This window comes from Zingiber officinale, chromosome 2B, assembly GCF_018446385.1.
Source record: "Zingiber officinale cultivar Zhangliang chromosome 2B, Zo_v1.1, whole genome shotgun sequence".
Taxonomy (NCBI): Eukaryota; Viridiplantae; Streptophyta; class Magnoliopsida; order Zingiberales; family Zingiberaceae; genus Zingiber; species Zingiber officinale.
In genome coordinates this window covers 17,541,121-17,685,299 of record NC_055989.1, presented here as the reverse complement: position 1 = coordinate 17,685,299, position 144,179 = coordinate 17,541,121, and the positions used below count along the sequence as shown (strand labels likewise).

At 38.3% G+C, this 144,179-nt stretch overlaps 2 protein-coding genes across 4 annotated transcripts; one reads left to right on the top strand and one right to left on the bottom strand.

Moving 5' to 3' along the window:
* The first annotated feature begins 43,052 nt into the window (after window positions 1–43,052).
* LOC122045428 (probable sucrose-phosphate synthase 4) lies at window positions 43,053–50,250 on the top strand. 2 transcript variants are annotated; one of them, XM_042605652.1, is made up of 13 exons: window positions 43,053–43,361; window positions 43,419–43,508; window positions 43,597–43,817; window positions 43,890–43,953; window positions 44,039–44,253; window positions 45,140–45,764; window positions 46,224–46,355; window positions 46,421–46,597; window positions 46,667–46,720; window positions 46,788–46,850; window positions 46,921–47,760; window positions 49,616–49,743; window positions 49,814–50,250. In XM_042605652.1, the coding sequence occupies exons 1-13, from the start codon at window positions 43,107–43,109 to the stop codon at window positions 50,076–50,078; spliced, it is 3,129 nt and encodes a 1,042-aa protein (XP_042461586.1). In that variant the 5' UTR covers window positions 43,053–43,106; the 3' UTR covers window positions 50,079–50,250. The 2 variants fall into 2 exon arrangements, with proteins under 2 accessions (XP_042461586.1, XP_042461587.1); XM_042605653.1 differs by having other exon boundaries at window positions 43,211–43,351.
* Window positions 50,251–50,860: 610 nt separating this feature from the next.
* On the bottom strand, window positions 50,861–128,500 carry LOC122045427 (DExH-box ATP-dependent RNA helicase DExH14-like). Of its 2 annotated transcripts, XM_042605650.1 has the most exons (49): window positions 128,115–128,500; window positions 127,895–127,947; window positions 119,323–119,491; window positions 118,185–118,641; window positions 117,987–118,052; window positions 117,166–117,270; window positions 116,788–117,090; window positions 112,143–112,259; window positions 111,975–112,034; window positions 111,739–111,810; window positions 111,550–111,666; window positions 111,309–111,470; window positions 108,545–108,610; window positions 108,297–108,449; window positions 108,134–108,217; window positions 105,423–105,497; window positions 105,218–105,349; window positions 105,084–105,149; window positions 100,485–100,550; window positions 100,271–100,393; window positions 99,044–99,193; window positions 98,299–98,511; window positions 98,058–98,213; window positions 97,749–97,973; window positions 97,571–97,672; window positions 97,404–97,484; window positions 97,240–97,320; window positions 88,486–88,689; window positions 88,289–88,405; window positions 88,086–88,208; window positions 87,788–87,877; window positions 87,600–87,725; window positions 87,464–87,526; window positions 82,070–82,158; window positions 72,882–72,972; window positions 71,816–71,965; window positions 71,546–71,737; window positions 71,393–71,458; window positions 71,167–71,322; window positions 70,948–71,091; window positions 63,003–63,070; window positions 62,758–62,923; window positions 62,605–62,667; window positions 59,450–59,545; window positions 59,181–59,348; window positions 55,446–55,613; window positions 52,817–52,960; window positions 51,348–51,479; window positions 50,861–51,243 (listed from the first exon to the last, which is right to left on the bottom strand). In XM_042605650.1, the coding sequence occupies exons 1-49, from the start codon at window positions 128,219–128,221 to the stop codon at window positions 51,172–51,174; spliced, it is 6,249 nt and encodes a 2,082-aa protein (XP_042461584.1). In that variant the 5' UTR covers window positions 128,222–128,500; the 3' UTR covers window positions 50,861–51,171. The 2 variants fall into 2 exon arrangements, with proteins under 2 accessions (XP_042461584.1, XP_042461585.1); XM_042605651.1 differs by lacking the exons at window positions 50,861–51,243; window positions 51,348–51,479; window positions 52,817–52,960 and adding an exon at window positions 54,648–54,898.
* Between the last annotated feature and the right edge of the window lie 15,679 nt (window positions 128,501–144,179).

The window sequence follows — 144,179 nt, the reverse complement described above, 5'->3', positions numbered from 1 at the left end:
CCTTCTTGTTTTATTGTAAAATAATTGTTATCATGTTCGGCGTTACTTATCAATTCAAGCAATCTGAAGCACTGAAATTGATTATCCAAGCAAATTGAGTGTACCAAGTAAATTAGTAGTCAAATTAGTTGGAGATGTTGAGGATGTTGATTAATTTTTTTATGAATTAGGCTCAGCTTGGCCGGGATAAACCAAAGTTTATGTTTTAATACTTGAGCAATGTATTTACTACCGGGATATGTTAAGTAGGTTAAAATTGATTCAACACTTAACATCGGGTGAAGTTCGAATGGGCCTAGATCAACAAAATATATAACAAAAGAGAACAGTTGTGTTGACAAATGAGAAGCTCAATAAATAGTTAACCATGGAAAGAAGAATAAAAGTTGGTCCATCAAGGAGTTGATAAGATAAAAGTTTAACATGTATTGACAACAAAAAAGTCTTACTAGATATTAGACAACAAGAAAATCCAAATAAATTAAAGAGATTGAACGCTGGACAATATTAAAATTATTAAAATATTAGATATTGAAAGTCCAAACAAGTTAAGGAGAATTGAATGATTGACAACATTACAGTTATTAAACTTTTGACATATCATGATTGATTGGATATCAAACAGAGATGAAATTCTAAAAGAGTGATCTGTCTTGATGTGTTAAGGTGGACCGATAGACGATGCATAATAAATGAAGTTTTAGAGGAATGATCTCTAAAGCATAAAAAATCATGATAAGTTAAGATAAAAAAAAATACGGAACTAGATAATATTGAATCTGGGATGACCGATCTAATTCTATGAAAGTTGTTAGGGTAAATCGGAAAGTACTTACGGCAGATGGCTCAGAAACTCAACATCTTGTGATTATGAATCTCATTTGAAGGAAATTTTTTTACAAATGCATCGTAATGGGGATCAAACTATAGATATTTGAGTGACAATTTAATATCATTCTGGCTATTTGGTATGATAAAGAATTAGGTTTAAAGTGGTTGGAATTAGAGTATTAATTAATTCAATCGCCTGATGGTCAAGTCTACTAGTAATTACTCAGACTAATTGCTAATAAACAAAATGTTTCTGTTTGATTTTTGTTCTTCTATTGTAAAAATATATGAAATAAAATAAAGAAAAATAGAAAGAATAGTTTATAGAAGTTGAAGCCAAGTAATAAGAGCTTAGGGACTAATTAAGAGAAACAAACACATATTCAAGTTATGTTAACAACAACAACAACAACCAAGCCTTTTCTCATTAGGTGGGGTCGGCTGTATGAATCTTTTTACGCCATTGAGCTCTATCTCCTATTATATCATCATCTATATTTAAATAAATTTTATCTTGTTTTATTATTGCTAACCAAGTCTTTTTTTGTCTTCGTCTTCCTCGTTTGATATGCATGTTTATCATAGTTTCATATCGCCTAACTGGAGCATTTATTGGTCGTCTAAGTACATGTTCGTACCATCTTAAACGTGTCTCTCGGAGTTTTTCCTCAATAGATACAACTCCGACTTTCTCTCTAATGCTCTCATTTCTTATTTTATCTATCTTCGTATGCCCACACATCCACCTTAACATCCTCATCTCTGCAACTCTCATATTCTGCTCGTGTGCTCGAGTCATAGCCCAATATTCAGCTCCATATAACATAGCAGGTCTAACTGCGGTTTTATAGAACTTACCTTTAAGTTTAAGAGGTACTTTACGGTCACATAAAACACTCGACGCTCCCCTCCATTTCACACATCCTACTTGTATTCTATGTAAGACATCTCTCTCAATCCCTCCATCATTCTGTAAAAATGATCATAAATATTTAAATCGCTCGGTTCCAGGCAACTCGTCCTCTCCTATCTTAACAATTGTTTCATTACTTCTAATATTGCTAAACTTAAATTCCATATATTCTGTCTTTAATCTACCAACCTTAAAATCTTTCCCTTCTAGTGTTTCCCTCCAAGATTCTAGCTTAGCATTTACTCCTTCACGTGTCTCATCTACCAAAATAATATCATCTGCAAACAACATGCACCACGGTACTGTGTCTTGAATGTGCGCAGTGAGTTCGTCCATAATTAGTGTAAAAAGATAGGGACTTAGAGCTGAACCTTGATGTAACCCTATCTTTATTAGAAATGTTTCAGTTACTCCGCCTGAAGTATTTACTCTGATCGTTACATCCTCATGACCAGTGTTCTATTTCCCATGACCAGTTACTCCCATGACCAGTTACTCCGCCTGAATATTCAAGTTATATTCAGTGTTCTATTTCCCTCGTGTAACCTCTAAAACATTGGGATCCAACGTGACTATGTAAAACCAAAACAAATTGATCAAAAACTTTTCAATTGGAAATTGAACCTTAATTTAATGCAAAGTGTGCAACAACTTTGCTCGACTCCTATTTTGTTCACGCGACCCGGGTTGCTCATTGGTTGGAGGTGCTAGCTAGCCTCCAATGTGAGGAGATACAAAGGATCAACAACAAACAACAAAGAGAAATGGTGAGTGGCTAGGTTTAAAGGTAAAAATTTTATAATTCCTAATTTATTTCATCAAATGATTTATTTTTGAAAAGGTTTTAATCTTTTTTAAGAATTTACACCTCTTGTAACAAATTTTACAATTCTTTCTACTTCAAATTAATTCTCCTATATATAAATAGTAATTTGTTTTAAAGTTTTAAATTTTTAAAATCAAATCTAATTATTCATGATCATATAAAGATTATGGTTGATGTGGATAAAGGAGACAATGGGGGTAAAGGGCTAGTCTATCACTATGAATACACATATCATCTAATCTTATCATTCACTATCACTATTAGGGATTGGCTATGTTTAACCAACAAAAACTTTGCTTTTGAATCGTTCAAGCACAAGTTGAATCCAACTTAGGCTCTAACTAATTCAAGCCTAATCCTACCTAATGAGTCAAAATGAAAATAACTCAACCCCTAAAAGTATTGATTCAGCCCCTGTCAATTTTCATCTTGATAATCAAGCCTAAGAAGGTTTAAGTAAAGGAAAGATATAATTGCTAAAAGATTGCTGAGCACTAGCAAAAACTTTATAAACCATCAACATTCTCTTTGTTGGTGCGATTAGGGCAACTAGTCATTCTTAGTACTGAAGAATTGGAGGACAGTGGAGTGGAGTTGAGAACCATTCCCAGAATGTGCCAATCATCTTGAATCCTGGAATAGCTTCCCCATCTCTATGCTATTTGGCCATGATATCAGTGCTGTAAGAATCTGATTCTCCACTTAGCCATCAAATTATTCGATTTTTTATTCTTAAAGTTTATTTAAAGATCCTTCAGCATTGTTGTGCACCACCTCACTTGATCAGAAAATAGGAAACAGTTAACTATTTAAAAGTTACCTTTCTTTGTTTTTTTTCCTTTTGGAAATGTGATAGATGAGAGTGGCTTTAAATTCTTTGTTTAGGCTCCATTTAAATCCTGAGACTGAAATTTCTCGATGTTATTAGAGTACCTTCAATTGTTTGCGACTACCTGTAAAATAATTTCGTCTCGCAATTCTTGTGAACTAATATCAACTTGCGCTAATTTGTTGGGCTGATTGACTGACCAATTCGCGCTAATTAGACCAGATAGACTGGATAGGCTAGATAGGTCATTTGAATCCTTAGTTAGATGAGCCAAATGAGCCTTTTAGTGCAATTGGGTTAATCGATTAGCTGAGCTAGTTGAGTAGGTCAGGCTAGACTAATTTATTAGGTTGAATGAGCTAGTTGGGTTGGGCAAGCTGGTTGTTTCGATCATTCAAGTCAATTAGACTTATCTAACTATGTGGGTCGGGTGCCTTGGTCTATGAGGTGAAACAAGTTGGTTGGTTTAGATGACTTGAGTAGGTCAAACAAGTTGACAAATCTAGTGAGATCGATCGATTTGGCTAGGTTGGCTGGTCTAGTCATTTCAATTATCCAAGTTAGCCAAGTGAACTGGATGGTTCAAAGGGTTAAGTCAATTAGGTAGTCTCATTAGTTTTGGTGGGTCTAGAGAACTAGACAGAGATGCCTGTTGAGAATTGGATATTCCTTAAAGGTATCCACCACTGAGTCCATCCTTCCATACCTCCCTCCCACTTCATATCCTTGGCTTGTGACTTGAACCAGTACTATTGTTGCTACACAGTCTTGTTTTCTTCACTGTATTTTGGTTTTTCTTGCTCCACTTGATTTCCTTTTTCTACTTTATGGAATGGAAATTTGTCATTGGCTAACTACTCACTCACCATGTAGGGCCGAAAGTAGTGAATAGGATGCTCTAGGAGTTTGATGCATGCACACTTGATTGGCATAGATACTTGAAGAAGCCATATAGAAGTTATTTGTTTTTTTTTATAATCTAAGTATCTGGGTATTAGGCTCAATTAATCGGAGATTGATGTCTTTCTCTCTTTGATCCACCCACTAACTCTAGTTCACCCATTGAATAAATCTAAAAGTATAAGCAGGTCTATATTTGGCAGCCAACTTTTTACATTTTTTATTTCACTTGAGAAAAATATCTTACAATAAGTCGTACCTGGGATTCAAACCAAATAAATTTGGAAGTACAAACAGATTCATATCCAACAACCAACTTCCTAAATCTTTTATCTCACTTGAGAAAAATACTTTACAATGCGTCGTAACTAGAATTCGAATCGTGGATATTTGGGAGTCTGTCAAACATTTTGTTCTTGCACCATGCCCGAGGCAAGGGCGTAGCTAGGAACTTTCTTGATTTAGACAATAATATAATATAATCAATAAAATAAAACATATAAAATCTTATAATCATAAAACACTACAAAATATCACTATATAATTGTTCTTTTCAAATCTTTGCAATAACTTTATTATCAATGGTTAAAAATATATCTTTCTCTATATAGACAATAAAACTATTATTTATCTAATCATCACTCATTCGATTGTGGAACATGTTTTTCATAATTCTCATGACAAAAACCACTCTTTACATCGCAGTTGTAACTGGTAGAATTAATGTTAATGTTAAAAGCTTATAAATCAATAGGTACATTATATTTTTTTTTGACACAACTAACTTCTTTGATAGATCATCAAGTTCTTTCAATCCTTGAAATGTTTTGTTAGAAGACATATTACATATATATAAGTTTCAAGTTGATCATCAAGTTAGAGGAATTCAAATCTTGAGAAATATTATGGATAAAACTCAACTAGTTGTATAAATTTTTTCATTGTCAAAAATTAAAAATGAATTTTGTGAAGGAGTAACTTCATATCTTCCTCTGAGAAGCGATTATTTAACTCTCAAAGTTGCATATCAATAACATTATAAAATAAATCAACACGATAGTGATGCAATTTATCACTTCTGGTAGATTATGATGGGGATGACCATGTGATGCCCAATGTTGAACATATCATATGAGCATGTCTGAAAACTGCAGAGATGACGCGCTGAGCACGATGGATGAATGGTTGATTGGTAGAAGACCTTTTACTCCATGGAAAAACTTCCTTCTGCTCCTGCCACGAAGATGAGCCAATAAAACGCCAATGCCAAAAAATCAGGGGGAGTCCCTGGAGAAGACCCCCCAGCACTCAAGTCAGTACAAGTCTGGATGAGTGAATGAAGAATAGTAAGGAATGTGTGCCTAAGAGTAGAGTTGCATATGTCAGAGAGCGTACCTTCATCACAAAGAGGGCTGCCTCTTTATATACCACATCTTAGAACCTCCACAATCGCGAGGTGGCAATGTGTGTCACAGTTTGTTAAGCAATATGTCATAATTGTCCGAGGAATCTTCTTTTTACCCACATGTATATCTCTCTTATCGTTTATAGCTTCTGTTACTACCGAGGTTGATGAGAGAATATGTTGTCATAAATGGTCTGCCGATGGGAGACACGATGGTCCCTAAAGAAGTTTCTAGAAGAATATTCTCTAACACATAGTAGTTATTCTGACAGGTTGTTAGGATGTTATTTGCTAAGTATATCTTGGCCGATCCTTAAGGCCGGTCATCTCTGCTGAGTTGCTCGGTTATACTCTGTATAGTTTACTCTGTTATGTATTGTATTGCATGTATCTTGGTCAGCCCATAAAGTCGATAGCCTTTATATCTATCTTGGCGTTAAGCCGCTCAGTTATGTTCTGTACATCATTGAGACCTTCGTTCAGAGAATAAAATAATGTCCAACCACAATGCCAAGAATCTATTTAATAAATAATATGATGCCCCGTGTTTCCTCGAAGTTCATCTGACAACGTATGCTTTGCTAGAAATCCGTCCGTGTAGTGATATGAGGATAAATACTTCAAAGCTGGCTGGTCTTTTATCCGACCTAGCGTTCATAGAGGGATTCACAATCCTTAAGGAGGCCAACCCATACTCTAACCAACCCCCATGGCTAAGATGGCTCAGACATCCCGGTTGGCCTAGGAGGTCGGCCCAAAGCCCAAATCGACTATTGAACGATTGGACATGTTATCTTTTAAGTGAAGTACTAGGCTCTATACGTTTGATCGGCTTAAAGGCTGGTCGTCCAGTACTCGCCCGATTGGACTATAACTTAGCCGAGTCTCGAGTCGGCCACTACTCGCCCGGCTACCCTATAACTCGATCGGGTCTAGACGACCAATCACAGCTAGGTGAGGAGATGCTCTCCTTTCTCGTCTTTTACCACCACGTCATCATGACTTTGACCACCACATCATCTTGACTCTAACTATCACGTCATCCCTTGGGTCTGCTTGTCATAACCTATATCACTAGCCACCCCTCCAAGTCTAGTCGAAAGAGGTGTAGCCGACTAACTAAACCCAAGTTTAATTTTTGGCCACTCATCCCTTTCATCAGGGTCGTCCAATAATTTGCACTCTCCTTTATGCCTTAAAGACTTAGTGATTTTTTCAAAAACTACTTGCCAGTAGCCAGCTGTTCAGAATAGATTACCAAGGACGCGTGGAGTGATGCATGGATAGAGAAATGATTTGGTTGTCACTTCTATCATAAATACCTATTTATGGGTTGATCCCACGTAGCCCCCCTTTTTATTTTTTGAAACAACTTTTGATGCACGTCTCCTTGTATAGCTAAACGGTCTCTATCTTCAATCAGATCAACGATCTGTGGCATGTCATTTCAATCCAGCGACCACAATTAAATGATACTTTATAAAAACCTTAAACAACTTATATTCTCAACACTTTACTTTTCGTCTTTCCCGCTTTCTTCTCTAGCGAGCTTTCACCTACGATGTTCTTCTCTTTTTCCCCTTTAGCCATCAGTAAGTCCTTCTTTCTTTCCTTATTTCATATTTTCTCATGGCAGAAGAATCTTTTGCCCCTTAGTATACCTTAACTTTTTTGGCTTTTGACGCCACTGATAAAGCGTATATCCTTGTCCGGTATGAAATCCTCGAGAGTTATCGAATTATTATTCCTTCTCCTAATGTCCATCCTCATCATCCTCCTGATAATCACATCACCTTTTTTACAGACTAGTTAGCAATTAGCCTCTGTTTCCCTGTTCCCCCCTTCCTATCAGCGGTGAGTCAGTATTTTTGTATCCCCTCTACAACAGTTCACCCTGAACGCCATCCATGCCCTATGTGGCACATTCATGTTATTTTGTCTGTATAGCATTCTCCCTACACCTCAAAAATTATTTTTCTATTTTTTTATCCCAAAAAATCAGAATCGGGAGTTTTTCTCTTTCAATCTCATCTGAAATCGGTGTTCTTCAAATAAGGGTTGGAAGTTGTGTTTCTTTTTCCTTGAAATGCCTGAGCCTGTCTCTTGGCCGACTGAATGACAATCTTCTCTTCCTTTCCTTCTCGACATAGGAAATTACAAACATGATGCTACCTATATCTCGTACTTTCCCAAGCTGAGCAGCCAACGCTTTAAAATACACCAGTGGTTGCGCAAAGGCCTCCTACACTTGTTTAGATTAAGTCCTATACAAAAGAAGCTTCCCGACTTTGTTGGTAAGCTCTGACAACTTGGTCACCATATTATTGTAGGACCGTGATCGTTCGATAGAGGGGGGTGAATATCGATTCGAAAACTCGAGTGTAAAAGTACGCAGCGGAAAAGTAAATGAACACAGTTGATTTTACTTCGTTCGGAGCCTGTGACGACTCCTACTCGAAGGCCCGTGGTCCTTGACCACTTTCATTGGGCAATCACTAGCAATTCGAATATGATTACAAAAAGAGTACAAGAAATGCTAATGAAACAAAGTGATACCGATAAGGAAATTAACCAAAGAAGAAGGAGCACTTTGTCGGAGCTTTGTTAGCGTCGAAGGAGCGTAGAGAAGCAGGGCAAGCAGTCGAAGAGTTCTCAGTTATGTTTTAAGCTCCACCCCTAGGGCTTCTTTTATATGCTGCTCCGGGCGCCTGGATCCCTTCCGGGCGCCCTGGTGCGACGTGGCAAGTCCAGTCAGGATGCTCCACGTGGTGAGGCGACGCAGAGGATAAAAGTTGCCTCCGGGCGCCCGGACCTCCGGGCGCCCGGACCTCCGGGCGCCCGGACCACCTTTTTCCAGAGATTCCTTCTCCTGCAAAACAAGGTTAGTCCGAGGCAAAATATACCCTGCAACACAGATTGTTAGCACAATTTATAAAGTATGAATTAACAGAAAAAGTATGACTTAGATTCCGTCTTTCCGAGACCGGAATCTAGTCACGATCTCGACTTAGATATCCGAAATGGATCTAAGCCGGATCGACGCCTAATGTTCCCTTCCCGGGAACGCGTCCTCACAGTCATTCCCTTCTAGTGACTTACCTTTACTCACCTGCCAGACGTCCGGTCAACCCTTTGACCCATCTGGACTTCTCGCCAGCTATCCGGTCAGCCCATCGACCTAGCTGGACTTCTCGCCAAGCGTCCGGTCAGCCCGTCGACCCGCTTGGACTTCTCACCAGCTATCCGGTCAGCCCGTCGACCTAGCTGGGCTTCGTGCCAGACATCCGGTCAGCCCGTCGACCTGTCTGGACTTCTCCTGCACACTCGATCAGAGTGTTAGACAACAACAAAACTAACTTAACCCATTTGTCATTCATCAAAACCTAGGTTAGACCGTTAGTGCTACCCGCACCAACAATCTCCCCCTTTTTGATGGAATGACAACCTGGTTAAGTTAGTGAAAAGACGTAAAAAATAAATAAAATAGGTACATGGTTTTTTAAAGTTAGTTTTGGTGTTTTCAATTTGGTTTAGCTAACTTAACCACCTAACCCTCCCCCTTTGGCATTCATCAAAAATAGGCAATGGTAAATAAGCATAGTGTAGAGTTACTGTAAAAATTATAAATTTAAGAGACAGCTAAAAAAAAGATACTGATAAAAGTATAATTTTTTAAAACCAAGTTAAAAATAGTTAAGTTGACTTGGGGGAGTCTAGATTTAAAAAAATTGCTTTAAGTTATGAAAAACTTAGATTACAGAGTAATTTTCAAAAGATAATATTTTAAAGTTGATAATCTTTTCAAAAAAAATTTCAAATCAGGTTTTTCAAATTTAGAATTTAAGTAACATATACTTTTCAAAAGGTAAAATCTAATTTTCAAATTCCAATTTTCAAACACTAAGTTGAATCTAGTTTTAAGTAAGTAAAATTTTAGCCAAAATAAATTTGTTAAAGCTAATTTGATAAAAACTAAGTTTGGAAAGTTTAATTTTCAGCATATGTTACAAAACTGAATAAGTTTAAATTTGTAACAAATTTCAACTTTAAAATCAAGTTTTAAAAATTAGGTGGGATTTTTAAACTTCCAATTTTTCAAACACTCAGTTAAATTTAACTTCTTGAAAACTAGTATTCAAAGATAAGTTAGTTTTAAAATAGATGTACAAAAGTATTTTTCAAATATATAAAATTTTAATTAATTTCTCCCCCTGAATTTGACATTTAAAATTAAACAGCTGTCTAACCAATTAGGTACTAACTAACTATCAGAAGATAGTAGCTTTCACTTGGTTAGTCAGATTAAGTTGATTATAAGCAGCCAGTGTTTGACTTGACTGATGAACTTAATCTGATTAATGTCTGATTTGTATTTAACGTCCAGACTTATGCTGATGCACTGAAATAAGCATCTTAAGTCCAGACAGTTGGCCTATGCATCTCACCCCTTTCTATGTTTGTCAAACACAAGTAAGGTAAACCTAAGGTGTTGGTGAGATGCTCAAAGACTAGTCCTATGGGTACATGTTTTCTAAGGATTTTGAACTAGTCTAAGGCTAAAAATTTATTTGAAAATCTAAAAAGAGGAAAGTTTTGAAAAACACAATATGTTTCAACCTATAATTTGAGAAAGCCATTTTTGAAAATGTTTTTGAAATTTGAAACTCCTAGTCTATTAAGATAGAACATAATCAATACAGGTCTGAAATATCACTAGATAAATCTAAAATCTTTTACAAGTAGTGTAGCTACTGAAGTGAGTCATAACTAGAGCTACTGAGATGATGAAGGGGGTGGTCCAGATCCCAAGGATCGAAGAAGCGCCATCAGCTCAGTGTGTCGGGTCTCCCCGGCAGCTCGTAACTCGGCAACCTCTCGCTGTATGTCCCGATGAAAATCAGAGTTCTCCTGCTGGAGACTCGCCATAGCTCTCTCTAGTCCGGTCATACGGTCGGCTAGAGTGCGGGGAGCGTGACGTGGTGCTCGAGCTGGGGGCGGTGGAGGAGCCGGTGCGGCTTCCTCTGGAAACAGTGCAAGCATGAACTCGTCCACCTGTGCGTCTGGATCGGGCTGGTGCTGTGCCCTCCTCCGCCAAGACATAGTCCCGTCATCCCTATCTACGTGGATACCAGCTAGGGAGAAGTTCCGAGCTGCTATAACATCGAACTCGGTCATATAGGCAATGTCTCCTCTAGTGACATCAATGTGCAATGAGGACATATAGGCTGTCAGAATGTGACAGAATGGCATGTGAACTCGTCTATCAGTCATGTATCCAGCCGAGTAGATAATGGTGGAGAAGATATGTAGGCTGATGTCAATATCTAACCTATGACTCAGGGCATAGAGTAAAAATGAATGGAATGGGCGCATCACGGCGATGTCCCGAGTAGTCAGTGGTAAAATGCAAAGGACTAATACCCTATAAAGAGTGTAGTCCTGGACTCGAAGTTCTACCGACCTAAGCTGGGTCACAGTGGGATCTCGCTCTCCCCCAAAAAAATACAAATAAATCGTATCGAGAGTAATATGTGAGTAGGGATCTCCGAATGGTAGATCCCTGGGAGGATAGCACAAAAAAGAACAAGTAGATGGACGTAACTCTAAAAACTCTCGGATAGTCGTAAGGGAACATGTGATATCAGTACCCGCTGCCCTAGTGGTATAGGTGAGATCGTCTACTTTCACTAGGTTATTGCAAAATTCAGCACACAGACTTATGTTTACTGGAATGGTACATTCGACAAGGTTCTTTAAGTTATAATGATTTATAACCTCTATAACGGAGGGACATGAACCTAGAAAGAACGATCTATCTATGCAGGTAGTCCTAATGGCCTTATAAACGGTTGACTCAAACTTAATCCTTAGTTCATCTGTGGGAAACCTAGGGTCAGTGCTAACATTAGAGGGTCCAGCACCAGTATTTGTTCGTTTCCTACTGTATATATAAAAAAAATATTCTAAGAAAAAATGAGAAGACAAATTCTAATAAATTTTTAGAGAGGGGAAGAAGCTTTACCGAGGAGCCATCGTAAAATAGAGAACTGATGACCTCGGTTGAGTCGCGGCAGCGTCTTCACCTCAAGAAAATTTAATTTTTAGAACACTCTCACACTGAGGTTCAGATAGAACCTTGGTAAGAGTGGAGGAGTTTGTGGCAAATGTTGGGGGCGCCTGCTGCCCCCTATTTATAGGGAGCTCCGGGAGCCCGGAGTTGATTTTAGGCGGGGCGCCCGGATTCCCTCCCAGGCGCCTCGGAAGTGAATACCAGGGGCACCCCCCCTTTTAAGTTTTTAAAAGTATTAAAATTAAAATTCAAATTTTAAAATTAAGTTTTAAAATTAAAATTTAAAGTTCAAATTTTGAAATTAATATTTAAGTTTAAAATTAAAATTTTGAAATTAATTTTAAGTTTGAAATTAAAATTTTAAAATTAATTTTTAAGTTTAAAATTAAAATTTGAAATTAATTTTAAGTTTGAAATTAATTTTTAAGTTTAAAAATTAAAATTTTGAAATTAATTTTTAAGTTTAAAAATTAAAATTTTGAAATTAATTTTTAAGTTTAAAATTAAAATTTTGAAATAATTTTTAAGTTTTAAAATTAAAATTTTGAAATAATTTTTAAGTTTAAAATTAAAATTTTGAAATTATTTTTAAGTTTTAAAGTTAAAATTTTGAAATTATTTTTAAGTTTTAAAGTTAAAATTTTGAAATTATTTTTAAGTTTTAAAGTTAAAATTTTGAAATAATTTTTTAAGTTTTAAAGTTAAAATTTTGAAATAATTTTTAAGTTAAAATTAAAATTTTGAAATAATTTTTAAGTTTTAAAGTTAAAATTTTGAAATAATTTTTAAGTTAAAATTAAAATTTTGAAATAATTTTTAAGTTAAAATTAAAATTTTGAAATAATTTTTAAGTTTTAAAGTTAAAATTTTGAAATAATTTTTAAGTTAAAATTAAAATTTTGAAATAATTTTTAAATTTTAAAGGTAAAATTTTGAAATAATTTTTAAGTTTTAAAGTTAAAATTTTGAAATAATTTTTAAGTTAAAATTGAAATTTTGAAATAATTTTTAAGTTTTAAAGTTAAAATTTTGAAATAATTTTTAAGTTAAAATTAAAATTTTGAAATAATTTTTATGTTTTAAAATTAAATTTTTGAAATTAATTTTTAAGTTTTAAAATTAAAATTTTGAGATAATTTTAAAGTTTAAGATTAAAATTTTGAAATAATTTTTAAGTTTTAATATTAAAATTTTGAAGCCTTATTCATCTCACCCGATCTATATTATCAATCAGGGAATCCTATGATTTTGTGAGATGAAATTGGATTTTTAATTATGGAGTTTTGGTTTAACTTGTATTAGATTCAGATTTAGCTTTGGTTTCCACAAATAGGCAATCTTCGGATAAACTTCTAAGCTTGGTGAGTCACATGGACGTCATTAGAAGTAACCAACCTTTCGAGGTTTTCCGAATAGTCCTATCCACGAAGCTTAGTACTAAATCTTGGTCTAACTGGTTAGGATTCATTTAAGGGTAGCTTCGGTCAGTTCCACTTGGCCAAATGCACCAGATCGAAACCATATCTTTCTAGACATGCGATGCCCAAGCTTCCCTAACGTACTATCATCCAAAAACTTCACCAGTACCATGATTCAAGTTAAACTTGGTCTCTTTTTAACTAATCCTAATTACCCTGCCGGGTTAGTTAATTTTGGAGGTGCCAGCTATTTTGGAGCCTCCCCCTGAATTATTGGCCATTAATTTAAATTTTGGTTTTAGGTTTGTGTCGATTCCTTTTATAGTTATGGTTAACTTGGTGATAATTTAAATTTTGTTGAGTTTTAAATTTTAAATTTTTCGATTTAGGTTTGTATTTTGGTTTTTTATTTGGTTTAACTGAGTTTATGTAATATACTTTTTCTTTAGGTATATAATATTGATTAAGTCCTACTTGCGTGGTCAGACACGCTTTTGGAACCCAAGCTTGATTAGTTGATTTGTATTGAGTTATTAATGATTTAAAAGTTTTATTTGAGTTCGACTTGTATCCGAGTCCGGTTTTATTATAACATGCTTTTTGATTGTTCAGGATTAAGTCAAGATTTTTTGATCTTGTCGTAAATTTTTCTAGCATTTCTTTTAAATTGTTAATATCATTTTTTAATGCTAAATTCTCCTTCTCAAGTGTTAGATCTTGAGTTGGATTTGTATTTTTGATTTGTTCCTTGAGGTTTTGATTTTCCTCCAGAAGTGATTTGTTTTCATTTTCTATTTTAATTAATTTACTATTTAAACAGGAAATAATTCTTAAAAAAAATTTGTTTAAATTAAAATATACCTCATTCGAGCCTTCGGAAACGAGTACGGACTCGTGGCTTGTTTCGGGTTCAGACCCGTCTTCATCTTCCGACTCGTCTTCTGTTTCAGCTTCATGGGCCATCAGTGCGAGGTGGCTCTAATGTTTCTGCTCTTCTTCCTCCGATTCGTCCGAGTCGTCCCACGTTGCTTTGAGTGCCTTCTTTTTGGTTGGCTTCGGTTTGTCGAACTTCAGTTTTGGGCATTCATTCTTGTAGTGTCCCTTTTTATTGCAGCCGAAGCAAGTCACGTTCCTTTATTCTGAGGGAGAACTGATCTTTTGAAGGTCCTTTTTGCTGAAACTCCTTTTTCTCCTGGTGAACATTTTTCTTACCAAGTTCACCAGGTGTTCTTCGTCTTCGGAGTCTTGGTCGGAATCTTCTTCAAATTCAGGCTTGCTTTTCTTTTCTTTGGAGGAACCTGCAAATAAAGCTATACCTTTCTCGGCTCCAACATTAGTTTGTTCATGTAATTCTAATTCACAGAAAAGCTCGTCTAATTTTAACTTAGAAAGATTTTTAGAAATTTTGTAGGCATCTACGATTGATGCCCACAAACTATTACGTGGAAAAGCATTTAATGCGTACCTTATTAAGTCTCTGTTTTCCATTTGGTGGCCTATCGCATGAAGCCCGTTGAGGATGTCCTTGATCCTCGCGTGGAGCTGATTCGCTGTTTCACCTTCCTGTATTTTTATATTAAGAATTTTATTCAAAAGCAGGTCTCGTTTTGTTACCTTGGCGTCGCTCGTTCCCTCGTGCAGCTCAATCAATTTGTCCCACAGCTCTTTAGCGTTTTTGTGTGGACCGACTCTGTTCAATTCTTCTCTTGTTAATCCGCACTGTAGAGTGTTGATCGCTTTATTTTCTGTTGACGCCTTTTTTTTCAAATCTGCTGTCCAGTCTTCAGGATCCAGTATATTCCCGGAGTTGTCCGCTGGAATTTTATAGGGTCTCGTAACGCTCATCCACTGGTCAAAGTCTGTTTTGAGGTAGACTTCCATGCGCTTCTTCCAGTACGGAAAATCGTCTCCGTTGAAGAGTGGAGGTCGTACTGTGCTGAATCCTTCTGTCTGAGACATTTTAGTCCTGCGCACAGAAGAAAGAGAAGAAAAACAAAAATCCCAAGACTTGGTCTTGGATTAGTAGTGCGGAAAAAAAAAATTATAGAAGTATCTAAATTGGTGTTGCACCAATTTAGATTTAATTGCAACGGGAAAGAAAATTCGTAAAACTGAAAATCGAAAAAAAAAATTAATTTTTCACCCCCTGTCTGATTGGTGGTTGCACCAAATCAGAGCGGTACCAGCTCTGATACTACTTGTAGGACCGTGACCGTTTGATAGAGGGGGGGGTGAATATCGATTCGAAAACTCGAGTGTAAAAGTACGCAGCGGAAAAGTAAATGAACACAGTTGATTTTACTTCGTTCGGAGCCTGTGACGACTCCTACTCGAAGGCCCGTGGTCCTTGACCACTTTCATTGGGCAATCACTAGCAATTCGAATATGATTACAAAAAGAGTACAAGAAATGCTAATGAAACAAAGTGATACCGACAAGGAAATTAACCAAAGAGGAAGGAGCACTTTGTCGGAGGTTTGTTAGCGTCGAAGGAGCGTAGAGAAGCAGGGCAAGCAGTCGAAGAGTTCTCAGTTATGTTTTAAGCTCCACCCCTGGGGCTTCTTTTATATGCTGCTCCGGGCGCCTGGATCCCTTCCGGGCGCCCTGGTGCGACGTGGCAAGTCCAGTCAGGATGCTCCACGTGGTGAGGCGACGCAGAGGATAAAAGTTGCCTCCGGGCGCCCGGACCACCTTTTTCCAGAGATTCCTTCTCCTGCAAGACAAGGTTAGTCCGAGGCAAAATATACCCTACAACACAGATTATTAGCACAATTTATAAAGTATGAATTAACAGAAAAAGTATGACTTAGATTCCGTCTTTCCGAGACCGGAATCTAGTCACGATCTCGACTTAGATATCCGAAATGGATCTAAGCCGGATCGACGCCTAATGTTCCCTTCCCGAGAACGCGTCCTCACAGTCACTCCCTTCCAGTGACTTACCTTTACTCACCTGCCAAACGTCCGGTCAGCCCTTCGACCCATCTGGACTTCTCGCCAGCTATCCGGTCAGCCCATCGACCTAGCTGGACTTCTTGCCAAGCGTCCGGTCAGCCCATCGACCCGCTTGGACTTCTCGCCAGCTATCCGGTCAGCCCGTCGACCTAGCTGGGCTTCGTGCCAGACATCCGGTCAGCCCGTCGACCTATCTGGACTTCTCCTGCACACTCGATCAGAGTGTTAGACAACAACAAAACTAACTTAACCCATTTGTCATTCATCAAAACCTAGGTTAGACCGTTAGTGCTACCCGCACCAACAATTATCACTAACTAAGGTATTCTTTATTTTATGTAGTGAATGTCATTTTCTCTGCTCTAGTCGATGACTTGATCGACATGGAAGAGCAAGAAATCCTTGCTAAGGAGCAAGAACTACCGCCCGACCGAGGTTTACAACTAGCCACCCCTACTAGTGAGGCATCCGAGAGTCTCACGGCTAAGTCTAGCGTGGTTGCTGCTTCAGAGGAACTGCCTTTCCTTACACCTCCAATGTTTGAAGGTTCTCCCTTAGAGGGGGAGGACGTTCCTCTAAAAAGATGCAAAAGGCGCAAACTTGTCCACTCTGAAATTCCTAAAGAACTAGCACCCTTGACTGAAACACCCTTTGGCGAAGTGCCTTTCGCTCACTTATCTCCTGCTCGAGCAAAGCCCATCCAGGAGGAAGTACGAGAGCAATCTTCTTAGCGGACTCTGTCCACTCTTCCTTCTACTAGCCCAACATCGGAGGCTTCTCGGACTCAGAAAGTCATTTCCTTGCCAGATGAGCTGATAGACTCAGGTTTCTTTGTATCTCCTCGAACGAAGACTCCTTCGGGCTCTACCAGGCCGAGACAGCCTCATCAATTTTTGACCACTTTTGATATGTCGTCCGCCCAAGCCATAATTTCTCCATCAACTACTCCGACAGGCCAGATACTTGTCAGGGGTCGTTTAACAGAGGTCTGGGAGGATGCTGGAAACCAGCTCAGCGAGCTAACTCATAAGGAATTAGCAGACGAATATGCTTACTTACGAACCAAGGTAAAGTATTTTAACCTACCATTTTCTACATTGACTATTTCTAATGTTCTTTTTCTTTTCCTTCAAAGATGGATGATTAAGATGAGTGTCGACCAACGATTATACTCTTTGGCACAAGAAAATGAATTGTTGAAGGAACAAATCTCTGAAGCTACTACGACCCCCTCGTCTAAATGGATGAGTGAGCTAGAAGCCTACCTCCAAGGGGCTCGACATTTGGTGAAAGCTAAACTTGAGAGGGCGACCAGCTTAAAGACTGCTCTGGATACCTCTGAGGCTAAACTTCAATCAGAGACGATCCTCTAAGTGAATATGATGATAGAGCTAGCTGAAAAAAATTATAGAATCTAATCGCTTATCTTCTCAACTGTAGGAGTAAAAGGCTACTCATGACGCAGAGTCAGCTGCCAAAGTTTTTGAGTTGGTGGCCCGAGAGGCTAACCAAGGTATCTCACACACGGATCTATTAACTACTTAGACCGCATTATCTACCAAAGAATCAGAGTTAGTGGGTATTTTAGCTGAGCTAGCTGCTACCCAGGCAGATCAATTGGAAGCCTACCGAGCATGAGAAGATGGGTGTTTCGAAACGAGGAAGATAGCCCTTCTCTAAACACCTGAATTCAATGTGCTCATCACCCACTCCATCACCAAAGCACTTCTTCTTGGAGCAAAAGGAGTGGTGGAACAATTAGAAGAAGTTGGTCACTTAGCTTCCAATCCTCCTGCCCACTTTCTTGACCACAAGGGGATAAATCGTAAAGCTCTACTTGACATGTTTCCAAAATTATTCTGATTTGCTATAATTTACTCTGTAATCCTTTCTTTCTTTGGTGATGAACTAGGACTCTATATTTGTATTTGTGACATAACCAACCTATATGATCAAGTTTCTGTTAAATTTGTCATGTATCTTGATGATACGGTTGGATTGCTTAATAATTTGTGCTTTCTTGAGCATGTGTGCTGACCTAAGATGACATAAATTCGTCTGGATCAAAGTTCGAATGGCTATAGTTTTAGAAACCACTCACCCGATCTTAAAGGCTGAGTGCATTATATCGAATGATGTCTATAGTTTGGTACAACTCTATTAAAAATCATTCGGGAATAAGTTTATCTAATTTTACTTCTACCTAGGGCTGAACTTATCCGAGATTCAAGATCATATGGAAAATAACAAATAATACCTATTGAGTCCAGTCGGGATTAAACCTGTTCAGTATGACTCCACTAAGGGTTAGAACCAGTCTAGCCTTCTTCTAGCCAAACTTTTCCCTTATTATTATTTTACTTATTTTCTTCCCGAGCGAGCCCTAATGCTTGTTCGATCTTAGACTGGTCAAGCCTTTGAAAGAGTGGCACAAAAATAAGGCTCACCTCGATAAAAGCACTGATGCTTCGATAGGACTAGCTGTCGAATCAGTTACCATTGTAGGCTTTCTGCGAGTGACGCGTATGTGTGCGTTATTATAAGTGCACATATTTTCTCATACCCAAGGTTTTTGTTAGGACCTTTGTGCCCGCTAGAGGGGGGTGAATAGCATCTCGTTACGCGCTTGTGCTTACTTGATATCCACCTTAAGAAGAAGTGACTAGTCCAAGGATCCACACATTCACGCCCCCTCCACTATGAAATCACTCCTTTATGGTAACTACCGAAGGCGGAGAAGCCTTACAAGCTCACAATATAACACAAATACAAAGAGAAGAAGATACAAGGGAAATTTTACACGATTTATACACTAAACCCTAACCCTAGCTTCTTCTTCTTGTTGTAACTCGCCTCTTGACTTGGACGTGCCTCCAAGAACCTTCAAGAACTAGCGTTGCAAGCTTGGAAAAGATCACTGTGAATGTCGCAAAAGAGTCGTAGGAAATTACGCAAAGTTCTACGGAGAAAACGCTCCGCCAAGGCTTTAAACAGTGCTCCCAATCGATCCAAACCATCCCCAATCGATTGTCACGTCAGCACCGCTCCATCCCAACCGTCTATCGCTCGTTTCCTACCCAACGATCAGTTCCCAATCGATCGATCGATTGATTGGGACCATCTGAATCGATCGGCCGATCGATTCAGAACCATTCTGTGCTCTCACGTCCGCGTGAGAGCTCCTCCTCCCCAATCGATCGAACCATCGATTGGTAGCTCCCAATCGATCGGCCGATCGATTGGGATAACTTCTGTGCTTGCGAGTAATGCTCCCAATCGATCGGCCGATCGATTGGAGCCATTCCACACTTGCAGCACACTCCAATCGATTGACTGATCGATTGGAGCCTAATTCAATCGATCGCCCGATCGATTGAACATCCTGGACTTGACTCAAACTCAAGTCCAAAGTCTCCACCCCAACTCCAGGTCAACCGTGACCTGTTGAGTCTCCATGCCTAGCATTTGGCCACATCCGACCAACCTCAAACTAGCCTTCTAGCCTCCCCCATCGGCCTTGCGTCCTTCGGATATCTCCCATCCTTCACGCCTTGCCTTCAGGAGCTTCCTTCGTCCTCATCCTAGTTGTCAAGTTCTCCTTGCCAAGTCACACTAGGACTTACCTTTCCAAAACCACATGCTTGGACTTACAGCCTTTGCCAAGATCACACTTGGACTTTCCGTTGCCTGACTCCTCACCAGGACTTCCTCCTTTGCCAAGCTCACACTTGGACTTCCAGTTGTCTGGCTCCTCACCAGGACTTCCCAATTGCCTGGCTCCTCACCAGGACTTTCTCCTTTGCCAAGATCACACTTGGACTTTTCAATTACCTGATCTCACTTATCAAGACTTCCACCACCAAGTCTGGTCAACACTGACCTACTTGGATTTTCACTCTTGCCAACCTTCATGTTGGACTTACCTTTGCCTAATCTCCAATTAGGACTTTCCCCAATCAAGTCTCCTGTCAACAGTGACCCACTTGACTTATCTTCTCATCAACCTGGTCAATCCCTTGACCATCTCCACAATCGGACAATTGCTCCCGCAATCTCCATATATTGTCAAACGCCTTATATTGTCAAACATCAAAACTCGAATCTCGACTCAAGCTTGACTCAACTCAAGTTTAGTCAAACTGGTCAAACTCGACCTAGGGAAATTGCCCCCAACAGTTTTGTCTTCCTATCCCACGATCCAAAATTTAGCCTGCCTATTTATTGTTAAAATCTAATGGCTCTACTTGAAAGGCGACTTTTAGGGATTTTCATAAGAAAGACTTCAAGAATTTTAACTTCTTTTCTTCTTCTTCTTCTTCGTTGTTCTCTTACTTTCCATACTTGATATGGGTCATAACAAGTGGATCCAGAAGATGAAGTAGTAGTTAAAGCTAAGATGATGGGGTGATTAAAGACAAGATGAATGAGCATTCCATACCTAGTTCTTTTGATCGTCCAGCCTCAAAATTCTTGGATCTTGCCCGTGTGACTCTATAGTAGAACGTCCAGATAAGTATAATCGAGTGTGAACTTGGTTGAATATAAAAATTTTAGGATTTTACCTTGGAAACAAAAAGGTAGGATGTTTGGTCCATTAACGACCGACCGGATTTAAGGAAAGCCAGGTTGAGCAAAGGGTCAGCCGGGCTTACCAACACTTAGCCTACTAAAAATATAAGATTGGCCTGATGAAAGCCCAATAAACATAAAAGTTCTATGTGAACACGTGGCTGAGCAAAGCCAGGGCGGGCCCAGAGATACTTAACCTTATATATCTTTTAATATACGATCGGTCGGATAAAGGCCGAACGAATATAAAAGTTCTTTGTGAACACTCGGCCGGGCAAAGCCCGGGTGGACTCAGAAATACTTTACCTTACATATATCTTTTAGTATACGATCGGCCGAACGAAAGCCAAATGAACATAAAAGTACTATGTGAACACCTGTCTGGGCTTTGCCTGGACAGGCCCAGAGATATTTAACCTTACATATATCTTTTAGTATATGATCGGCCGGATGAATGGAGAACAAACATAAAAGTTCTCTATGAACACTCGGTCAGGCAAAGCCCGGGCGAGCCCAGAGATACTTAACCTTACATATATCTTTTAGTATACGATCGACCAAACAAACGTCAAACGAACATAAAAGTTCTGTGTGAACACCCGACTGGGCAAAGCTCAGGTGAGCCTAGAGATACTTAACCTTACATATATCTTTTAGTATATGATTAGCTGGACTAAGGCTGAACGAACATAAGAGTTCTCTTTGAACACCCAGCCGGGCAAAGCCCGGGCAGACCCAGAGATACTTAACCTTACATATATCTTTTAGCATACAATCGAGATGAACGCCGAACTAACAAAAACGTTCTCTGTGAACACCCAACCGGGCAAAGCCCATGCAGACCTAGAGATACTTAACCTTATATATATCTTTTAATATAGGGTCGGCCAAATAGAGGTCGAACGAACATAACAATGCTCTATGAACACCCGACCGAGCAAAACTTGGGCGGGCCCAGAGATACTTAATTTTACATGTATCTTTTAGTATACAATCGGCCGGACGAAGGTTAAACGAACATAAAAGTTCTCTGTGAACACTCGGCCGGGCAAAACCCGGGTAGGCCCAAAGATACTTAACCTTACATATATCATTTAGTATATGATTGGTCGGATGAATATAAAAGTTCTTTATGAACACCTGACCAGGCAAAGCATGGGCGGACCCAGAAATACTTAACCATACATATATCTTTTAGTATACGATCGGCCGGACAAAGGTCGAACGAATAAAAAAGTTCTCTATAAACATCTGGCTAGGCAAAGCAAGGGCAGACCCAGAGATACTTAATCTTACATATATCTTTTAGTATACGATTGGTCGGACGAAGGTCGAATGAACATAAAGTTCTCTGTGAACATCCGGCAGGACAAAGTTTGGGCAGGCCCAGAGATACTTAACATTATATATATATATTTTAATATAGGGTCGGTCGGATAGAGGCTGAACGAATATAAAAGTTTTCTATGAACACTCGGTCGGGCAAAGTCCGTGCGAGTCCAGAGATACTTAACCTTGCATATATCTTTTAGTATACGATTGGCTGGACGAAGGCTGAATGAACATAAAAATTCTCTGTGAACATTCGGTCGAGCAAAGCCTGGGTGGGCCCAGAGATATTTAACCTTACATATATCTTTCAGTATATAATCGACCGGACGAAGATCGAACGAACATAAAAGTTCTTTGTGAATACCAGGTCGAGCAAAACCCAGGTGGGCCCAGAGATACTTAACCTTACATATATCTTTTAGTATACGATTAGTCAGACGAATGATGAATGAACATAAAAGTTCTCTGTGAACACCCGGCCGGTCAATGTCCGGGCGGACCCAGAGATACTTAACCTTACATAAATTTTTTAGTATATGATCGGTCGAATGAAGACCAAACAAACATAAAGGTTTTGTTTGTACCTCAAGGTAGTCTGTTAGTATCTCAAGGTAGTTTTGATGTGATCAACAAAGTCAAGTTAGGTCCTGTTGGCTTTTAACCCCTGTGTCTAAGTGTACAGGAACTTAGGAGCACAGGAAGTGGAGCAAAAGATATAGCTAGCGAGAAGGACGACAAGGGAGAGAGCCGACAGACTCGATGCGTCCGAGGGACGAGGTGCTGCGGAAGAGTACGCGGGCAGACGAGAAGGAGGTGCATGACATTTTCGAGGGACGAGAAGTCAGAGTGAAATACTGCTTGAAGGCCAAAAAATGAGTTTGGTTGAGCCCTATTCCGGATGGCTAAAATCACCCAACCAAGCGGAGTCAGAGCCAGAGCGGAAGACCCGGACCCAAGTAAGCGGATCGGGAGCAAGAACTCGGACCAAACAAGCTAACATAAGGTTAACTTTGGTCCGAGCGCCTGGACTGAGTCCGGGCGCCCGGACTGAGAATTTTATCCTGGTCACATTTGACGTTATCCGTTGTGATGAGAATAAAGTTTTATCCCCCTTCAGATACTTGGAACCCTTCCAAGCGCCCTGACCAAGGCTGTAAATACAGCCCTAATCTCAAAGGCTTAAAAAAATACTTGTAAACAATTTCCTTTGTCTAGCTTTGCATTTTGAGTGTTTTAATTGCTATAAGAGGCTTCTCTGCCTAAAGGAGACTTTGATAGTGAGCTTCAACTTCCTTAGATTAACAACCTCCCGGATTGTAACCAAGTAAACCTCGTTATGCCTCTTCTTTCTAGTTTTTTATTTAATTTATATAAGTGTTAGTTTAATTAAGCTATAATGTTCAAGGAAGGTTCATGTTATTTTTGCAGGGCTATTCACCCCTTCTAGCCAGCCGCCAAGGGTCCTACAAATTCTCTGTGAATACCCGACCAAACAAAGTCTAGGCGAGTTTAAAGATACTTATCCTTAGAAAACTCTGCATATATGCTCAGTCAGGCATAGGTCGACCGAGTTTTAATTACTTAATGTCATCTTGTCTCTGAAATAAAGCTCTAATATACATAATCTACCATGTGATCTCTTGCATGAAGTTTTGGCTCATTGTAGGCACTATACTAAAACAGATCCCTACAGTATTTAACATATGACAGGGAAGATTTATATAATGGCAAGCAATATGACCATCCTTATAGATAGGTCGAGATACTATAACAAAATATAACGACAAGCAATATGGTTGGTCTTACGGACCGACCAACTATAGAGAGCTTATTATATATTTTTAGGCTTACCCCGATCAACCATGGGCTAAGCACCACTTTTGGTAAGAAATCTTCATCTCTCCCTTAATTATTTGTAAAGATTTATCTTATGATATTTTCTTATTGTTGTAGTGGAGGCTATCACCCCAGCCTTTCTTTTCAAATGTACTTAGCTGAAGAAAGATGTTTTGAACCAATGGGGGGAAGCACTGCTAAAGGATAGCAAAGCTGAGCAAGCTTCGCCCTCTGCCGACTGTTTGGCCCTATAGATTCTTCTAAAGGAACTTCCTCTTCTAGCTCTTCTGATTTAGATACCCCTCTCACATTTAACACAAAAGGCCCCAATCGGGGACTTTGGGTCTGGATCTGCCCAAGCAACTAGCCATCGAGCCGACTTCTCTTGATATGATTAAGGCTTCTTTTGCTTGAGATAACGAGCCTGGATCTCAAAAATATCATCAAACTTGTTCTAGAATTGCTATGATGAGGTCGGTCATTCTTACACCTGCATCTTAGGTGATTGCCACATATATCCGACCAATCGAGACAGTATCAGAACTGTTACTTGTTCAACCAACTCCACCACAAGCTCTGGGTGTTTCTTCACTCACCTCAAGCTCTGAGCAAACTTCTGATACAGGACAGGCCAGTCATACACCTGCACGTCCAATCGCTGTATGGGATCCTAGGTTAGTTAGGAAAGCACTAGAACTTTTGCCCGTTCAGCCGACCTTCATTCGTTCGAAGTCACCTAGGACTTCCCTCGCACTCCCTTTAAGACCCAGCTCTCAAACTGGTCCTCCTCGTCATTTTAAATAATCTTATGTATTGTCCAATCAGCAAGGGATGGAGGCTACTGCTTCATATTCATATGGGGTATTAAAGTTAAACGACTCCTTAGTCGAATCTTGGTTAAAGGCTCGTGAGCAGTTAAGAGGATCTACTGTATCAGTATGTGCAGATGAACACGCCTTGAATGTGATAGTGGTAAGCTTATAATTTGGGACATCTTATAAACTAAGACTTCATTGACAAACCTTATGGACTAAGACCTCCTTGTTCTTTTTTAGTTTTTCACTTCTGGGATGCACTTAAGCCAAATGGCTGTGGACTTAGAGCATGCAAACAAAGTTTTGAGAGAGCGAGTAGAAGAATTAGAATTTGCAGCACTCATTCCCAGCACTAAAGCGACTAACTTACAAAGAGAGGTTAAAGCTCAAGCCGAGCACCTCTCAAGTGTGAGGTAAAATCTGAGGGAATCTCAATTACTAGCAGAGTCTTACTATACGTACAATAAAAGGTTGGAAGTCTTATTACAAACTAGCGAGTCTCAGCTTCGAGCGGAGAGGGCTATGAGAGTCAGGGTCGTTTCAGACCTAAATCAAAAATTGCCTTGCTGGAGCAACTAAGAGCTTCTCACATGACTAGCTTCTTTGAACAAACCACAGCATCATATTCCAAGGACTTAACAATACTTGAACAACAGAGAAAATTAGAAACACAAACGACCCTGTTGGGATCGCTTCAAGCTGAGTTAAACTCAACCATGTTGAGCTGGAGACGTATAAGGCTGGGGAGGATGAACGTTTTAAGGCTAGACAAAAAGCTTATCTCAATTCTCCTAATTTTGGGACAACATTCGCCAAGCACATCTCCAAGACACACGCATGCAGCTGAGGGGGCTACCAGACAATTAAGGGAGGGTGGTTATTTGTCCACACAACCTCCCCCATGATTCATAGATCACCATCGCCTCAATAGAGAACTCCCCGAAGACATCTTAAGTGAGTTCGACTAGGTGCATATCCATATTTATCACGTCATAGCCCCTAATTGGTCATAAATCACAAATCAAAATGTTAAGATGGATAAAATGCACATTGAATATTGTTAAATTGTACCTGCTTTCTTGTGCACCTCCAGCCTATCTCTAGAGTCACTGGTACTTTTAAGCCATTTTTTATCCCGCACCTTAGACTGAGTGTGGTAATAAAGATAATCCGAGTAATCAACCTTGTAGCACATTTATGAGATAATATTTGAGTGACCAATTCATAATTGTTGGTTGGACTAAATGATAACCTGGATGAGGTAATCGCACAAAGCATGTCCGTCACACCAAATATTTGCAACCACTTAATAATGAGATTGCGAGTGGATCCTTTGTAGTAGATTTTAGAGTTTAACAATAAATTGTTGGTGCGGTTAGCACTAACGATTTAACCCAGGTTTTGATGAATGACAAATCAAGTTAAGTTAGTCTATTGTTGATCTAACACTCTGATCGAGTGTGCAGGAGAAGTCCAGACAGGTCGACGGGCTGACTGGATGTCTGGCACAAAGTCCAGCTAGGTCGACGGGCTGACCGGATAGCTGGCGAGAAGTCCAAGCGGGTCGACGGGCTGACCGGACGCTTGGCAAGAAGTCCAGCTAGGTCGACGGGCTGACCGGATAGCTGGCGAGAAGTCCAAGCGGGTCGACGGGCTGACCGGACGCTTGGCAAGAAGTCCAGCTAGGTCGACGGGCTGACCGGATAGCTGGCAAGAAGTCCAGACGGGTCGAAGGGCTGACCGGACGTCTGGCAGGTAAGTGAGGTAAGTCACTGGAGGGGAGTGACTGCGAGGACGCGTTCCCGGGAAGGGAACATTAGGCGTCGATCCGGCGTAGATCCATTTCGGATGTCTAAGTCGAGATCGTGACTAGATTCCGGTCTCGGAAAGACAGAATCTAAGTCATACTATTTGTGCTAATTCATACTATTATAAAATGTGCTAATAATCTATGTTGCAGGTTATATATTGCCTCGGACTAACTTTGTTTTGCAGGAAAAGGGAGTTTTCTGGAACAAGGTGGTCCGGGCACCCAGAGGGGATCCGAGCGCCCGGAGGTCCGGACGCCCGGAAGGCAAATTATATCCAGCCAAGTCGTCGTCACGTGGAGCATTACAGTTTGAGCAGCTACGTCACATTCCAGGCGCCCGGATGGAATCCAGGCGCCCGGAGCAACATATAAAAGAAGCCCCAAGTAGGAGCTTCAGACAATCAATAATCAATCATCAATCTGAGAACTCTTCTACTGCTGGTCCTGCTGCTCTGCTGCGACGCCAACAAAGCTCCGACAAAGTGCTCCTTCGATTTTTAGTTAATTTCCTTGTCGGTATTACTTTGTTTCATTAGCTTTTCCTGTATTCATCTTGTAATCATATTCGAATTGCTAGTGATTGCCCAACGAAAGTGGTCAAGGACCACGGGCCTTCGAGTAAGAGTCGTCACAGGCTCCGAACAAAGTAAAAACAACTGTGTTCATTTACTTTTCCGCTACGTATTTTTACTCGATATTTTCGAATCGATATTCACCCCCCCTCTATCGAAACTAACGGTCCTACAAGTGGTATCAGAGCAGGTACCGCTCTGATTTGGTGCAACCACCAATCAGGCAAAGGGGGGACTTTTTGAAAGAAAAATTAAATATCGTTTGTCTTTAAAATAAATGATACGTCTTTCGTTTTTTCCCTCCAAAACTATTTTTGAAAATTACATCGCCATCTCTTCACCATTGCTTAGTATTGACAAGATATTACATTTTCAAAAATTTGAAATAATATTTTTTTTTATAAATATTTTAATAATATTTTATTAGTTTTTTCGAAAATAGTGAAATATTATTTTTTTCAGCACTGCTAATCCAAGACCAAGTCTTGGGATCTTTTGTTTGTTTCTCTGTGTGCAAGAAATTATGACTCTTCTAGAAGGACGGAACCCCTGCGAACCACCACCCTACGATCATGAAGACTTCAACTACTGGAAGCGATTAATGGAATGCTTCTTAGGAAGCGTAGACATCGATTATATGCTAATTTTGAGGAAACCTTCTCAAAACTTAGAACTGAACAAAAAGGTAAGTAACATTATTTGTAATGTTTTACCTAACAATATTTTATGCAGATTAGAAAAGTACAAGAATGTATATGAGTTGTGGACCCAGTTGATCAAGCTTCACGAGACGCCGATGGAGCTAGAAGATCAAGTTAAAGTCAAATATGGACTCGAGTCAAATTCAACGGAGAAGCCTACTGAATTAGGGGTTGCGCTCAAGGTTAGTAATATTTACCAAAATACCCCTGCTAATAGTAGTTTAAATAATCAGCATGATGATAAGTATGAAATTAGTCCAAGTATGGTGCATGATAATCTAGATTTAAATGATTTAAATTCAAAATCACAAAATAATCTAGACTCTGATCAAGTCAATCAAGACTCTAATCAATTTGGCATCAACATTGACTTGGTCAAACTGAACAATGACCAAATCAATTCAAATAATTTAATTAATTCAGAAAATGTGAAATTAGGTGAGCATTTAGACATAAATAAGTCAAACATTAAAATAAATTTGAATTTAAATGCTAAGAATGAGAAAATGGATAAAATCAATAAATACCTTGATAAAATATTTAATAATAAAGATAAAATCAGTCTAGAAAATGCTATCCAAAACCAAGATAATTTAATTAATAAAAAATTAAACTTTAAAGATAAAACTAATCTAACTAATTCAATTAACCATATCAATTTAAAAGGCAAAGAAAATATAAGGATAAAATCAAACACTTTGATAAAATCAAAACGGAATTTAACAAACTTAAAATTAAATGTTAAAGATAACAAATTAAACAAAAATAATCTAGAAATTTCAAAATTAACAATTAATAAAAAGCTAAAAGATAAACCGTTAAGAAAATATAATTCAAACAGTTTAGTTTATTCAAATTTAAAAATAAATAAAAACTTAAACTTTAAAAATAAGCTATTAAAGAAAGATAATTTAATTAACCCAATAAAATTGAAATTGAAAGAAAATTCAAATATTAAATACACTCTCTTAAAGAAAGATAATTTGACCAATTTAATTAATTCAAAATTAAAAACTTAAATTTAAATTACAAACTAAACATTAAAACTTAACTAAAACCAACTCTAATTATACAAAAATCTTAAATTAATGGCCAATAATTCAGGGGGAGGCTCCAGAATAGCTGGCACCTCCAAAACTAACCCACCCGACAGGGTAACCCTAACCAACCTACCCGACAGGGTAATTAGGACTAGTTAAAGAGGGTTCAAGTTTAACTTGAATCATGGTACTGGTAAAGTTTTTTGATGATAGTACGTTGGGGAAGCTTGGGCATCGCATGTCTAGAAAGATATGGCTTCAATCTGGTGCATTTGGCCAAGTGGAACCGACCGAAGCTACCTTTAAATGGATCCTAACTAGTTAGACCAAGGTTTAGTACTAAGCTCCGTGGATAGGACTATTCGGAAAATCTCGAAAGGTTGGTTACTTCTAATGACGTCCATGTGACTCACCAAGCTTAGAAGTTTATCCGAAGAATGCCTATTTGTTGAGACTAAAGCTAAACCTGAATCTAACACAAGTTAAACCAAACTCTGTAATAAAATCTAATTCATCTCACAAAATTATAGGATTCCCTGATTGATAATCTAGATCGGGTGAGATGAATACGGAACAAATTAATTTTCAAATTAAATTAAAATTAAATTTCAAATTTTAAATTGAATTTCAAATTAAAATTAATTTCGAATTTCAAATTAAATTAAAATTAATTAAAATTAAATTTTGAATTTCAAATTAAAATTAAATTTTGAATTAATTAAAATTAAATTTCGAATTAAAACTAAATTTTTCAAAAAAAAAATTAACTTTAAAAAATTATTTTAAAAATTAAATTAACTTTAAAAAAAATTATTTTAAACATTTTAATTTTTTTTTAAAACTCTTTTAAAAATCATTTTAAAAACTTTAAAAAATTCTTTTAAAAAATTATTTTAAAACATTTTAAAAATTATGTTAAAAACTCTTTTAAAAAATCATTTTAAAAACTTTAAAATATTCTTTTAAAAATTATTTTAAACATTTTAAAAATTATTTTAATAACTCTTTTAAAAAATCATTTTAAAAACTTTAAAAAATTCTTTTAAAATTTATTTTAAAACATTTTAAAAAATTATTTTAAAAACTCTTTTAAAAAAAATCATTTTAAAAACTTTAAAAAATTCTTTTAAAAATTATTTTAAAAACTCTTTTAAAAAATCATTTTAAAAAACTTTAAAAAATTCTTTTAAAAATTATTTTAAAACATTTTAAATTATTTTAAAAACTCTTTTAAAAAATCATTTTAAAAACTTTAAAAAATTCTTTTAAAAATTATTTTAAAACATTTTTAAAATTATTTTAAAAACTCTTTTAAAAAATCATTTTAAAAACTTTAAAAAATTCTTTTTAAAATTATTTTAAAAACTCTTTTAAAAAATCATTTTAAAAAATTTTAAAAATTATTTTAAAAATTATTTTAAAACATTTTTAAAAGAATTTTAAAAACTCTTTTAAAAAATCATTTTAAAAACTTTAAAAAATTCTTTTAAAAATTATTTTAAATTTTTTTAAAAAACTCTTTTAAAAATCATTTTAAAAAAAACTTTTAAAAATTATTTTAAAAACTCTTTTAAAAATCATTTTAAAAACTTTAAAAAATTCTTTTAAAAATTATTTTAAATTTTTTTTAAAAAACTCTTTTAAAAATCATTTTAAAAAAAAACTTTAAAAAATTCTTTTAAAAATTATTTTAAAAACTCTTTTAAAAATCATCTTAAAAACTTTAAAAATTATTTTAAAACCTTTTAAAAATTATTGTTATTTTAAAAATTATTTTAACTTAAAAATTATTTCAAAAATTATTTTAAAAACTTTTAAAAATCATTTAAAAACTATTTTAAAAATCATTTTGAAACTATTTTAAAAATTATGTATCATTTTGAAAAAATCTTCTTATTTTTTCACTATAATAAAATTCTTTTAACTTAAAAAAAAATCGTAATAATAATAAATTATTTCTATAGACTATTTTCACTTTAAAAATTATTATTTTGACTTTAAACTCATTTTTAATCTTAAACATCATTTTAACCTTAAAATTATTTTTTAATTAACTTAACTGAAAATTAGATCTTAAATTAAAACTCATTAAAACTTAATTTAAACATTACTTTTCAACTTAATTTAACCTAACTGAAAATTAAAACTTAAATTAAAACTTAAAAATTTAACTTAAACTTAAAACTTAAATCTAAATTAATCACTGATATTAATTTTAATCTAAAATCAAAACTGAATTGAACGTATATTAATTGTCATTAAATAATTATAAAAATCATTTTAAAATCCTGTTAGAAATCCCTTAAAAACAGTAATTATTATAATTCTTTTAAATTCATTTAAAACTTAGACATCTAACTTAAAAACTTAAATTCCGTTAACTTTAACTTTAAACTTAATTATGTAATTAATAAGTAGAACTTAACTATTTAAGTTTTACTTTATTTAAGAACTAAGCTTGATTTGATTAGAACCTAGGTTTAACCTTAGTAAAAATATTAAAATTACTCTAAGTCATTTTTTTATCAACCTTTAAAATATTAATTATTTTTATTAAAACATAATTAAAGTTTGACTTAAATTGAACCTTACTTAACCTTGTTTAATAACGAGTTTAACTTCAAATTACTACCAACTTTAAACTGAGTTAATCCAACTTAAAAGGAAGTAAATGAAAAGTTAAATTATAACTAACACCTTCATCAATTAATACAAAATTTATATTATATTAAATTATTGAATCAAGAAAAATTTAATCAATAAATTATTAATATTGATTAATTATTGAATTAATAACAACTTATCTTACTTAACATTACACTAAAGGTTAACTCATTTCAACTGAATCTAACATTAATTACGTTTAGTCAAATTTAAATAAACAATTTTATAAAGATAATTATACAATCGCCTAAAACACTTAGGTACGAAAATATGTTACGGTTGTAAAATTTTATATTAAGGGGGAGCAATAAATAAGGTGGATTAATAAATTAAAGGAGTATCAAATTCAGGGGGAGGTTTTTAATTATCTCCTTAAGTGTTATTTTTTAATCTTCTCTTTAAAATCTCTCTAGAAAATACTACCTCAATTTTTTTTCTCTACTTTGAATATATTTAACAAATATTTTCAAAATTTTATGTCAGGTTCAGGGGGAGAAATAAAACTAATTCAGTTTTTCAAATCGAATTTTAAACTTAATTTTGAAAATCAAAGTTTAAAAATCAATTTTCAAAATCAACCTGTTTAAAATTGTGAAAAATTTTCTTAAATCAACTCACAATTGTTTGTTTTAAATCACAAATTTTTTATCCTTTTTACTTAGTCCTTGAAAACTGAACTTTTCTAGTATTTTAAACCATGGTTTTGAAATTAGTACTTTTCTAGTATTCTAGAAAACTGAACTTTTCTAGTATTTTTCAATCAGTTTTGAAAAATAAATTTTTCAAACTCAGTCTTGAAATTTTTGAAAACTTATTTGAAAAGCATTTCATAATTGAAACTTGTTTTGAAAATTTAAAATTTGATCTTGAAATTTAGAACTTATACACTTGTGTTTGAGATTTTGTTTATCTAAACTTAGCTATTTTTCTAAAATCTAAAAGCTAATACTTTAAACAAGTTTTCAAAAGTTTAAACTCCCCCAAATTATCTTGCATTTTTTCTTTGTCTGAAGTCTATGCTTACTTAATCCATGCTTATTTTTGATGAATGCCAAAGGGGGAGGGTTAAGTGGTTAAATTAGCTAAACCAGAATTGAAAATACAAACTAACTTAAAAACCTTTTAAATACTTATTTTTTTCTTGCATATGTTTTCACTAACTTAACCAGGTTGTCATTCCATCAAAAAGGGGGAGATTGTTGGTGCGGTTAGCACTAACGATTTAACCCAGGTTTTGATGAATGACAAATCAGGTTAAGTTAGTCTATTGTTGATCTAACACTCTGATCGAGTGTGCAGGAGAAGTCCAGACAGGTCGACGGGCTGACTGGATGTCTGGCACAAAGTCCAGCTAGGTCGACGGGCTGACCGGATAGCTGGCGAGAAGTCCAAGCGGGTCGACGGGCTGACCGGACGCTTGGCAAGAAGTCCAGCTAGGTCGACGGGCTGACCGGATAGCTGGCGAGAAGTCCAAGCGGGTCGACGGGCTGACCGGACGCTTGGCAAGAAGTCCAGCTAGGTCGACGGGCTGACCGGATAGCTGGCAAGAAGTCCAGACGGGTCGAAGGGCTGACCGGACGTCTGGCAGGTAAGTGAGGTAAGTCACTGGAGAGGAGTGACTGGGAGGACGTGTTCCCGGGAAGGGAACATTAGGCGTCGATCCGGCTTAGATCCATTTCGGATGTCTAAGTCAAGATTGTGACTAGATTCCGGTCTCGGAAAGACGGAATCTAAGTCATACTATTTGTGCTAATTCATACTATTATAAAATATGCTAACAATCTATGTTGCAGGTTATATATTGCCTCGGACTAACTTTGTTTTGCAGGAAAAGGGAGTTTTCTGAAACAAGGTGGTCCGGGCGCCCGGAGGGGATCCGGGCACCCGGAGGTCCGAGCGCCCGGAAGGGATCCGGGCGCTCGGAAGGTAAATTATATCCAGCCAAGTCGTCGCCACGTGGAGCATTACAGTTTGAGCAGCTACGTCACATTCCAGGCGCCCGGAAGGAATCCAGGCGCCCGGAGCAACATATAAAAGAAGCCCCAAGCAGGAGCTTCAGACAATCAATAATCAATCATCAATCTGAGAACTCTTCTACTGCTGGTCCTGCTGCTCTGCTGCGACGCCAACAAAGCTCCGACAAAGTGCTCCTTCGGTTTTTAGTTAATTTCCTTGTCGGTATTACTTTGTTTCATTAGCTTTTCCTGTATTCATCTTGTAATCATATTCGAATTGCTAGTGATTGCCCAACGAAAGTGGTCAAGGACCACGAGCCTTCGAGTAAGAGTCGTCACAGGCTCCGAACGAAGTAAAAACAACTGTGTTCATTTACTTTTCCGCTGCGTATTTTTACTCGATATTTTCGAATCGATATTCACCCCCCCCCCCTCTATCGAAACTAACGGTCCTACATAAACAAGGTAGAATAACACTACCAAACATGATAATAAGGTTGAATAAAATAATAATAGTATAATTGGAACGCGTTGGAAGACTTAAGAGTTCAAAACTTGAAGGTGTGAAGACCTGCTTGCTTATAACCCGAGCGATGACTAGGAAATTTAGAATATAATAGCCAATAGTTTCTATTTATCATTGCTTGTCGGAATGAATAATAGAATCAAGCGGAATAATGATACTGAACGGGAATTTAAGAGTCCAAAATGGATAAACGTGATAACATGCTCGCTTATAATCTGGCCTATGGCTTAGGAGTCTAGGACAGGCCTGGTCGAATGCTCGGGGGCTATAATTTCTATATTTCTCTAAGTTGTAAGAGCATACTCACTTATAACCCGACCGATCAATCAGGAGTCTGGGACAGGCCCGGCTGGAGGCTCGAGGGCTATAATATCTTGATTTCTCTGAGTCACAAGAGTATACTCGCTTATAACCCGACCTATCGCTCAAGAGTCTAGGACAAGCCCAGCCGGAGGCTTGGAGGCTATAATTTTTGGATTTCTCTGAGTCGCGAGAGAATTATCATTTATAACACAGTCAATTGCTCGGGAGTTTGGGACAAGCCTAGCCGGAGGCTCGGGGGCTATAGTTTTTGGATTTCTCTGAGTCGCAAGAGCATGCTCACTTATAATCTGGTCGATCGCTCGAGAGTCTGGGATAGACCCGGTCTGAAATGCTAGGGCTAAAAATTTATAATCGTGAGAGCATGCTTGCTTATAACCAGGCAGGTGGCTCAGGAGTCTGGGACTGGCCTGATCTGAAACTCGTGGGCTAAAAATTTATAGTTGCAAGAGCATGCTCGCTTATAACCAGGCTGGTGACTCGAGAGTCTGGGATTGGCCCAATCTGAAACCCAAAGGATAAAAATTTACAGTCGCGAGAGCATGCTCGCTTATAACCCAATTGGAGACTCGGGAGTCTGAGACTAGCCCCGTCTGAAACCTCGGGGCTAAAAATTTATAGTCGCGAGAGCATGCTCACTTCTAATCCAGCAGGTAGTTCGAGAGTCTGGGACAGGCCTGGTCTAAAACCCAGGGGCTAAAAATTTATAATCACAAGAGCATGCTCTCTTAAAACCTAGCCGGTGGCTCGGGAGTCTGGGATTGGCCCGGTCTAAAACCCGACGACTAAAAATTTATAGTCACGAGAGCATACTTGCTTATAACCCAATCGATAGCTCGGGAGTTTGAGACTAGCTCGGTCTGAAACTTAGAGGCTAAAAATTTATAGTCGCCAGAGCATGCTCGCTTCTAACCCAGCAGGTGGCTCTAGAGTCTGGGACTGGTCTAGTCTAAAACCTAGGGGCTAAAATTTTATAGTTGCGAGAGCATGCTCACTTATAATCTTGCCGGTAGCTCGGGAATTTGGGACTGGCCTAGTCTGAAACCCGGGGACTAAAAATTTATAATTACAAGAGCATACTCACTTATAACCCGACCAGTGGCTCGGAAGTCTAGGACTGGTCGGTCTAAAAATATAAGGGTTAAAAATTTATAGTCGTGAGAGTATACTCACTTATAACCTGACACATGCCTTAGAAGTTTGGGACTGGCCCGGTCTGAAATTCAGGAGCTAAAAATTTATAGCCGTAAGAGCATGTTCTCTTATAACCCAGCCGATGGCTCAGGAGTTTAAGATAGGCCCAGTCTAAAACTCGGGGGCTATAATTTGTAAGCACGAGAGTATGCTCGCTTATAACTCTGCCGATCACGTGGGAGTCTGGGACAGACTCAGTCTGAAATCTGGGGGCTATAATTTGCAAGAACTTTTTAGATGAATTTACCTTCATTCTCATTAAATGTAAAATTTTAACATAATACAGGAACAAATTATAGGTGTACTTTTCAGACCCTATAAGACTATAAATGATTTGCACTCTAGGGTCTCTCTAATCTTTTCCCTTCTGTATCTTCGATGTAGTAAGAGCCCGAAGTAAGCTTTTGCACCACTTTGTAGGGTCCTCCTTGTTGTGACTCCAACTTGTTGATGTCTCCGACCAGCTTGACCCGCTTCCAAACTAGATTGTCAATCTGAAAAAATCGAGGGATGACTCTTATATTATAATTTCACCTTATTCTTTGACGGTATGCCATTAGCCGTGTGGCCGCTTTGTTCCTGACTTCTTCTATCAAATCGAGCTCCATAAGGCGTCGGCCATCATTGTCTTCGTTGTACATCCACCTACTATCAGACTCCACGCTAATTTTGACCAAGACTATTGTTTCACCATCATAAACCAGGTGAAAAGGGGTAATACATGTCGCTTCTCGCGGGATTGTACAATACACCCACAATACGCTGGGTAATTCACCAACGCTACTCCCTCTGACATGTTCTAACTTGGTTTTGAGCCTTTTGACGATTTCTCTATTTGCTACTCCTGCCTGGCCATTATTCTAGGGATAAGCTACAGAAGTGAAGGCCTGTATGATGTCATAGGTTGAACACTATTCTTGAATTTTGTTGCCCTAGAACTACCTTCTGTTGTCTGACACCAATTTGTGTGGGACTCCAAATTTCTAGATGATATGCTACCATAAGAATTTGATAACCATTTATTCGATTATCTCGGTCAATGGCTCAGTCTCCACCCATTTCAAAAAATAATCCACTGGCACTATCAAGAATCTTCTCTTGGCAGATGCCAAGGGAAAAAGTCCTACTATATTCATACCCCACTGATCAAAAGGACAGGAGATAATGGAAATTTTTAGCAACTTCATGGGGTGATGTGGAATATTCTAGTGCTTTTGATAGGATAAGGAAATTCTTACTAACTGAGCTACATCAGCTTGCAAAGTAGGCCAAAAATACCTAGCTTGTAAAATTTTTTTAGCAAGGGATCAGCCACTTGCATGACTTCCACATGAGCCCTAATGCACTTCCTATAAATGTATTGAATATCGCCCGACCCAATACACTTGAGCAATGGACATGAGAAAACTCATTGTAAAGATGATCACCAATCATAGTAAACTGACCGACTCTTTTCTTAATCATGCGTGTCTATTCCCCATCTATTGGTAAAATGTCTTGCTGTAAAAAAAAAATTATGGGCAATCTCTGATCACTTTGCAACTCAAGGTTGACCTAACTCTCAATGCAAGCTATTAGTAGTGTTTGCTCCACTGACCAATCTATGGTCCAAGAGATTATAACGAAAGCCAACTTGGCTAGGTCATTTGCCGGTTGATTTTTGGATCAGGGAATCTTCTAGATAATTACCTCCTGAAACTCAGCTCTAAGTTTTCAAAAGCTTCGGCAGAGAGCTTGAGCCACTCATTATTACTTTTGAAGTTACATGATAACTACTGTGCAGCTAATTGGAGTCGGAATAAATTAAAACCTGATCAGGGCCCACACGTCGGGCGACCTGCAGACCAACTATCAATACCTCATATTTGGTCTCATTGTTGGTGGTTCTATAATTCAGCCGAATGAATAGTTGCATTCTATCTTCTCAGGGTGACACCATAAGAATATCTATCCCACTGCCTTGTCGAGTGGATAATCCATCCACATATACTTTCTAGGTTTCTTCCAGCTCAGGGTTTTGCACCTCTGTTAGGAAGTCTGCTAAAGCTTGAGCCTTAATGGCTGCTCAAGATTGATACTATATATCATACTCACTGAGCTTAGTGGTCCACTTGATTAACCTTCCAGAGGCTTCAAGGTTGACAAGTACTCGACCCGAAGTGCTATTGGTAAGTACTATGATCAGATGAGAAAGGAAATAGGGACTTAACCTCCGTGCTGCCAAGGCTGATCCATACACTCATTTTTTGAGTGCGGTGTAATGGTACTCGACTCCTTTTAATAAATGACTTAGAAAGTACACATGTTGTTTCTCTCTTCCCTCTTGCCTCACTAATACTAACTTGACTGTGTGGTCATTAGCTGACAAATATACCTACAAAGTTTCACCTGCTATTGGCTTGGTGAGTATAGGCAGGGTGACTTTCTCGCTCGGTTGAAGTCTCCATTGGTCGGGCCCCCTGCTATCATGTTGATGTTGCCCTAGGCAACATTATTGCGGTTCTCCTCCTACAGGCTTGGTAGCTCTAGTTGAATCCGGGCTAGAACTTGAGCCTGGTCTGCTAGCGGTGGAGGTGTTCTTTGGCGCTACTCGGTCTCTTGCTGATTTCTTCTAGGTGATCCATTTGGTTGTCGATAAGGGCGACGGTTGGGCGACGGAGTGCATCGGCGAAATCTCTGATTAGCCCTCTGGCAATTGGCTAAAGTGTAGCAATATTGTGTGTCATGAGTAGTCGATCGGTGGAGGGTACACCACCATCGCGGAGCTCTGCGAGTGCATGGCCTGGGGATGTGGTTATTGATGATGAGGTTGCTCGAGGTCCCCTAGGTGGAGGACCGGGAAGTGCTCGACATTTAGGTGTCAGAGTTACAATCGACGCGGTGACCTCCTTCCTTAGAGTGATTTGCACCTCTTCAATATTGATAAATTTGGTTGCTCGATCCAACAAATGATCGAAATTCCTTGGAGGTCTCCTAACCAAGGAGACAAAGAAATCATTATTGCTAAGCCCTTGGGAAAAGACGCTTACCGAGATCTTAGTAGTGGCTGTAGGTGCGTCCATGGTCACTTAGCTTCATTGAATTTTTTAATATGGGCCCTTAGTGATTCCGTGAGCCCCTGTTTGAGTGAGAAAAGGCTCAGGAGAGTCTTTTGATAGCGTCAACTGTTGGTAAAATGGTGAAGAAAAGCTTTACGAAAATCTTTAAAATTATGAATGGATTTAGCCGGTAGTCGCTTAAACTATCTTTGCGTCGAGCCACCAAATGTGGTGAGGAACACTCGGCACTTTACCCTATCGGTAAATTGATAGAGACGGACAGTGTACTCAAATTTAAGGAGTTGATTCTCAGAGTCAATTGACCATGAGTATTCCCCTATTGCCAACGTTTGATAATGCTTCAGTAGCTTGTCTTCTAGTGTCTTCTGAGAGAACAGAATGCTAATTTCTTCAGGGGAACCGCAACTTACTGGAGCCTTTCCCCTGTGTCCTTCTTAGACATGCGCTTCTCAAGAGGATTCTTGATATGGTCCCTCTTGGCCCAAATGCTCAGGCGACATATGAAAGAGCGCGCGATGGAATGGAAACGGTGAGCGGGATGCCTGAGGCAGAGGAATGGGGCCTTCCTCCCTAGCTCCTCACTCTCTCTGATGGGCTCAAGATTGGGTGGTGGCAGGGTGCCACCGTCAGCCACTTGTTGTTGTTGTAGTATTTTTTGTGCTCGGGCATTGATGAGCATATGTAGGTCTTCTTGCATCAAGGTAATGGTAGTGAGTCTTCTGGTTTCCTCCATTTCTAATTCTCAGATTCAGGCAAAAGTTCCCACAGACGATGTCAAATTTGATCTTGTTTAAAGACTACAGAGATGACGCGTTAGGCATGGTGGTTCAGTGGTTGACTAGTAAAAGACCTTTTACACCACGAAAAAACTTCCTTCCCCTCCTACGCACACGGAGACGAGCCAACAAAACATCAGCGCCTATAAACCAGGGGGAGTCCCTGACAAAAACCCTCAGGCACTCAAGTCAGTACAAGTCTGGACAGGTGAATGAAGAATAGTAAGGAACATGCGCCTGAGAGTAGAGTTATAGATGTCAGAGAGCATACCTTTGTCACGGAGAATATTCTCCCTTTATATATCACCTCTCAGAACCTTTGTAATCGCAAGGTGGTAATGTGTGTCAAAATTTGTTAGACAATACGTCATAATTGTTCGAGGAATCTTTCTTTTACTCATATGTATACCTCTTTTGTCGTTTACAGCTTCTGTTACTGCTGGGGTTGATGAGAGAATATATTGTCATAAATGGTCTGCTGATGGGAGACACGATGGTCCCCAAAGAAGTTTCCAAAAGAATATTTTCTGACATATAGTTGTTATTCTGACAGATTGTTAGGATGTTATCTGCTAAGTATATCTCGATCGATCCTTAAGGTCGGTCGTCTCTGCTAAGCTGCTCGGTTACACTCTGTATGGTCTGCTCTGTTATGTATTGTATTGCATATATCTTGGTTGGCTCATAAGACTGACCGCCTTTATACCTGCCTCAGCATTAAGCTGCTCAGTTATGTTCTGTACGGCATTGAGACCTTCGTTCGGTGAATAATGTGATGCCCAACCACAATGCCAAGAATTCGTTTAAGAAATAATATGATGCCCCGTGATTCCTGGAAGTTCATCTTACAACCTATTCTTCGCTAGAAATCCATCCAGGTAGTGATATGAGGATAAATACTTCGAAACTGGCCGATCTTTTATCTGGCCAAGCGTGCATAGAGGGATTTGCAATCCTCAAGGAGGCCAACCCATACTCTAACCAACCCCGACCCATGGCTAATATGGCTCAGACATCCCAGCCGGCCTAGGAGGTCGTCCACCTCAAAACCCCGATCGATTGTTGAATGACTAAACATGTTATTTTTTAAGTGAAGTACTAGGCTCTATATGTTTGACCTGCTTAAAGGCTGGTTGGCCACTACTCGCCCGACTAGCCTGTAACTCGGTCGAGTCTAGAGTCGGCTACTACTCGCCTGGCTAGCTTGTAACTCAGTCAAGTTTGGATGACCAATCACAGGCGGGTGAGGAGATACTCTCCTTTCTCAACTTTAACCACTACGCCATCATGACTTTGACCACCCTGTCATCTTGACTCTGTCACATCATCCCTTGAGGTCGCTTGCCATAACCCATATCATCATACATTTTGAGAATATCAATGTAATATTGTTGACAAAAATAATGAACCTTTTCTAAAAATGAATCCCAACTATCATCTCTCATACTTTAGAGTCGGTGTTTACATATTTGTACAAATCCATTGTATTCAATATAAGTGAATTAAAAAAATATATATCAATGATTTAAAGGGAATCACCGGATAATATTTTTCTTTTGTTTATAACTTAAGTATCCATGGTCACGTATATTGAATATGTTGACTAGGAGATGGGGAGGGATGAATTGAACCAAAAAAATTATTTATATTTGATATGGGAAAGATAGTTTGCACCCACGTGGCATAGAGAAGTTAAAAATCAAGCTTACTTGTAAATCAGAAGTCAAACAATGCTGAGCCCGGTCAAGGCGAGACTCAAGTCTAGGCCTTCTGAGTCATGTTCTACCTAGATCAAATTTATGCCATAAACGGATTTGACTCCGGGACCAATGCTACTTGGCGCTTGATTCTAGACTCCAATACCAATGCTACTCGGCTCCTGACTCCCAATTTCGAGATGCTTACCACTCGGTGCCTATGTTGGAAGACGTAGCCAATTGAGAACGTGGATAGGTAGAACATCCCCTCAATCTGAATGTGCTTAAGTGAGGCCACAATGCGAGGGATGAAGTGACACCCCCTTGATTTGAATGTGGAACAAGTGGAGAACATGGAACAAGCTTCCTCCGTGATTGTAATTGTATAAAAGTGAGCCCGCTCCTGTGGGTGTAGGTACGAACACAAACAATTAGAACTTTCTTATACTTTTCACTCCATTTTCTCCTTGCTCTCAAGAGTCTGATTTGAGCATCGGAGTGGTTGAGCCGAGATCCTCCTTGGTTCCTATTCTAACTCTTGTTGAATTTTGCAAAGATCCACCAAATCCATTCCTCATCAAATCATCGTAGCTAGTTAACCTTGAAGACATCTCACTGGTGGCACCCGTCCTCGATCTTAGATCAGAATAAATTAGTGTTGTCTGCGGGAAAGTGAGCTAAGATGTTGAGATAGTTAACACCGAAAAAATCATCGAAAATCATGACACCATTGGTGAAAAAGGTCACAGTGAGACTATCACCATAATGAAAGAAGACCTCAACCAAGTTGTATCTAGTATTGTGCTCAAGTATTGCAAAGGCACCCCTGTTGGCCTAACTCCTGCCCATGCATGTACCTACAGTCTTAGTCGATATACCTCCCAACCCCATCCGGATACCTCTAGCTCTTGTCAAAACCCCACAAGCCCAAGCCACAACTCCTACTAGGACGTCAGTACAACAAGAGGCACGGTCTTACAAATCCATGGCCGAGGAATTGTTTCCCCGAAAACTCAATAGGAGGAGAGCGCCCCCTGAGGATCACCACTGTTCAGATTCAAAAACGACTCTATGGTGCATCAATACATGGACGACATTAAGTGCCAAGTCTTTACTCTCTTGAAAAAAAAAAATGATAATCCCAGTTAGTCTCATTAACTATCTCAAGGATGACCGGCTCGGTCCCACGGAATTTCCCACTGACCACCAAGGTAAATCGGGAAGCGCACGTGGCGGCCAGCCCAGAAGCCCAACATCCTTTGATTAAACCTCCCATTTGGAGGAAAAATTCCTACAAATACGTCGTAGCTAGGGTTCGAACCACGGATACTTAAGAGATAACCTAGATGTCCTACCGTGACATCATGGCCCCGGGGACCTTTACTCTCTTGAGATCTGGGGACCTTTACTCTCTTGAGATCGGTATAGAAATGATTCACCCGTCCTCGATAGATCGGATCAATATTCATATTCTAATTGCACCTCCGTCCATAAGGAAAAAGTGGATCGATAATCAGAGATAGAATAGAAAGTTAAGTTGAAGACACTTGAAGGCTATAACAAGAGAATTATGCGGAGCGATTCTTCAAGTTTATTTGTAATTCTAAATTCTTGATTAATGTTAATCCTAACCTTTCATTATCTTGCAAAGAAGATTGTAAGAGGTTTCTGAAGAAGTCAGTGAAGGATGGCAGGCCTTTTCAAGAGTTACTCATCGAATCATATTATATTATATGAAGTATCAGCGCTTGTCTTTTTCTTTCCTTAATTAGTTGCATATTAATTATGCGTTTAGTTGGCCTTTCTAAGCTATTAATAAGAACATAAAGTACCCCCTTTAGTCATTGATCATCAATTCAAGCGTCCTAACATCTATATATATATGATATGAACAATCAAACACACAGATCAGAATGCATCAGTTAACTGTAACTATTTCTAGTTATGTGCTGGGAATAATCGATCGAATAAACTCTCGAGGCACAAAAATGAGAAAAAAATATACAATTTTCTTGTATTCCTTGCTTTATATAAACGATACCTCTGCCCTCTCTTCCACACACGACTCCTGGTCTCTGAAGAAAGATATCAGATGGCCGGAAACGAATGGATCAACGGGTACTTGGAAGCCATATTAGACGCCGGCACCAAGCAGACTCTTCTCCACCGTGACCGCCGCTTCTCCTTCTCTGCCCTTACGCAATTGGTCGGAGAGCTACACGACAAAGGCAACGGACGCGGAGCAAAGGCCGCCGCCGCCGGGGAACGCTACAGCACCACCAAGTACTTCGTCGAGGAGGTCGTCAGCCGGTTCGACGATACCGACCTCCATAAGACGTGGGTTAAGGTACAGACTGAATACGATCTTCTTAAATCTCTGCGTGCTGATCGACACAGCATGCAGGTGGTGGCCACGAGGAACAGCCAAGAGCGGAACAGTCGGCTGGAGAACATGTGCTGGAGGATTTGGCATCTGTCTCGCAAAAAGAAGCAGGTGAGTTCATTTGATCAAAGGGAAGAAGCAGAGATCGATGGTTTCTTCAGAACTTGGCAAAAAAAAAATGAAATTTTTATTTAATTAGATCGAGTGGGAAGAAGCACGGCGCCTGGCAAAGAAGAAGAGAGAGTGGGAACAGGGGAGCAGAGATGCAGCGGAGGACATATCGGAGCTATCGGAGGGCGAAAAGACAGAGCTTCTGGCTGGAACTGCCAGAAGCATCCCCTCGCGCATCAACTCCGATATGCAATTGTGGACCGAAGAGGAGCACGGCAAGAGCAAGCATCTCTACATTGTCTTGATCAGGTATGATCTTCTGTGTTCAGAGCTTAATCAGTCGTGATGATCTCCATTCTCCAAAGTGAAAGATGGTTGCAGTTTGCATGGATTGGTGCGCGGGGAGAACATGGAATTAGGACGGGATTCCGACACCGGCGGCCAGGTTTGTTTCATTTGTGAACGATGGATCTGTTGCTCTGTTCCTTTGTAATACGTTGGATTGGGTTGTGCTGGGCGGCGTCGCGCAGGTGAAGTACGTGGTGGAGTTGGCTCGGGCGCTTGCGGCCACCAAGGGCGTCTACCGTGTCGACTTGTTGACTCGCCAGATCTCATCGCCGGAGGTGGACTCGACGTACGGCGAGCCGGTGGAGATGTTGTCCCGTGCGGCCGACGCGGACAGAGGCGCCGATGCCGACGGCTGCGGAGCCTACGTTATTCGCCTTCCGTGTGGACCCCGCGATAGGCGAGTTCATCGTTACTCTTACTTTTGTTATTTTTTAATTTATAGACAGTTTAAAAAAAAAAACACCCCCGAATATTTATATGTATATTTTAAGGTAAAAGTCGAAGGAAAATCCTATTTTTTCTCAAATGGACTCCCATTTTACTTTTTAATGAAAAAGACCTCACCAATCACTGTTTAATCATTTACATTTAACTTCCCATCATTCTTTTTTCATTATTATCACCCATCCATCTAAATTTAAAAATATGATTTCATATTTACTATAATACAATTCAGTATATTCATCCACCATTCATGTTGATCATTATAACAACTATAAATTATCTCCTTTATGTTAGTCTTAGAACAAATTGATGGGGACGCTAGGAGTGAACGTATTTATCTTTTATCACTATTATAACAACTATAAAATTATAATTACTATAGTGTCAATTCAATCTAACTACTTAATATTTACATTGTACCAACTATAATTTTATCATTATTACAATACAGATTTAATCTGTTCATCTAATATTAATTTTATATCAACTACGAAATCATAACAATAGTTATAGTAGTTAATTAATATAATGTGTCCGATTTACTTAGAAATTAGATCAAAGATTTAAGTGACACATAATAATAGGAATAATTTAAGAACACAAGAGGATACATATATACTATTGAATCAAAAAAGGAGTGTCCTTATTTTCACAGAATGTTCAGTCGGCTAGATGATAATAAATTTATTATAACGAAATAAAAAATTAATTCTCGATATATACTTTTTTTTTTTAAATATCTCCCCTTTACTTTTAGCGGTGCCGTTGTTAGTTAAGAAAAATGTGACTTTATTTTGACCTTGTCAAAAGTTTATTAAAAAAGCATTTTCATTTGGCAGTTACATTCCGAAGGAGTCTCTCTGGCCCCACATACCAGAGTTCGTTGACAGAGCTTTGACTCACATAACTAACGTGGCCCGCGCGATCTCCGAGCAACTGGCCGAAGACGGCGGCGCCGCCAAGCCTATCTGGCCCTACGTGATCCATGGCCACTACGCCGACGGCGGCGAGGTAGCGGCCCGGCTGGCCGGCGCGCTCAACGTGCCGATGGTCATGACGGGCCACTCGCTGGGGCGGAACAAGCTAGAGCAGCTGCTGAAGCAGGGGCGACTCAGCCTGGAGGATATCAACTCCACCTACAGGATCATGAGGAGGATCGAGGGCGAGGAGGCGGCGCTCGACGCCGCAGAAATGGTGGTCACCAGCACCCGCCAGGAGATTGAGGAGCAGTGGGGCTCGTACGACGGATTCGATCTCAAACTCGAGAGGAAACTCCGGGTGAGAAGGCGAAGAGGCGTAAGTTGCCTTGGACGGTACATGCCCAGGATGGTGGTCATACCGCCGGGCATGGATTTCAGCTACGTGAACACGCAGGACCTGATCGAAGGAGATGGAGACATATCATCTTTGATCAGCTCAGACCGAGCTCAAAGCAGAAGGGACCTGCCTCCCATCTGGTCAGAGGTAACAATCCAACATGCATTTGGGCAGATCCCCTGATTCGTAAAAAAAAATTGATCACGAGATGAATCATTTGTAATTATTATTTGATTGGGTCACGATCTGATCGTAATTAGTTATGATCTCTCCTTAAGATTATCGTCCTCCCAGTTTGGGTGGAGACTGGTAACCAGAAACCGTCCGGAGGCCACCCAGATGCCGTCATTGGCCGGCAGCCTAAGCACTGAGTGGGAGGCCTCCGGTCATCCATCCTGATCCAAGCTATAACTTGGAAAATGATGATTTCAGAGAGAATTCAAAGAGGGATCACAATCAATTATAGTCAGATGGTAGTCACAATCTGACGATAATTACAAATGATTCATCTCTGATCCATTTTTTATGGACTAAGAGATCTGGGTTATGTTTCAATAAGGCAAACTTTAATTTTTCGCTCACTTCTGATCGGTGAATTGAGAGCAGATCATGAGGTTCTTCACAAACCCTCACAAGCCGATGATCCTGGCGCTGTCTCGACCAGACCCAAAGAAGAACGTGATGACTCTGTTGAAGGCATTCGGGGAGTGCCACCGTCTACGAGAGCTCGCAAATCTGGTGCATACTCAATCATATAAATTTGTGAAATCTGGAAGCAAACGATCATTCTGTTTCTGTGGCAGACTCTGATACTCGGAAACAGAGACGACATCGAAGGAATGTCCGGCGGCAGTGCGGCTGTTCTGGCGATGGTGCTCAAGTCGATCGACAAGTATGATCTTTACGGTCAGGTGTCCTACCCAAAGCATCACAAACAATCCGACGTCCCCCAAATCTATCGCCTCGCTGCAGAGACTAAGGTATTTGTCAACTGCAGTGTTCTTCGATCTTCCTGTTTCTTCGTATTAATTCCATAATTGTTTGAGCAGGGAGTCTTCATCAATCCAGCCCTCGTGGAACCTTTTGGCCTTACGCTCATAGAGGTGCGTAATGGGCGTTTAGTCTGTGTGTTTCTTTGAATTTGCGATTACAATGCTTGTTCTTCTGCAGGCGGCGGCTTATGGATTACCAGTGGTGGCGACGAGGAACGGAGGTCCTGTCGACATTCTCAAGGTTTTGTTTTTTTTAGATCTTTGATTTTGGGATCGAAGATTTTCAGACAAAATGACGAATTTGAATTCAGGTATTGAACAATGGAGTGCTGGTGGATCCTCACGACCAAGGCGCCATCTCGGACGCGCTCCTGAAGCTGGTGGCCGACAAGTCGCTGTGGCTGGAGTGCCGGCGCAACGGACTCAAGAACATTCACTGTTTCTCCTGGCCGGAGCACTGCCGCGCCTACCTCTCCCACGTCGAGCATTGCCGGGGGCTGGGACAGCCATCCGCTCATTGCTTCGATCTCCCCCCGCCCACTCCCGAACCCATGAGCGACTCCCTCCGGGACCTCGGCGACGACCTTTCCCTCCGTTTCTCCCTTGACGACGCCACGGGAGAGCTCGCCTCCACCGCTATCCTAGACGACATCCGCCGCCGCCACGAAACCCCTCACGCCTCCTCGGCGAAAGATCACGCCCCAGCTGGCCCCGGACGCCGCCGCCATGTCGTCGTCATCGCCGCCGACTGCTACGACGAGGACGGGCGGCCAGGGGTCTCCGATCTCAGGCGCCTTCTGCAGGTCGCAATGGCCGCCGTAAGCGACGCGGGGCGGGTGGCGTACGTGCTGGCCACAGGGTCCACCGTCGAGGAGACTATGGAGGCTCTGCGATGCTGCAACGTGGACCCGGCGGCGACGTTCGACGCGCTCGTGTGCGGAAGCGGGAGCGAACTCTACTACCCGTCTCGAGATGCACCGGAGGACGCGGACTACGACAGCCACGTGGAGTACCGGTGGCCGGCGGAGAACGTGAGGTCAACGGTGCTCCAGCTTGCGCGGCTGGATGGCGCGAAGGAGGACGATCTGGCGGTCGACGAAGCGGCTTGCCGCCCACGTTGCCACGCTTTCTCGGTCAAATCAGGAGACAAAGTGAGTTCCCCCATTTTCATTATTTCCGTCCTACCAAATTGGATACTTAATTACTATATTTATAGCCTAAAATAACGTGTGGGTGCCTCTCACACGGGGAGTCTAAATGAGTCAAGTCATTCGTGAACTGCTCGTGAGCGACTCAATCAAAACTCGACTCGAGTTCAGAGTTAGCCAAGCTCGAATCGACTCGTTTAATATTTGAGCCGATCTAGATCCTATTTAATGTTGACTCGAAGGCTCGTCGAGCTTGTTCGAGGTCGGCTAATTTAATATTTTAATATTTAAAATAATTACTATTTTAAAGTTAAGTATTAAATTGAGGAGGTGTTTGTAGCTAAAGTGTTTCATAAGGTTGTTAGAGGTTACATGTTTGAATCTCAGCTTTTGCACACTTATTTTTATATTTAAATTTACTGTTTTCGAGCTCATGATTAAATGGCCGAGCTGAGCTCGAGCTCAAATTCAAAAACTCACTCGAGCTCGAGCTGAGACTCTTTAATCTTCTTGAGCTCGAGCTGACCCAAGCTCGAGCTTGGCTCGGCTCATTTGCAACCCTATCTCACACGCAGAGGCGTCTCTAATGATCGAAGATGCCTCCCCATGTGAGAAGCATCCACAACATCGGGTAGAATAACACGACGCTATACAACAACAACAACAACAATAATAATAATAATAATAATAATAAGCTACAGATGTTATTGTACGGACTTCATCCACCCCCGATGTATTTTTTTAAACTCCCGGTTATGTCAATCAAATTTTACCTATATATATATATATATATATATATATATATATATATTACTATTTCTTTATTATATTAATCCTCACATTTTATTAATTTAGATAATCATTTTTCACTATATATATTAAATCAGCTACCTTAACATTTCTATTATCTACATTTTTTGATTATTTTTTTATTTTTTGATTATTTATTCTCTTTTCCTATAATTTTTACTTTTCATTGTTCAATCAATTTCCTTTATTTTTTCTCCCAAATTAAATGATATTTTATATTTTAATATTTAGGGAATGAATAGTTAAGAATATCTACATCAGTTTCTCTATTACTATATCTAAAATTTAGAGTAAATGACTTACTTTATTAAATTTAGATAATCACTTTTCACTACACACTACATCAAATATCCTAAAATTTCCATCATCCTTAATTTTTTATTATTTCCCTCTCTTTATTCTATTTTTTATTATTATATTTATGGAATGAGTGGAAGGAGAGAGATTGAATGGAAGGAGAGAGATTAAAAAGAAATATTATTTTATTTTTAGAGAAAAAGTTCATTCCCTAAATTTAGAAAATCACTATTCATCACATCTAAATTTAGGAAATAGATAGGGTAAGAGGATTTTTAATTAATCTATTCAAAATTTAGAGTAAAATTTTTAAATAGGGTAACTGATGTGGATGCTCTAACTGACGTAAAAGTTTTTTTATTTAAAATATAAAATTTAAGATAAATTTTATATTTAGGGAAGTTGATATGAATGTTCTAAGATATTTGAACTGTTTATGTAAATTTCGATATTATTAAAATCACTTAACCAATTTTTATAATACCTAAATCACATATCATAATTCCAAAACACTCTCTCTTTATCCATAGATCCATCAGTAATTTTGTTCGAAACTCATTAATAAACCTAAAGAACTATGAATCAGAGTAGTTAATTAAATTAACAGTACGTTTCTAAATTTTTACTTTACATATTAAAATTGCATTGTTCTTAATTTACGCTAACGAATTTAAATCCGATGACATAAATATATTAAAATATACTGAGTTTTTTTCAAGAAAAAAGATTATTGAAATTTATTGTGTACCAGGTTCGAAAAATCGACGCCATAAGGCAAAGGCTGCGGATGCGGGGCTTTCGCTGCAACCTTGTTTACGCACGCGCAGGCACGCGGCTTAATGTCATTCCTCTCTTTGCATCCAGGGCGTTTGCTTTGAGGTATGTTGATGCATTATGCATAGTTAGGTTTTTTCTTACATAATTGATTCACTAATGCCATGCCTTACAGATACTTATCGATGCGTTGGAGCATTGACCTCACGAAATTTTTGGTAATTATGGGTGAAAAAGGAGACACGGACTATGAACAGCTCCTGCCTGGGATACAGAAAACTGTAACGGTGCAGGGTTTGGTAGCTCGAGGCAGCGAAAGGCTTCTGCGCGACGAGGATAGCTACAAGAAAGAAGACGTAGTGCCTTCAGAAAGCCACACAGTTTCTCTATGTGAGAGCAATATCGCATCCGAAATCCTTTGCTTCATCCAACAAAGATAAATATGACTCGAATTAATGCCTAGAAACATGCTATATATTCAAGGTGAATGTTACCAACGCAGGAAACATACAAATGCTAATATCATCTCTAGTGATTGATGAGTTTTGCATTCATAATTCACAAGAAACACACATTTGGCATAAAGAATGAAATGTTCTGAGAGTTTTCTTCTTTTTAAAGTGTTTTATCAAGGGATTGATTGTTAGAAAAATGAATGGTTGGAAGAATAATTAATGGCTATTTCTTCTGCATTAAATGGAAAAACAAAATCAAGTGATCATCCTTGATAGCCACCTAATAAGGATATAACTTAATTAAGTATGAAGGGAACTTTAATTAAGAGTTCAAACAAATTTACATTCACTATAAATTCATAACTAGGAAATTATTCAAGTATTATAGTAGTTGGTTCGTTATTTTTTTTTCTAATTTACAATTTTTCAAAAAATAAAATAAATCCATTAAAAATAAATATTTAGCACATCATTCACCTCTAATAAATTCAACAAATTCAACAGGTTCTTGTCAAAACAACCTTAATGATTTGTTCAGGCTCAAAATTATAGGAACAATCCACTTAGCATCCCTAAAAGCCATAGTCAGAACAACATAACTGGGCCATCAAGGAGACTCTAAAAAAAATTTAAAAAAAACCTTGCGATCAATTTTACTAAAGAAAAATAGGTATTTAACTATATTTTTAAATTTTTGAAAAAACAGAAAACTTTGATCACTAAAATAAGAACGGCCAAAATAAGATATGATGCATTTTCATTGGGGCTTTGAGTAATCTGCTATACCTTCATCAAATAAATATCCCCAGTAACAAAAAGACAATGACAACGCACAGCAACCATACAACTGCCGTGGCTTCAAAGTCATAAATATAACGTGAACAAAAAAAAAGGGAAAGTGCGGAGCAGAGAAAGCGCAAATACTTATTAAAGAGAAGGATTCACCATCGCTTCGATTTTTTACCAGCTTATAGGGATCCTACATTTGGGTCATTGTACTCGTAGAATGGCTTAATATATTCACTTCCATCTGATAGATATCAGCACCAGATAAACAAGCCAGGTAAGCGCGTGGTGATTAGCTTATTTCAATGGGGCATTCCTGTTCATATCCGACATAACAATCTGATACCAAAAATAATTTGGTTTCCTGAACAAAAATGACACACAATTAGTAAGCTTATTAACTAGGCAAGAAAGCACAGGAAAAGGAATTCCATGCAGTGGAATGTCAGCTATCCTTCCGAGTCTCACCTGAAAGTTGATTTTAGACGGAGGCAACTCCATACGAGTAAAAGTCTGGCCTGAGAAACTCACTCTTTTCAAAGCATATAATTCAGAGGATGTAATGTTGCCAAGAACTAACCACCATGCTTCATTTTTTACCTGAAAGGCAAAATGTCAACAAGACAATTTAAGACGCTAAAATGGAATTAGCAAGCAGGGTAGATATCCTGGAGTTAGACTTGGATTCTCTGTTCTGCACGCTAAAGTTACAATGAAATTAAAGAACCACTAAGCGCGCAAATAAATGTTGGAGCAGTGTCAATTTCAAACAATCTAAAACAACCAAATAGGCACACATGCTGGAGGAGCAGTGTAGACTGTAAACAATCTAAAACAACCAAGTATGCACAAATGCTGGAGGAGTGTGTGTCAAGTGCAAACCATCTAACTCTTCCCATTATCTAATGCAAAATATTACAAGCATGAAAAAAATTAATTAAATGCTGTAACACGATGAAGATAATATAATATTGAAGATTTGATGGAGACAAGTGAGTCTTCTGTAAAAGTGCAGAAAGAAGGATTCCAAAGCTCAATTTTTAATCTAACATTCTAATAATGATGAGCCTATTGAGGAAATAATGCTCTTTCTTGTTTGTTAAAGAGTTTTTAATTTAGTCAAGTGTCTTTATTGTTTGCAAGAAATCCTAAGAATCAATTAAAAGTATATTATAAGTTTTTGTGTCCGGTTTATGTTCTAGAAGTCCACCTGCTAGTAAATATGTGTATGCTATACTGTTGCAGTATTGTTGAGTACGAAGTAGTAAAAGTGAAGTTTAAAAATAAATGCAAATTGTATGATAAATCTGCCTACAGTATGATGCCTAGGATTCTTTGGGTTTCATGCCTAAGTTATTATTGTCCTCCAATACATTTTAAAATAAATTTTAGATACCCACTCCACATATCTTCAAACAATCAAGTCCTCTTCTTGTGTTGCATCAAGATTACACAAGTAATATTAAAAAATAAATAAAAAGTTTAGTAAAAATTATTGAAATTGATGACCATAAATATGGGATATAACAAAATTTTAATAATATAAAAACCATGTCAATCTTCTTTCATTAAAAAACTTAATTTAGTGACTCAGTAATTTGGTTTTCGTTTCTGTCAGTATCTGATTTCGCATACAGGATATTTTGAACTATCCATAAAGTATAATTTTAGTTTTCTTTTCATTTTGGAATTCTCTGTTGTCTTGTAAAATATAACTTAAAAAACTTTCAAAATAAGATTAACTATTTTCTAGCTGGCTATATCCAACATCTGGGAAAGTGCATCACTTGCATTCATTTGGATGAGCATTCCAGTTCACTATATTAGTGCAAGGATAATCAACACCTTTTTCTAAAGATCACACCTAACAGAAGAGATCCTGAAAACCTTTTGGGTTATAAACGAATAAATCTCAAAGGAATCAAATAAACATTCACCTTAGGATATCTAGGCACAAAAGCTCGTGAATGCTTAGAATTTATCTTCTCAAGTCTGATGTTAAGTGCTTCAGGTTCTGATGCTTTGCCATCTCTATATTGTAGCTTTACTCTTACTCTGATGCGAGGAAAATGCTGTAGATCCTGCAGCCAACAATCAGAAGACTAAACATAACTTCCAGTTTTTTAATGTCAGATTCCTTTAAGATTGAACTGCTTCTATATAGAAAACCAAATCAACAGTATTAGCCTACGAGAAAAGTTAAAACAATATTTCTTACACATATTTTTCCCCAAATTACACAGTTGATTGGTCAAGAATTAGAAGTTGAGAATGCTATTACACAGCTATTTAGGAAGATGGATCTTTGTCGTCTCACCAAAACAAAGGAAAAATATCAAAGAAAATATAATTATTTGCCAATTGATGGATAATCTGTAAGTAGCAACTGAAGTTCTCTAACTCAAATCTTACAGGTGTGGAAAATGAAGCAGCAGTCAATAACAAAGAACTATCAGACAATGTACAAATAAATACAACAGATCCGAAAAAGGGTATATGACAGGAGGGAATAGGGATAGCTAATTGGTAAGACTTATTTACTTGAACAACTTAATGGCTAGTGTATCCCATTCTTCAGATATGTAACAATAACACTCAGTTTGCCTTTTTGAGGAACTTATTCATTAGAATAGTCTCCAAAGGTAAAACATGGTATCTCCCAGTTTTGTTGTACATCAAAAAATTGTTGTAGTATCCGTAAAATGATGAACAAACTAGAGAGACTACAACATGCTTTCAGTAACAACTGTTATCAACTCCATCTTTTAAAGATATCACTCTTGAAGATTGTCATAAACTTCACTCCAACTGATAACTCTTTAGAAGATCAAGTATTTCAATTATTGTACAAGAATTGCATTTATCATCTTTGAGTGACTTCTCATTACTCCAAAGAATTTTATGTAACAAGCTGCACAAAGATCAAATATATTCTACAACTTGAGGTCGAGTGGGAAATACAATGCATGCTACAATTAATATTGTTTTGAGTCTCACTGTGGGCCCCAAGCTACTTTTTTATAGTAGTACTGAATATGTAAGTCAATCTATTAAATGGCTAACCAGAGCCCAATTCAGTCCAGTTTAATATATATAAATCAGGTTTGAAAGAAAAATAAATGTGACAAAGACATGAACAGGCTAAAAAATTGGGAATTTGTATAACTGATAGAACCTTTTTTTTTCCAAAATAAAAAAAATAAAACCAATATATACATAACCCAGTCGATCATGAAGGAGTTGGGGGACATACTTTGAGGAAACTGATCCAGGCTTGAATCCAAGTTATTGTTATCTAATTATATACTTCTATATAGCAGCTTATATACTGACATATACAAGTTTTATTATAACTATTTTGTATATGCATTTAAATATATATATATATTAGTACATATAAGTTTTTTATATCCTGAATAATTGTTTTTATATTAAGTTAATATTATATTTATAAAAGAAAAAAAAAATTTATAAAATAATTTTTCATGTTTGTCATGACTTGCAAGAATCAACCCATTGAACCATCAAATTGCTGAACTTGGTTTAATATCTTGTCCATTTTTGAGAAGATTGCTCAAAACAACTTGTATCAGACATCTAATGTGATATAAAACAAAAGTTTAATTATGAATACTATGTTGAACTAGGAGCAGTCTCGAAGATGATTGACTAGTCTGAGGGAGCAAAAAGTTAAACAACTAGAATTTAAGAGACAGAGCATAGTCCTTGATGTCTCATATTTGCATTTCTTATAAAGTCCATGCCACATGAGGTTGCGGGGTCGAAACTCAGGGTAGTCGGGGCGTAAATCCCCGGTCCCTGTGCAACTCACCCCACCTGCCACATGCTAGCTCAGGATGCTGTGATTTACCTCCCTCGTGATGGCCTTGGGTCGGGTGCGGCGGGGGCGCTGGGGGCGAGCGATTTCGCCTTTTGCCACATAAATAAATCAATCCCAACTTCAACATATATTGTAGGGGTGGGCAAGGATCAGGCCAAATTCTAGGAAAAACCAAACCCTACATAAATTGAATCAATGTTACAAATAAAAATAATAATAATAATAATATATCTATATCAATATATATAAAACTCAAACTTGATGTTTTTTAGGTTCGGTTTTGGGATCTTTGATTTCTAGGGCATCGTAGGACTTGTCGAGTTTTTTTGAGAATTTTGGTTCCTTTACAATTTCAAGACTTCACAAGTTTTCCCATAGATATTAAAACATGCTATAATTACTATTTAGCGTATTACTTGTTATAGTACAAATATATAACATTACTTAACATTATCTATGGAAATCAGTTCATGTTGGGTTTTTTTGGGCTATTTTCAAAATCCAAAAACTAGACTGACCTTGAGATCCCCGATATCTAGTATCTAACCCTACACCATGATTTTTGGCTTGGGTTGGATATGCCGGATTTTAGCCCACCCCAACTCCCAAGTATGTTGTGAAGTGACAAACGAAAATGAGATTCAAAATCCAATAGTATAAAAAAATAGAGAATGACAGAAGTTGAATTCTAAAACATCCATAAATATTATACATGGAAAACTCACCTTATACAAGTCAGTAGCAAACTTTTGAAGCTTCTGATTGAATTTTTCTTTAGGAAGTTCCAATAGGTCTTGCAATGAAGAGATGCCAATGTTTTTCAGGTGACTTAGAAGATCCTTATTCATACATGGCAACATCCACAATGATGATTCATTACCATACCACAAGCCCTGAATTAAATGGGTAAGAAATTAGATCCTTTCCATTGGTGCAATATTGGAACAATCATACAGAAAAGATTGAAGAAACAGACATGAAGAAGAAAGATGATACGCGCGCGCAAGAGAGAGAGAGAGAGAGAAGCTTTGCCTTAATGACACAATCATAACAGACAACAGCCAATGAATTCTGGATATTTGGGTTTTAGCTGCATGGATCTTACAAAACCATCCTAGGAAGCAAAAAATTAAATAAATAAAAATAAAATGAAGGATCATTCTGGATTAAGGGTGGATAATGTAAATTCTGAAACATATACATTTGTATATGGTTATTAACTTGTACGCATTGATAATTCCTGTTAGAATAAATAATAAATCATGGTCTTGTACACCCCTGTTTGGACCACTTAGTGGCTGTCTAAATGGATTTTGAAAGAGACTGCACAATCCTCATATATGGCATATGCTTATCCTGGTGAGAACTTAGTCACATGGGAAGCAAAAACAATATGTTCTTGCCTCTTCCAATTCATGGCTAACATCAAGTGAGGTAATGTATATAGGTACAAGTTGGAGTTTTAATGCAACCACATGTTCCTATGACTAACAAGCTAATATCTACATCACTAACACCCTTATTTTGACAAGTGAAAAAACATATCCACGCTAAATTTTCATTTATTCAGTGTCATTGTGATAACTAATTGTTATATAATAAATTATATCACCTTTAATTTATTTTTTTCATAATTTAATTTCAAAATTTAACAACTAATTGAGCTGAACCGAATAAATATTTTTGGGGGTCCATTTAACATTAGATTAGAGTGAGTTGGGTTGAGCTCATCAGATAGACATGGCGATTAGGTTCAAATTAATTCAAATTGAGCTTGATTTAAACATAATTTACATGGCGATTAGGTTCAAATTAATTCAAATTGAGCTCGATTTAAACTTAATTTCGTCAATTTAGAGCATTTAGGGCTGAACCAAATTTATTCTTTAGATAGAATGATCCTATCATATATGGTTGGATTTAGTAGAGTTTTTGAGATCTTAGGGTTATATATATTCTTTTCTCTCCACTTCCCACATATTCTTCCTCCTAAACCTTCTCTCTTCTTTCACTTCTCATTGCCAACCGCCTGGACCCCACTCTGCATGTACAAGATATCGGCCAAAGCTATTCGCAAGCAACTCCTCTTCCTCCCCTCTTCTCCAGCAAATCAATACAGGGTTTTCTTTCCCTTATTTTGTCTTTCCCTTCTTCCTGTTTCTTTATCTCTCACATGCTCCCTCCTGGTGTCACATTGCCCAGCCAGAGCGGGAAGCCATTAGCGAGTACCAAACCTTTTCCCTTCTAGTGCCCATCCTTCCCTTTGCGGCACCCTGATTTTGTGACCCCCTAGTCTCCCCTCTTGTAGGCATTGGTGATCAACCATCCCTTCATGGCAACATAGAGGTAGGGGCTCTCCTCCACTTTTGATTCCAAATTGAGCATGCAAATCCAATCTTCTGGATCAGAGAACAGACGGGGTTTGTTTAGATTGTGTAAGTGAATCTTGGATTCATCTGTTTGTGTGTGATTCCCTATCTTATCAAGTTGTGAATTTCCTTGTTCTTTGGGTTGATTTCAGTGGTAGACATTGTTCTTTGATTCCAATTTGGATCCATTGGCATTGCAAACTATGTTCAATTTTATTGTGGTGAGAGGGAGTTGTAGGTTTTCGTTTCTTACACTGTTCAATGATTGTCTATCCTACATCTACATCCAATGGCTATTGATAGTTCATACTAGAAATCCAAGTTGTTACTCTTCACCATACCCTCTTTCCCCTCAGTTGGGAAGTAGTTAGGTAAGTAGTTGATTTTTTTGTATGCCTGTCTTATGGTTGTTTTGGTTTTAGTATCGATGTATTTCATTGTAGAAGAGAGTGTAAGAGTTCTTTTGTTATAGTTGTTGTATTTTACTTTAATTTGAGTCGTGATATAGTAACCAGGATCAAGATTAGATCCAATGGTCCAGATTATTAGTAGATCCCTAAATTTATTGTCATGTATAGTATCATCTTGAGCCTTTCTAATTGGTTCTTGTATGTATATTTGTATATATTCCTTCAAAATGAACACACTGACCTCATAGACTCCTAGTCTTCCTCCAATACATATTTGAGGTGGATAAATACATTTTTTGATAAATCCTTGTGCATAAATTAAAATAAAAGAGTAACAAATGTTTAAGAAGAGGATTAAAGGATGCTTAACTCATGAAATGGGTTCGTGATATATAGGTTAGTTACTCAAACTAACAATTATATGAGAAATTTACAATATAATGTGCAAACTCAAAGTGGTATAACACTTGAATGTAAAAACTCTAAAGAGGGTAAATGACTATTACAAATGGTGAAATAAACACTAAATTATGAAAATATTAAACCTGGACATTTTATAGCTCCTGAATGCCCATAGCATGGACACGTAAAATCAATATTCATTTTTACATATGCTGCTACATTGATTTACTTGTTGTAAACAAATGTGAGATAACTAAGGTACATACAAATATATGCACCATAATTAATAAGTATTTACTTAACTACATGCTCAAGTGGAGTGTTAAAGCTGAAAAATCTATATTATTCATTTGGATTTTTGGATTTCTAATTAAGATTACAATTCTTGCACATCTTTCTTATTTAAATACTTAGCAATTTGCGGCTCCTTTGCATTTTTTTTCTACCTCCAAGTTCACAATTTTCAAGTTCTAGTTAAGAGATTCTCTGACGTGTTGAAAATTCAGTTTAGGTTTCACTCTTCATGTTTTGTTTATCATTCTTTTTGTTTAACATTTTGTCATTGTACATTTTGTTGTACTTTTTCCAGTGTGTTGAAAACTCAATTTAGGTTTCAGGTGCATGTTTTACTTATCATTCTTTCTGTTTAACATTTTGTTATTGTACATCTTGTTGTACTTTCTTCTAGTGAAAAGGTTACTTTTATTTAGCACCTTTCTTATACAAGATGGTTTTGTTTACATTTGTAAATTTCCCCTGCTACTTAGAAAGTAATAATATATATACTTTGCAAAATGGTATCTACTTGTATTTGTTGTCATTTGGATCTGGATATTTTCTAACAAATTGTTATTAGGTGGGGTATCTCCTACTACATGGAAGAATACACGGATGTTGTGACACTATAACATTCCATTACCAAATTCAAACATCAACTTTATAATTAATTCTATGATAGACTATTAGGGAATGTTAGAGCAGATAATAGAATACTGGCATTCGTCCAGTGCAGGATTTTATATATATAAATTTATTGCTAGCATATATATGGTGCATAGCACTCTAACACCTCAAATTTGAATAATAATATTTTCCCTTGCCACAGTCTTAAGAACCTCTGGACTTATAAGAACGATATCAATTAAACTTATGGGAAAATGCAATGCTAGATATGCCAGCATAAAATTTCAGGCTATGAAACTACTCCTGTTATTTTCTGTCTTACAAAATTTGAGTGAATATCAAGGTATTAATTGAGGGAAAAAATTAGAAATTCAACCTGCATAATCATTTGTAGAAGATGCATACAAGTCATTGTGCTTGAAAGCCATCCACTATTAGCAGATATATCTATCATTGCTTGGATGATACGTATACTCTGGTCAAGAACAGATTTTAAGTCTGTAACATAGTCAGTGATTGGTAATTCAATGCGAGAGAAATGTGCCTGCATGCAGCAAGATAAAACAAGCACAAGCTAGTAATTAGATCATAGAATGCATATACAAGATTAAATCACTTCATTCCAATCTAAATAATTCCACTAACCTGGAAGAGTAAATTTGCTTTGACATGTGGATCATCCAAGCGCCGTTCATCCACCATGTATGGAACCTTTTCAGATAGTGCTTTATTGTGATTTTCCTAGAATTGTAGTAACAGTAGAAAGGTCAAATACTCAGATCCTTAGAAGATGAAGATGAATGAAGTGTTGCTGTGATTACATGGATATGACCTAATCATGACACCAAAAATCAACAGACGTGTAAATTACCTAAGCAGAAGACCAGTAGCAAAGTTGTATCATACTTGTGTATACAACTCAATACTAAGGCTACAAAGAATTAACAAATACATACTGAGCTTACATGGAAATAGACAGAAAAATCATTCTCTAGATGCTAGTAAGCTTCTATCTCTACATACTCACATACTCATTTCCCCCTCTCCGTGGTCCCTCTTCGCCAGATCCATCTCAGCCCGTCAACTGCTATCACACCCACCATGTGTCTTTCTCAAAGGTAGTCTACTCTCTCTCTCTCTCTCTCTCTCTCTCTCTCTCTCTCGCTCGCTCGCTCTCTCTCTCTCTCATCTTTCCTCCCCTCCAATATTGGTGCTAAAGCGTGTTGATGTCGATAAACGGGTGGAACTATAAATTTCACTTGTGCCGATTGGCATAGCTCGACACTTCAATCTTTGGCTCAAGCTATTAGGAAAAGGATCAATCTATATACCTTTATGCTTAATAATTCAATGTGTAATCATTTTATTTAAAATGATTGAAATAATTTACCAAATGAGAGAGGCGAGTAATCAACTAAACTAGCTAATAGATTGTTGCACCTATTTGCTTCACCCCGTAGTGTTGCCATTCTAAGAAATTGTAATTTATCTTAAGAATTCATACAAAGAGAAATGAGAAAGTGCCACGTTGATGAATACCCCAACGGAGTCACTCCCACAAAAATCTTTTTGTAGCTTTGTACCTATGTTAAGAGCGTCTGCATCTTTTTAACAGTGGCCATGAAGGAGCATGGAGTTGCAGAGTGTGAACACATTGCACATGACAATTTCAACATCCACACGAGGAAATTAAATGGAAACCCAAATGGAAGTGTTAAAATCAATAGAAAAGACGAAGATCACAATACATTAAGTTCACACTAACTTAGTGGAATTTTGTAGGAAAATATAAAACTACAACATTTATCAAAAACAATCAAAAGGATAGAGTTGTTGAGGACACTATCTTCACTATCCAAGGTTAATTAGAAATGGCTTGATATTTTCCCATCAAAAGAAATCAATTATTGGATATTCTAACAAAAAGGAATGGGCGGTGCATATTAGGGCAATGTTGGGCCATGTTGGATGGTTAAATTTTAGGCAAGGTGCAACCAAGAAACTTTTTGTTGACAAAAAATATTGTTTGCTTAAAAGAAAATTTCACATTCAACATGGACGTTCCAAAATTACCTAAGAATTGTTCATCTTAATGTGAATAGTTCATCTTAATCCTGTCACAATTTTCTATTGACCACATGTGGTTTAAGGTTTAAAATATTGAATCGTGCTAGAGTTTGAGTCTAGTCGGAACAATACAATTTTGGTATCGTATCATATTTTTTATACTAATTTAATTGAATTACTAATACTAACATGATTAACTTTGCTTAATATTAGTCGCAACTTTTGACTAACTTTTTAATATATTAGATTGCTAATACATAATGCTTGTGTACATTTGTTGATTAATTAGATAATGAAATCACCTCTATTTTTAGAGTGAAATTTTTTAAAAAATGTAACTTTAGACACTTGTAAACTATAAACTTCTTTCGTTTGATTTGCACAAATAATTTTGCAGATAGAACATTGGAATGAGCAAAAAGAAAATGAGACCCCTATTTTGACTTTGAAATTTGAAATCTTGGAGAAATTTTACATTTGAAGGTGTGAGAAACTTCTATTTTTTGTTAGAAATGAATGTATATTATTATAGGTTTATATAGCTGTATTTGAAATTTCTTGGTAAGTATTTAATAAAAACTTTGATCATTCAATATCCCTTTGTTCCTTGTATTTTATTTGAAAAAACATAAAAAACCTCTTGGATATACTAAAGTAATTCAAAATTATGTAATCTAGTTCAATCGTATTTAATTGGGATAGAGTTATTTTTTGGAGGTTAAGAATTATATTTGATTCCTAAGCTTCTTGCATACTCTCAATGCTTGATTTCTTCTCTTCTCTGCCCCAATCTCTCTCACTCTTCTACAACGTCCTCCTCTTGTTGCTATCTGTCATCATTGCAGCACCCATTGCCAATTCTCTCCCGCTAAAGTAATCTTCTTCCCTTCAATGCCTTCTCCCTCTCCTTCACTTCGTTAGTCCCTCTTCTCCCCCACTTTCTCCACTGTGTTTCCATGGTGACTTCTCTTCCTCAGCCTCTCTTCTCTCTCTCTCTCTCTCCCTCTTTCTTTCCACTGTTAACTACCGCTCCAGTGTTGGAGTTGCTACTGAAGTGTCTCGTTTACCAACCTATAGCGACACAAATAGCTTGGCAATTGAATCCATGGCATGGTTCTTAATCATACTCAAATGAAAGAGATTGCAAGTGCATACAGGCTTCCCATGAAGCAATGCAAATAGTACCCTTCACCCAAAGAAGATAATCTCAGTGTAAAAAAAACCGAACCATTATCTTTTTAGTAAACAGTGATATATTTCTAATAATATTCTCAAAGATTATTAACTTCAAATTGATTGTTTTTTTATTATTCTTGGAGTATCTTATTTTATATTTTTGGAACTAAATTAATTGTCAGCTTTAAGCCTTGCCAAAACTTAAACCAAGCCACAATAGATTTGCTTTCACAACCATTGATCTTAACTATTTTTTCCACTAGCATACTATGCAAGAATGAAGAATCATTGTAAGCATCTTAGCATCCAACAAGTAAACCCCAAAGAAAAAAAGGTGATAAATGCTTGAAGCTACGGATGAGTGCCCTTTGTCTAGCACACCAATGCACAAATTGGAAATTAAGAGTGGTTCAAAGCACCAATAGTTCAAGACTGATGTGTCAGATTATTTCACATTTTATGTATCTATTCAACAAAAGAAACTAGCAGGGGAAAAGTATAACAAAAATTTCTAGACAAGATCTACTAAAACAGAGTGATGAAGATGCAGGGCAGACCTCATTATGACGTACAGGAAGCTCATCAAATTCAGATGCTGCAGAAAGAATACCCAGAAATGTCTACAATTTTTTTTGTCAGAAGCAGGTAAATCTTAAAATTTCTCCAATTACAAGGAAAATGTAAAGAAGATCATGTAATAGTTTCCTTACTTCAAGTGAAGTATCAGGGCCTATGTTTGCTCCAAACATAGAAACTGTTCTGTAGCTTAGATAATATTGAGATGCAATGGAACCCAACATCAAAGGCTCCACCGAATTTTCATTTATCTTGATGCAACCACTATCCTCAAGAACTTCAAATGTATTTAATACTAAGCTGTGGGATAAAGTTATAAACAAGTTGAATGCCAAAAAAATGGAAAATAAGATTGTGACATTTAGCTATTGATGGATACCTTGAGAGAAAAGAATTCAAAGTATTGGCATCAGTATCTTCCAATCCATAGTAAGAAGGATTCAAAACCTGTCATGGAAGTTTAGGTTTTTAATGAGTTGGAAATACAAAACAAGCATAATTTAAGTAATTTCAGTTAATCTTGATTTTTTAATCACAAAAGTTCATCATAAATGAGCCCTAAACACATTCGTAGTTTCTGAGTCGAGTAGTGTTATCTTGACCTCTCCAATTTACAATTTGCTATTCTTCTATGAAGAAATGTCATTATTAATGTGTTCAAAAGTGTAATTCTGGAATTTTTTACCGTCCACTTCACACTATATTTATTTATTCCATTGCTAAAGTACTCAATTCAAGTTATAATAAAATAATATATAATGCTAACTTAATAGGGAAACTTATGTTTAGGGATACTATGACTAGCAGATTAGAATATTAAATTTTTAAACAAAAAAATGATTAATTAAATTAGTTGATCACTTATCTGAAAATATGAAATATAAGGAAACGGCTAGGTCTAATCTAGAGCTATATTCTTGCACTGAGCTCTATCTAAGGAGAAGCTTAAGCGAGGGTGTCACATTTAGAGAGAGAAACTCTCCCTTCTCTCTAGGGAGAAGTCGATGGCAAACCATTCTGGAGATCTGGATGGTACAAGTGCTCATATCCTTTGGGTTCTAATCAAGAGGGTGGGTTTGTGATTAGCTTCCTTGTACCACATTTTCTCTGAGTGAGATCTTCTCACGTGGGGAAGGAGGTATCCCTTGGAAGTTAAGGTATCTCAGAATTGGTTCTTTGAAATTTTGTAAACATGTAGGAAGAAAGCTCCTCCTGTCGCTAGAATTGGTTCATCTGGGCGGGGTTCTTGTGGGTGGTGAACCATGGATAATCATCCTCTCAGACGCCAGTGACAACTCCTCCTGCCAGTGCTGGACTGAGGAAGAAAGCTGACGTGGGCAGGTGATGTGGAAGATGAGGCTGACGTGCCTTGTGTAACCCAATCAGTGGCTACATTGGATCCTTGTGGCTGGATTTCGCACAAGGAAAATCCTCGTTAGCAGATTTATTTGGAAGGCTAGCAGTTTCTCTCCTTTTATTTCTGGACTTGGGATCTTGGTTATCTTTGGAAACAATCAATTCTATCCATAAAGGCTTTCATATCCAATTTTGATTTTCCTTCACTTAAACGGCAAGTTTCAGAATTATTGGATATTCCATCCGGACTTGGAAAGGAGCAGAATTTGTCACAACATTCCAAAGTTGCCAACCTACCAAATCTGATGCGACGCAAGGGGCAGTAAGCAACAGGGAGCCATGCTGTGGTGGCTCCTCCATCGAGGACAGTAACCGTACCTCTTCCTCTTCCTCAACCTATTGCACAAGCTGATGGCGAATCAGGTCAGGTTGATGATAGGCCACAATTACAAGAGAAAGTGGCACCGGCGGTGTCACAAACCGGAGTGACATCAACTGAATCACCGGAAGAAGATGGGCATCCAGTCGTATCACAGGCTCAGGGGATGGATGGGAGACCTAAGGGGTCAAGAAGATGGGCTGATCTTTTCTCCTCAAATAGGTTATTTGCCCAAGATAATGCCCTCCAGTACATGTTTTCTGAAAATAAGGAACGAGTGACATTGGAGGATGAAGATGTTGACACAATCAAGACGACGATGGGAGATTGTTTGGTAGGGAGGTTTGTTGCTTGTTTCCCTGGTTGGCCCGCAATCAAAGCCATGGCAAAGTGTTGGAATGTCAAATATGACAAAAATGTCCACAAAACTATGTGGCTGATCTTCAAATTTCAATCTGCAGAGGTCATGCGTGGGGGACCTTATGTTGCATTCGGTTGTCCTTTGTACCTGAAACCACTTCCAACAAGGTTCTTCTTCCGCTCCAGAGATTACCTGTGTGGGTACAAATATTAAATTTACCACTAGAATGTTGGACCATTCGTGCCCTAAGCAAGTTGGCTTCAATGATTGACTGACCATTATTCACTGATCAAATGACGTGTCAACGTAATTGAATTAATTATATGAGGGTGCTAGTAGAGGTTGACATCACGAAGGAACCACCGGATACAATCCCTACAATCCTCCTTGGAGGCATGGAGGTAGATCTTCCCCTTTTCTTTGAATCCAAATTCAAACTTTGTTTAAACTGCCATCACATGGGACATTACCAAAATCAGTGCGGAGTTGGGACTGAAATCCAATCAGCATCACATGTTAATTCAACATTCAGGGACTGTGATAACAAGCTAGCAACATCCACACTGGACGGAAAGGTTTGAGTAGGCAAGCACTGGTACAAGGACCTAATGATTTTGCTAAACAATCTGGGTTCCACTAGGAAAGGAGCTTGCTGTCCATCATCAGCAACTAAATACATTGGTAGGCAAGGAGAGTATTGTACAGAGAGATGATGACTCGATGTGCCCTAAGATGATTGAGAATGCAAAGGTGTTAATCACTGCAGAAAATCCAATGAACACTCATCATCCAGTTCCGGCAGTACCAAAGCCGGTGAGTCAAGTTAATGAACAACCGGCTTTGCAGATAGGTGTGGGAGTTGCTTCTCATTAGGTTGTTCAGAAGGGTAAGGACCTTTGCAAAGGGACATCGGGAAATGGGAGTCCAATATCGGAGGAGAGGCTATAGAAGACAAAACCAGATTCCTATGGTGCAACAAAATAGGCTGCTAGAAAATGTTACTGCCTGTTCCGGAGGGAACTTAGAAAACATATCTTCCAGTTACTCACACAAAGTAAAGGCCCTAGCGACAGGGTTGAAGTAAGGGAGGACGAGAGACCGAGGGCCATGGCTGGCTCATCGCGTCAGGTAGTACAAATAGAGGGTTGCAGCATACACATACCTCTGGACGGCACAAGCCGTTCAGACCGCATGAAGATCGGTTCTTGGAACATGTGAGGCCTTAATAAAGGCCTCAAGCAAAAGGGGGTGAAGTCCCTCTTTCGCAGTGCAAAGTTATGTATATTGGGTGTGTTGGAGACAAAAATATTGGATGAGGGATATCAAAAGTTGAAGTTACGCCGGTTCCAACATCTACAAGTGAAACAACAAGACAACCAAGGGAGTAGGAGCCGTATACTACTAATTTGGGATGACCAGAGGGTTGATTTGGAGGAGATGGAGTGGCATGAGCAATTCGTTCACTGTGAGGTTCGTTGCAGAACGTCTCTTAAGTTCATTGTGATCATGTTTATCTATGGTCAGATTACCATGGTGGGGAGGAAGGTGTTGTGGGAAAGGCTTCAGCACATTTCTGCAGATATGGGAATGCCATGGTTGGTCCTTGGGGATTTTAATTCTTACTTAATGGCTAAGGACAAGTGCGGAGGGTTACCAGTCACTCAACATTGCATTGCGAATTTTCATAATTTTGTGAGCCTTGCTGGATTGGAGGATTTATCATATCCAGGCTGCAGATACACATGGACAAATGGTAATATATGTAGCAAACTGGATCGAGCGCTTATTAATAGAGAATGGTTAGAGGCTGAGTTACAGAGCTTCATGGAATTCCCACCTCCTGGATGTTTATCAAATCATTGGTCTCTATCTTGGGTGAAGGAGTCTGAATTCAGAAGTCATTCAAATTCTTTAACATGTGGACCCAACATGACTCGTTCTCGCAACTAGTAGAAATGAAATGGGTGGAATACAAGTAACAATTGGAACGCAGTAACAAACAATATGAGCTCATGGGTATAACTCTAAATTCTTCAAACACTCTTGGGACATTGTGGGGGCCGGACTTCACTGTTGTGGTTATGGAGTTTTTCACTAGCGAGGGATTACTACGGAGATGGAATCACACTTTGATTGCGCTTGTCCCGAAATCAGCCCATGCTAGCATGGTGACCGATTATAGACCAATCTCCTGTTGTATGGTATTCTACAAGGTCATCTCCAAGATATTGGCTTCGAGATTATCTGAGGTAGTATGGAGGGATACTTCATTAATCTCAAGCAGCTTTTGTTCAGGGACGTCTCATTACAAAGAATATCCACCAAGAGCTTTTCCGGAGATACAAAGCACATCTTCCCAAGATGCATTATGAAGGTTGGCCATCAAAAGGCCTTTAACTCAGGGAGTTTCTATGTGAGGCGGTTATCGATTTACAATTTCTTACAAAGTTCACATCCTAAATAATGGAGTGTGTAACCACTATATCATTCTCTCTGGCCATTAATGGGGTCTTTTGGATTCTTCAGAGGAGCAAGAAGGCTACGACACGGGGATCCTCTCTCTCCTTACTCGATAGATACACCAGTGCACGGTCAGTTCAGATGTTAGACTCCATCCTCGATGTGGTCATCTTAGATTAGTGCACTTGGCATACCTGGATGACTTATTATTATTCATTCAGGGGATGAGGCATCAGTGGGAGCATTATCTTCTTATTTGCAGATGTTTGGAGTGTCTACAAGACTTCAAGTTAATCACCGAAAGTCGAACATCTATCTAGCTAGAGTGGATGACTCGACGCGCATGCAGCTCCTTTCTCTTACGAACTTCTAGGAGGGGACTATGCCCTTTCGATATTTGGGGATATTGCTTGCTATTGAGGGTCTACAAATATTGGATTATAGCTCACTCCTTGACTCTCTAGTACGTTGAATTAACTATTAGCCGAAGAAGACACTCTCTTATGCGTGAAAGAAAACTCATCACCTCGATGTTACAAGGAGTGGAGTGCTTTTGACTCTCTATACCTCCTATCCCCCTTGGTATTATTGACTGCATTTATAACATTTGTAGGTATTTTACGTGGGCGTCCAAACACCCCAGAGTGTCTTGGGAGGATACATGCTGGCTCAAGGAAGGAGGATTGGGATTCTGCGACTTGAAAGCTTAGAACCTTGCCTTACTGGCTAAGGTACGTACTTTGGCGGATACAGGAAAAGGAGGATGCTCTTTGGATCAAGTGGATGCATCGTACATATTTGAGGTGAGCGGACGTATGGGCTTGGGAGATGGTGCACTCGGATTCCCCGCTGATCAAGTAGTAGTTGTAGATCCGTGACCTCATCCTTACGGCTATTGGGTCGCCAGCAAGTGCTATGCAGAGGTTGACAGATTGGTTTCAACTGTTGAAGCCCTACATCCAACCTAACCATGCAATTACGCAAAGGCGACTTCCCACTAGAGAGACTGACTGGACTGCCTGGAGGATCGGTGTTGTGCCTTTTGTAAGCAAAAGACAGAGTCACAGGAGCACTTGTTCTTTGGGTGCCCTCCTATAGCGGTCTTATGGCGGAGGATCAAAGAGTGGTTACATATGAGGCAGAAGATGTCTACCTACCAGCAATGCTACAAGTCTTTGGACGAGTCTTCAAAGGAGGTCGTCTCTTGATTAAATCAAGACACCTTGCGATGTTAGCTTTGATACACTTTGTATGGAGATCTAGGAACAGTTGCATCTTTTGATGAGGGACAGTTGGAGAGATAAATTTTTTAGAAATGTACAAATCCATGTTTACTAGACTTTGGGAGTGTTTTCTGATCTGATACTGATTTCAGGCTTGATCTTGCTTTGATATATATATTTTACTTATCCAAAAAAGGAGAAGCCTAAACAAAACAACTGATGGTGATGATTATGAATATTTTTTAAGATTAACTGTAGACTGGGCATGGAGTGAACTAGCCCAAGACCAATTGAATAAATTAACCTAATGGTGCTATATTTAACTGCCGACAGTAACAAGATATAAATACAATGTGACATGGCTAGTGGTTAGCTTTGATGAAGCACCCCATGATGAATTTGTGTGCATGAGCAGATTAGATTCTGATGGTCACTTCCTTTCAACTAAATATCAAGATGTAAGATTACTGAAAGGGAGCATAAGTGACACACTAAGCAATACAATGGGATATATGGGGCTCAAGCTCCCAGCTGAGCACATTGAGTTGTGGGGCAAACAACCTAGCTAGGTTATGGGGACAATCTGAACACAAAAGTGATTTTCAATTAGAGCTTCATATGGGTTACCCCTGCCCCCAACTGATTTCACAACCCCAACCCATTTGTTAAGGCCTAAGCTTCATAGTATGTACTACTAAGTTCTAGGATAACATAGGATATTATCTAGTCTTAACATTTGATCTAGGATGGTCTTAACATTTGATCTAGGATGGGTAATTTCTTATTAGTTTATCATTTCCTTTCAAAATAATAGTTTGTGTGTGTTTAGTTGGCTCATACGCTAGATTAAAGCCATAAATATAGATATTTTCATAACATAATCAAACGGATTAATCTGATTGATTTTCAATTCAAAACTTCCACCTTTTGGCCAAATTAGAACTCAAGTAGGTGAAGTCATTGCTTAAAGATCTACTTCTCAACTTAAAGTGCATTACGGTGGCTCTAATACCATGTTAGGAGTTAACCCAGCTAGTCCCCTCTACCTATACTTATGATTCATCTTTTATAACTTTTTCACCCTATACTATATGGTATTTGTAATCAGATCAAAAACAATCAGCATTTGATGAAATGTAAAAAGAAAACTGAAAAAAAAAAGGGGAAAAAAAGAGACAGTTAGAAACACCAAGATCCATACCCTAACAAACACTTTACCGAAGTTCAATTAACTAACTTTTTCAAAATTGATTGTTACCTGTAACTGAGTCCCAGCAATTAATGTTTTCAAAGTAGCTTGATTTTTATATGGATCAATTGAGTTGAATGGACAGCGGTTAAGGCCAATTCAATTTAATCTAAAAATCATAAATCAATTGATATTTTGTTCCTTATATATAGGATATTAATGAAGTCAAGGAACAATGTTTAAAATCTCGACCCCATTCAGAGTTTTGGCCAAAGACCAGAACCATATTGTTTATTGTTTCAAAACATTGTAGTTCCGTGAGGAAGAAGGAGCTCACGGACTTAGGCAAGGGTTGTAGATGACGTTTAACAACGAAAGACGCTTGGGATCAGTAAAGAATCACGTCCAAACGGTGGAAGATACTTAGGCTTGGGGAAGGGCCATAGATACATGACAGAAGACAATACAGGGTTAAGGAACAATGAATGATATTCGACCTTGTGGAATGGTCGCGAACGACAATCGAAGAAGATGCTTGTGATGATGGCAGAATAACATAAGGAGTTCTATCTCAAGTATTGAGGTATTAGAGCTTCTTGCATGTCAGTTGGTAAGCGAAATGAAAATTTTGGCTTTTCTCAACTAACACGGCTAGAGATTTGAAACACCATCATTAACTTTACTAAATTCATGCAACTTTTGACTTGGCATCATCTAACTGAAAAACAAGTGCAAGAAGAAAAAAAGTCCAGTTCCCAACTTGGATATACAAATTCATATCAGATCCAAGCCACCCTGAGTAAAAATCAGAAAAGAGAAAATTCATATTTGAACAGATGATCACAGACAAGGCTAGACTACAACATACTGAAATAATTTAGAAATGAAGAGTTACCATATGTCAGCACAGGTCATCATGGCATCTTACTATTAAAACACAAGCAATAGATGAGAAGGCACAATCGACTGGTAAAAATTGATAATTCTAGTGTAAATTAAAAACACTTCTCCCAAATTCATGTTCAAGATACAAATTTGTGAAATGCATGCAAAATAAAAAGACCAATATGGTAGAAAGTAATAAAGCAAGAAGAAATGGAAAAATAGTAGACATAGCTTAAGCAGTCTAGTTGACAGCTTAGCTATTTAATGAGAGGAGTCAAATTACATAGAAGATTCATTGCTGATTACTAGTGATAACAACATGCATTCTATCGGTATTTTTGCGTGCTCATGTGTGTGTTCCAACGAGAATATAAGCAAAGGTTCTATATGTTAAAGAAAAAACAAGTACAATGATACAAACAAAGAATGCAAGCAATTGTTTTCAGAGCTTCTAGCAACAGAAAGTTATACCAGTCTACGAAATAGAAAAGTCCATGTGAGATAATGAACTGCATCCTCTTTATGGCTGATTGTACCCGAAACAACCTCTGCGTTAATATGGTCATGCAAATGTTCCCGCAGATTACTTTCAACAGGGAATGGTTCATAAAGAAACTGCCGCAATCAAACAAAATGTCATATCCAAACTTTTAACAATGTTCATCAGATTTGAAAAGTAACAAAATTAACCTTCTTATAGAAGCTTTTCTTTGGTTCATGGACAAGGATTACAGCCTTTCCATGCTGATCATATTGTGGACGACCAGCACGGCCCATCATTTGTAATATATCAGTTATAGGGAAATCAACATATCTCTTGGCTTTTCCATCATAGTATTCAGTCCCCTGTTACCAACACAAATGTAATGAGCAAAGGCTGTGTGTATACAGTTTCTCAAACAAAAAATAACCTAACCTTTATGATAACCAGATGAGCAGGCAAATTAACACCCCATGCTAATGTGCTTGTACATACAAGAATCTGTGAATGTATAAACATAAGTTTTTGAGGATTTAGCTAGAACAGTGTAATGGAGATAAGAATCAAAATTATTGAAGACAATACTACCTGAATCTTGTTATTAGAAAAGAGTTCTTCAACCAATGATCTGTCTCGATCATTCAGGCCAGCATGATGCAATCCAATTCCAAACTGTAATGTATGTCTCAAGTTGTTGTCAGTAATTTGCGAGAGAATCATTTCAAGTGATTCTTCTGGCATGTTAAGAAATTTCCTTGGACTTTCATCTGATGCAGCAAGCTAGGATTGAAAATTATAGCAAGTGAATGACAGGTAAAAACATGAAACACTACCTGAGTGGAAATAAATATGTCCTACCTGAATGAGATCAAGTGCAGTAAGTCTTGTCTGGCGACGAGAAGAGACAAAAATAAGAACTGGTTTTGTAGGTGAATGGGTGCATATTGCAGCATATGCTGGTTTGTTCATGCTGTTCATCCTCGGACAGTAAAACTTCCCAGGGTATCCCTGTTTGAAGAGTCATTCTAAAATTATTAATCAACAAATTGGATTTAAACATAAAACTCCCATACCAGAGCACATTAATGCTGTTCATTTCAGTTCAAACAAGGGGTCAGTTTTGAGCAAAGTCTAAAATCTCAAGCTCTTCTGGTCAAGATGGGTAAAAACTTTTCATTCAACCCACAGACCGACACACAAGATTGACAATATGTCGAGGCGGCGAGCAGTCACAAGCACAGCTTCCTTCATTAACACACTTTTCTTTGTGGCTTCCTCCTCCACATTGAGGAACCTTCTCCGCATTGTGCGTCCTCCAGCTTGACAGAAGTCGCAATGCAAACTCTTTGCCGACAACATCTAAGCTGAACCCTTCTCCTCCACGTTGAAACAAACCCTAGCAGTCTAGTTTCCTCCTCCAGCATCAACTAGCTTCCACCACTCTAGATCCTCTTCCTCTTCCTCTTAACACCGCCATTTCTTCCTCCTCTTCTTCCTCTTCCTCTAAAACTGGCACCCTCTTCTCCTTTGCCACACCTCTGAGTCTCTGACACAAACACTTGCTCCTACTCTTTTTCTTCCTCCAACACTAGCACCTCTTTCTCCTCCAGCATACCTCCAATATTGATAGTGACAGGTGGCACCATCTCGAGTTGGCCAGAGACCAAAACTCTAGTTCATTAGAGATGAGACTTTGCATGTTAAAAAAATGAACATCAGTTGGAAAAGATAAGTGCATTCAATTATACCTTCATAACCTAGCAATATGAATGATAAAACTCAAGAAAAATAAACTTCACACAATTATGAGGTAAAGAGATAACTAACTAAGAAATAATGAAGTAATCTGAGAGCATGGAATCAAATTGATGACCCATGTAAGAGGCAAAGTAAAAAAGCTACTGAAGCAATTAGGAGGTCTTGCCTGTATGTGGACTTCAAGAGGTACAGGTCGAACACTAGGTTTGAAATTGAATAGACCATTCTCTTCAACACCCAGCCAGCTAGCTAAATCACTGCAAAAAAGAAAAAGAAAAGGAACTCATCAGAGAAAATTTTAAGACCAAAAAGTTGAGGAGAAAGGAAGTATTATCCTACATTTAGCTGACAAACATGGGATAAAAAGAAATCCGCTAAGAAAAATAGGTCATTCTTGATATTTCAGGTTCATGTAAGGAAAGTCACCAAAATCAGAAAGAGATGTGAAATGCATGCTAACTTCCAACCTACAATAGAAAGATTAAAGATTATAAAGGTCCATAATAAAACTTTCTATTTTACTCTCCTTTCTGGTTCAATAAAAGGCATATAACATAGTCGTCTAGGACAAGAAGTTCAAGACAATGGATTCAAGAAGCAACGACATCAAAGTCATAGCAATGCTACAAATGCAGCTGTGCATAGAGAGAAATTCCACAAGAGTCACCACCTCTCCAAGAGTTACGTTGCATGTTTTCCATCTCATCCTCCTGTTATTGTTCAACAATTCAACAATAGACAACAGAGTTCCCATGCAAGCCATAATGACAAAACCACCCCTCAATTTGTGTTTTCTCCATTGGAACACTCAATCACCTCACACACTAACCAACTCGCACTCCAATAGGACACATGTTGACAACCCCCACTCAAGTGATGAACTTGTCGAAGAGCTAAGTACCTGCATTCTTTCACAAGCATTGTCGAGTGACGACTAGTCAATGATTGATGATTTCTTCCCAAACCATTAATCTATTGACTGATTCATGGAAAAAGACCTAGTATTCTATAGTGATTGATTCATAGATAGATAAAAAAGAACGTTCAATGAACTTGTGTCTGATCTGAACTAGTAACAAAAAGAAACAAAACATCAACAGATCTAGCAGTTGTAGAACAATTGTAGAAAATAAAAAAATATATCATTCTGCATGTTCAGAACATATGAAGAAATTGGTAAGGGATGAGATAGAGAATGTACTTGAAAAGGAAACTTATCATTAAACTTTTAGCATGATGGGGCACTTCTCTAAAAGGATAATATTATAAAATAAGATACTAAGATATTTGCTACTTCCTTTCATTCATTTCAAAGGCTCATCAACAAAAGAATAGCTAATATTTGAATTTTCGTTAGATGGATGCCTGCATTAAGAGGGATGAATTAAAATATTTTGTTAACATTTATTTGTAAGAGGACTGTTACATGCTATATATAGGACTCAACTCATAATTCTTAAATCTAAAACATTCAATTTAAGACTAAACCCAATATTCATAACGAATGACTTATAATAACTCCAACACTCTCTTCAAACTTGTTACACAAACTAAAAAATATCTCACATGGAAATCAAATTGGCTAAGATATGAGAAAGCAGATAGGTGCCAATTCCTTAAAGAGAGAATGAGGGAATAATCTGGGTCTCTAATGAACTTCTCCTTGCAATGGCATTACCAACACGCAACAGATTGATCAAAAGATAGAGAATGCACAAATGAGGATTTTGGAAACAGCAAAGAGAATAAGTCAAAGCCCTAGCCTAGGAGACAATCTCCGGAGTTGGCTACTCCTTGCAGAAGCATAGACAACACGAGTCAAACATTCAAAAGGAGAGAATAAAAAACTCAACAACAAATCGGGTCAATGATTGAAGGTTGTTCATTAAGTAGATAATGGAAGACGATGAAGAAAGTCAGGAGGAAAGAAATCTGGCAAAATATACTAAAGGAAGGCATGAAAGATGCAAATCTATTAGAAGATAGATTCAAGGCAGAGAGCCAGAACTTGTGCTGCAAGAACTTTGTGGCTGCTGAAACTATATAGACTCTACTGAAATAGCCAAAGGCAAACTGTGTTGAAAGAAGTAGATTTCACAAAAAATAAAATGGCTACTAGAGTGGGTGCAAGAATTATTACCACTTGGATGCCATACTTCATGACACATTGATGTATGTGTTTCATACGTGATTTTTAGTATTATTTTACATACATTCTGTGTCATCTCAAGCATATTTTGCATACTCACATCTTTTTACTATTTTTATACTTCTTGTTCGAAAACTGCTCTTTGCATGATTTTGTTGATAGGACACAAATTCGAAGCAAATACGAAGTTAAAAAGCCTTGATACAAGAGCTCACAGTAAGGAACACCCTCTAGCCCTGTTCCATGACATGGGTGTGTTCCTCCAAATGAAATTAGACACAAACGGAGTAAAAACGGAATCCACAGCCTCCGACACAACCTCCCCGTGCCCCAGGCATGTCTGTGTATGAAAATCCCGATTCTGACACGGTTATGTCATTCTGTCCTGAGGCAGCCCAAGTAGCAAACCAAACTTCAAACAGGCATAACTTTTAGCTTGAGTCGTGCCACGAGGCCTACGACCTATCAAATTGAAGATAATTTCAAGATCTACAAGTTTTGCTCAAGGTCGAACCTATAAAAACCTAGTCTAAGGGCCGAAAACCTCGATTTGGCAGCGCCCCGATGATTTAGGCAAGGTCTAACAGATTTGGAAGTCTTGGGGAAGCTATAGAAGAACCAATGAAATTCTTGTTAGGGAAATTGGGATTTGAAGCTCCACCCCCTTCTCTTGGAGGAGGGTTTTATTCGAAGAGCCGTCGAAGCGATCCGTCCACTAATTGGAGCTTGGAGTTCCTTCCGAAGATCGACAATCATCTCACTAAGCTTTCTCTTCTTCTCTTTCCCTGTTTAGAGTTGTTAGAAGCTTTCATTCATATCTTCCGATTGTAACTCCATCTCTATGGAGTAGTTCTCCAAATTCTATGATACGGGAGTAGCCCGATGAAATTGTTGACATTTGAGTATTTGTTTAGCTCTCTCTATTGCATGACATGTTTATTCCATGATCCGGCTTTATTGCACATACACGATTATAACACTAATCTACACCTTCGTATCTTACAAGATGCAGGGAAGTACCGAAAGGTGAACCCAAATCTCCAACCCATAAATGACCACGTGGGGAGTCGACTATGAAAGTAAGTCGAAACACAAACAGGAAGCCATTGGCTATCACAGAGCTTAATGGGTTTGCCCCAATTCGGCATTACGAAGTACAAGAGGAAAACTAGGGGATCGTGGGGCATCATAACAGAAGTCTCCCCAAGAAAATGGTCATACTAGCAATGTCGCCTTGAAAGTAGGCTTCATGTTTAGGTAAGCACGCCGATATAATTCCAACTGTGTATATCAGTATCTCGAAATAGACCATCTGCATGAGAAGAAACATAGAGATAGGAAAGTAAACAATACTAAGGATGTCAATCATTGTGGTAAAACCGAAATCCTAGGATCATTCCCCCAATTTCGGCTTTCACCCTCGACTTCTTGCATGTTGTGCTCTAGACTCTCTCTCTCTCTCTCTCACTCTCTCTCTCTCTCTTCGACTCACGCAACATTCTCTAGATAACATGTTCCACTAATCCGATCAATACTCGATTTTACGGTCCTCGTGGGATTGATGTTTTTTATTACTTGACGACTACCGTGCACTTTCGGTTGTAACACATCAAGTTTTTAGCATCGTTCAAGATTGATATTGATTGGATAGTAGTTTGGTTAATCTAAATTTCTTTATTTCTTTCTTACAATTTCTCTCTTTCTGTCTTTTACTACTTTTCTACATGTCTGACCTTTCTATTTCAGGTGGATAAGTTCCCTTATAAGCAAGATAGACGCTCAAACTCAATGGTTCAACCAATTTAATGTTGTGAATTTTGCTGACTGTTATTATGAGCTTTGTGGTGCAGCAAGGCATGTAGTCGATAATTGTCTACTACTAATTGGCCCTGCATATGGAGTACATGGGGAAAAATAGGGTGTCCTCTCCGACTACAAAACAACTTTATTTTGAGATTTGCAAAGCAATAAACATACAATCGATAATTACAGTAGGTTTCAACTTTTTGCCACATAAAATTACAGGAGGTTACACAATTTGGAAACATTACTAGAGAACCTCATCACGTAACAAACCGAGCAAAGCAAGGAAATCAAACAAGTAGGTGCTAGGTTGGATGAAGTAGCCTCATCATATGCTAGAGTTTCAATAATACTTTCAACTTGGGAGGTGCCTAGAATGAGCAAGGATAATGTGGACGACACTAGAAATAAAGAGATGGAAGCCACTTAGATGTCACATGAAAAGGAGCTCGAGGGATATGAAATTGAGAACAAAGGAGTGGACTACTTAATTCAATTACATCCAAATCTAAAGAATTCAAAAGAGTCTTTCCTATCCACAGCTGAGACATTGATCGATGTTATACTCCCTTAGGTGATTGGTGAAGGTAAAATTTCATTTGATCTATCTAAGATTTCTAACCAACCTTTTCTCGAGTATTTTTTGTGGTAGGAAAGATTTTTCACAGAGATGAACATATTTAATGAAAAGTCAATAACCCTTGGCAAGAGAGTTCAGAAGTATTTTACTCCGACACAAGCGAGGTTTAAAAGACACTCCATTGATGAACCCAATAAGAGAAGAGGGGAAGTGCGACCACCTCAAACCATGCTCTCCCAATTGAGATTGACCGGGGTCAAGCTTATGGCCATAAACAAGCACTTCTTGGAAGGTATACCAAGTTACTTTCTTTGTTTTCATTTAAGTTTTTCTTTTATTTAATAGTCTTAGCTTTTATTTTAACTCATTTCAAGGTTAGGAGCACCCATGAGCTATCCGTGGCAACCGCCACGGGTGTGGGAGAAAGATCGGCAAAGAACGAGGCAGGTCATGCCTTTGACCCGATCCAAACACGAGCAGGTCATGCTACCAAGCACGACAGTGCCCATCCCTGGCTGAAAATTTGCAACTCCAGGGCACGACCGTGCCAGGTCATGCCATAGAGCACGGTCGTGCCTCAACTCCGTCCGGTTTTCAAGCCTTCTTTTAACCGTGTCTTCCCCCACTTCCAAGTCGTGCCCATCGTCGTTCTTCCTCAAAAACCACCTTCTCTTACTTCATGAGAGCCTCTCTTCTCTTCCACTTTTTCTTCTCCCCTTCCACCAATAATCCTAACCTTTCTTTTTGAATGTTGCGTTATTTTTTAATAGGCAAGATGGACTTCCGAAAGCAATCACTTGGGTTAGAGAGATCTATGAGCTGGTCGTGGCAATTGCCATGGGCGTGGGGAGCTTTCTAGTGATGTGCACAAGTAGGCCATGTCGACAACCAAGGTCGTGCCAGATTCTGGCCATAAAAACATCAAAAACCTCAAGCAACACAGGTTGTTCGTGCCCTCGAGCATCACCGTGTCCGCACAGACAACATCCAACATGGCTAGGAAGGCACGCCTGTGTCTCACTACAAACGAATTTTCAAACAGTCAAAACTTTTGATCTGAGATGAACTACGCGGCGTACAACCACTCAAATCAAAGATGTTTCGAAAATCTACAATTTAATACCAAATTCAATCTATAATGACCGAGTTTCAAACCCAAAAAATATTGTTTAAAAGACCATTTAGAAGTTCGGAAGAATTTTGTTTAGGATAAAGATGTTCAAATGGCGTAGGAAGAGCTCAAGCTCGCGTAACAAAGACAAGGACAAAGTACGGGACAAGGGTAACGATTCTAACCTCTTTGGCATTATTGTTTTTGGGATTGCTAATCATAAAATTCATTATGGTATACTTGCTATTGCAATTCTTGGTATTTAGGGGGTCAAGCGGTCATATTTTGACTAATCTAGGCCTTAAGGATGAATGATACATCGAGTAGAATAGAATGAATTGATGAGTATGACATATTCTACTTATCTTAGGATTACCCTTAAATTTTTGAATTATCATTATATGAAAGAAATTTGATTTGATTTTAAATTACCTTGTAGTGGAGGAATATTATCATTTGAGGATTGATCACCACCATAACCTGAGCCCTTGAGTATGATTTGATTATGACTTGAGCACGCTAGAGGTAGCTCCAGGATGGATATGGAGGATTGCCTTGCTATACATATGATTGTTAGGGATGGTAATTTTACTACTTGCTTCTTAAGGACCATCTACCCCATATCCTAAACCCCCACCTCACTCATCCACACGAGTTGCCACACCTAGACGTTCTTTGCTTTCTTTTGTTAGTTCTTCTATAGAGCATTCAGAAACGGATGGTGGAGCTGTACTATTAGAGAGTCGATGAATCGTTATCGTCATGAGGAGTGCGACCACGAGACGGAGGAGTATTGTCGGCAATTAAATGACTTATATGCTTGGCATGCATTACTTGGTAACCCCCTTTTCCACATCCTCTAGAATAATGTTTGAAATCATTGAGGGCAATGCTTTATTCTGTAGGGGTGATGTTTTGTTAGCTTAGTTTTTAGTTTAGATTTTGTTAGTTTTTAATATTGCATTACTTAATGCATAACATTAGCATGATAAACTTTATGTTCTTGTGTAATTTGCTAGTATGCATCTCTTTTTATCTATCAATAGTAGCATGACTTGAGCAGTGTTTCCGTTGTTAGAGTATTAGTGTTGGCCTAGTTATTTAGGATTTTTATTCACATCATACTTGATTTTTTATAGTTGATATATCTGAAAATAGTCATGATTCAAGTACTCTTATTTCCTAGGTGACCCCCCACTACATTTTAGTTACTGGATCATAGTACTTATTGGGAAAAATTCAAATCCCAAAAAAATGAGAAAAAGATCATCTTCAAAAAGAAAGCATTGCACATTATGCAAAAAATAAGCGAAGAAAATTCCGATTCTGGCACGACCGTGTCATTCTATCCCAAGGCAGCCCAAGCAGCAGACCAAACTTCGAATGGGCATAACATTTATCTTGGATCAAGCCACAAGATGTACGGCATCTCAAATTGAAGATAATTTCAAGATCTACAAGTTTGGTTCAGGGCTGTAAAAACCTAGTCTAAGGGCCAAAAATCTCATTTTGGCAGGGCCTGACGATTTAAGTAGGGTCTAATAGATTTAGAAGGCTTGGGGAAGCTATAAAAGAACTAATGGAACTCTTGTTAGGGCATCTGGGATTTGGGGCTCCGCCCCCTTCCCTTAGAGTAGGGTTTTCCCTACCACAGGTAACCCTAGAGCTGTCGTTCCAAGAGTCGTCTAAGCAATCCGTCAATCGATTGGAGCTTAGAGTTCCTTCCAAGACCGACAACTATCTCACTAAGCTTTCTCTTTTCCTCTTTCTCTGTTTGGAATTGTTAGATGCTTTCTTTCATGTCTTCCGGTTGTAACTCCATCTCTATGGAGTAGTTCTCCATAATCGCCCGATGTAATTGTTGACATTTGAATTAAGTATTTGTTTATCTTTCTCTATTGCATTGCATGTTTATTCCATGATCCGTCTTTATTGCACATACACAATTGTGACACTAACCTGCACCTTCGCATCTCACGGGACATAGGGAAGGACCAAAAGATGAACCCAAATCTTCGACCCATAAATGATCGAGACGTGAGGAGTCAACCATGAAAGTAGGCTAGAACTCCACGAGGGTTTGTGGCAGCCAAGAGAAGCATTGGCTATCACAAAACTTAATAGGTTTGCTCCGATTCGGTGTCACGTAGTAGAGGAGGGCAACTAGGGGATCGTGGGGCATCATAACATAAGCCTCCCTGAGAAAATGGTCATACTAGCAACGCCACCTTGAAAGTAGGCGCCACACCAATATAATCCAAAAGTCTATACCGGTATCTCAGAATAGACCACCTACATAAGAACAAAATAGATAGGAAAGTAGACAATACTTAGAATGTCAATCATCGCGGCGAAACCGAAATCCTAGAATCGTTCTCCTAATTTTAGCTTTCACCCTCGACTTCTTGCGTGTTGTGCTCTTGACTCTCTCTCTCTCTCTCTCTCTCTCTCTCTCTCTAACTTACATAGCCTGCGATTCTATAGATAACCTGTTCCACTAATTTGATCAATATTCAATTTTACAGTCTTTGCGGGATCGATGTTTTTTATTACTTGACGACGACCGAGCACTTACGGTTATAACACATCCAACATGCACACTTAACGTTGAGAACCTAATGTAGTGGACAAAGCATCATACACATGGGAATAAGATGGATACAAATCTGACCAAGAAAGATAGACGGAGAAACCCAGAGGACATATGTTAATGAAAAGATGAAGGTATTGAAGTTGCTTTGTGCGGAACATGGAAGTGGATTAGACTACATGAGAGGAACAGGACTCGTGGCTGAGAGGAATCCACAGTTTGAACAATGTGGGAAATGGAAGTAGACTGTCAAGGCCACTAGAAACTAGAAAACGCAATTTGTGGCTAAGAGGAATAAAAAAAAGACTGAGGAATTCTCCTTAATTCCTGTAGCGACATAGAAGGAATCACTACGACCCAATCTTGATGTCCGAAGAAATGTTTAACCAATGGCATTAAAAAGTAGTTCTAGGCGGTAGGTGGTTGACACTTCCCTGAACTTTCAAACTGCAATGTTATGTTATTTGAGATATTATCAGAGAGAAGAAATGTCATGAGAAATATTGCAATGCACGAATTGATGCTTGATTTTTGAATAGTTTATACTGACTGTTTAAGTTTCGAGTATAACATCCCTAACCATATAGACACTGACAAAGATCAGCATGATGGCAATTTAACCATATTACTCCTAACATATATTTCAATTAGTTTGCAGAATCTTTTGATCCTTGAGTTTGATTCTTTGGTATGCTACTTGGGATCTTGATCCTGATAGCTTTGCAAACATGGCCTTTTTCACCCATCAAGATTGAAATGTTAAAAAATGTCTCAACCAATTAAGTCAAGATAAATCCATTTTGGCTAGAGATGCTGAGGTGATTCAATCTCAATCTGCCATCAGAGGAACATGAATCATTTTGATCGTGGATCAGAAACAAAGATTTAAAAACTAGTCAGGAATAACGACATAAATGAAAGATTTTTATTCACAGTAGATATTTTTAAAATCATTCAGAAAAAAATTATAAATAAACTTGTCAAATAGATCAAATCAAGCAAGGTTAGTGGCAAGGTTTCCTTTATTTCTTGAGGTCGTGAATTCAAAGACTTGCTTAACAAATTATACATTGAAATAAGGAATTAGCAGATCATCAAACAAAAGCATCCATAAAACCTACCAGGCATTTGCTAAAGCTGTTGAAAGACCTACAAAGCGGATTGAACGTGCTGTCTGTGATGAAATGTATCGCATCCTAGAAACTATAACCTGAAAGTGATGAAAAAATAAATTGAGCACTACAAGTCAATCTTGACAGCACAATCATATAGTTATATGGTCAACAAGAGTCTCATATTAAAGCGACATAGCATGAGTAGGATTTTTGAAGTCCTATAGCAAATAAAATTACCTATAAGCACTCAACAATGATATAGGTAAGATACTCAAATCTAAACTTCTCAATGCAATGTTATTATGAACATAATGATAAGTTAGAAAACATAAAAGGTAGGATTGGAAACATGCTCAATGTTTACTTTATTACTTTGTGCTTCATATTGACAAAAGAAGAAATATAGAAAAAAAATCAGAAACATTATGAAAAGTGAAATCGTACAAGCAATGTTAACATGCAATAGCTGTTGATAAATGGAATCATGCACTGATTAATATGATACCAAAATAGAGTCAAGCAACCCTTCATCGTCACATCTTATCAGGCAGTGTGATACCTGCAATTACTAATGTGAAATGGCTATTTAAGTAATACTAGTATAGGTAGACAACAAGAAACACTCGAACAATTGGAAGAAAAAACATCAGACAATTGTGTGACTATATCAAGTTTCCATCTTATCTATATATTAACAAATCAAATAATATTCAAGTTTCAGCAGCTGTGTCTTTCTAAATCCTTTATTCGTTCGTTGTTCACTCTATGCCAACTTTTCAAAAAAAATTAAAAAATAAAAGAGCTCCTCAGAGTGAGATTGCAAAATGAAGAAGCTTCACCAAGTACATAGAGCAAAATTGGGATATAGATCACATCCTGGAATTATTACCATGGTTCTTCAAGGCAAATGGTTCATTGTCAATGAAGAATCATACTGTAGTCAGTCATCAGTGAGCAAGGAAAACTCATTCAATTCATCAAGTGATTTGTCAGAAATATTTTTGAAGCAAACCTGCTCACACCACTGAGTTACCTGAGCTCTCAGTGTCACATTTCAAATATCATTCAGGTTATGTGCAATACTCTAATAAACAATTCCCACACTTAGCAACTTGAGACCCACTATAAAGCTAAGAAAGGTGACAGTGTAGACCAAGTTTTTAGATCTCATCCCATCTTGGTTAGAAGGGAATCTTAGGCAATGATCTCCCTGAAGTTGCATCACGACAGTGTTAGCTTACTAAATCAGCGACCAGAAAACAGAAGATCCTACACTAGTTGCAACAAATGGTGGCATTTGTTCATTTTCCATCTCTTCTTTTTTGTATTTGTCATATCTTGTTCTTTCGCTTCCCCTCCTGTTTGGTGTCAACCAAAATCAACATATACTATTCAGATATTAAAATCAAGGTTTAAAATTTCGACCCGTGCCGAGGTTTCGGTCCTGAACAGAAACGATACGATTTCGGTACCATATCATGCCGTGCCGATATAGTTTCGGTATTTTTTAAATATAAAATATATTAATTAAAAATAAAATATTTAACATAAATATTTAAAAAATAAATAATATAAAAAATAATCTTTAAAAAAAGGAAAAGATATGAAAATAGATAAATAAATAAATAAATAATTTATTATAATTTTTAAATTAAAATAAATGAAATATAAAATTAATTAGATAATTTTATTAGGGTTTAATAAAGTCTCTTTAGATTATATCCATCATAGCTAGGAGTTGATTAAAATAATTGACCTAACTTTAATTAAAAATATCTTAAATCCGACACCACACGCAAGCTCACGCGACTTCGGCGCTGCTGCGGGATTGCGCGATCCCTCATCCATGGCCGCGGGGATCGCGTGACTCCTCCGGCGCTACTGCGGTGATCATGCGACCCCTCTACAACGGCCGCAGGGTCACATGACGCCTCCGTAGCGACAACAGAAGGGTTATGCAACCCCTCTACTGCTGTTGTGGGGTCGAGGGACCACTCTGCTACGGCCACGAGGTCGCGCAACAAGTCGCAGCTGTCGTGGGTCTGATGTCAAGGTCGTGTCGGTGTCAGTCGCCGAGCAGAACGAGATATTTCACCCGTTTCGACCGTCTCGGCATGACACTTTAAACCATGATTAAAATATTGGTAGAATGCTGATTTAGAACCATATTGTATTGGCAAATGGTACAATCAGGCACATTGTCAAGCTGGTTCATTGCCTGTCAACCAGTGTATTTCCCTTATATGTCAATAAACAATTTAATATTATAAGTATTGAGATAAGCTCTATAATAGATTTAAGTTATGTAGCAAATATGAAATTGTAGACCAACTTTACATAGCTGAGCCTGTTATTCTTACTATGTCATGTAAACTTGTGGCCCTATTAATCCGTTTTGGGAATAGATAGTCCGACATGGCAGACACCGATTATCTACAAATTGACTACTTCATCCACAATGAAATAAATTCAAATGGATTGAATTCTCAAAATTATCACAATTTCCAAACATCCTCTTAGTATGAGGGATGTTTTTAAACATACAGTGATGTCCTACCTTGTGAGGGAATAGGATTGACAAATATTTCTCACTTGCTATATTTGTTCTGATGGTTTCTTTTTGTAGGTCTCTGCCTGCCCATCATTGTAATCCACAACAAAAATCCACTATCATAAAATTCTGAATGTTGTAGAAAAGGTCAATTGGATGAATTCTGAGCTTGTTGGCAATCCTCCTAGAGAGAACGTCAGCATAAACACATAATATCATAGTGCTCCAAGGGGGTGCTTGTGAAAGTATATTTATGGAGACCACTTGGTTATATTATCAGTAAAAAAAAGCTAATATTCTTGAAGAAAAGAATAATCAAAAGTGTAGCTGAAAATAAGATTTGGTTATTTAGTTGAATGCATACTAATAAAAACATGTGCTTTTTAAAATACCAATTAAAAGATCAAAAGCCACCCTAGACTTCGAAGTTTTACCTGCATCTTACATTGTCGAATCGAATGTTAGTTGCATTGTTATAATACTATGTGTTGCTCATTCAAGCCATATTGTAATTGTTGATACAACTGGGCCATTTGTGATCAGACCGATCATTGGGTTTTGATATTTGGGAAAATAGTTTAAGTTAGGATATATTTGTATTTAATATGTGTATGAAGTTGAGCAAGACTTGATCGAGATACGCATGAAGACATGGCATGTCCAAGTATATTGATGAATTGATGGCTCAAAATTCATGAAGATCGAGCAGAGGGCCAGAGGAACGAGTAGCTTGACAAAAGATGACTTCGAGTCAAAGGTATAACTTTTGGTGAGTCAAGTGTTGAAAGACCATGTACCTAGGAGAGGGTAGATCTCAATATAGGCCGACTTGACCATTAGAATGGTCATTGTCGATGTATCAATCTACTGAAGGGTGCCTTCAGTCAATACATAACTAAGTCAATTGAGTAGTCCACTCATGAACAAAATGTTTTTGTTAGGGGCTATAGTTGGTGTCATTCTAAAAATGATACAGGTCTATCGATTGATGAGGGTTGAGTTGACTAGGCAGTCAACTCAAGTTAATTAATCGGAGAGTAGAATATTTCTTTTCGTGATTGAGTCAAATAAACAGTTGACTAATGATCAGATCCAGTCAACTGCTATTACAATAAAAAAAAGTTAGTCATTAATGAGAAAACGTTACACAACAATAGTCAAATCAGCTAACGACCACAATACATCAATCAGCTGATGGGGCATTCTAGTCGACTGATTGGCATCAACATAGCAAATGGTCAAGAACAAAGTGAAGCTAGTTGAAGGCTAATATAAGGAGGTCTTGGAGGAGATTGGAAGGCAAACATTCCTAGATATTGTAATCATAATCTCCTCATTCTTGTGCTCTCAATGGTAACTTTCAATGCTTGTAAGAGGTTTTTACACCTCTGAATGTTGTCCAAGAAGGAGAAAAAGTAGTGGGAATTCAGGGACAAACTATTGATGGATCATAGGTCATGGAGTATGAGTTGGAGGCAACAAAACCACATTAAGGTGTTAGCCTGTGTTTTTCTTTGAATTTACTTTTCGTTGCATGTTTGTTTGATTTAATTTTGTTAAGTGATTAGCAAGAGACAACTCCTTCCGTTACCACGATCAAGAAAAGGGTGCACTATATTTTCAACTCACATAATGTAAAAATATTCTTCAATTTTATTATAAAAGTAACACTAAAACATAGTTGTAGATTTTCAGGTGTTTTTGTTATTTGCTTTGTGGGCTCAACCTTGAGAGATTCACATGATAAATGTTGTTTAAAGTTAACCATTACAATATAAATAAATTGTATTATATATGTACCTTCAAAAGGCATTGCTTGGGTCATTTCACATGCTACACATGGAGGCATCAAGAGAGAATGCTTGGATTCACCATCCTCCATTCGATTTGATTGATCTACCCAATCAGGCAACAATTGAAGAATGCATGGGTCCTTCATCCTTTATCTATCCATTCTATGTTATCAGACAAGCAAAAAAGATGACATCCTACACCACGTGACATTCTGTGTACAAGTTTCAACTTAGTTTGATCACATCTTCCATCAGCTTTTTCCTAATATTGGTGAGGTACACACCAACCTCTACCACCAACTCTATTTGATTTGATGCATTTGTCTCATGTTACATCCATTTCTTCTTGCGAGCCCATCTATTTGAACATTATTCTTAACAATTCCTTTTTTGTTAGTATTATTAGAAAAGCGAAAAGTTTTCAGTGTACATGTGGATAGTATAATATAATAGTGTTAATATTTGTACAGATTTAATTTATATCCAAATTGAAGTCTATTGTTTCCTCGCATTTGTGCGGATCATTCTGCTAGTTTAAAAAATCCGACAACTTTATTAATTGGTAGTACCACTTGGTACTAAATGGCATCTCTCTTGATACAAGGAAAAATATTGTATGCCACTTGAAATACAGTACATTTTCTCGTGCTGATCCAAAATTGGGTGGTTTTGGTAACCAATCTCTCGTGGAGCAAACAATTACTGAGCGTGGTAAGCAATCCAGATCAATGCTTCAAATTCTAGTACTAACCCATGGTTACATAAGCTGGCAGTTGGCTCAAAGACAACCTTCGTGGGCAAAAAACCAGACACTAGAACAAGACTTCAATCATTGATGTAGAGAAACAAGATATTAGAATCTAGATGCTCCTAAAATCATGCACTGCTCTGGTGCAGCTACAATGTATTACTTTTACATTGATAATATAACAGATTTATTTGTATTAAGACAAAAACTTGAAAAATAGGAATGCTACAAATTGCAAATGAAATAATGTATTGAAGCAAAATGAAATGGTAATTGTGCACTGATGGGATGATTGTTTCAATAAGTACCTCAAGAATTGGTCCTCGATCAGCTCCTAGAAGATGTATCTCATCCAATATCATCAGCCCGACCTAATAGTTAGCTAAAGGTCTAAGTAGCAAGATTAAACAGGATGACAAAGTAGCACTGGGTAAAAGTAAATACCTTCATCACATAGCTGCGGTTTTTCCAGCTACGACTGATACCATCCCATTTTTCAGGAGTAGAAATAATAATATCAGCTGACAATAATGCCATAAGATCAGGAGTAAAGTCGCCAGTCATCTCAACCTAAAATAGAACCATTACAGCACTCAAAATTATAAGAATTTAACAACCCAAAAATACAATACCATTTTCTTCCCAAGTGGAGAAACAAGACGCCTTTTCCAGTCATTCATTCTTTCTCGAACAATTGCTTTGAGAGGAGCTATGTAAACAACCTAGAGTATAAAAGTATTAAAAAACGATACTAAATCAAGTAAAAAACAAGTCACAGATGATTATTCACATGGGCATACAAAGTGTAACAGAAAAATAAGCCATAAAAGGCATGCAGATGGGTACAAACTATGGTTCCATCAAGCCAGATAAAAAAGATGGAACATAAAGAAAGTTCGAGTCTTTTTCTGCAATTGGATTGTAGTGAACCTTCATATCTGGCTGAGTGTCAAATAGATGCAACATAGCTAACTCTGCTGATATTGTCTTTCCGCTGCCTGTTGGAGCTCCCAAAAGTACATTGTTATCCAAGTGATATAGGACATGAAAAGCCTGAAATATTACATAATATTACTATCATAGAGTAACTAGAGAACAAAGAGTAATAAAACATAATGGTTGAGAAACAGAACCTGTGTTTGTATCGGATTGAAGTGAGAAAATTTATAAAGATTTTTGTAAGTCTTGTTGCCAAGTGAACCAACAGGAAGAGGTTTCAGATCAAGAAGTTCTGTGTGTGATATTTGCATCTACAAGTGACAACCTTCATAGTATCACCAAAAACCCATTACTAGTTCTTAATGAATGCAAGTAATTTCATAACTCATACCTCTGGCAATGTGAGATTGTGGAAGGACACAGTATAGAGTGATTCAGCATGCAACCAAGAATCAGAAACAGCACGTATGTAGTACTGTGGAGGATGTGGTTCAAATATTGGAACAGTAAATGAAAGCTTCTGTGGTTCAGGCCTTGCCATTCGTTTAGTCAATGTGAAAAGCTCTGAATGGTAAATGTGATCATTCTCTGAATCCTGATAATAAAATGGAAAGTAATTTGCTTCTGGGTTGTATATGATTGTTACTATAATGGTTATACATGTGCATATAAATTTTTAAAAGCAAAAAAAAGGGAGAATGCTGACTTATTAAACACATTTAAAAATGAGCAAAAAACAATTGCCTACAATATTAACAATGACACAACACCGGAACATGCTAAATTGTAACTAAATAAATTTTGTTAAATATTACAATAATAGAGTAGATAAAGACATAAAAGTTATTTAATATAAGCCACTAACTGTTGGCAACATTGTTAAGTTGCAAATGTGAACTTGGATAGGACATATCATAATAACAATTCAAATGCAATGCCAAAATCTCCAAAACATCATTGATTGTAGCAAAAAGTGATTATGCTCACGCCAAGCGTCCCTCACAACCCGTCTCCAGGTTATATGAGGGGGTAAATCACGGGGTCAACATATAACCGACCATCAAGTTAGACTAGAGGGTGGGAGGGGTTTTTTCTCCAAGGGCATGCGCCCGTCGGGAATTAATCCCTTACCCCATTATAGCAAATCTACCACCCTCTAGTCAATTGAACCAGAACATCATTGAGCTTCTACAGCTATGTGACACATCAAACCATTAGCACTTGTGGTTAGGACAATTGAGATCATTATTATACACATATCAGATTGTTTATCTTTTTATGAAAGACCACAACAAAGGAAGCAAAATGTTTAGTTTAACATCATAAACTTTAAAAAACTGGAGCCATTAACTCCAAATGGAAGGCATGTTAAGAGTCTTGGACGTGTTTTGTTCGCACCTGTGAATGAACACTCTGGACCAAACTGGTTAAGATGTTCTTTTGGGGTCCCTTTATAAGGATATCAATTGGGGGTCATTTTGCTATGAACAGACTTGTCCAACTCCATTTGATGCTCAACCTGATCTTGTGGAAGATCTAGGTGAGGGTTGAGATAACATTCGTTCTCTTCATTGTCTATTTCCTTCGTTACTTCTCTTCTTTCCTTTTCTATATAATGTGGCTGGCTTTGGTGCATCCTTTGTTTTGGTTTAAATGGTGTTGGAACCAGTGTAAGGATTGTGGTTTATGGCTGTGTCAAAAGGGAATAACAAGTTGTGGTGGTGTGCTTCACTCTTCCATGAGGTAATGCTCACCTACTATTTCTTTTTTTTTCAGATTTTTATCTTGTTTAAATCTTCTAAAGAGTGACCTCATCAATCAGGATTTGTGGGAAACTGATTTGGATAGTTGTTTGGGAATGATTTGAATTAATCAGTTCAGTTCTATTTGATGCTAAACTGGTTATATTTGTGTGCCTAAGATAGGATTTTTCAACTCATTTCCTTCAAAATCATGATACACTGATAAAATTGAATTTAATGATCGATCTGTTAATGACCTGACATTGATATAAAACCAGGGTTAACTGCAATTATATTTTCTAATCAGGGGCTAAATCAAATAAATTTTCAGGTGGTTTGGACATCAATTGATTTTATTAGGGGAGTAATTTGGTCCTTATAGGAACAGCTCCAATAGGGTATACATTGGTTCTGAGTAGGGCATAAATTGGTTGAGTTTGGGTCAATCCAAAGTTGGACAAGGTTAATTTCATCAGTTCATAGGAGCATAAATCCCCCAGCGCCAAACATCCCTCTAGGTATCTTCTCTTACTCTTGATCTCTCTCCCTCGCTCCTGACATGAGCCCTCTCATCTTTTCTCAGCAACGTCTGGCTTTTCAACTTCTATGATAATTGGGATTGGATGGTAAGGGAGAAGCATCCAGTACTCCTCCTGAGCAGCAGCCTTGACGGAGTTTTCCCTCCTTGGATGTGATTCCATCAGCTTGATAGAAGTTCTCTTTCATAATTGAAGAGGCCAATCCAAATCCGGTATCCCATTTTCCTTGTGGTAAGTTTCTTTAGATTAGTTTTGCCTTGTTCTGTTGGGACTCTAGTAAGTAGTTAAATGTTCATGATGGTGTAGGTTAATTGAGAATTCGACCTCAAGGTTGGTGTCTCTTGTTTGCCTTCCCTTACAATCAATGTTTTAAATTTTGGCCTAGGCGACCGCCTAGGTGCTAGGTGGACATCAGCCGCACCGGAAAGGTAGAAGGCGGCCCAGCCACCTAGGCAGCCCTGTGCAGCACTAAGTGGCTTGGGATCTGCTAGGCGTGTCCCTGTACGCTGCACGTTTTGGGCTTTTAAATCTAAAATCCTAATAAAAAACGAGGTATGCCCTACCAATTAAAATCTTTAATTCATCTTTAATTGGTCTGCCTCTTCGTCTTCTCACCGCCGCGAAAGGTCTACATTTGCCTTTTCGTCTCTTTGATCATTCTAGTAACTGGTAAGTATTTTTTTTTTTCAATTTTCCGTCATCCCGGACGTCCAGGATGCCTCCAACGGCACCAGACGTGTCATGGGAGGCATCTGCAGCTGTCGTAAGATGTCGCCGAATGCGTCCGACGATGCTTCCGACACCGCTGGACGCCTCTCGCAATGCATTCGCAATTGCCGATAGCATCGCATCATGAGCCCCCGTGGGGTACTGCAGATAAAATTTTTTATTTAATTAATTCTAACAACTCCCAACTAGGATAGTTGCCATAGGCTTTCATAAAGTCTAATTAAATTATCCCAATAAAATATATATTAATTTATATAACTCAGATTTAAATATATTTAAAATTAAAAAATCTAATAAATATTATTAATTTATATAAATCAGATTTAAATATATAAAAATATATTTAAAATTTAAAAAATTCTTTAAAAACTCTAATAAATTTTATTTATTAGATTAAGATATATAAAAATATATTCTCAAGCTTTTTAATGCTATTTTGTACCATATAATTATATCTTGATATATATGTAATTTTTTTCACAGACTTGTTAATTATTCCAAAGTTCCTAAATTTATTCTTAAATCAATTTTCATTTATCACAATGGCAAGCAATCCATTTCAACATCTATCACTCAACCCGAATCCGGGATTCTTAGGAAAAAATCAAATGACACCGGATGGGAGTTTGGGATCTTGATTGATCCTAAGAACCTCGACAAAATGAAATGCAAGTGGTGTGAAAAAATGATGTTCGAGGAGTGTATAGGATCAAGGAGAACATAGGAAATATACCTGGAAATGTATCTAGTTGTCAAAAAGCATCTCAAGAATATAAAAATAAGGACAAACAGACTATTTTAGAAGGAAGAAACAGAAAGAAGAACAAAAGAATGGAAGAAGAGAGTTGTAGAGCAGAGGTGAATATTCCTCTAGATGAAGAAGGTAGCAATGAAATTGAAGGGATAGATGGACTTAAGAAATATCTTCCACTTGGCCCCATGGATAGATATGCATCTGTCATTGCTCTAGAAAATGTAGGTTTAAATGGGAGTAAAATGCTTCGCCAAAAAAAATATAAATAAAACTCTTTTCAAAGAGAGAACTCAACAAGTTCAACAATATATTAGGAGATGGGTATATGAAAATGGAATCTCATTCAATACTATTGATAATGATAGCTTCAAACAACTAATGGAGCTAGTGGGTTAATTTGGACCAGCATTCAAGCTTCTAATTCAATATCAACTTAGGGAGCCATTGTTGAAAGCCGAAGTTAAAAGAACAAAGCAACTGCTGAAGAAACATGAAGAAAAATGGGTAAAGAATAGGTGTTCGATCATGACAGATGCATAGAGTGAGAAAAAAGAAGAATCTTAAAATTTGTGTGTTAATTACAAAGAGTGTCTACATTTTCAGAGTCCAAGGAGTCTTCAGACGATTCATTGAGCATGTTGACAAGTGTGTTGAACAAGCAAGAGCTCATAATATTATTCAGATTATAACAATGTCACCAATAATATAACTGCAGCTAAATTGATGAGAGAAAAACGACCTAGGATCTTTTGGAGTTCATGTGCAACTCACACTGTTAATCTCATGCTTGAAAGTATTGGCAAGCTTCCACGATATAAAAAGATTATTCAGCAATCCAAGTCTTTTACCATTTTCATTTATGCTCAGCATAAGATTTTGTCATTAATGAGAAGTTTCATAAAGAAGAGAGACATAGTCCGGCCAAGAGTAACTAGGTTTACATCAAATTTCCTCACATTGCAAAGTTTGATTGAAAAAAAATCAAGTTTAAGGGTCATGTTTACAAGTGATATGTGAGAGAAATGTAAATGGTCAAAAACAAACAAATGAAAATTGGCCGGAGTTATTGGAATGGGGTGACACTTTAATTGAAAATATTTGCTCCATTGGTAAGAGTTCTTCGATTGATAGATGGAAATAGAAAGTCATCCATGGGGTTTCTATATGAGGAACTTCTTTAAGCTAAAAAAGACATCAAGGTGGCCCTAAACAATGTGGAATCAAATTATCAGTCTATCATAATGATTATTGAGTTAAAAAAATAAAGGATAGATTTAATACATCATTTCATATCATTGCCTTTTTGTCGAATCACTATTTTTACTATAAAGATAGTTCTATTGCTCTTTATGAGAAGGTCGTGATGGAGATTTTTGCATGCATGAAAATTTTGCATATCAACGAGTTAGATACAATTATTAAAAAGGAATTTGCAAAATACAGAGATAAGACTCGGTTCTTTGGAAAAAATTGACAGCAAAAGCATGTGAAAAAAATAATGATACATTTGATCCATGTGCATGGAGTACATACGGTGCTCACACACCGAACTTGCTAAGCATGGCGTTGAGGATACTTTCATTAACTATAAGTTTATCTAGGAGCATTTAAAGGAGTAGGTTTTAAACTTTAAGTCTTTAATTAAAAGTAAAGTATTATTTTTAAAGTTTATATTCATGCTATTAACTAGAATATTTACTTCTCTTTTTTTTTAAGATTCATACAAAGAAAAGAAATAAGTTGGATGTCAACAGGTTGAACAATCTAGTATTTGTCCAATTTAATGTTTGATTGTTGAACAAACAAAAAAGAGAAAAAGAAAGGAATGTAGATATTATTCTTGCAAAAAATGCTTCAAATGGACAAAGTTGGATTGTGGATGGTGGGGAAGATGATGAAGTTGAAATAGGTTCCAGGCTCACATGGAAAATCGTTGATGAAGCGAGTGGAGTAGATGAAAATCTATAACCCGAAGAAGCTCTATAGTGAGAGAACTTCACAAGAATGATTTTGCATCCGAAGAAGAAGAGGACCACAATAATGATATTGAGTTTGTATCCGATGAAGAACAAATTGTTAAAAATTATGGAGAAGTAGAATAAATATATGATATTTGATTAGTTGTGTAATTTTGAACTCATTTTAAATTTGATGTTATTGTGATAGAGTTGTAGTATGTGATTTATTATGTAATTTATATTAATTCAATCCATCTAGCAGCACCTAGTCTTCGCCTAGGTGGCCTAGGCGCGGGTCTGGCGCCCGACTAAAGCCTAGCGAATTTTAGAACTTTGTTTACAAGACAATGTGCATGATTAGTACTTGATAAATAATCTAAATTATAGATAATATATTTTATTATATTGCTATATCCTCTTGACTATTTATAAAATGATTCATAATGCATTGGTAAATTTTAGTGAACCCAAAATGATGGATGACTTTGGTTAGCCCTTGTTAATTTGTCCAAAGTTCAAATCAGGTGGAACAGAGTATAAGTGGACTAAAACTTAAAGAAGCAACAAAAAAGTTTATATCATGGTGATAATTATTAAAAAGAAATAAAACTGGAAGGCTAACACTACTAGTCAAACTACATAATTTTGAGTGTTCGCTCAAAGCATGTCAAGCAGGGATATAGCCTCTTCGCTTGCAGGTGGGTCATCAACCCAAATAATCATTATCTATTGTAGCTTCAACCAAATGCTCCAGGTGGAGCCTCGTCCTATTTGCACCCAGGTGCGGTTTCAGACTTTATATTATATTGATGGGGCTTAGGTTCATGTATCAGATCTAGTATTCACACTATTGGTAGTATTGAAAGCAGAGTTCATCTGATTATGATACAACCATTGATGACATAAAAGTTGCTAAGATGTTGATAATCTTAAAGATGATAAACGGATGTTAAATTTTCTCTTGTTGAATATTGTCCATTTTAATGATGAGAATCAGAAAAAAAAAACACAAACTTGCTAAGCTATTTGAATTATTCTTTACCATGCACATCTATTGTAAATCTCACTGCACATTTGTGCTCACCTATTATTTTCTTTGGCCTACAAACTTGCAGGGAGAGACAAGACCTTGAAGTGTTACTGAGGCTCGTTAGTTTGGTTGTAGTATTTCCTTGGTTGTATTTTAATAGAAAGGTTCACAGGGGTATTGAAAATGTGTTTAACATATGGTTTATTGATTAATAAGAGCTTAGTTTTTTATTCATAGGAATGTGTTCTTAGATAATTTTTGTTTAAGAAAATATACTTCATAGGCATGGTTTTTGCATATAAAAGTATTAGAATTGTGCTGTGTTCTAGAGAGGCAAGGAATTTAATAAAAATACCTGTCTTGAGTATGTATGCATGTGTTCTAGAATGTATTCTTTATAGTGCTGATACATTTTATGGAATAAATTAGGGTGATGCACAATTTTATTCCCAAGCAACAGTAGGATTGTAATTTGGAAATTGTCAAGGGTTAGGTTGTGTTGCATACAGGCGGGAGCCGAGTCATGAGAAGATAAGTTGAATCTGTTCTTAAGTTGTCCCTAGTTTCCATAAAGGGTATCATAGGTCGAAACATAGTGTAATTCATGAGCTACATGTGAGCTGAGAGTATGAATATCAGCTGGTTTAACTCTGTAATTCATGAGCTACATGTATACAGGGGTTAGTTCTAAGTAACATACAGATAATTAGGCAGATGGTGTTAAATGAAAGAGCTGAAGAAGTAAAATATCATGATACATCACCAATAAGGTTAAATTCTAAAGAGAGTTAAGAGTTAGTGTGGTAGTAAAAGGTTGATTAAACCCTTGACAATGTCGGAATTCAATTTAAGATAATGAATGGTAGGTGGATCTTTCACCTAATTGTTGCCTGTGACAAGAGCCTTTGTTCAGTTACAGTTCCTACTATAAGAAATTTGTAGAGTCAAGGTATAACTAAATCTTTGAAAAAGGGTTGGTATCTTGGTGGTTAACAACTTAAAATCCCTTCTAATAATTATAACATGATACTATGTTGTTCCTTTGTTGCTTGTCTTGATTCATTCTACCACTTGGAATCCATTATAATTTCTCTGCTCATGAGACATGTTCACATGCATGATTTAGTTGTTAGGCATGAGATCAAATGTGTACTATATTTGGTACATTTACCGTACGGTGAAATTTACATACTAAAATTGTTGTGCTTGTTGTAATGTTGATCCTGTTGTGTTACATTATAACATAAAAATATTGATGATTGACCTGATCATATGATATAGGTAAAAGAAATTAGGGGTTCAAGATTGGAGATTTAGTTGAATCATGAAGATGAGGGGGTTTGGCTAATCAATATACTTGTCAACACATTAAACTCTGGTATTCCAAAAAAAAGTATTTATTTTGATCAGACAGACTAGTAATCAGGTGTAGGAATATTGGACGAAACATGACTAAATCTACACAGTTCTTTGGTAGTCATACATGTTTTTAAGCGAAAAAGTAGTATGTTCCTTATCTGCTCAGTGGCAAGAGTGTAGCTAAATCCTACTTGTCTAGATGCAGTAATGTTTGAATTGTTATGGCTATAGCATGCCTACATTTAATGGAATAACAATGTGCACTCATAAACGACAGATTTTGTGCAATTTCTTCTATCTGTATTATTTGAATCTTCCTACCTTCTACAACCTACTAGCATTTTCAATGCTCATCCCATTTTCCCTACAGATCAATAGGCATAAAGCTGGCTCATAGAAGAGGTTGGTATTTTAGTTGGCTTGAAAGGATCACTTAACCTACTAAATTTCTTATTTCTCAATTTTATTTCAGCCATTCTCATTTCCATATTGCTTTCTTTACTAGTGTTAGCAAGAAAACCTATGTTTCCATTCAAGTAGACATTCTTCGAGTTTCTCTTAATGTTATTTTTCAGAGGTCAGATAGAGATGTAAAAAGGGTTCTTGAGATATAAATTTTGTTTTATAAGATACAGTATTGTTATGTTATGTCCTCTTGATAATACCTAATTAAAAGGTATGTTTTCTCTAAATGTCTAACGTAATATTTGGTTATGTTCAATAGTGTTAAAATAGTTCAAAATTTGTGCAGCATGTTATGTCTTTCATGCACTGTTATGGATGAGCGGTGGTTTATCCGAACTTTTTATGTACTTCAACATTTTGATGAAATCTTTAAATTGTAAATTGTTATATATCTAGCCGTGTCCTTCCACTACCTGAAAATGATCCTCTAAAATCATGACAAAAGCAACTAATACTGAAGAAAAAAAATAGTACAACAACAATCAAGCTTTTATCCACTTAGTGAGGTCAACTATATGGATCCTCTTAAGTTCACTAGTTTGAGTAAATTGTATAACTGATATATGCACCTCAACAAGAATCCACCAGCGTTTGGAAGTACCATGAAACCGATCCTTCCAATTAAATTCTGGAGTTATAAGAAGATCAACCTGTAGATATGAAATAACAAGATGATAGTGTTACACTTCTAGCAAGTGTAGGCAGTGGAACAGGTTACAGAAATAAATTTTACCTTTAAAACGGTTCTGGTAATTGGGCTAACCGTAGCAGATAAGTTAATAATTGGAAAGTAACTCAGATACTGCTTGACCAACTACAACAGCAAAAGAAATGCAATGTATGCTAAACTTGGTATCAAATGAAGAGCATCAGCATTAACAAATTTAACTAACAATAAACCTTTCCTCCGGGAGCATAGCGTATCAAAGCACTTATATCTTTCTCTTCCATCTCAAATAGATGGTCCAAATCTGTGCCTCTTTCTTCAAGTTTTTTCAGAACCTAAAAAAGCAGGATTCATGATACTTCCAACTTAGTTAATATTATATGAGATATTTAAAAAGATCATCAAACTAACTGCTGCTGAGAGGTCTCGCTCAAACTGTCTAAGAGGATGCTGATGAGGCCAAATTTGCAGATCAACGGCCTTGCAATATTGCAACATTAAAGCGGACATTTCACACCAGCCTCTGCGCAAACAAATCTCAAATAGAGCACGCATAATACGACCCAAGCTAGCACTAATATATGCAGCATCTGAAATAAGAGAGAAGCTCTCAATTGAACCACGTGAAATGTACACCTACAGAATGCCAGCATTGTGAATTAAAAAGAAGGCTTCAGCTCACTTGTAAAAAAATCAAGTAATCACACTAAAGGTAGGCACCTGAATAAGGATTGCAATTTTTCCATGCTTGTCTGTTGGTCCACCTTTAACTTCTAATGGACATAACATTTTAAACAAATTTTCCAGCTCGTCCTGCTCTTCCTCTCTAACAACAATGTTCTCAAACTCAGAAGAATGAGCAACCATGTTAATCACCTGAAAAGAAATGTGAAGGTTCTAAATAATAAATCAGAAAGAAGAAAAATTCAGATAAAAAGATCCCGACATGAAATTATCATACTTCACTGTCACTCATATGCCGCCGAAGCATCTCATTGTAAGTTTCAACACTAGAGTACTGAAGATAAAAGTGGCTGGCTATTCGGCCAAGCTCTGTGCAGTAGAAGTTGCCACTCTTCTCATCAAAACGCATCATTTTTGCCTTGTCCAGAGCACGTGCAGCATCGGTTATAAGAGATCTTTGCTTGGAAACTAAGGATGGATCAGCAATCACCTACAAAAGAGAAAGTGTTATATCAACAAAGATAAAATAATAGGACCATAAGAAACTGATGTTGTAACATTATAAATTCTCTCTTGAGACCGATTTTGCCATGTGACCAAAAGGTCACGGGTTCGAATCCTAGAAACAGCCTCTTGCAAAAAGCAAGGTAAGGCTGCGTACAATCGATCCTTCCCCAAGACCCTGCATGGCGGGAGCTTCGTGCACCGAGCTGCCCCTTTTTTTCTTGAGACCCATTTTGCATAAACTAGGATTGAGAGTTAACCTTGTAACTGGTTTTGAATATTTTGATAATAAGTTTATCATATTTTCTTTTCTATATTCTTTATTTTTATAAATAACTGTTGATTATTTCAGTATTTTATGTGATTTTCTAATTCCTTTCTCTCCCCCTCCTCTCCTTTCCTATTAAACACTAAACTAAACAACCAATAAAATTTTGCATTATTTAGAAAACAAGAAGCCATTGTAAAAGGTATACAAGAAACAGTTTGAAATCTAAGAAATTCAATATATTTAATACCTCATCCCATGGTATTCCATACACCAGAGGGTTGGTCTTCATTCTTATAAACAAATATGTGTAACCAAGCCAAGCACAAGCCTCTTTGATGTTTGTGACGGTCCCTAACACCACCTCAGCATTCAAGTTATCCTTCATTGAGTTAATAAACTGCAAAAGAGAACCAACAAAGATCATGCTAAAAACACACGCTACCAATAAGTATTTGGTAGCTAAAACAAGAAACTGATAACATGAGATAGTTCAGAAGAAACAATAATATACCCCTTGTTACATGAACTCAATTAATAGCTAATTATATTATGGCATCGATATTTTAATTCCGTTAAATATCTAAGAGCAAATTGGGATATACCTAGTTTCAATCACTAATTTTAAAAATATATAACCAGTATGCAGCAAACAATATGTCGCTGACGAATTTAAACTAATGATCAATTCCATCCATGCTTGCCATTTGTTAGCTAATTAATAGCAACAGGCAGAATTCACATACTGCTAAGATATGGAGTGATTTCAAAAGGTGAATTTTGATTATGTAGCAATACTCTCCATATTTGCAAGTTGGTTTCATTTTTATTTTTAGAACTAACAGAGTATTTTCCAATTGCATCATCAATACAATAGCAACCCAGTGAATCCATTAACAAATTGTCAAAAATTGCACTTGCAAGTTGCAACATCCAGAAATCTTCTTTCATAGCCAGCTGCCATGACCGTCCACAACAATGGGCCAAGAATGCATCCCCGCCAACTACAAGGCATCACTCCTCAAGGCAGTGCCCACCACAGTCAATGTTGATGGCAATTGATGACGCAGGCTACCTTCCAGTACTTTATATCAAATCTTTTTAAAAGTTTTGTAGGTTTATTTTTTTCTCATGCCATCTCACTTATTTTGCTCAACCAAGCTGAGAAAGCAAGATTGATAGCCCATGGCAATAGCTACTAAAGAAAAGTAAAGAACATTTGATTTCTCAGAGTTTTGATTTTTAGATAAGCATAACCAATTCCTCTCACTGGTTCAATTCATGTTCAAAGGTGAGACTACTTCAGTCTTTTCCATCTTATTGAGACTAAAATTAGTTTTCAAATTTTCAGGTTGAATTTGTTGATAGCCGAAATACACTTTACTTTAGGAAATCTGCAATGTGAGGGTACCAAAATAGTTCTAATTAAAAGAAGTGTGTAAAGAACAAAAAAAAATAGGGCAAATGAGGAATTCACCTGACTTTCTATAGGTAATTGACTAGTAAGCAGCCTCAAATAATATGCCAGTTTGTCATGAGTTGTAAGTATAATGCCTTCACCGCTCTTGTCAAACTGTGGTCTCCCAGCGCGACCAAAGATCTAGCATAAGATGCAAGGAATATATCAAAAAATTCAGATCAGCAAAATATCTTTAAGGATTGCTTTAATGTGAAACTGCAGTAAATAGTACCTGCATGACATCAAGCATACCCAAGTCTCGCCATCCACCAGCCTTAGGGTCATAAAGTTGTGTGCCCTGTAGTTAGACCAATTCAAACACCGACAAATTCTAAAAACACATGTTGAGGACCAATGTTAAATATTGAATTTTATAAAAAAAAAAAAGAAAAATTAAAATTTTCAAGAATTTTGAATCGACAAAATAAATTAACGGAATTGTAAAATCAGAATTTGGTTGTTGAGTTGAAACCTAATTAAGTTTGGATAAAATCCAACAATAGGCACAGAGATTAAGATTACATTGGTTTAAACTGGGCTTGATTTGGCCAAATCATAACTGAACCAAATTTTAAATGGGTTAAACCGATTCAATAGGTTTAAAAGGAATTAACAAATTTCAGGAAAACTTTTTTCTCTCCTCTGTTTTTCTTTTTCTCTTCCACGCATGCTGGCCGCCACCTCCTCTTCTTCTTTCCACGCACCAACTCTTCCCTTCCTCATCTTCCTGTCTTTATACTTTTCCAGCACCTGCAGCCCTAATCCTTATTTCCTCTTCTTTTCTTCCAGCAGCAAAACTGCAGCTCTCCCTCTTCTCCAAAACTGCAGCAAGGGCTGATTCAAGCCACCAACAGTAATGTTTTTTTTTTCCTTCTCTTCTGAGCTCTCTCCCAGCAACAGCAGCCCCTTCTCCTTCCTCTTTTTCCAGCAAGCAACAGGCACAGCAGCTTCCCATCTCCTTATTCTCTTTGCGGAAGCATCAGCAATTTAATTGCTGCCTTTTCCAGCAACAGCAAGTAGGTTCTTTTTCCTTCTTCCTTTTCTTCAGCAAATCCAACCACCCAATAACACCAATAATAACAGTAAGGACTGGTTTCAGCCACTAACAGCAGCTTCTCTTTCTAAATTCCAGCCAACAGTGACACATCTTATTGCTGTTTTTATTTTTCCATCAGCAAGGCCAGTATTCCAGCACCACCTCCATAGTATTTCCTCTTTCTTCAGCCAATTACTTAGCAATTTGTGCTTACTGTCTCATCCCTTAACCTCCAGTTTTGCAAGTACAGACACTCTTATGATATGATAGCTAGTTTCGGCTTTTCAACTTGTACATAGAGTTGCTCAGAGACCCATGGCATGCTAATTCTTGGTTTGGATTTTATTTTGATGTATTTCCATTCTATTCATTTGATATTTTGTTTAAATGATTTTGTTGTTTCAGTAGGAAGCAACTTGAGAATGGATCACCTTAGTCTGCATCATCCACGGTTCATGGAAGTAATCCTACTGCTAATAAGGCACACATCAGACTACCAACATGTCATCACTAGCCAAACACTTGGATTACTAGATGCACTAGTAGAATTTCCCTTTTCTCTGGCCTTAACCACTATCTAATCCTATCCATTCTGCCCTAACAGATGCATCACTCCCATCTCATCTGTAAATGAGTGTATTGGTCAGGTCATTCCTATATCTTTACCACTTTCTTGAATTTTCTATATAATCAAATTTTCTATAAGCCTACTATCCGTAGCAAAACTCACTAAGTTGCCAAATAGTTGATAGCCTAACTCTATCAATTGGCAACCAGTATTTGTGGCATCTTAGCTTGCAGAATCAATATTCCTATCCTATCAACCAAACAGTCTTGAGTGTGAATCTTGTCAACTGAGTAACACTTCTGGCTCTCATTAATTACAAACCATTCATCAGAACCTTTTTCTTTGGTTCATTTTGATGTTTGGTGTCCTAGCTAAATTCCTCATGGGTTTTTGCAATATTTGTTACTTTTGTTCATGCCTATTCACACAAAATATCTTTTAGTGAAAGAACAGTATGAAATTTTATATTTCTTTACCTTTTGTATGAAAATTAAAACACAATTTTCAACTCCTATTCATGTACTGAGATTCTGAGAAGTGAAAAAGCCAAAATCTACATTATCTTTCAGTCCTTCCATTATAATCAAAGCAGTCACTGTTAATAATTTTGCTCATGTACACCTCAAAATAATGGCATTACAGATAGGAAAAATAGGTATTTGGAAACCACTACAATAACCCTTCTACATATAATAAAGAATGGATCCGCTGCAATTTTGGGATAATGTAATTCTAACAAATCATCTTACTTATCAGTTGCATGCTTTTTTCATTCTTCATGGTCAGATCCATTCTCTATTATCTTTCCTCATGTTGAACTATATAGCCTTAAACAACATCTATTTGGGTTTACACTTTCATTTGTTTCTTGCCATCAGGGAATGATATGTGTTCTCTAAATTTGGCAAGTGTCTTTCAAATATTCTAGTTAAAGGACTAGTATTGCTATCTCTTGAGTTACATTGAGTCTTTGTTGATGTATGTGATGTCCTTCAAATCTATTTTTTTCTCCTGAGGTACTTCCACGTCTACTTCATTGTCCTCCTCAAAGTCTCAATCACTAAAGGCATGCATCAAATGTCCAAGTTATGAACCAATTGCAGTAGCCTCACAAAATTTTTCCCTAACAGAACTTTCTGTGGTCTCAGATCCAATAGTGGACCTTATCCTTCCTATTGTTATAAAGAAAGGTACTTATAAGTGGAACCTCTTAACTTTCTCATTACATCTCTTATGTTTCCTAACTCCATTGTATTCTACTTTGTTTGGCATATTGGATTCTACCAGTGTTCCCCAAAATATCTCAGAGGTTTCTATCTGATCAAAGGTGAAATGGACTCTAACGAATGAGATTATAATATAAGACTCTTAATGGTTGCAAATAAGTGTTTACTATCAAAGCTTCCCCTAACGGCTCCATTGACAGACTTGAAGCATAATTAGTGCCAAAAGGATATACAAAGACAGAGAGTTGAGTCTATAGTTACATTCTATGATGTGACTAAGATTGCCTTAGTTTGTCTTTTTTTATATATATTGGCAGATATATCTAAATGGCCAATATACCAACTAGAATCAAGAATGTTATCCAGTAAACATTTTGAATGGCATTTCAACTAGCTGTCCTCTCAATGAATTTTCTATTGCAGACAAGGATATTTTCAAATTTGGAAAAAAAAGGGGCTTATTTGGCATTTTTTGCAAAGAATACCTTGGCGAGGTAGTAATGAAAAATAAACCACTACTTGGGAATTTGCCCAATAATTTATCCATTAACAAAATAAATAAATAAATAAATATATATATATATATATATGAATGGGCGCCTTGGCGCAACGGTAAAATTGTTGTCATGTGACCAAAAGGTCACAAGTTCGAATCCTGGAAACAGCCTCTTGCAAAAAACAGGGTAAGGCTGCATACAATGAATCATTCCCCGGGACCCCGCATGGCGGGAGCTTCGTGCACCGAGCTACCCTTATATATATATAAAGAAGAGTAAAATGACTTTTTGTTTAGATAGAGCTACCTAAAATTTGGTAGAACATTAAAGAGAAATATGTTTGTGCACAAGAACTATACACAATAATATCAAAAATTACTCAGACTTGACATTTTCCCTTCTCATAAATGTGGCAATACAACATGAATGAGTATGACAAATGAGCCCGACAAACCAAACTCATCTATTTCCTGAAATAGAAATGGTGCAGTGGAAAAAATGAAGCAGAAGAGGAAAACAACCTCGATGTAGTAGGAAGAAAGGAACGAGCAGGAGGAGGAGAAAAAGGACAGGAAGAGCAAGGGAAAAAAACAGAGATTGAGGAGCTAGAAGGGAAGAAGAGGAAACAGAGGGGAAGAAAAGAGGAAGAACTGGAGGATGAGACTTACCTTTCTATTGTGCAACAAAGAAGCAGCCCAACACTGCTCTGTCTTGACAAGCAAGAGGCAGTGAGGTCACAACATAAAGACAATGTGATGTTGTGGAGAAGAGGAAGACCAGATGCCAAAAGAGGAAGTTATAATTTTAAGATTGAGAGGAAGAGATGAAAAAAAAAGTTGAAGCAAAAAAAAAAAAAGCTTTAATGAATTAAGGGGCCAATAAAAGCTCACTCCATAATCTACAAAAAAGAAACAATCTACAAGGGAAATGAGCAAATGGGTTTAGCTTGCAAATGCTGGAAAAAAGATTTATTGTCATTCCAAAAGCCCCTTCTTGTATTAATTCCTTTCTTTGTATGTCCCTAATCTGTATAAAATTTGGATGCTTTTCTACTAAGCCTTCGTGTCCCCATATTGGGAAAAACAATCAGATATTTGAGATTCAGATTCATTTCCATGTTGACAATTTGTACCTGAGTTCGAGTTACATAATCGTAAAAGCTAAAGACTGAAGGTAAAATTAAAAAAAAAAAATTATGAGGATTGACAGAATAATTTTGAGTTCTTCCAAGTAACAAGCAAATCCACCTATATCTGGAATAGATCTCCAACCTGCTGTCTGCTATTCCATTTTCTTTAACAAGTAGGCAAAAGGAAAACCAAGTATAAAAATTTATTTGACAAGTTCTTCAGTATGTATAAGCGGAGAAACATAGACTTGTGCATGGTAGATCAGTTCAATTTATATTTTTACTCAAGTGTTCACTTCCATTTACTTAAGGCAAACCATATGATTGTTTGGAAGCTTTCATTTCCAAATACATGATAATCTGAAAGCCACTAACCTTGATGATAACTGTATGTGCTGGTAAATTCACTCCCCATGCCAAAGTTGCAGTACACACAAGGACCTGAAGCACAAAAGTTAGCATGCATAGTTCAATTTTAACCAAAGACTATAACTGTGAGCTGTACTTACTTTAAGTAATCCATCAGAAAATAGACGTTCTGTGAGAGCTCTATCAGAACGAAGCATTCCAGCATGGTGAATGCCGAAACCAGATTCAAATAACTCAACAAGTTCCCGGTTTCTGGATTTACTAACCTCTTTCTAATGCAAGAAATTCCGATCAATAATCAGAGCAAAACTATAAATTAATCTATGTATATATATGAAATTTTACCTTGATCAAAGCAAATTGAGGATGTGTATCGTTCCCAAATAACTCCAGGTCACCAGAATTTAGTGCTAACTCATTCTGCATTACACAGCATGGTCAAAAAGAAATATACCAAGGGGACATAACCAAGTCATTACAGGTTTAAACAATTAAGTCCTCCAAAAAAATATTCTTCTTTTTTGCACAATAACAATATTCTTCTCAAGAGTTCCTTATAGAGTTTGTTAGAAAAGGAAAAGAAAAAAATCATAAGGGGCACTCAATTTTTTCAGAATCATCAAAGGGGCACCCCTTTTTTATTTTTAATCAAAAGGGTGTGCCCCACCCCACCACCCCCAATGTAAAATGATAAGATTGCCCATTGCCCTCAAATACAGTGTTCAGTATAATTATCTCCTGCCACATACATTAAATACAGTGTCAAGATTTGACATGTTCAACAACATTCATTCACATTGTAGTAGTTATGATTTTATAGTTACTACAACACAAACTTGTCTTATTCAACAACATTTATATGGCAGCAACTACGGATTCGTAGCTACTACAATATTGTAACGTTACAACACACTTGTCTAGTTCAACAGCATTCACGTTGTAGCAATTATGAACTGTAGCTACTATAGCTGCTACAGCATTGTAGCAGCTACATAGTTGCTACAAGACAGACTTGTCTTGTTAATACAACTGGCTGATGGAACTGAGTGGGCGGAAATAATAATGTAGAAAACTAGAGGGCAATTGGGTAATTATACATGGGTTGCTAGTGGGGTGGAGCGCCCTTTTGATTAAAAATCAAAGAGGGAGATAATTTAATATGAGAAGTTTAAAATCTCTCCCTCTCTCCATAGTAAAAATTCGTCTTTAGTTTCTTCTCTCCTCTCCTTCCTTCTCTCCTCTCCCTCAATCTCCCTTATCTCTAGTCTCTCTTTGCTTTTTTTAAGTTATGCCAATCTAGTGTTGAAGCAATTTCTGCCACGCAAAGCTCTAGTTTGAAACCATTTCACGTGCGAGTCTGTGAGTGGAATGGTAAATTCTACTTGTGTTGATTGGCACAGCTCGGTACTTCAACCGCTGGAATTGACATGAACTTTATCATAATCAATAGCCCAATTACTTAAGCTTAAGTCATTAATAATTGCCTTGTTCAAGCCAATAGCCTTTGTTCTTAGCCCAAAATTCTACATGGGAGACAAAACTAGGATGGCAGTGGTCAATTGCAAGAGAGATGTTGAGTAATTAGCCTAAGGATTATTGCACATGCTTTGGACAAATTGTAAGGAATATCTCATTGTGCCAATAATAATAACTAACATTAGCTACAACAATACAAAGAAAGTGTCAAAACCAACAAGATGAAGGTGAGAGCACCAAACATAACCAAAGATTCACGATTCATCTCATTAGAGTTATTCCAATGAAAATAGACAAACAAAAAGACGACTAATTTTTAGACTAAATTTGCATAATGATGGACGGAGGGAAGTTAGAAAATCCTTTCAAGTTATGTTCGGGAGGATAGTAGAGACTATAGCTGTCAATTATCAAAAAAATCAATTAATATAGTGTTATGCAAAAATGACATATGCAACAAACATTGCATGTATTATGCCAACCAACCACTTTATTATATAAGGATTTAAATTTTATTCCTACACAAGTGAAACTTCTTGTTCCACTGGTCAACCAGCAGAATGCAAGGCAAGCTTGAGCCAACAAAACCCTACCAAGCAACACCTTGAAATGTGGTGACTTCTTTGCAAGACTCTTGAGATAACAACAAAGCTTCTACACTGCAACAATGCTTTTGCGAGCCTTCCAGCAACAATAGTTTAGCTTGAGGTCCACACTGATTTTGTTCAATGTTAGCAAAGAAATCATGAGTTCTTGAGACTTCCAGTAACTGTCGTAAGTTTCCAAGATGTAGGTGACCACTCAACAACCATTCTGTAAGCTCTCAAGAGGCACATGACCATTCCCACTACCCTCGTCGACTTTGTTTCCACCTGAAACAACCCCTAGATCTTCCTCCTTTTGGTGTTTGAAAATGAGTGCTCTGCATGTATTCCTCCTTCGCTCATCTCGCCTTCTAGAATTCAGTTTGGGCACACCTTCGAGATTCGACATGAGCAGCATGTCTCATGCAACCTAGGAGTGAAACTTTGGCTCAACTCAAGATTTAAAACCTTTTATATATATATTCCTTGTCAATCTAGTACACATCCTACCACCTCATTTTTATGAAAAAAAATGAGAAAAAGCATATGAGATGGATGGGAGGGATGTTAAGAAGGCAAATCCCTTGAGCTGATTTTTGAAAGATCAAAAAATATAGATGTCATTGAGCCAATTTATGTACGATTATGAAAAGTTGATGTGGGCAACAAATAGACGGATTATGTCGACCATTCAATTCATGACTAGAAAACACTGAAAAAAATATTCTTATCTTTCCAAGTGCAAGTCCTACATCAACATCATTGGAAAAATGAGAAACCGAAATGTGTCAAAATACTCTTTTTGAGCAAACATTTGGTTAGTAAAATTTATAATATCCCTTTTTATTCTTTAATCACATTTAAAATCTCTTACATTTTTCTACAATGATATACTAAACCTGCTGATCACACACAACAATAAATAAGATATTCTAGGACAAGTATTACAAATTGAAAATGTTTTTTAAACAAAAACAATAATATAAAGATGATTACCAAAGTTCTTGCAGTTTTCCCAGTGTCTTTACGTGAATGGACAAATACCATTGCTTGATGACCTTGCTTTATTGAATCCAATACCTGCTACGAATAACCACAGTGAATGCCATGATAACATTATTAGTAAAGTTAATTATCATTATAAAAGTCCAAGTAAAACCTTTTCATAACAAATTGAGTTAAATAAAGCATTCTTTTTATAGAAATCTTTCTCAGTGATCCCAATGTATTGTTGAGCTAGGGGAACTGGACGATAGCTTGAATCAAAAAAGAACAGTCCATTGTCTGGATTAACGTGCAAAAATTGTCCGACCTAGTAATTGTACATCAAGATGTTATATAAGAAACAAGAGAAAAGATATATAAGTTGAGGATTCAACCATCCATATGGTGATATTGCAAAAGTACCTCTAAGTAATTTGGTAAGGTGGCAGATAATCCCACAATTCTTATCATTGATTGTGTTGACTCAACCTGTCAAAAGTAGTAAATGTTTAACAGTGATAACTGAATTGAGATACCTAATACAATTCAAACATAGATGTTGCATAACTGAGATGCAAAGAATAATAATATTGCACAATATCAATTATTTAAGCATGCCAACTACCATTGAAGAAACAAGTTATATGAGTTACCATCAGATAATTAAGGTGGCAATAGTTTCATTCAAGATTTTGAACTGTACTATTTCTAGTACCATGCCAGTATTTTAATATAATGCTGGTGGAGAATTGGAGGGGAAGGAAGATGGAGATGAAGAAAAAAAACACACAATTATAGCTCTACTTGGTGTCCCATTTGAAAATTTTTGGCATTGTATTGTACAGATACAAGTTAAAATAAATAACAAACACTATTTTAATTTATCTAGACGCATTGGTGGTATGTCGAGGTATGTCAAATGTCAATATAACACAATCCTCATCAACAAGATTAACATAAGGACATAAGATAAAAGTTTCGGTAATTTCCACATGGTTTATGAAAACCAAAATTATATTATGTTCTTAAAAATTGTTCATTTTCCATTTTTTTGTGAATAAAATTTTTACTTGCCTTGGGGGAACATCAAGCATCCTATGTATAGAAAAAAAAAAAAGTTATGTAGAAAATTAAAGAAAATGATATTAAATTTTCTTTCAATTTAAAAAAAAAAATCTTATTTGCTAAAAAATGAATATTCAAGATAAAAAATTGTGAAACTATTTTCATAAACAAACACACCAAATCTACCAATGAAAACAAACAAGCTACGAATACAATAAGCAATTAATTCAAAGATAAGTGGGTCATAATGTGCACTTTAAGTCACCAGAATTCTTAATGAACAGAATGAAAAATCAAAACAGCATGTGTTTGTAAGACAGACAATAGAATTAGACGTTATATATCGAGTTCAAAAATGCAAAACAGAAGATACTGACTTTATTGACTGAAGTAGCAGGAGTTTAGATATTATAGTCTCCTTTCACTAGCATTAGATTTTGGATGTTATACACAATAGAGGATATGAGCAAAAAGGTTAAACCTCACCCAACAATATTATTATACAGATTTGAACCTCTAGACACTGACCTCCAAATCCATCTCACCATAGGCCAAACAATTGTGTGTAACTCTATCTACAGATTTCTACGACCTACATGTCCTGTCTCAAGCTTTTGAGTACTCGTAAGGAAATATCAGGATAAACACAATATCACTATATAACATGTTGAACTAAACAATACAAAAAAGGGAAATATTAATGCCATGTTTCCTTCGAAGGAAGGGGTTGGCAGGAATGTAAAAATAAGGTTCAAAATCTCAAGCTATGTTGGAATTTCGGTGAATGATATGGCTTTGGTATTGTGCCCCTATTTTGATGCATGGTACTAGAGATGGACTAGAGGTCGAAAGAGGAAGGAGATATTATTTGTGCCAAGTGCATCGAATTTTGGTAATTTATCGGAACAATACGTTTCAACCATTTCACCCGGGCACAGTACGAGATTTTAAACTATGGTATAAACCCCTAATTGGAATGAGATATACCAGTTTTGTGTCAGCATTATTGAGTCTGTCATCGATTCTTGTTTGAGCCTAACTGTTGTAGAAATATAAGATGAAGATGATAATGAAGAGATTGTAGCTAAATCTTGACTATAGAAGAGAAGGAGAGGGGAGGAAGGCTTAATTCTCGCCTTGCAATACCAAACATATTGTTGTCCATTGCAGAAGCTTGCTTCCGGTAATGTCAGCACTACAGAATCGCACAAGCTAGCCTCGCGAGAAGCCAAAGCACTTAGGAGTCATGGAAGCTCACCTAGCATGGAGCCTCATATTGTCGGAGCTGAAGATTTTCTCAAAAGAAGCCTCATGCCTACATTTTAAAGCATGAGTCTTGATTCATTCTACATGCTGATTGGAGCAAAGCGATAAGTTTTCCCTAGTCGATTGGTACAGAATGGTTATTTTAAACATGTTTGCACCTACTCAAACAAGTACATTGTCTATGGATAAGTATCCAAGTACACTTTAAAATTTCAAACCATGATGGAGTTTTAGACTTTGACTAAAACGATGATGATTAGGTACCATGTCAATGTTTTGACGTATGGTGTCAATGGAGAATTGGAAGGGTAGGAGGAAGGAAATAAAAATAAATAAATAAGAGAGCACAACTATACCTAAGTTCAAACTTTGTTTCTCATCTAAAATGATACAAATTTTAACATTGTATTATAGGGGGCACAAGTTACCAAAATATAACAAACATTATTTCAATTCATCTTGACATGTTTTGTAGTATGTTGAGAGAATCTTTAATGTCCATATGATACAAAGCTCATCAACATACTTGACATAACACAAGATAATATAGAGTTTTGATAATTTACTGAAACAATTAATTTTGACTGTGACATCCGGCACGGTAAATAGTTTCAAATAGTGCATATAACATGAAACAAATGAGATACGGCAAAATAGAACAATCCACTGGTAGACAGAACAATTATGAACTGGTTTATTAGCATTTAATCCTTATAGAATAGACAGACTCACATCCTAGATGAAGTAAAACCCCATTGTTAAAGCAATTTATTATGATATGTTATTTTTCAAATATGTAGAAAATGCATTAAAATGGTCAACTAATAAACAGTTTGTACATCACCAAAAAACTTACCTGTCGAAGTGTTCGGGCAACTAGAGCTTCTATTACTGGACCTCTATCATCATTAAGCAGATGCACTTCATCAATGATTAAGAGTTTTACCAGCATTGACAATGACATGTCACTGCTTTTGCGTGTAATCACGTCCCATTTTTCAGGTGTAGTCACTATCATCTAATATGATGCCATGTTAGATACTGTACCCATACAAGACCTTCATGTATCAAAAAGAAGAGTCACCAAAAAGAGTTACCTGGGTCTCCTCGAGCTCATTTTTTGACAATTGCATGTCACCTGTAAGTTCCCTTACAGCCAGATTCAATGGGGATAACCTGCGACTGAATGTGGTTGTCACCTCAGCAGCCAAAGCCTATTAGAACACGTTTGTAAGAACAGGCTGAGATGTGAAGAAAGATCTAGCTTGCCTGTAAGGGAAGAATACCTTCATTGGAGCAACATATACTATCTTGAACTCATCTTTGTGTAAAAAACCATCCCTGAAGTGTTGTTTGATCTACAAGAAAAGTTAGTATTACTAAAGGAAGAAATATTCTGGGGAAAAAGAACATTTATGATAAAGACGAAAGAATGTAGCAATTGTTAATAATTTTTCCATTCATAAAAAGTCTAGCCTAGTCTAAAAAAGACCATTATCAGACAGATTCTACTGAAAATAACCTCGTGAAGAATAGATATCATAGCAATATTCGTCTTTCCAGCACCAGTAGGCGCACAAACCTGTCAACAGGAGAAAAAAATTCTTTTACACTCATTTGTTCTTCCAAACAAAAAAATTATGAAATTTACATAAAGGAGTACAGTAGAACAAGAGGAAACGCTGATAACCAGAATATTTTCATTGGTATTATAAGTTGTTTGATAAATATGGCTCTGGATGCGATTCAGGGATTTGTAACCCTGGAAAGCAGCTTGCGCAAAATCATCCAGTTCTTTGATTTCAATCTGAAGCATAAGAAGGTCATGGTCGCTGTTAGTTAAAATAAGATAGTCAAAGATGAAGAACAATAAATTGTCCATATACCTTGTTAGTAATGGAGAATGTATATCAGTTTGGACAAGCTTTCCAGATAGCATGCAAATTACAAACCAAAAAAATGAAGTTCATGTTGAAGAAAAACTGGTTTACAATAAGCATCCCTTCCTATTGTTTCATTCCTTCAATTAATAACAGATTTATATTTAGAGACTTGGTACATTCTATTGTTAGGTAGCTGATTAACGCATACAGACCAAAGACAATATTGCCTTGGAATGATTCCTTTGCGTTGAATCTCATGAGATTGCCAACTAAGACACAGGCCATGTTCGTGTTGCATTAGAATAACTTGAATAAAAAAGAAAGCAGTTAGTCCATTTTCTTCTGTGATGGATAAAAAGAAGGCATATATTATCATATTAGTAATTCTGCTGGTATGGGATAGGTCAAATATATTGAAAACGAAACTACGAAATGATGCTGATAAGTCAAACCTTATCCATGAGAAACAAATAGGAAATCATAAGTTATGTGAAATCAGTCACACCTAACTATTCCAAACTATGCTCAGATACCAGATTGACATTGGATGGAGGAAGAACTTGACTATTAGGAAGGTAGTTGGCACATACTAGATAGAACGACAGTATCAAGGGAAAGTTTGTTCTTTCTTATAAGGAATCTTCAAAGAAGAGAAAAAAAGGAATAGCTATGGAGGAATCCACCTTCAAGAGAGAAAAGAAATCCACCTTGCTCAAGAAACACCAAAAAATTCTTCTTCAAAACAGAGAATAAGCTAATTATTCATTCAAATTATCATTATAAAAAAATATACAATGAAACTTTGTAGTAAGACAAACTCAGAGAGTAAAAAAGGAGAAAATAATCAAACAAAAGCTATGCCAATGCAACTCAAGTATCCATGTTAATAAAATAAAAATTCCAAAGTATAAAAACAAGCAGGACTTCATGTTTGAATGTCATAGTCATCACAATATCTCTTTCCAAATGTTTGATTATCATGAAGCTAGGCTAAAGCTCACTATGCGCGGGGTTGATCTGACTGTCGTATCGAACTCTATGATCAGACAAATTGGATAATCAAGTGATAATAAGTTTCTAATGTTGGATGCTGCTGATAAAAACTAAATTCACATCAGTAACTCCCGTATCAAATTGCCCAATTCTCATGGTTATCCATCTACAATTCTACATATAGACGATTCATAAAGGGGACCACATCACATATATGATGTATGGTTCATTTCGAATGTGAGATGGGAGATCAAATTAGACAGAATATGCAGATCAAGACTTTTTGTTATGGAAGCATAATTGTTAATTTAAGTATTTGTTTTGTTGTAGTTAAAAACATTAAATGCATACTACATTGTCACATTAATTGTTTTCTTGTGATGTGATTTATGAATTGTATGCATTTACTCAGGACTTGTTTCAATTCAGTATAATTTATTTGTTAACTACAATGCTACATTATGTATTTTTTGCAATGTCTTTATCTGTAACTTGTTTACTTCTAACCTTGTTTTGATTGATTAATGTGTTTCTCATAGACATATATGTATGCCATTTATGATCAACATAAATATTTTTTTAACACTTGTATTGTTGAGTAACCCTATATCCCTTGAACCAAAAAATATATAAAACATCAAATAACATGTCGGACTCTTGGTCATATCATACTAAAGAAGACCCAAACAAGCTCATGGTAATTGTTTTAAGTCATATCATGATTTCAACTTGCACACTCTTTTCCTAGCAACAAACTCATGAAATTACTCCATATAAGTTCCTATAATAGATCTCCATGAAGAAAAGCATTTTTAATATCAAATATCCAAACCAAAATAATTTTTATCACTAGAGAAAAGGTGTTTAGATAGTCAACGTCAATTTTCCACCAAACAAGCCTTGAGGTAGTCGATGATGTCATTAGGATCAACTAACTATTAACATTCATTTGCACCCCCATGGTAGATTCTCCTTGAGGAAGAGTGACAATTTCCCAAGTATGTTAGAGTGAAGTGCATCCATCTCATCCTGCATAGCCTACATGCATCCAAGATTTGAGAGGGCATCTGAGATATTTCTAAGAACAAGTTGCGAGGATAAGGAAGACAAAAAAGTAAATTATTTTGGTGATAAATGAAGCATAGATATAAATTGAGAGAGAAGGTGTGCCATAGAAGGCAATGGGACCAAGACAAAGGCAGGAGGTGACTAGGGCACGACAGAGTTGAGAGGAGTCACCAGAGCATCATCACATTATTGTGTGTGTTTATACCCATTTAAAGGAGGGTAGCTGGAGGAGGTGCAAGGAGAAGTGATGTATGTGGAGTTGAAGGAGGTGAAGGATCAATCACAATGATGGGTGAACCGATAGTGGTGTACGAACAGAGGGAAGCTCCCAGATTGATTCTAAATTTCTAATGAAGGGAAAAGGGAAGACAAGAAGGGAGTCCTCAAAGAAGTTCATATATACCGAAATAAAGGTGGGGTGTGATAAATGACAGTGACATTGATAACCCTTCTGTAGACGAGAGTAACCAATAAAAATACATCCCAAGAGATTATTTATCCCGCCTAGGGGATACGAGATGGATCAAACAAGTACAACCGAGCACCCATAGTGAAACAAAGTATATAGCATCTTGAGAGGATAGAAAAGGGAATCTGAACATAAAGTGTGAAGAATGGAATGTGATTGAGGGAACAAATAATAATGATAACAAAAAACAAAGAACTTTGAATGCTCTCTCATCAAAATACACCATGTTATTCTAGAATAGTCATCGATAAAGGTTACAAAGTATTTAAAACCAAAAAATAGAGTAGCCACGAATAGGACCATAGACATCAAAATGGATCAAAAGGGTGTACATGCATGTTATGAATCCTGTTAGAAAAGGAAGTAACATGTTTGCCTAAGGTACAGGATTCACATTCAAGAGTTTGAAGAACCATAATCTTCAAATATTAAAGCTATAGATTTGAAGAGGGTGTAGCCAAAAACGTCAAGGATGTTATAGGTACATCCAACTTAGAAAGTCCACAAGACTCATGTCTGAAAAGAATCACCTATCCCATTCACAAATCGTGAATAACACAGAAGTGGAGTCAAATATGATAAAGGAAGATGTAGTGAGCTACTACTACATAGTAAGCTCAAATGAAACTTAGGTACGTAAAAGAAAGATGTCTAATCAGAAATGTGCTCGGAGGTCCACATATCTAAGATCAAAGGTGATAATCTAAAAGTGTGAGTTACGCAAGCAGAATTGGAACTTACATAAATAAGGGAGGTAACAGGCTAGAATAATCCATTGGTGATCGCTTGAAGCTAAAGAAGTTGAGAGTCCTCATCAATGGATGTGATGGAGTCTAATGACCCTAACAGAGAAGTCCTAGTGGTGGTGTGATGTTATATTGAATGGTATGTGTAATATAAAGTTGGTGACTTACGAGAATCCATGAACGGCACAACAAATATCAGTAATATGTCCAAATATGGCATCAAAAGAAGAGCCCATTTTAGTTCTCAAATAGGCCACTACTCCACTTCTATCTGCCTTCTCGGCCCCTGTGCAACAATCTAGAGAACGAATTAGCTATCAAAATAGGTTGATCAACTATAGAGATGTCATTGATAAAATATGAAATATTACAAACTCACCCCTAAGTTTCATTTATATGGGTCCCAACAAATCAGATCGAGATGATTTATGAGTTATTTATTCATGTCTTCACATTTGCCTATTTAGCATTTTTATGTTCCAATGGGATGCTTTAACATAGCATGTTCATGGTTTAAAATGTTGAACCGTATCAAAGTTTCGATTTATGACCGGAACAATACGATTTCGGAATAGTATCGTGTCATGCTTATATGATTTCGATACTTTTTTAAATATAAAATATATTATTTAAAAAATATTATTATTATATTTGATTATTATAAATACGTATTATTAAGTTAAACTAATATTTTAAAAATTATAATTGAGTAAAAATGAATTTAGGATTAACTAAAGTCTAAACATAATGATCAAGATCAAGTAGGTTTAAATTAAATTGAATTTAATTTAGGAGAAAATTTTTCCTATGTATTGAAGGAGAAAAGGAATAAAAAAATTAAAAAGGAATTTTTTTCATGTGTTTAAGGATAAAAGAAATAAAATAATAAATTACAATATGGGGAAGAAGAAGAAAAAATTAATCATAAAAAATTAACAATTAAAAAATTTGAAAAAAAAAAAATGCAGCCATGCACGGCCGCGGGGTGTGCCGGTGTTGCCACTGTGCCGATCGATTAGCGGAACGAGATGTTTCGCCCATGCCGCTCGGTACGGCACGAGATTTTAAACCATGAACATGTTATTGATGTCAATTCCTTGATCACTCACTAAGCAACAGTAGGCTTTGGCAAACATCTAAACAAATAAAGAACTCCACCACTAAGGAGAAAAATACCAGTTTTTCATGCGGTTTCATAGCAGCAGTTGGAGTGGGTGGAATTCTAACTTCTTCATAACCACTATTATGCAATCTTATAGTTCCTTCAGGAAGAGCACTGATCAAAACAGAATTAAGCCCATGGCCAATTCCAATTAAATCATCTAAAGGTTGTTTCTTCTGACTTGCCAAAAGAAGAGAATAAAAGCTTTCAACCGGAAAATCTAGTGTGTTTCCATATTCTCCCAACCGTTTATTACGTTTTTCCTCCTTACGCCGAAGTTTATCCATTTGTCTTTCTGATTCAGTTTGTACAATAACCTGGAAGGAAATTTCAAAATTATTGATGAAATGAGGGAAATCGAATGAAGAAAAACTATTGCTGCATCAGGTTACCTGGGTGCCATAACTAGGCATTTTAAGTTGATTGTTTGAGGATATCTTCTCAGACTTTAATATAAACAACCCATGTTGAATTGCATTCACAAGCTCTTTGCGATGCTACAAAACGAGAGCAAACTTATCAAGGACAGCAGAAGATAACAACATTTGGATGCTGCAAAAGATACATGCCAAAAGAAAGTTATAACAGCAGCAACAAACTGTTTCTCAGCTACAAGAAGCCAAAGAGAAGAAGTGTGTTGTATAGACAAGTTTGAAACCCCAAACAATGACTTCAGAGGCACAGTCAAAGCTACTGTTCTAGACTCATACCATGTCCAAAAATCAAGAGAAATAGAACCCAAAGATTGTAACAAGTGCTTTGAAAAGTGTAATATCAATAGAGGATTCTCCTTATATCATACACTTAAAAGCCCACCAAGTAATGGAAAAGAATAATGACATTATATGTGTAGGTTACACATAGATCCTGTAACATAAGAAGAAAACAAGACACAACCAGTAACTTGGATTTTTTTTTCACTTTCTAAGACCATAGTAAGCTCATGATTCCCAAACTGCCATGAGGAGAAGTTATATGTGAAACTCAATATATGGCTCATAGAAGCTACCTAGTTATTATACAAAGAAAGAAACTATTCTCACAATGTAATGAAAAGGGTCTGACACTATCAATTGTTTATGATATAATTACTTAAGAGTCAATTCCAAAAATCGTGGAATATAGAATCAGCTAATCAAATCAAGAGGGACCAGTAATGATCAGAAGGATGCAGTATTAAATATACAGGAACAAGGTTGTTTATAGCTCTTACCAATAATAGATCCTGAACTGTTTCAAAGGAACCATCACCAACAAGGTCCAGCAAATCACCAGCTATCTTAAAAAAGAAAGTACAAAGATGTCAAAGACAATATACAAAGTGCATGAAAGATATTGTATATCAGCACAGACTAATATGTACACATGTTCAATTGAGTAATTGAGTAAAAAAGCACAATACAAAAGGCACCTCATCGCCAGCTTTATTAGACAGGAGCACACGGCACAAAGCCATTGCAAGCTCATCTCCAGATATCTGTGATGCACCATCATGTTGCACTATCATATCACAAGCATCTTTTAGCCATTTTAAGCTACCAGTTCTTTGGTCAGTAGTTGAATCATGATTAGCAAAGTGTGTGTGACTGTAATGATTGTCATCAAATGCAGAGGTTGGCAGAAAATCGCTTGACAAAGTTGTAACATTTTCCGATGGCACATCCAAAACAAAGCGAGAAGGAACCTGGAAACTAAGATCAGAACCAAATTCAATGGTACTGTCACCACATCCATCTGCTCCAATTTCCTGGGCAACTAGAGCATTATTGGGTGAATGCTGAAGAACATATAGCCTCTGAGCTAGAGAAGCCATTTTCTGTAGGATTGCATCTTCAATATTGTAACCAATAAGTCGTTGCAATTCAATCCTGAAGAACAAGAGTCTTTCAGAAAATATCCACCAGTTGGTGCAGTAGATATAAAACTAATAGATTTTCAGGTATGCATTAATGAATGCACAGGCTAATGAACTATTGGATTTTACACATCTGAATATTGATATCTCAGTGCATCAAAATAACTATTGTAAATTAGTTGTAGGAATTTGATATTTCAGGTAAAAAAAAAAAAATTAAGGGTTGAGTTCATAATAGTTTTGTTGTCTGTATTTCCGGTTTATCAAGTTGGAAACTAAAAAAATGGATTGAAAGGGAGCCTTGACGCAACGGTAAAGTTGTTGCTTTGTAACCAAAAGGTCTTCGAATCCTGAAAACAGCCTCTTGCAAAAAAATAGGGTAAGGCTGCGTACAATAGATCCTTCCCCGGGACCCCGTATAGCGGGAGCTTCGTGCACCGGACTGTCCTTTTTAAACTAAAAAAATGAATCCTGCATCATTTCTATTCTTTTAACTGTCAGTTTTGATCTATGCAAAATAAACATGATTAATTATTTCTCCTAGTTATGCAAAATGGCTGTTGATAAGAAAGAAAAAAGCCAGTTCATTAAGTTCCAATATCAACAATAAATTATGGAGAGACAACATCAAGATGTGCAATAGCAGAGACAACAAAAGAAAAAGTAAGATAATGAGTGAATCAGAAACAGTTACTTTTTCTGGGTAACACTCTTGGTCAAATCATTATCCATGTGAAAGTGACCAAAAAGATCATAAGCAGTCTTTGCCACCTCCCGGAATTCCTCTGAGGACACCTCGCCATTTACCAACTCAACAACAGAACCAACAAATTGCCTATATGCTTGATGCAATTCAGCTGAAGCTGCATAAAGAATAGAAAAGGTGTTGCAAAAAAAACAAAATGATAGTGAATGAACTCGAAGATACACAACCTCAAACAGATGAAGCCTAATAATGAAAAGTTGAATAGCTTTTGTCAGTTTAGTCGCCATAAAAATTCTGATGGGAAAAGACAATAGACCAAAACTATCTAGAAATAAATCATGAAACACAGTCTATATACTTGATAATTGATTCAGTCAGGAAACAGGATGGAAAGTCAAGTCACCCAGAAACATCATTTTGTTCTTACATGAAGATGCACTAAAAAACAACACTAAGTTCAAGAAAGTTCCAAATGAAACTGATGGAGAACCACTTGGATACACTTCCTCCTAACGTATTATCAAACATCCTATGTCTAGTAACCCTTGCCCTTCTCCCTCAACACCACATCCTTGTAGGGGCCGTGAAGTATAGATGGCCAAATGCTAGAGGGGGTTAAATAGCAAACTAACCTGAAAATGTGATCCTAAACTACTCTTGCTATTTACTTAGCAAGGTCACAAACAATTAAGAGTGAAATAAAAGCATTGACACAAGTGAACACATACCATTCGCTAATACAAGGTGTTTACATGGTTTGGCGGCCCCAACACTCCTAATCTACAGCCAATGTTCCGTTGATATATTACTCCAAGAAAGTCACTATCTTTCTCCTTCTCGGTCAACTATTGGCGGTAGAGAACCCTCTTACAATCTCAAGAATTAAAAAAAATAGAAGACGAAGGTTAAGGAATTACAAAAGGCTTCTAATAGGGTTTAACCAACTCTATTTCTCCAACCTTCAAGCCTCTGATGAGCTCCCCTTTTATAGCCTTAACTCCTCTTCATACTCCACTTGGTCTGTCACTGATCTATCGAGGACTGAAAGCCTGATATACAGTACGGTATCTGACTATATACAGAAGAGTATCTGGCTGTTGCACTGCAGCCTCTAATCAATGGCTCTTCCTAGTTTCCATCTGTAGCATGAGCCCACTAGATCCCAGCATCAATCAATTGATCTACCATCAATTGTCTACCCAATCAACTTAGCATGAATAGAAACATTTTGTTCCTAACTCCTCGGCCTGAATCGACTGCCCAATCAACTCAATCATCAATGGATTAGATTCCACATTAGTCAACTAAAACAAACCACCACAAACCACGAACAAGATTTGGAGTTTTAGGTTTATGAGTCGAGTGAATGTTTTCATCAGTCCACTCATCCACTAGTCAACTCAGCCACCAGTCGACTGTATTCCACATGAGTTGAACCATAAACCCAGAAGAGAATTTAGGGTTTATCAGGCAAATGAATGTTTCCACCAATCAACTCAGCCATCAATCGACTGAACCAAACCATAAACTCCAAAGTGACTTTGGGGTTTTGAGTTTATTAGTCTCCTGAATGATTCCATATGTCAATTCATTCACCATTCGATTAATTCTAGTTCCAGTCAACTATATTCCAGACTACAATAATCCCAATGATAAGAGTGTTTCCTAAGTTGAAAGTTAACCTCACCCCATTCGTACAGGTCACTCAACTCTCATAATTCACCATAAAGCCTTATCATTGCAACTTGACTTCGCCCTAAAGTTGTTCCCATCAAAATTTTCATCTCTTAAATGCAGCAAAGCCCTTGGCTACTCCACATGTCATCCTTTACGCTCCACCTAAGTAGTTTGCCTCCTATGGCTATTGTCATTGTTGCTCCTCAATGCTTCTCATCCTACAGCCCCTCAATCACTAGTGCAACCTTCTCTTATCCCTTAGGACCTTGAGTCATCAAGTTGCCAATCTTGTGCCAAGTCATGCTCCAAAGTTGCTCCAACACAACTTTAGTGCTTCTCGTCCCACGGTCTCTCGATAGCCCCATTCAACCTTCTCCAATCAGTTGCAAACTTCAAAGCCACTGAGTATCGCCTTGGTCTTGCTAGTCATTATCCATATCATCGTTCGATCTCATCAAGCACAAGCTCTCCAAGCTTCATATGTGTTCTTGCAAATCCTTGCACACTCAAACATACATGTCAAATAACAAGGCAAGGGCATAACTTAAACTCTTTATCCAAACATCATAATCCAAAGTCACACTAGACTACTCGAGACACAATTGTACCAACAATCTTGCATGTGTCTAGCAAGGAGCGAGGTGCTTGTCCTCCTAGACCTATCACATAATTCAAGATAAAAAATCTTATGGAGCTTGTCAATTTTCCATCAATACATATCTTCTACAACAAACCGTAGCAACAATATTATGACAAGAGAACTCAGCCATTCAATCACAACCCTTCAACAACCTCACTTTCCTATGTCAATCTTTACTAGCCTCCCTTCCCTCATCATTTTTCATATCTTTCTTTTATCTTCTACTACAATTCACAAACCTCAACAACCTTTCACCACATTAACTTACTATCCTCCCTCTTCCACCACAATGATAGTCAACCCTCTTCCACTACTTCTACGCTTACTGCTACTCTCTTTTTATTCAACATAACTTACCTATTTCGAGACAATGAGTATGTAAATCATTAAATTTTAACCCTACTTTAATTGCTTTTTTGTTGTTAAAAACAATAGGTACAAATAACTTAGTCTCATGTTTACCTAATATATTTTCCTAGTAATTAGTTAGTTACTCTTGAATTTATAACTACACGGACTATAATACTACTTGCTACAATAAAAACAATCAAGCTTTCTTTTAACTTTCATTTAACTAATATTTAATATTAGAGACTACTCGGCTGCACCCTTACCTCACCGAGATCGCTTCTTGCTTGCCCATCTCTCATCCTAACCCCTTTCCTCGATCATCACTGCCTTAACCCTTCTCCTTTCTTCCCCCTCCTGAGCAAGAGCAACCCACCTCAGCACATGTGACATTTCATAACCCTCAATCCACACCCTAGCACACCATGTAAAATTAAACCTAATTCCTTGTCCATTGTTATGCTTCTTGGAAATCTACAAACTTGTTCTTGTTATCTTCTTATCATGATGGCATCCTCGTCTACCAATGATTTCTAAATCCAATAGTAGTATTGAAATCAATATTAAATTCAATGGTCCCAATTATCTCCTCTAAATTCAAGCATTTGAAGTTGTTGTTAGCTCTTATGGAAATGAAAGTCATCTCATGTCTCCCAAATGAGAAAGATGTCACCTACTTAGCATGGCAAAGTTTGCAACTTACTATTTTTGCATGGCTCTTTCCTTTAAAAGAATATAGAATGTTGTTCAGAGGATGTACTCATACATGCAAAATGCCTCCCACATATATTAGGAATAGAAAGGCATCTTCAATTTAAAATAAAATGAGTGTTCTCTGAACAAATAAAGTGCTACACTTTAAGATAAATAGGACATATATCATCCTATTTTTACAGACCCAAAGATTCTGAAACATCATACAAAGAATCTCGAATGTCTTGGCATGAGTTCTTCATGCATCTCTAGCATGTGCTACCACCCCTTATCAAGTTGTAGCTCAGCTGGACAAATTCAAGGAGCTAAAGATCCAAAGATGTAAACATAGAAGTTCTTTTATACTCTCCTAACATTCATTGTGGTCGCACTAACCATCTGTCATAAAATTGTTGAGAAAAAAAATTAGCAACCACTCAATGCAAAAGCTACTCTAAGAAACCACCATAGCCACTTCACCTTCTGAGTTTACTCCTGTTGAATACTTCCAAAAATTCCCTTAATTGTAGGGATTATGATTGATTTAGATTAACTTGATTATAGGGATTAAGATTGGTTGTAATTAATATTGATAGGCATACCATAATTATAGGATCATCTTTTCCTCCTTATGTATATAAATGCCTATATGTAAGCAAATTAGATTATTGGAATATATTATCTCTTTCTCTTTTATATGGTCCCAACAAGTTCTCCTTCTCCTTCTCTTCTACATGGTAGCAAATTAGGTTTTTTTTTTTTGGCCGCCACTACTATTGTTGCGCCTCCGCTACTACCGACGCCCCTTACCGATTTTGGTGCTGACGTCCCTTGTTGCTAGGGGTGTAAATGAATCAAGCCACTCATGAGCTATTCGAAGCTCGATTTGATAAAAGCTCGTTTGAGCTCGTTTAATGAGGTTAGTTAAGATAAACAAGTCAAGCTCAAGCTTCACAATATTCAGCTCATTAGCTCGTGAACATGTTCGTTAAATATAAAAATAATAGTTTTGATATTGAATTTATAAATTTTATACTCTACTTATGAAACATATAGACAAATATATTAAATTTATTTATTAGAATAAAATTATAAATTTTAATAAGAATATTATAATTTTCTCTAAATATATAATTTAATTTTTAATGAATATTTAAATATATAATTTATATTTATTAAGCTCGTTCAGGCTCGATAAAAGATCGAATAAGATTGTGAGTCATGAATATATTCGTTAAATAAAGCTCAAGCTCGGCTCGATTATAAACGAGTCAATCTCAAACATTCAAAAGTTCGGCTCGGCTCGATTACACCCTTACTTACTGCTGAATTCAACGTTGATGTCCTTTGTTGCCGATTTCGGCACTAAAATCCCTTGCTGCCAATTTTGGTACCGACGTCCTTTGCTGCCAATTTCGACGTCGACGTCCCTTGCTGCCGCCTTCTACTGCGGCTACCACTAGTGGATCAACCAGCGCGGCCCTAATCTGCTACTACTCAGGTTCGGCCTCTAATTTCTTCCTACGATGAAGTCTTCATATTCTAAACCCAACTTGGCTACCACTATTAAATTGAATGGACCAACTATCTCTTGTGGTCACGTTCATTTGAATTATTCATAGGATCTCACAAGAATAAAGAACATATTCTGTCCACTCCTCCTGACCCTAAAGATTCAAAATATTCAGATTGGGTTTTAGACGATTGTTATGTTATGGCTTGGCTTTTCAACAACATGGAAGAGTTCATGAGCACTAATGTTATCTTTATGGAAAGTGCTAAGGAGATGCGAGATGTCTTACGAGGCCTGTATTCGAATGACAAGAACGTTTCTCAGGTTTTCAAATTATATGAAAAGTTCTCTCTTCGCCAGGATGGTCAATCTGTTAGTAACTATTTTGCTACTCTTAAGGGGGTTGTCGATGAAATTCTGCTATACCATCTGCTCTCTTGTGACGCTCAGACTCGAAAGAATTAGTGGGAGGAATTCTTGGTTGCGAAGTTCCTATCCGGTTTGGATTCCACTCTACGACCGATTGTGGATAATCTACTGGCAAGTGATAATATTATCACGTTATCGAATATTCTATCTCGGGTTCTTCGTGTGACCACAGACTGTCCTGACCCTAAAGATTTGAAATATTCAAATTAGGTTTCAGACGATTGTTATGTTATGGCTTGGCTTCTCAACGGCATGGAGGAGTTCGTGAGCACTAATGTTATCTTTGTGGAAAGTGCTAAGGAGATGTGAGATGTCTTACGAGGCCTGTATTCGAATGACAAGAATGTTTCTCGAGTTTTCAAATTATATGAAAAGCTCTTCTCTCTTCGCCAGGATGGTCAATCTGTTAGTAACTATTTTGCTACTCTTAAGGGGGTTGTCGATGAAATTCCGCTATACCATCTGTTCTCTTGTGATGCTCAGACTCGAAAGAACCAATAGGAGGAATTCTTGGTTGCGAAGTTCCTATCCAGTTTGGATTCCACTCTACGACCGGTTGTGGATAATCTACTGGCAAGTGATAACATTCTCACGTTATCGAATACTCTATCTCGGGTTCTTCGTGTGACTACAGACTGTCCTGACCCTAAAGATTTGAAATATTCAAATTAGGTTTCAGACGATTGTTATGTTATGGCTTGGCTTCTCAACGACATGGAGGAGTTCATGAGTAGTAATATTATCTTTGTGGAAAGTGCTAAGGAGATGTGAGATGTCTTATGGGGCCTGTATTCGAATGACAAGAACGTTTCTCGGGTTTTCGAATTATATGAAAAGCTCTTCTCTCTTCGTCGGGATGGTCAATCTGTTAGTAACTATTTTGCTACTCTTAAGGGGGTTGTCGATGAAATTCCGCTATACCATCTGTTCTCTTGTGACGCTTAGACTCGAAAGAACCAATAGGAGGAATTCTTGGTTGTGAAGTTCCTATCCGGTTTGGATTCCACTCTATGACCGGTTGTGGATAATCTACTGGCAAGTGATAACATTCTCACGTTATCGAATACTCTATCTCGAGTTCTTCGTGTGACCCCAGACTGTCCTGACACCAGTTTTTCCTCATCTTCTGACACTTCGGCTATGGTGGCTCACGACGATTGTGGGTTCTTTCATTATAATAGTAGTCGTGATCGTGGAACTGATACCACCCGGCGTAGTCATTCATGTGTTCTGGCCAAGTACATTAAGTCGAAGCAAGTTCACTGGGATAAGTCGAAGCAAGTTCACTAGGATGTCATTATCAGGATTCTCAAGTACATTAAGAAATCTCCAAGTAAAGGATTGTCATTTAAGAGAAATGGGCACCTAAAGATCAAAGTTTATTCTCATGTCGACTATGTTGGATAAGACCAATAGACGGTCTACTTCTAGGTATTGTACTTATGTAGAGGAAAATTTAGTAATATAGCATAGTAAGAAACAAACTGTTATTGCTAGATCGACTGCCAAAGCCAAGTATAGATTGTAGCCGATATGTTATGGCTGCAAAATTTGCTTGAAGAATTAGGTTCCAATGTACTGTGATAATCAAGCAGCTTATTCACATAAACATAGTTTCTCATGAGAGGACTAAGCATATTGAGGTTCACTGTCACTCTTTATTCGTGTGTAATGAGTTAGAAAATTGTCACTCTATTCACATCATCATCCAACCAAGTTGTCGATGTCGTCACTAAAGCATTAGGAGAAAAACAATTCTCAGAACTTTGTGACAAGCTAGATATGATTGACATATATGCTCCAGCTTGAGGGGGAGTGTTGAATACTTTCAAAGATTCCCTTAATTGTAGGGATTACGATTGATTTAGCTTAGCTTGATTATAGGGATTAAGATTTATTGTAATTAATGATTGATAGACATACCATAAGTATAGGATCCTCTTTCCCTCCTTATGTATATAAATACGTATATGTAAGCAAATTAGATTATTGAAATATATTATCTCTTTCTCTTTTACAACTCCCTCAACAACAACAATTGAATTTCAATTTATTCAAGTATGAACAATTCTAAACTTTATTAAAAAATGATTTATTTAACTTTGTTATGATTGCCTCCGCTTTGGGTTCTTTCCATCCCTCATTCCATTGTATTGTTTAGGATTTGCCGAGGAAGAGAATATTTGGTGAAGTCTACTACTTAGACAAACAGCTCTTTGCTAGGACTTTTTCTACCAAAAGCATAACTTTATACCATGTAATTGTTAGATTGGCCATCCTTCTATATTCAAAATAAGAGATTTTATTATTATTCCACCAAACTAAACTCCAATGTGAATCTATGAGATTGGTTAACATTGGCGCACATCATTTCCTTCTAATAATCATGAAAGTACTTATTTCTCCTTTAGCATAGTTCAATCTCACAAATCAAGTCTAATTTCTATACATGGTTAATTTCATTATTTCTTTACCTTTATCAATGATTCCACATGTATGACAAATTTACATGAAAATTGATTCTAAGGTTCTTGATGCATTCCAAAAAAAAGCATTTTCAACTTGTTATATTTTTGCATGTTGCACAGAATTAGCTTTTCCATTTTTTGTGCTTCACAAGACATTATTCACCAAACCATATATGTTTACAACTTTCAACAAAATGGTGTTAGCAAGCATACATCTTCTTGATATTACATGCACTATGATGTTAAATATGAATGTACTCAAGCTTGGGAGATGCAGTTCTCACCTGATGTTATCTCTCCTTAATGAGTTACCTCGTTAATCAGGTTGTCTTCTCACCAAAGGATCTTTATCACTCTAGTCATTTTCTTGTATTACTTGGTTACCTCTACCAACAAACTCAACCAATAATGCATCAGAACCCATGTCAATCCTAATTGATCTTTCTATCTCCTTATTTGAAAAATCATTGTTGAAAATTTTACCACATCACTTGGTGGGAGTCAATTTACAATTTTGTTAACAAGTCGAGCATAATAAATATATACGCACCAGTTTAAGAGCGGTATAGACACAAGATGTTAAATTCCTCATCAATGATTGGAGATCGATCCCTAGACTTATAAAGTACAACTCATACAAGCATCCCTGGTATCAACCTTACCAAAGAGATTTAACAATATCTGGAAGGAATTCGAATTGGACAACTATATTGAGAAGGAAGACGGACTAAGAAGAAACAATTACAGCCAACTAAGAAGAAAAAATTACAGCCAAATGGTACCAGTTTTTACCTTCGTCCCAGTGAGGAATCAGCTTCCGAGCAAGTTCAGGCTCATCGTTGGCCCTAACAGAAGAGGCAAAAGAAAGCAACTATACTCAGCAACAGAAACAAGTCAATCAACCGCACCACAATACCCCAGATCGAAGCGCGCTATCCAATCAAACTCGTATATAATTGACACGCATAATATACTGTTGAGTTCAGAGGTGGATGGCATAAATCCAATCTACCTTCTCGACTTTAGGTTCCGTAGTATCCTCTTGCGGCGGAGGTACGCCTGATCAACGTCGTAGGGAGCCCTGAAAGAACTCGTCAACCGCGGCAAAGGAACCAACATCTCTACCCTGGTCAACTTCCCGTTTCTTCTTCGCCAGAGAGTGAATTCGGACGATCCAGGTGAGCTGCCACACAAAGAGGCGCTGTGCACGACCCGCACCGCTGCCGGATTCCTGCGATCACTGCGGCTAATGCGCTGCGACAGAAGCAAGCGGAGGAACGTGGACGCGAAGAGTTTACGGCGGAGATGCTCTGAAGCAGCGCTTCTTCACTGGGGATGCAATTTCCTCCGAACCCTATGCATCCGATATCCGATCGATATGTCAGACGGAGGAGTAGGAAAGAATTAGGGAGGTTATAAAATGGTTTATAATTTTCTAATTTACCTTCCGCTAGCGGATGAGTTAGTAGCGAGATATCGAATCTCGATAAAATCAAGATAAATATCTTCCTTATGTGTTAATTATTATTTCAAAGGTTAGTAGTCACCCATGATTTATTTCCTCCATGTTGACTCTGATATGGATTGACCAGAGTGCTGGAGGCAAACATATTCACCTTTTTGTCATTATGGGTCAAGCATGTGAAGCCGTTGGATGATAGATTCTACATTTTATTATCATATTACTCATTTTACTTGTTAAGTTTCATAAATCCGAAAAAACCTAAAATATTTTTATTATGTCACTTTTTTTTATCTATAATTGAATATTCATTCTTCAATAACCATTATAATAAAGATTATTATGCTCATATCAAACATTTCACAGTCCATCCCAATTTATATAAAAATAAATAAATCAATTTATAATTGATCGTCAAATTAGATAAAATATAGAAGAAAGTTTTTTCCTCGAGGGTACACACGAGGGAGTCGTCATCTTCTCCTTCTCCACGTCAACCCCACCCTCGACACTGTTCCTCCTCATCACCTTCGGCGTAGGCTATTCCTGGTTAGTGAGATCGCCTTCTCCTCTCTCCCTCTCCTCTCGTCGGCACGCGCCACGTGCCGCGCGTCGCAGCTGCCACAAGCCTCCGGGCCGCTGCCGTCGTGCACCCCCTGCGGGTCAAATCTCATCGTTGTTGTAAGCCTCCGGGCCGCTACCGCGCGGCTACGCCCCCTCTTTGGTTGTCGTCTCCCACAGAAACCCTTGGCCGATCCACGACCTTTGTCGGCTTCATAGCGCCACCGTCATTGCCCTCTTCCTGCCTCCACTGTATGTCCTCTCCGATGCCCCTACAGCAACCTTCAATGTCTCTACAGGTGACTCCGGCATCCCTACAAGCGACTCCGGCAGCTTTACAACTGTTGTATCTACCGTTTTCGTCGCAGATCTGACCATTGTTGTGTGCTGACCGTCGAGCCGTTGTGCGACGACCATCGAACCGCTGTGTTTCGCTCTTCGCACTATTATTATTATTGTGAGTTATCATTGAGAGCCTTATTTGTTGTATTCATTTGGAACTTTGTTTGCTTTTTCATCTGACACAATTGATATAGGGGAATTATCATCTAATGAGAATGCAATGCAATCAATGATTCATGACGCGATAAATGCAGTTGATAATTCTAATATAGATGAAATATCAACACATGAAGTTTGGCAACTATATGACATGTTAGAGGCTAATGAAAGAGCAGTGTGAAAAGACATTTCATTTTGTCATTCTTAACTATCAACTACTACAAAGTTATTGAACATTAAGGTAGAATATAATTTCTCATAACGATGTTATGATGACATTTGTCAATTGATGTCATAATTATTTTCTGCTGATTACCTAATAACTGATAAATTTTATAGTACAGAGAAATTGGTCAGGGGTTTAAATTTACCTATAGAGAAGATTGATTGTTATATAAATAATTGTATGATATTTTAGAATGAACACAGTAAACTGATTGAATACAAAATATGTATTCACCCTCGTTATAAGAATCGTAATCGATAACTAAAAAAGAAAAATAAAAATATTATATGAAAAATAATGTATTATTTTACGTTAACGGTTAGACTTTAATGTTTGTATGTATTTGTTGTTAGGACCAAAAGTAGCTAGGGGGGTGAATAGCTCGTCGCGTTCGCTCGGTGCGCTTCGTTGCTTGGCGTTGCTTGTTTCTTCTTGGATGTGCAGCGGAAAATACAGAAACAAACACAAAACGCTAACACTAGGATTTTACTTGGTATCCACCTCACAAGAGGTGACTAATCCAAGGATCCACACCAACGCACACACCCTCCACTATGAATAACACTCCTTTATGGTAACTACCAAAGGCGGAGAAGCCCTACAACACTCTCAATACAAGAAGAAGAAAGGGAAATACAAGTTAAGCAAAAGCTTACAAGATGTGCAGTAAAAACCCTAACCCTAACTTCTTCCTCTTGCAATAGATCCGCCTCTTGACTTGGAAAGCCTCCAAGAACCTTCAAGAACTGGCGATCACGTGCTTGTAGAGAGCTGTGGAGAAGCTTGTGAAGAGCTAGAATGAATCGGTGAAGTTCTGCTCGCAGCCATCGCACGCCTGCAGCTATAAACGACGCCAACGGTCGGATCCCGATCGATTCAAATGCTCCGAATCGATCGGGGAGGCTTTGGATCGATCCAAGGATCGATCCAGAGCGCCTCTGTGCTCTGGATCGATCCAGCGCTTATCGCGCGAAGCAGCATCGTCCCGATCGATCGGCTGATCGATCAGGACCTCTGGATCGATCCACGGATCGATCCAGAAGCTCTCTGTTCGCTGGGAAGAATCTGGATCGATCCACTGGTCGATCCACATCCTGGATCGATCAGCCGATCGATCCAGCACTTGGTTTTTGCCCAAAACCAAGTCTCAAACCTCCCTAACCAACATCCGGTCAACCTTGACCTGTTGGTACATCATGCCTCGCATCTGGTCACTCCCTTGACCGCCAGACTCCCAGTGTCCGGTCATCCTTGACCCACTGGACTTTTACTTGTGCCAAGTATCCGGTCACTCCATTGACCTACTTGGACTTCCACACTGATGTCCGGTCAACCTTGACCAATATGGATTCCTTCCTTGCCAAGTATCCAATCAACCCTTGACCTACTTGGACTTCCCAACACCGATGTCCGATCATCCTCGATCCATCTGGATTTCCCTTGCCTGGCTTCACTCACCAGGACTTTCACCTAGCTTCACTCACTAGGGTTTTCCATCTGCCTAGCTTCACTCACTAGGACTTTCACCTGGCTTCACTCACCAGGATTTCCTTCTGCCTAGCTTCACTCACTAGGACTTTCACCTGGCTTCACTCACCAGGACTTCCTTCTGCCTAGTTTCACTCACTAGGACTTTCACCTGGCTTCACTCACCAGGATTTCCTTCTGCCTAGCTTCACTCACTAGGACTTCCTTCTGCCTAACTTGCCAGTTAGGACTTCCCAGTCAAGTATCCAGTCAACCTTGACCTACTTGACTCTTCTTCAATCAATATCTTATTGCCAAACATCTAAACCCTAACCAAGACTCAGCTTGGTTAACCAGGTCACCCTTGACCTGAGGGATATTGCACCAACAATCTCCCCCTTTTTGATGTTTGACAATACCACAATAACACTTACAATCCCACATGTAAGTTAGGCTAATCCTATAGCCTCCTTCTTCATGCCACTAGGTAATGAACCCATAAATTAAGCTTTTCATTCTCCCCCTAAGAGGGCAAACTCCCTCTAGGTAATGAAAACCTAACTTACTTCCTTTCATTCTCCCCCTATTGGCACACATCAACTCCTTACAAAAAAAACATCAACCCGTCTTTGGACACACATCAACCTATGCTCCAATTTTGGGCACACTTCAACAACTCCATTTGTTGAAGACTCTCCCCCTGAAGAGTTGCTCATCGTGATCACAATTTCACTCATTGTGATCAACTCAATATTGAAGGTCCCATACCCTTCATTATCTTTAACTTCTCCCTCAATGTTGACAAATACCCAACCTTGAGCATTTTCAACCACTTGAAATGATGAGGATATCCACTCCCCATTTAGTTTCAAATGCTCAACCTTGAGCAAGTTCATAACGGAAGGTTAACCACCTTCCAAGGTTCATGAAAAATAATTTTCATGTCTTTAAAGAGTCCCTCCCCCTAAAGACATGGTGGTAACTTCTGTCATTGCACCAACAATGACTTGGAATCCCTAAACCTTTAGGAAACCCAGATTTAGAAGTTTTGAGGTTCAAATGTTCAAAATTTGAAACAAACCTCAACCTAAACTTCAATGAAGTCTTCCTTAACCATTCCATCCTTGTTTTCAACACGAAAACACCCTTTTTATGTATACAAATGTATTTTAAGGGTTTGGAATGGTTACCTAGACTAAAATAGGTTCAAAGTGCTGAAATCAGGCTTTCCCAGCCAAAATCAGCAACTTGGATCGATTGGAGTTGGGTTCCAATCGATTGAACCTTTCTGAATCGATCCACTGATCGATTCAAACTACCTGAATGCCATCTGAATCGATCCATGGATCGATTCAGGCACTCCAATCGATCCATGGATCGATTCAGGCACTCCAATCGATCCATGGATCGATCGGAGCTCTGATAGTTGCTGAAATTCCATTTCAGTCAACTTCAGAAACCCCTAGAAAATTCTACAAAAATTCAAAAATTATGAAATTTCGTGTAGACATTGTTTAGGGCATATATTATCAAGGAAAAATAGTTTTCTATGAAAATACATCATCTTTTCAAAGATTGACACAAACTTGAAAACTTGCAAAAACTTTAGTGTTTTCTTCAAGTTTGTGTCTAACTATTCAATGGTGATTACTATCAAAAGATAGCCTTCACCAAGGTTTTCCAAAAACATTTTAAAAACATTTTCAAAACCAATATCCCATCATGTTCCTTGGGCATAATGCACATGACTTGTACATTAGCTTTCCCAATGATGGGAAAACACATAACTATGTGTTTTGATGAACCTAAAACTCAAAAGAATGCACTAAATCAACATCTTGAGTTTTGTTCATCTTCCTAACATCTCACTTGTATCTAATGTGCACTAAAACACATACAAGTCATCTTATAGTCCTTGTGAGATGTAAGATTTTGGTTTTGCCCTATTCTAGGGATCATGCATATCTATCTAGGCATTTTAGATATATACTAGACATCCACCAAGGATGTCACTTGTTAATAATTGTTGTTAAATGCCTTTTGTCCTTAATTACAAGGAATTAAACTAATGCATGATAATGTTATGGCATACATCAAAATAAAATAACTTTCAAAAGAAATATTCCTATAACTACATGATGTATGCATGACATGACATGGTATTTTTGTATTTTTCATAATAAAATATGAATGCAAAAATAGTTATGATGTCATGGCATATGATGGGCAAACAATCATGACAAGATTTAGCATAAATAAAATATACCTAGATTAACTATCTAAGCATCCTTAAAATCTTGGCTAAACTTACAACTTACACCTAGATTGCCCTAAAGTGCTTCAAGAAAATACCAAAGCCTAAATTGGCATTTCTAATTCCCTTGATTAATGTATGCCAATTGAAATTAAGCGTATTCCTCAAATATTGGCAAATTTCATTTTTCCACAAAAGTAGCACTTTTAAATTTAAGGCCCGGATTGCCTTAAATTTCCTAAGAACATACCAAAATCCCAACTTGGTAGTTCTCAAGATTTTCCTAATTTGTGCCATTTTAAGATAAAATCAGTTTTCCACCATTAGGCACATTTTACTCTTTCAAGGAGTAAATAATAGTTCCATTTCATTTTCAAAAGTTAACAAAAACCTTGAAAATGCTCCTTGAGTGTCAATTTCCTCAAAGTTGGGTTAACTACCCTTCTAATTGGAGTTGACACTCTCTAACCCATTTATGGGATAGAGAAGATGCTCCTAGGAACCCAACACCTATTGGTGCTCCTTGGATGCTCTAGGTACTCACTAGGGATAACTTCCCTAGATACCTTCCTAGTGACCTTGTTGGGCTTCTTAGAAGCCTTGGTCACATTTTCTAGGTCAACCCTAGGGATAGCCTCCCTTGTGACCTTGTTAGTGACTTTCTTAGACTTCTTAGAAGTCTTAGTCACTTTGGTTGCAAAAATACTTTTAGGGATGACTTCCCTAGTATTCTTGACTTGACCACTAAACCTAGGGTTTGTTCCATAACTATATGGAACCCTATGATAACTAGGCACATCCTTCTTAGCCTTTGGTTTGTATCCCAAACCTCTATGGCTATTTGATGGCTTTGACTTTCCTAGCCCTAGGTTTTGCTCATTTTGCCCTTTTAGGATATTTTCCATCCTTGTTAGGGTCTTTTCCATTTTATCAAGTCTTGATCTCAAGACTTGATTTTCTATCATTAAATCCTTAGAATTTGGTTTTTCATTAAGTCCATGAGCATTTTGGTTTCTAGGCTTGTATCTAAAATCCTTAGAGTTATTGCCTAGACTTTTACCTACATTCCTAACCCTAGGAGTGATAGTCTTAGCATGTAGGGCCACATGCTTTTCCTTAAAGCCCTCATGCTTTCTATTCTTATGGTAAATTGCATTAAAATGATAAAAGTTAGACCTATCATGCTTTTTACCATAATGTAAAGGAGTAGGCTCAATAAATGTTACCTTCTTCTTTACCTTGGAGGCTCCCCCTTGACTAGTGCCTCCTTGAGCCTTGACCCTCTTCTTCCCCTTGGGGCATTGACTACGATAATGCCCCTTTTGATTGCAAGAGAAGCATATAATATGCTCCTTGCTCTTCTTTGTGTTGAGGATGGTCTCCTTGGGCTTCACCTTGCCCTTTTGTGCCACTTGGCCCTTCTTCTTGGCTAATTTAGGGCACTTGCTCTTGTAGTGCCCATGTTCCCTACATTCAAAGCATATAATATGATTTTTATTATTAATTGAAATATTTATACCTTTGCTTGTAGGGGTGGCATCTTTTTCTTTGGATCCGGAGGTAGAAGCTTCCTCTTGATCGGACCTTGATTCTCCTCCATTTGATTTTTCTTGACTTGTGGAGGTAGAAGCTTCTTCCTCCTCTTCTTCTCTTGACCCGGATGTAGAGGCTTCTCCTTCTTCTTGATCCGGTGTCACCAAGGATTGCTCCCCCTCAATCCTAGAGGTGGAGGCTTCATCATCTTGAATATGAAACAAGGAATATGCTCCCTCCTTGTTCCCTTCGTTGCATTTCCTTGAGGATGAAGCTTCTTGGATTTCCTCTTCTTCGGAGGTTGAGCATCTCTCAACCTCGGAATCCTCCTCTTGGTCTTGCTCCAAAGAGTCTCCCTCTCTGGATTCTTCTTGATCTCGTACAGTGGAGGGGATCTCTTCATGAAGCTTGGCCAATTTGCTCCAAAGCTCCTTGGCATCTTCGAATTCTCCAACTTGAGCCAAGATGTGGCTAGGCAATAAGTTGACCAAAAGCTTGGTCACTTTGTCATTTGCCTCGCCCCTTTGAATTTGCTCCGAGCTCCATCTGCTTTTCTTTAGAAGCTTGCCCTTGGAGTTCGTTGGAGCTTTGAAGCCTTCCATTAGAGCAAACCATTGCTCTATCTCCATCATAAGAAAGTTTTCGATTCTTGATCTCCAAGAATCAAAACTTGTGGAAGTGTATGGTGGAGCCACCCTTGTGTCAAATCCAAGTCCATCTTGGAATTGCATCTTGAAGTTGAGCTTGATGAAGTCTTGAACTTGAAGAATTTGCTCCAACTTCTTCACCCTCTAGCTTTTCTTGACCCTTCCGGCGATGATTCCGGTGAAGAGCGGTCTTGCTCTGATACCACTTGTTAGGACCAAAAGTAGCTAGAGGGGGGGTGAATAGCTCGTCGCGTTCGCTCGGTGCGCTTCGTTGCTTGGCGTTGCTTGTTTCTTCTTGGATGTGCAGCGGAAAATACAGAAACAAACACAAAACGCTAACACTAGGATTTTACTTGGTATCCACCTCACAAGAGGTGACTAATCCAAGGATCCACACCAACGCACACACCCTCCACTATGAATAACACTCCTTTATGGTAACTACCAAAGGCGGAGAAGCCCTACAACACTCTCAATACAAGAAGAAGAAAGGGAAATACAAGTTAAGCAAAAGCTTACAAGATGTGCAGTAAAAACCCTAACCCTAACTTCTTCCTCTTGCAATAGATCCGCCTCTTGACTTGGAAAGCCTCCAAGAACCTTCAAGAACTGGCGATCACGTGCTTGTAGAGAGCTGTGGAGAAGCTGGTGAAGAGCTGGAATGAATCGGTGAAGTTCTGCTCGTAGCCATCGCACGCCTGCAGCTATAAACGACGCCAACGGTCGGATCCCGATCGATTCAAATGCTCCGAATCGATCGGGGAGGCTTTGGATCGACCACGGATCGATCCAGAGCGCCTCTGTGCTCTGGAAACGCGCCTGGATCGATCCACAGATCGATCCAGCGCTTATCGCGCGAAGCAGCATCGTCCCGATCGATCGGCTGATCGATCAGGACCTCTGGATCGATCCACGGATCGATCCAGAAGCTCTCTGTTCGCTGGGAAGAATCTGGATCGATCCACTGGTCGATCCACATCCTGGATCGATCAGCCGATCGATCCAGCACTTGGTTTTTGCCCAAAACCAAGTCCCAAACCTCCCTAACCAACATCCGGTCAACCTTGACCTGTTGGTACATCATGCCTCGCATCTGGTCACTCCCTTGACCTGCCAGGACTCCCCACCAAGTGTCCGGTCAATCCCTTTGACCCACTTGGACTTTTACTCGTCGTGCCAAGTATCTGGTCACTCCATTGACCTACTTGGACTTCCACCAGATGTCTGGTCAACCTTGACCCATCTGGACTTCCTTCCTTGCCAAGTATCCAGTCAATCCCTTTGACCTACTTGGACTTCCCAACACCAGATGTCCGATCATCCTTGATCCATCTGGATTTCCTTCCTTGCCTGGCTTCACTCACCAGGACTTTCACCTAGCTTCACTCACTAGGGTTTTCCATCTGCCTAGCTTCACTCACTAGGACTTTCACCTGGCTTCACTCACCAGGATTTCCTTATGCCTAGCTTCACTCACTAGGACTTTCACCTGGCTTCACTCACCAGGACTTCCTTCTGCCTAGCTTCACTCACTAGGACTTTCACCTGGCTTCACTCACCAGGATTTCCTTCTGCCTAGCTTCACTCACTAGGACTTCCTTCTGCCTAACTTGCCAGTTAGGACTTCCCAGTCAAGTATCCAGTCAACCTTGACCTACTTGACTCTTCTTCAATCAATATCTTATTGTCAAACATCTAAACCCTAACCAAGACTCAGCTTGGTTAACCAGGTCACCCTTGACCTGAGGGATATTGCACCAACATTTGTCACATCAACTTGTCATATGTGTCACGCCCCGAAGGAGTCCCTGTCCGAAGAAATTTCGGCAGCATCTCCCCTGTACGGCGGACAATCTGAAACTTTACTACATCACCATATACCTCATGTTGGGTTCTTCGGGCCGGGAAAACCGCTTTTTCGCGTCGCGGAAACCCCGAGTCACCCAAAGCCATGGATCTCGTGCAAAGATTCGTAAACAAAATTTCCGAAAAACCTTTTCTTGTACGAGTTTGTAAAAACTTTAGATCTACACTAAAGTTAAGATCATTACCCTTGTAGCGAAGCCCTTCACGTTCCCGCTTGTCCAAGATGTCGCCGGATCTCTAGTTGTCAAAGTAGACAACCTCTATATGTATCCACACGGACACAAGTAGAAGGAGATGACCAAAACACAAGGTGTGCTAGCACCAATGGAGTGTTCGGCCAAGGAATGGGAGAAGGAGAAGAGAGAGCACCCAAGGGAGAAGAAGAGTGAATGAATCAATGAGAGGAAAATCAAAAAACCCCTTAGCCATCAAGTGGCCGGCCACTCTAGGAGGTGTAAAACCCCCACATTAATTCCAATTAATGTGGAGACCATTAAGAGTTGTAACCCCCATGAGGTGGCACTCTAGGATGATGTTGATCAACACTATTGGTCCACATCTTGCCACCTCACTAAATGACATGGCAACAAGTGTAACCTCCTCATTTAATGTGGGCCGGCCACATTAAATGCTATGGAGGCTTGTAACCTCCATGAGGTGGCACACATTGATGATGTGGAGCAATCTTATTGGTCCACATCTTGCCAACTCACTAGTGATGTGGCAAAAAGTCAAGTCAAACATGACTTTTTCTCTTCCTCTCAAATCAAGTCAAACTTGATCAAATCTCTCTCATGGTTGATCTAATCCAACTATATGATTCAAGCCAACTTAATATAATGAATCTAATTCATTAAATTAAGTTGATTTAATGAGTCATAATCTAAATTAGACTCATTAAATACATGAATCAACTTGAGTCCAACTCAATTAGCCCAATTTGGATTACTCTTAATCCAATATGATTCATCAAATGAATCTAATCCTCTTGGTTCATCATATGAACCAAATCTCCATCTAATTATCCTTAGTGTGTGACCCTATAGGTTCTTGTAACGTTGGCAATGCCCTAAACCCATTTAGGAGCATAAGTAATGAGCGGTATCTAGCAACACACCATTACTACCCAAGTTACAAGAATGTCGAGATCCGACATCACCTTGTGACTACCAATTGTGACTCCTCACAAAATATGTCAAATGTCCTTTGATCCGGCGGTAAAAATGGGGGACCCACAGATGGGGTCCCGTCCGAGCGGAACCAGAGATTACCCAGCCAAAGGTTTGGGTTTCCGACGCCAAAGCAGGAGAACCGGAGCCGAGTGGCCGAGCGGAGGTGTCCGCTCGGCCGAGGACAGAGTGACCGAGCGGAGGTGTCCGCTCGGCCGGAATCGTGGCGAGGGAACAGTAGTTAGCCGAGCGGCCTATTCAATCGGCTCGGGATATGGTATTTCAGCAAAGGCATGATGATTAGACTGTACGCAAGATGGCACTATTAAAGGCCCCACCATCACGTCACGGAAAGGTCGATCCAGTAGCTGTATGGTCTTATGGATGCCCTTCTGACAGGCCCACACCTAGGCATAGTCGAAAGCAGGTGATTGCTTCGATTGGTGTGCCCAGGCTCCTTCGAGAGATCTATATAAGGCCTCCACTTCTTCAACCGGAGGTACGCAAGTCTACATTTTCTAAGCCACTTTCTGATTCTTTCGCCTAACTTGAGCGTCGGAGGGCCGTCGCCGGGACACCCCCCCAGCTCGGTTTGTTGCAGGTTCGCCGGAGCACTCGAGGATCCAGCAGTCCGTTGACTCCTGGTTCGGACAGGATCAATTTGGCGTCGTCTGTGGGAACGCACCTGCATCCGAGCAGAGGCAATGGACGAGGCTGGAAGACTACATACCGTGGCACTCTCATAAGAAGAGTTTGACGCTATAGTCGAGGCGAGGGCAGCCAAGATAGTGGCGCAGCAAAAGGAGAAAGCACAGGCTGAGCGAGCACAACAGCAAACAACCTCGGCTTCAGCAGACCGCCCGGAATATGTTTCAACAAGAGGGTTCCCTCAGGCACTCTTCCGTACTCCCCCAGAAATCGCGCCCGCTCACGGGGAGCAAGGATCTTCATCCGATGAGCCTCCCGTTCGGGATCATAGGAAGGGTAAAGCTCCCCGAGCGAACGCACCACCCGAGCAGGTTCATCGACAGTTCTCTGAAGCCATACATCGGGATCCGTTACCAAAATACTATATACCACCGCCGGTCGGAGCTTACAATGGGACGACCGACCCCGACGATCATTTGGGGAAGTTCGACAGCATCGCCACCTTGCATCAGTACTCCGATGGCGTAAAGTGCCGGGTATTTCTCACCACTCTATCGGAATCTGCACATAGGTGGTTTCGGAGGCTGCCGGACGGCTCTATCACTAGTTTCCAGGAGTTCCGAGCAGCATTTCTTCATCACTTTGCGAGCAGCCGACGTTATCAAAGGACAAGCGTCAGCCTGTTCACCAAAAAGCAAGAACCAAGAGAATCTCTCCGGGCGTATATACAGCGATTTAATCAGGTAGCGATGGGCATCCCCACAGCCACCTCGGAGACAATGGTAAACGCATTCACGCAAGGCCTCGTGGAAGGGGACTTCTTCCGCGCGCTCATTCGCAAACCGCCCAGAGACTACGACCACATGCTACACCAGGCGAATGAGTATATAAATGTGGAAGAGGCGGAGGCTGCCCGACGGAAGGGAACTCATGCCGAACGTCCGGCCCAAGCCGAACGGAAGCAGCCTGCTGCCCATCAGCCACCAAGAGGACAAAGAGTTGAGGCATCCCTGGCACATCATGCGAACTCCCCGGTGGTCCAAGAGGTAGCGGCCGAGCGGTCAAAGATGAAGAAAAAGAGGGTATGGACCCCAATGTTTTGCTCTTTCCATAATACTGACTCCCACAACACCCGCGACTGTCGGGGCCTGCCTTCAATCACCCATCCCGTACGACGGGGTGGCCCTCGTCGATCGCCTTCACCCGACCGCCGGCAGCGGCATCAAGAGTCCGGTCGGCGAACATACAGGAGATCTCCCGAACAGCGGTGACCTAGGCAGTCCGCTCGGGAAGAGGAGAACAGAAACAACACCTCCCGGGGAGAAATCAATATTATTGCAGGTGGGCGACCGGAGGAGATTCACACAGGGCGAGAAAGGCAAGCGCCCGCAGCTCGTAATCCATGAGGTGGGTTGCAGCCAAGAAAGGCGAGCAGATTCGGGCCCAAGGATCTTGAGGGAGTTGAGGTGCCGCATGATGATGCCCTTATCATCAAAGCGGTGATAGCCAACTACACCATCCACCGTATCTTCATTGACACTGGCAGCTCGGTCAACATCATCTTCAGAAAGGCCTTTGGTCAACTACAAATCGATCAAGCCGAGCTGCTGCCCATGACAACCCCCCTCTACGGGTTTACGGGCAATGAGGTTCTTCCGGTCGGACAGGTAAGATTGGCTATCTCCTTAGGGGAAGAACCGCTCCGGCGAACGAGGACAACAAACTTTGTGGTGGTCGACTCCCCTTCATCCTACAACGTGATACTGGGGCGACCGGCGTTAAGCGAATTCCGAGCTGTTGTGTCGACGTTCTACCAGAAGATCAAATTCCCGATCGATGACAAAATCGATGAAGTACGAGGAGATCCGTTAGCCGCTCGAAAATGCTATGTGGAAATGGTCCGAGCTGAATCCAGCGCCGCGCGAAAGGCTCCACAGATCGAGGTACACGCCATAATCGAGAAACCTCCTGCTTTAATTTATGATGAAAAGGAGGAGGTTCGGATCCATCCGAGCCGATCAGAGGCTACAACCTTTATTGCCGCCAACTTGGAGGACGAACAGAAAAAAGAAGTGATCACTTAAATATCCGTGCCGACGAGCTCCGTCGTTAAAGATCGAGAGCCGCGCCGACCGGCTATAAATATCCGCGCCGACGAGCTCCGTCGTTAAAGATCGAGAGCTGCGCCGACCGGTTATAAATACCCGCGCCGACGAGCTCCGTCGTTAAAGATCGAGAGCCGCGCCGACCGGCTATAAATATCCGCGCCGACGAGCTCCGTCGTTAAAGATCGAGAGCCGCGCCGACCGGCTATAAATATCCGCGCCGACGAGCTCCGTCGTTAAAAATCGAGAGCCGCGCCGAACGGCTATAAATATCCGCGTCGACGAGCTCCGTCGTTAAAAATCGAGAGCCGCCCGACCGGCTATAAATATCCGCGCCGACGAGCTCCGTCGTTAAAGATCGAGAGCCGCGCCGACCGGCTATAAATATCCGCGCAGACGAGCTCCGTCGTTAAAGATCGAGAGCCGCGCCGACCGGCTATAAATATCCGCGCCGACGAGCTCCGTCGTTAAAGATCGAGAGCCGCGCCGACCGGCTATAAATATCCGCGCCGACGAGCTCCATCGTTAAAGATCGAGAGCCGCGCCGACCGGCTATAAATATCCGCGCTGACGAGCCCCGTCGTTAAAGATCGAGAGCCGCGCCGACCGGCTATAAATATCCACGCCGACGAGCCCCATCGTTAGAGATCGAGAGTCGAACCCGCGACTGTGAACTTACTGGACGGAACTAAGGACGCCAAATAACGAGCGTTCGCAAGTACTAAATTGATTAAGGCCGATCGGCCATCAGTTTGCCAATACTTCACATTCACTGAATGCAAACAGTATAGCCAAGCGCTAAACGATTTCGAGGAAAATGAGTCAATTGATTAACCTGATCGGTCGTCTAGTGGGAAACACGTGGAGCTTAACTGATTGTACGAATAAGCACCAAACAGACTAAAAAGGGGCAATGAAGGGCAAACAAAAATACAAGCAAAGGAACACAATTATGCCGAACGGCACGTACAAAAATTTTACATCCGCAGAGCGGATGAAATACAGAAAGTACTTGGAAGAACTCGCCTCACTCCGGGTCCTCAAAATTAAAAAAGGCGTCCGGGATATCGTCAATCATAGCCGCCAGATCTGAAGAGGGAATGCTCAGGTCAGCAGGAAGGTGCCCCCCCTTCTTCAAGTACGCCATGGTGACCTTGACCGCCTCGGCGAAAGTTGAGGAGACGTTGCCACCGAATTTTGCGCCGAACCGCTCCGAGCGGAGGTATTCTTGGCGCGCTGCTACTAGGCGACTCGGCTCTCCCTCCTTATATTTTCTGAGCGTCACCCGGGAGGCAATAAGTGAATCTTGGAGAACTTTCTGGTCAACCTCCGCTTTAGTGCGTTCAGCTGAGCGCCCATCCCGTTCGACAGTTAGTTGGGCTTCCAGCTCCTTAGATCGCTGATCTAGGGCTCGGACTTCAACTTTCATCTTGTCTAGATCAGCGATCGCCCGCTTCTTCCGGCTACTGGCGCGCTTCACGTCTGCGTCGCGCTTCTTCACCAAGCCTTCAAGTCGAGCCACCTCTGTAGCCAGGTCGACGGCCTTCTTCTGTTCGGCCTCGCGGGCTTGTTTCTCCCGCTCGGCCGATGGACCCCCCGAGACTTGGAGTTTTTCCATGAGATCCTCCAGCTCGGCCAACCGATGGCTAGTGGCGATTTGCTCCGCCCAATGCTGTAAGTGAAATAATAAGATCAGGAACCGAACAGTAGCATAGCACAGGAGGAAAAATGAACCTACCTGAGTGGCCTGCTGCATGTGGTTATCGCCGAGCTGCTTGGGCGTCATGAGGGCCACCCGAATCTGGGCGTCCTCGAAAAGTTTGGCGAGCGGACCCGTCAAGGTTATTTCATGAACGGGGCTTGATGGCCGATCGGCAGACAATAAATATTCCTCCGATGGGAATCGAAGGGTAGTCTTGATGGTCGGGTGGCCGGCCGGCACTTCTTCAGCCGCAGTCGCCTGGCCCGAGGACTCCCCTATGGTTGAAGTTTCGCCCAACCGTCGTAAGTGACGACGAGTCCGTGGAGGAGAGCCAGAGGGCTGTGCGGTGGGCGAGGCCACGGGGGTCCTGATCTACGACGGCGTGCGATCTGGAGAAGCGATCTCGATCGACGCCTGTGGTTCGCCCTCTTGGGTCGGCGGAAGGCTGGAGTCTCTTCGACGTTTCCGCTGAACTTCCAGTGGTGAATCCCACTGGGACTCCTCTACCGGAGCAGAGGAAGCAGATCCGCCTCAACCTCCGTTAGCGGATAGGGCAACCTCTGCTTGTGATGCCCCCCTCTCCTGCATCTGCCGGGCGGCTGGGGATGAGACCTCGCTCGGCGAGTTCTTTTTTGGTAGCCGCCTCAATTTCCACGGCCTTCAATTTCAGATGATCGGTAGCCTTGGAGCGCCACATGACTTCAGCTGCAGTGGAAGAAATTAAAATCAGTTAGACGAAAAAGGCGAAGGGAGTAAAGAGTCCTTACCCATGCGGTAGGGGAGATTGGCCCGAACGGGAGATAATCCAAAAATGTACAACACCCCCTTGAGAAGCAACTGGTCGATTTTGTACCGCTGATCGGACAAGTAGTTTGCCGCATGAAGGTAGGCCGGATTGCTTCTGAATTTGCCGAGCTCCGGCTGGGTCGGCACAGC

What these genes read in the sequence shown, in the direction of transcription:
- LOC122045427 (XM_042605650.1), bottom strand. Translation starts at nt 128,221, where the DNA reads ATGTTGGTTCCTTTGCCGCGGTTGACGAGTTCTTTCAGGGCTCCCTAC. An exon ending in CCTTACCAAATTACTTAGAG is followed by an intron (nt 108,450 to 108,544) that starts GTACTTTTGCAA and finishes TACAATTACTAG; the next exon opens with GTCGGACAATTTTTGCACGT. An exon ending in TTTCTAATAACAAGATTCAG is followed by an intron (nt 71,459 to 71,545) that starts GTAGTATTGTCT and finishes ATACATTCACAG; the next exon opens with ATTCTTGTATGTACAAGCAC.
- LOC122045428 (XM_042605652.1), top strand. Translation starts at nt 43,107, where the DNA reads ATGGCCGGAAACGAATGGATCAACGGGTACTTGGAAGCCATATTAGAC. An exon ending in TTGGCCTTACGCTCATAGAG is followed by an intron (nt 46,721 to 46,787) that starts GTGCGTAATGGG and finishes GTTCTTCTGCAG; the next exon opens with GCGGCGGCTTATGGATTACC. An exon ending in CGGTCAAATCAGGAGACAAA is followed by an intron (nt 47,761 to 49,615) that starts GTGAGTTCCCCC and finishes ATTGTGTACCAG; the next exon opens with GTTCGAAAAATCGACGCCAT.